We start from the raw sequence: 144,179 nt of genomic DNA on the forward strand, positions 1-144,179 counted from the left end.
TATACTTTTAGAAGAACAAGACATGGTAATACACTAGATTGTGTAGCAGTACCATTATATGTGAGGTGATAGTACACTTAAATCATGTAGCAATATCAACTTATGTTAATCTATACATATACACTAATAACATACGGCACCGGGACGAGAGGGAAAGGCAAAGGCAATAACACATTTTACCATACCCCCTACATTACTACCATGGTATGGTGCCACAAAGTGTTAGCTCTGCCTTAAACTGTATGTAAAATCTTCCATTTCTCTTACAGAAAATGATGATTTTTCACCTTTGTTATCATCTAATTGCAATCTGTAAGTCTTTTTTGTACATCCGTATGGCATCCATTTTTTATATACACTATTAAATAAATAATAAACAATAAATGCAGTTTGCTATCTTCATAATTGTTGATCTCTGGAAAATGGATGAGATATGGATGGTAATCCATATGTGATCTGTTTTTTGAGCGCCCATTGACTTATAATGGGTGCATGATCTAGAATAAGGCCACATTCACACTTTCAGTATAATAGAAACTTGTGCACCACTTCTGCATTTTTCACCCACTCCTGGTTTTGTTTGGTTGTTTTTATGAACCTTGTGTCTCCTGGATTAATTGCTGCCCTGGTTCTAGAAGAGGGATTCCTGGACTCAGAGGAAGAAAAGGCCTGAATCTCTAAAGTAAAGGTACCGTCATACTAAGCGACTTTGCAGCGAGAACGACGACGATCCGTGACGTTGCAGTGTCCTGGATAGCGATCTCGTTGTGTTTGACACGCAGCAGCGATCTGGATCCCGCTGTGATATCGCTGGTCGGAGCTAGAAGTCCTGAACTTTATTTCGTCGCTGATCACCCGCTGTCATCACTGGATCGGTGTGTGTGACACCGATCCAGCGATGTGTTCACTTGCAACCAGGGTAAATATCGGGTTACTAAGCGCAGGGCCGCGCTTAGTAACCCGATATTTACCCTGGTTACCATTGTAAAAGTAAAAAAAAAACACTACATACTCACCTTCTGATGTCTGTCACGTCCCCCGCCGGCGGCTTCCCTGCACTGAATGTGTCAGCGCCGGCCGGCCGTAAAGCAGAGCACAGCGGTGACGTCACCGCTGCTGCCGGCGCTGACACATTCAGTCAGTGCAGGAAGCTCTCGGCAGCAGCGCGTAACCCTGTGGACGCGGGGGGACGTGACAGACATCAGAAGGTGAGTATGTAGTGTTTTTTTTTTACTTTTACAATGGTAACCAGGGTAAATATCGGGTTACTAAGCGCGGCCCTGCACTTAGTAACCCGATGTTTACCCTGGTTACCCGGGTGCTGCAGGGGGACTTCGGCATCGTTGAAGACAGTTTCAACGATGCCGAAGTCGTTCCCCTGATCGTTGGTCGCTGGAGAGAGCTGTCTGTGTGACAGCTCCCCAGCAACCACACAACGACTTACCAACGATCGCATCGCTGGTCGTGATCGTTGGTAAGTCGTTTAGTGTAACGGTACCTTAAGTGTGATACACCTCACACACAGCAGCACTCCAACACAAGTTGTCTGTATAATGCCAAAGTGAGTGGGAGCAGAAGCCCACGACTACTTTGCTTGAGCATCTTACATATACAGCTCCTCCTATTGGAGATTGAATGACGGGGTCATTTATCAAGAATACTTGGTCCTGGTGAGAACTTAATTGTGGCTTCAATTCAGGGCTGTATTTTATCTGCAATGGGATATTGCATCAAACAATTAGTTTAGGTTAGCACAGAAAGCATTTGTTATGTCTCACCTGTTGAGGTGGATTCTAGAAGTCCTCGTGCGAATGAGTGCTTGTTGAGGAACATGAATTGATAGTGCAGCGAAGTGGACAGGCTGGAGTAATGGAAGCTGTAGTGGCTGGACGCTAGTGGATGATCCAGCGTTGGAGCCATGACAAGCGAGTAACAGCATTGCTAAGGCTGAATACAATGTCCATTATCCATTTCTCAGCTGAAAGCAGGTCCATATCTGAAGAGGTTTTCACCTTCCGTTTTATAATTTTTAAAAGCTCTTGTTCACACCCAAACTACAGGTCCTTCTCAAAAAATTAGCATATAGTGTTACATTTCATTATTTACCATAATGTAATGATTACAATTAAACTTTCATATATTATAGATTCATTATCCACCAACTGAAATTTGTCAGGTCTTTTATTGTTTTAATACTGATGATTTTGGCCTACAACTCCTGATAACCCAAAAAACCTGTCTCAATAAATTAGCATATCAAGAAAAGGTTCTCTAAACGACCTATTACCCTAATCTTCTGAATCAACTAATTAACTCTAAACACATGCAAAAGATACCTGAGGCTTTTAAAAACTCCCTGCCTGGTTCATTACTCAAAACCCCCATCATGGGTAAGACTAGCGACCTGACAGATGTCAAGAAGGCCATCATTGACACCCTCAAGCAAGAGGGTAAGACCCAGAAAGAAATTTCTCAACAAATAGGCTGTTCCCAGAGTGCTGTATCAAGGCACCTCAATGGTAAGTCTGTTGGAAGGAAACAATGTGGCAGAAAACGCTGTACAACGAGAAGAGGTGACCGGACCCTGAGGAAGATTGTGGAGAAGGACCGATTCCAGACCTTGGGGAACCTGAGGAAGCAGTGGACTGAGTCTGGTGTGGAAACATCCAGAGCCACCGTGCACAGGCGTGTGCAGGAAATGGGCTACAGGTGCCGCATTCCCCAGGTAAAGCCACTTTTGAACCATAAACAGCGGCAGAAGCGCCTGACCTGGGCTACAGAGAAGCAGCACTGGACTGTTGCTAAGTGGTCCCAAGTACTTTTTTCTGATGAAAGCAAATTTTGCATGTCATTCGGAAATCAAGGTGCCAGAGTCTGGAGGAAGACTGGGGAGAAGGAAATGCCAAAATGCCTGAAGTCCAGTGTCAAGTACCCACAGTCAGTGATGGTGTGGGGTGCCATGTCAGCTGCTGGTGTTGGTCCACTGTGTTTCATCAAGGGCAGGGTCAATGCAGCTAGCTATCAGGAGATTTTGGAGCACTTCATGCTTCCTGGCACCTGCTCACAGTGCCAAAACCACTGGTAAATGGTTTACTGACCATGGTATTACTGTGCTCAATTGGCCTGCCAACTCTCCTGACCTGAACCCCATAGAGAATCTGTGGGATATTGTGAAGAGAAAGTTGAGAGACGCAAGACCCAACACTCTGGATGAGCTTAAAGGGAAGGTGCCATAAAAAATATTTTTTTTACAGCAATTGTAAAAATGTAAAGAATTAATGTTTAAATTTTCTTAAAAAATATTTTCATTTGTTTATAATTTAGTAAAATATGAAAAATAATTTGAAAAGTTTTGGAATTTCCACTTTTAAACACTAGGGGGAGCAGCTGCTGAAATTTCAGAAAAACCTAGTGTACAACTAGCTCACATTACAGCACTGCAGTAATTATGGGCGGAGTCTGCTGACCTGTGTGATGTCTCCTCTCCTTCCCTTCTGGGTGTCTGCTAAGGGATAAGAGACGATGATATTCAGGAACCCAGTGAGCAGCCATTTTGTTGGTGACTGCAGAGTAAGGCTGCCGTCGCACTAGCAGTATTTGGTCAGTATTTTACCTCAGTATTTGTAAGCCAAAACCAGGAGTGGAACAATTAGAGGAGAAGTATAATAGAAACATATGCTCCACTTCTGCATTTATCACCCACTCCTGGTTTTGGCTTACAAATACTGAGGTAAAATACTGACCAAATACTGATAGTGTGACGGCAGCCTTATACTGAAAAGTAGACAGTCACCGAGGATGGCAGGCAGCAAGGATTCTGGGAGATATGTGGTGGAGGGAGCAGGGTGACAGCAGCACAGAGTATTTCAGGAGAGCAGTGTGTTGGTCTATGGAGGGGCACCATGTTCAGTGCGCGGAGCAGCCAGGGATTGTATGCACATAGAGCGCTGTCTTTTATACACATGGATGGACCGTCTGCTCCACAGAAATCCAGGAAACATTTCTGCAGATTGATGGCCTGTTCTGATCCAGACTTTGCATGCAGACCCCATTCCCCTCCTCAGATCCTGTCTTCTCCATCCTGTCCTGGCGATGTGTGAAAGCGAGACAGGCGCAGTCCGGGGTGATGCTGGGAAGGAAATGTAGCCTTATAGTAACGATAAAAATGAGACCCCTCTCTTCAGCTGCCTCACCAGCCCTGACTGCACCTAACTGGAGGTCATGCTGCCCCCTCTATTACCCCAGACCCACGTGCAGGTGCTCAGCCAGAACCACCATAGAATGGGTCCGCTTTCTGAAGATAATACTGCCATAGAGTTCTCACATAATACCGCCATAGTGTTCTCACATAATGCCACCATATAGATCACACATAATACCGCCATATACATCACGCACAATACTATCAAATAGATCACACAATACTGTCATACAGTTCTCACATACCACCATATAGATCACAAATACCGCCATATAATTCTCACCTAGTACTTCCACATAGATCACACATAATCCCACAATATAGTTCTCATATACCACCGTCATATAGTTTTTACATCATTCCACAACACTGATCAAACATAATATTGCCATATAGATCTCATATAATACCGTCACATAGATCACACAATACTTGGCGGCATAATGTGTGATATTATATATATATATTATAATATCCTGGCATATATATATATATATATATATATATATATATAGCGGCATTATACGTGATCCATATGGTATTGTGCTGCTCTAGGGAGGTGAGAGACGTATGGTGGAAGGAGCAGGGTGACAGGAGCACAGTATTTCAGGAGAGCAGTGTACTGGTCTGTGGGTGGGAGGGTGTGCTCACACTCACACGCTCCCAACTGTACTTGCAGCCTTTACTGGCTATTAAAATGGGGGACACCCCCCAAAAAAAGACGTGGGGCCCCCTATAATTAATAACCATCAAATATTATGCAGACAGCTGCGGGCTGACATTAATAGCCTAGGAAGGGGCCATGGATACTGTCCCCCCCCCAGGCTAAAAACATCAGCTCTCAGCCGCCTTTTACATGCGCCTTTTCTGGCGCTTTGCCTGGCAATTTCCACTTGCCCTGTAGCGGTAGCAAGTGGGGTTCATATTTGTGGGGTTAATGTCACCTTCATATTGTCCGGTGACATCAAGCCCACGGCTTAGTAATGGAGAGGCGTCTATAAGGCACCCATTCATTACTAATCCTATAGTTGTATTGTAAATAAAGACTCGGCCAGAATAAAGTCCTTTAGTAATCTTTTTTAAACCATACCGAACGCATAATCCTCGACTCCCTCATCTCCCACAACAAAAATAATAAACCACATTGAGGAAAGACACGCGGGGGGGAGAGGAGTGCATAGGAGAGGATTAGATACTGACTGCTGAGCCGTGTATCTAATCCTGTCCTGTGTGATACCGACGGCTGAGCCGTGTATCTAATCCTGTCCTGTGTGATACCGACTGCTGAGCCGTGTATCTAATCCTGTCCTGTGTGATACTGACTGCTGAGGACACAGTACACGGGACAGGATTAGCTACCCAGGACAGAGGTAGCAGTGGTAGGTGTATATAGAGGCAGACAGTGGTATACAGAGGCAGGCAGACAGTGGTATACAGAGGCAGGCAGACAGTGGTATACAGAGGCAGGCAGACAGTGGTATACAGAGGCAGGCAGACAGTGGTATACAGAGGCAGGCAGACAGTGGTATACAGAGGCAGGCAGACAGTGGTATACAGAGGCAGGCAGACAGTGGTATACAGAGGCAGGCAGGCAGTGGTATACAGAGGCAGGCAGGCAGTGGTATACAGAGGCAGGCAGTGGTATACAGAGGCAGGCAGGCAGTGGTATACAGAGGCAGGCAGTGGTATACAGAGGCAGGCAGTGGTATACAGAGGCAGGCAGACTGTGGTATACAGAGGCAGGCAGTGGTATACAGAGGCAGGCAGTGGTATACAGAGGCAGGCAGTGGTATACAGAGGCAGGCAGGCAGTGGTATACAGAGGCAGGCAGTGGTATACAGAGGCAGGCAGTGGTATACAGAGGCAGGCAGTGGTATACAGAGGCAGGCAGGCAGGCAGGCAGTGGTATACAGAGGCAGGCAGGCAGTGGTATACAGAGGCAGGCAGTGGTATACAGAGGCAGGCAGTGGTATACAGAGGCAGGCAGTGGTATACAGAGGCAGGCAGTGGTATACAGAGGCAGGCAGGCAGTGGTATACAGAGGCAGGCAGTGGTATACAGAGGCAGGCAGTGGTATACAGAGGCAGGCAGGCAGTGGTATACAGAGGCAGGCAGCAGTGCTAGGTGCTATATAGGGGCTGGTAGCAGTGGTAGATGCATAAGAAAATAAAAACGCTGTACTTACCTTCTTTCCTCTACCAGGAAGTGCCGAGTCATGTTCAGGGCAGAGCAGTGTGACGATCTCCCTGCTCTGCTCTGAACAGGTCGGCAGTGATTGCAGCCTGTACTGTAATACTAAGTACAGGCTGCAATCACAGCTCCTCGCTGCAGATACTTACCCTGGATCCTCGGCAGCAGCTTCTCCCAGCAGCAGCTTCTGCCATCGCACGCACTGAGCTGTGTGTGCGATGGCAGAGGGAAATAAACAAAATGGCCGCGATCTCCTCTCACAGCTGTGACGTGGCAGCTCAGTGGGCGTGGCCAAGTCACAGCTGAGAGGCAGGAGGAGCGGCCTCAATGAAAAAGATGCGGTCGGGGCCCGACTGCAGTCTCCTATGTACATGGCTGCCGTAAGTGAGGTGTGCAAGTGTCGTGCCCAGACACTTACACCCACACTAATGAAAATGGCGGCCTCCAATGTAAAAGTGAATAAATAAAAAAGTATGAAAGAGGTACATTTACTTTTGTATTAAAAATAATTGATTGTATAATCAATAATTATTAATACAAAAACTAAAATCACGGCACCCTCCCTTTAAGGCCGCTATTGAAGCATCCTGGGCCTCCATAACATCTCAGCAGTGTCACAGGCTGATTGCCTCCATGCCACGCCGCATTGAAGCAGTCATTTCTGCCAAAGGATTCCCGACCAAGTATTGAGTGCATAACTGAACATTATTATTTGATGGTTTTTTTGTTTGTTATTAAAAAACACTTTTATTTGATTGGACGGTTGAAATATGCTAATTTATTGAGACAGGTTTTTTGGGTTATCAGGAGTTGTAGGCCAAAATCATCAGTATTAAAACAATAAAAGACCTGACAAATTTCAGTTGGTGGATAATGAATCTATAATATATGAAAGTTTAATTGTAATCATTACATTATGGTAAATAATGAAATGTAACACTATATGCTAATTTTTTGAGAAGGACCTGTAGTTTGGGTGTGAACAAGAGCTTTTAAAAATTATAAAACGGAAGGTGAAAACCTCTTCAGATATGGACCTGCTTTCAGCTGAGAAATGGATAATGGACATTGTATTCAGCCTTAGCAATGCTGTTACTCGCTTGTCATGGCTCCAACGCTGGATCATCCACTAGCGTCCAGCCACTACAGCTTCCATTACTCCAGCCTGTCCACTTCGCTGCACTATCAATTCATGTTCCTCAACAAGCACTCATTCGCACGAGGACTTCTAGAATCCACCTCAACAGGTGAGACATAACAAATGCTTTCTGTGCTAACCTAAACTAATTGTTTGATGCAATATCCCATTGCAGATAAAATACAGCCCTGAATTGAAGCCACAATTAAGTTCTCACCAGGACCAAGTATTCTTGATAAATGACCCCGTCATTCAATCTCCAATAGGAGGAGCTGTATATGTAAGATGCTCAAGCAAAGTAGTCGTGGGCTTCTGCTCCCACTCACTTTGGCATTATACAGACAACTTGTGTTGGAGTGCTGCTGTGTGTGAGGTGTATCACACTTAAGGTACCGTTACACTAAACGACTTACCAACGATCACGACCAGCGATGCGATCGTTGGTAAGTCGTTGTGTGGTTGCTGGGGAGCTGTCACACAGACAGCTCTCTCCAGCGACCAACGATCAGGGGAACGACTTCGGCATCGTTGAAACTGTCTTCAACGATGCCGAAGTCCCCCTGCAGCACCCGGGTAACCAGGGTAAACATCGGGTTACTAAGTGCAGGGCCGCGCTTAGTAACCCGATATTTACCCTGGTTACCATTGTAAAAGTAAAAAAAAAACACTACATACTCACCTTCTGATGTCTGTCACGTCCCCCCGCGTCCACAGGGTTACGCGCTGCTGCCGAGAGCTTCCTGTAATCATTACATTATGGTAAATAATGAAATTTAACACTATATGCTAATTTTTTGAGAAGGACCTGTATATTTTCGCATAACTTTTATTTATGTAACAGACATATCTTTTTATGATGAAGAACTTTTATTTGCATAAAACCTGGAAACTCCATGTAAAGGGTTACCTCACAACCACAACCTTTTCAAATGTTCTGTAAGGGCACATGGACTTCATAAAGAAGGTCACCTTCAAGAATTGTGCCCTATTTGTTAAAGATAGGAATCGACTTATCCATGAAGTACATGGCTAGTGATCATAGGAAACATCTGACCTACTGACAACTTTTCCAGCAATATCAGCTTTTGGTTAGGCCTTTAGGAAGGTAGATCTGTGGGGATCAGCCCAATGCCATGGATTGACACCAAGGTTTTCGCTACTGACCAGAACTATTATATCCTACTGTGAACTGAGAAAAGATGCAAATTTAATTTGAAATGTTTTGTCACAGATGTTGACAAAAATCACATTTTGCAGTCGTCCTCCTGATTTCAATTTTTTTCAATCTTCAAATGGTTAATAACATTGTAAAAAATGAAAGGCGCAACAGAATATTTGCCCTTGGCAGACATGTGTCATAAGCAACTATCAAAAGATGATGTGGAATGAAATCACTTTTTCCTAAAAACAGTATGAGCATTGCTCTATTTCTTTAGAAGTTCGTTATTAATTCCTTAAAATATTATTTTGGCCAGGGATTCTAAGTTCTTCCTTTCTATTGGACAAAGTTGCAGTTGGCTAACCCTGTGTCTTGAAGTCATTAGCTTTTTACATCAGCCTGTTCGTGTGTTGATTCATTTTCTGCTCATGACATTATTATGTTCTTGATTACTTTGTACTTTTCCATTACTGAGTCTATAAAGAGTTCATGTAACTAGTTTGCTACTGGCAAAGTACGAGTTGGCATAATGTGTTCTCTTTTGTTTGTTTGTTATATACTAATTTAGCATACAGCGGGGTTCCCAAGTGGAAAGAAAAATCAGTTTTTTTCAAGGAAATTTCCATAAAAGATTTCCACGAAAAGGAAACTGTGTAAATCTTCATCCCAGCTATAACCTGGCATGATGTAGATGGTATAATACCTGACACCACTATTCAAGAATCCACCATTCAAGAATAATAATAACTGGCATAGTATAACAATGGGCCTCATAATTCTAATTTGCTAAGTTCTTTAGTTTTGGCTCTGAAATAAAATGGGTAATTTATAATTAATTGTATTGTTATTAGTATTAAGAGATTGTTTTAAGTATTCTCAGGTTGTCTCTTGAATAACTGACAACTCTGCAGTCTCATTACTTCTTGGTTTCTGGCAGGATGTGCACTCCTCTTTGATTGACAGCTCTAGTGAGTAGCAAAGCTGTAGAATTAAAACTATAAGGGTATGTGCACACGTCAGGATTTCTTGCAGAAATTTCCTGAAGAAAACCGGAAATTTTCTGCAAGAAATCTGCATTTTTTTTTGCGTTTTTTTTGCGGTTTTTTTTAGCATTTTGCAAGCGTAATTAGCTTGCAGAATGCTAAAGTTTTTCAAGCGATCTGTAGCATCGCTTGGAAAACTGACTGACAGGTTGGTCACACTTGTCAAACATAGTGTTTGACAAGTGTGACCAACTTTTTACTATAGATGCTGCTTATGCAGCATCTATAGTAAAAGATAGAATGTTTAAAAATAATAAAAAAAATAAAAAAATGGTTATACTCACCCTCTGCAGACAGGCGATATCCTCAGCGGCGTCCGTTCCTAGATGGTGTGGTTCAGGACCTTCGATGACGTCGCGGTCACGTGAGCGGTCACATGACCGGTCTCGCGACCAATCACAAGACAGCGACGTCATTGCAGGTCCTGAACCACACCATCTTTAGGAACGGAAGCGGCAGCATGCAGCGGTGAGAGGCGGGAACACTCCGGGGGCCATCGAAGGTGAGTATATCACTATTTTTTATTTTAATTCTTTTTTTTTACCAATTATATGGTGCCCAGTCCGTGGAGGAGAGTCTCCTCTCCTCCACCCTGGGTACCAACCGCACATGATCTGCTTACTTCCCGCATGGCGTGCACAGCCCCGTGCGGGAAGTAAGCAGATCAATGCATTCCTAGGTGTGCGGAATCCCCGCAATTCCGCATTTTTAATGAACATGTTGCTTTTTTTTCCGCGATGCGATTTTTTCGCGGAAAAAAATGCAACATTTGCACAAAAAATGCGGAATACACTGTAAATAATAGGAGGCATATGTAAGCGTTTTTTTCGCGTTTTTATCACGTTTTTATAGCGAAAAAACGCGAAAAAACCGTGAAAAATACTGAACGTGTGCACATGGCCTAAAGCTCAGCACAGGTTCTGCTGTGACAGATTGATCTATCAATAGTTTGTTCTGCATCTACACTGCTATCATTGTATTTACATATAGAGATAACAATGCATTTGAACAAACACATAGCTCAGGAAAGACAGAGCTGTGATACTGTGCGGTCAAAGAATTGTAATTTTTAAGGACTGATAAAAGTACTTTGTCAGGAGCTGAAAGGGAAAGGGGAGGAGGTGAGCAGATAACTGCTGCTTAGAAATCAGTGGGCTTGAGAAAGCGAGTGCACACTCTCGGCCAGGTTCTGGGCAGGCACTAGAAGCCAATCTGTATAGAAAGAAACTGCATACTATGCACGATACAAGTTCTCACAGCACTAAAATGAAAGCAGATAGGAAAACAAGTCAATTCCAACCTTGCTTATTTTCATACTGTTTAAAAGAAATCTGTCAGAAGATTTTTTCTATGTAATTTGAGGGGAGCATGATGTAGGGGTGAGGCACTAATTTCAGTGATATGTCACTTACTAGGCTTTGTGCTGTTGTTTCAAATCAATGAGTGCTTTATCAGCAGGAGATTATCACTGCCCTTTCTGATGCCCATATGAGACCTGGGACAACCACGCCCCCAGCACTGATTAGCAGTTTACTGTGAATATACACTGGGCACAGAAATCTGTGCTGTAGTGTGGGCTGGATTAGCTTTCTGAGCTCTGCTACAGGCCACACCTAAAAATCGTTATTGTATCACAACTGCTGCACTCATTAAACTAAGTGATACAAAGTTGGAATCAGGATCTCTTTTCATACATTATGCTGCTCTCAGATTAGATAGCAAAAACCCGATGACAGATTCCCCTTAACTATTTAAAGCAATTTATTATCTTGAGAACAGCCCTTTAAATATGTTGCTGGTTTAGCAACATAATTGTCAATTTTGGCTATTATTTTATCATTACAGGATTTAGAAAGCAAATCAAAGGGAGTCTGTCACCCCGGGATGCATTTAATCTATTACTATGGGCATACAGGTAACAGAATGGTAAAATACTCTTACCTGTATGCCTATTTCTAAACATGGGGGTGACATCTTGTCCATCTCGTTCCGTATAATTGAAATTGTTCCTCCCTCCATTAGACAAGGAGATTGGGGCAGGAAAATATTACAACATGAAATGAGGTGGATATATTGGTTGGAATCTCTAAATCCCGGGGGACCCAATGAACAGTTTAACTTTTCTAGTTTAATCTGATCCGTATCTTTAAATATATTTATTCTTATCCAATATAAGCCTACCTTTCTGTATATAAGCAGTATAGAAATGGCCACGACATTACTGTATAATGGTGCACAGGTAGGATTCAATCCCCTTCAATCATATGTAAGAATACTTGGCACTCAGAGTAGATGAAATAAATAAATGATTTGATATGTAATCGAACAATGAAGGTTTGTAAACGTTTCGGTCTACATTAGACCTTCCCCAGTATGCCTATTCTCCAATTGAAAAGATATCAGATTTTATCCCATGTGTCAGATAGGAAGCGCTGAACACGGTTTCCACTGCTGGTTCAGATGCTGGTGAGTTTGTTGTTGACAGTTGTTAGTTCTAGTTGAAGGTGCTGAAGCATGGCGTGGGGAAAGAAGTTCTGGCTGTAATAGGTTGCGCAAAACTCCCTACAGATATTCATTCCTGCGATGTCAGGAGCCTAAGGCTCGAGTTGGTGGCTATGGAGAGCACCGACAACCCTTCCGTACAGTAGAAGATGGGCATGGAACTGTGTGAGGGAAACGTTGCGGATCTTGGACATACTGCAGAGGTGGATTGGGAAACCCTAGGGCTGACAGGAGGATCAAGTGTAGGGGTAATCCGTGCTGAATGTGAGAACAGGAGTGAGATGTTCTGTGTGGAGGAAGCCAGTGATAGAGGGTGCTGTGCCCGATATACTGCTTATTGAAGATGGCTGCACTTGAACTGTTCAGTAAAGAAAAACTTGTTAAAACAACTCGGGTGTCCCCTATTGAATGTGTGGCTGTTCCTGGATCCAGGGTTACGGAGACAGCGGAGGCACGCAGCCATAATGTGAGTGAACTGCACTACACTTACAGCACATAGGAACTGGGACACCATTTATTTGTGGGGTGCCAGGGTGTGGGAGACCAGCAGTCCCTCGCCCATGACTCCCGCACTGCTCACCCTACAGGAGCTGAGCCTACTCTATATCAGACAGATGCAAGCTGTGTTACATGCATACACCTATAATATAAAAAGGACCTGTCTGTTCTGTTTTCATGTGACTTTTTTTTAATGGTTCACTTCATTGTACTTTTAATAAATATACATTTTAGCCTCCAAAACTCCTGTTTATCTCCCTTATATATTATGTGGCTTTTTCAATTTTTATGGACTTTAGGCCATAAGTTATGGTTTCATCAACATTAAATATAAAATGTATCTGGGCAAATTATTATTTCTATCTGCCTATGATAGCAGGGGTTGGAGCTTTTGCCCTGATGGCTGCTGTTTAAACATTGAATGCCGATACATTTTTCTGACAGCAGCCTTTACGTAAAAGTTTAAATCAACCCCTGTTATACAAAATAGAAAAACACATATAGGAGGTGTGTATGAAAAAGCCTGATATTATTTTTAGCTCTATGTTGAACGCTGAAAATAAAATAAGTTGAAATGCAAGAATAGCTAATTTTCGGTCGCTGTACTCCTCACAAAAAAAGGCAACAAAAAGAAAACAAAACAATGTATGTATATATGCCAAAATGGTATGTATAAAAATGTAAGCTAATCCAGAAAAATACTAACTCTCATACAGCTGCATAATAAAAAAGCAACAGGTCTCAGAAAATGGCAACACAAACCTATTTTTCTTTTGCAAAGTTCTGAATTTTTTTTATCATGAAAACATAAAACAAAATCCTTATAAGTTTGGTATTGCAGTACTCATATTGACCTACAGAATCATACTGCCAGGTCAATTTCACCACCTAATGAATACAATGAATACTATCAATGCAAAACCACAAAACAATGTAAGAATTGCATTTTTTCCCCATTTATTAGTACATTACATGGTATAATAAATAGTATGATACAAAACTACAGATCATTTTGCAAAAAAGCAAAACCTCATTTGGCTGTATTGGTGAACAAATAAAAGTGTTAATGCCTTTTGAAAACAGTAAAAAATGAAAGGGCAAAAAACAGAAAAAGTCCCAGTCCTGAAGATGTTAAATGACAAATAACATACATTAATAGCTGAGTATCATTTCTAGTATACACATATGTGTCCTTGCACATTAGCAGAGATACATGGGTAAAACATATTTTATGTATCATAACAGAAAGAATCTTGGAAGAACTCCAGGAATGTAGAATGGGATGTCTGTCTGCATGTTTACATTGAAAGCTCTATAGAATAATTCACCATTTATGTTTTGCAAGCATTAGCAAAACATATAGAAACCAGAGTCTGATACAGAAAACAAACAATATGCTACTGTGCTGATTTTGAATTGGCTTCCTTGCACATACAGAATTCCAAAAAAGAGACATGTAAGTCTCCCTCTTTTACCTCCCTCTGACTGCGTAGGCCGTTCGTGCCTATAGGAAAATATGTGTCAGCCTAGAGGCAAAGCACAAACAGGCATGTGAGATGAAATAAACAACATTCCTAGTTCGAACCTAGGGATTTTTATGCTTTTCAGCAAGACTTCTCAATGTTTCATACTACAGTATATTTCTTTGGAGTATACTTTTTTTTTATAGAAAATTAATGTTCTTAAAGTGAACCTGATAGCAGTATTTTGCTAAGTAAACTACAGGCATTATCAGGTTGGCAGTGTTAAACAGATTTAAATGATACCTAGGGTGAAGAAATCCATCTTGTAGTTGTGTTATTAGTTAATGAGATGCCCGTGCTCCAGAGTAGTACTGTAGGCAGAGTCTTATCTTTCTGCTCTATGCCAGAGAAACCAAGGAATGACCTGTCTACAGGTCCGCCCGAAGGACATACAGTCTGTCTCTTTCCCAGTCTCTATGATGAGGAACATGTTTGTGCTTAGGGCGAGACTGTGGGCAGATCTTTCCTTGGTTCCTCTGGCTTAGAGCAGAAAGATGAGACTGCGCCTACAGTCCCGCCCTAGAGCATGGGCATCTCATTAACTGAAAACTTCTAACACTGATTACACAAGAACCATAAGATGGATTTATTCATCCTGGGTATTATTTTAATCAGTTTAACACTGCCAACCTGACAATGCCTGTAGTTTACTTAGCAAAGTTCTGCTGACAGGTTTGCTTTAACCCTGTAAAGTGGTAGGCTATTTTATTTGTGAGGTTCACAGAATTATTAGACAGCTTGCTTCCTCAGGTAAAATAGGTCACAAAAAAGAGATTTATCTGAACTCAAAAGGCAAAAATTGCTAAAAGTCTTACAAAGGGATGCAGCACACTCGAAATTGCTAGGATATTGGGATGTGATCACAACCATCAGAACTTTTGTTGCAAATAGTCAACAAGGTTCCACAAAATGTGTTGAGATAAAAAGATGCACATTAACTGTCAAAGATTTAAGAAGACTCAAGCGTGAAGCAATTATCCTCCAGTGCTGTCATATTATAGAACTGCAACCTTCCTGGAGAGCCCAGAAGTACAAGGTGTTCGGTGCTCAGAGTCATGGCCAAGGTAAGTGAGGCGGAAACCTGACCACCACTGAACAAGACATAAAAATTGTAATGAAAAAAAAAGTTGAAATTAAAATTATTTTTGGATATGGAAAAGATGAATGATTCAAACTTTTATGGTTGTTTACTTTATTCATATTTTCAAAAACATTTTTTTTATCACCTTTCATTTTATTTTTATTCCCAATAGGAACCTTTAAATAGCGTTTCATATTTTCATAGTTTAAAGTGAAAAAAGACACAAGTCCTTCGAGTTCTACTAACAACTTTACACGTAGATTCACAGGAAGGGAAAAACCTCATGGTTCAGATTCTAATGCCTCATGTTAGGGCAAAAATTCCTTCCCAACTCCACATACAGCAATCAAACTAGTTCCCTGGATCAACATCCTACCACAGAATCATAAAAATTATATTTTGCAAGAATGGCATCTGTCTGCAATGGTAGTTAAACTTTCTTTCTGCTAGACGTATAGAATGTTTCCCTGTCATCGATGTTGGCCTAGGAATCAAAAGATCATTAAACATATCTCTGTACCATCCATTCATATATTTGTACATTACAATGAGATTGCCCCTAAGCCTTCATTTTTCAAAACTAAGTAACCCCAAGTTAAATATCCTGTATTGGTATTGCAGTCCACACATTCTCTTAATAACTTTTGTCTCTCTTTTCTGTGCTTGTTCTAGGAGGGGCATATCTAGGGTGAGCAGGCGAGACATTTGCCTTAGGCACATCAGGTAGCTGCGCGGCGCCATCAGGCCTCCTTATGCGGTGGTCCAAGGTGTCTCCATGGCGACTGCATTTTGCCGCCCCATGTAGTGGGAGTCTGGCGTTCTTTGAGCTGGTTGTCAAGAGAGGCTGGACATGTCTAGTCAGAATGTGGCCAGAAGTAGAGATGAGCGAACGCATGGATGTCCGGGTTCGGCTGGTTCAGGCAGCCTTTTTTTTAAAGTCAGGTTCGGGTTGCGAACTTGACCCGAACTTGATCCCAGACCCTGAAACCTATATGAGTCAATGGGGACCCAAATTTCAGAGCTGTAAAATAGCTATAAAATGGACGTTGTAAGGGCTGCAAAAGGATGCAAAATGGGGGTAAGAGCAGGACAGTTGCCCTGTAAACAAATGTTGATAGGAAAATGACTTGACACAGTTATTTCACCATTGCAATCATGGAAGTAAATGACACAAAAATGCTAACAGTGGCCCTACAGAGACTGAGATTTGCTACTGCCATCAAAGTTAAAAATTTCACACACAAAGCATGGAGGAGAGTATCCCTACAGAAGGATCTTACAAACTGCACCCCCAGATCATAGGACACAACCACAGAAACTAATTACACCCACAGAGCATTGGGAGCAATACCCCTATATAAGATTATTACAAATTTCAGCCTCAGAGCAAAGGGAACAATACCCCCACATAAATGTTTCTTTTTAAATATAAGCCTCAGAGCATGGGGAACAATACCGCCACAGAAGATTTTAACAAATTTCAGCCTCAGAGCATGGTGCACAATACCCTCACATAAAGTTTTTACAAATTTCAGCCACAGAGCATGGGGCATGATACCCCAAACATTAACATTTTTTCTCTCCAGTACTGTCTACTGCAAATGCATCTCAGGAAAATCTAGTAGATCCCAAATCCCCAAGAATTTAATGTCCAAAGCAGACAACAATGCCTGAATTAGGGCATTTAGCACCAGTCTGGATTCGACAATTATGCAAACTTTTTGTTTTGGCTCTTTTAAATTTAACCCACAGAGCATGGTGCACAATACCCCCACAGAAGTTTAAAAATTTCAGACTCAGAGCATGTGGAACAAAATCCCCATAGAAGATTTTTTTAAAATTCAGCCTCAGATCGAAGGGAACAATGCCCTAGCAGAAGATTTTTCAAAACTTCTAGGATAGTGGACTTAGCGGGGCCTACAGTGAAGGAAATAATTATTTCATCTCTTGCTGATTTTGTAAGTTTGCCCACTGACAAAGACATGAACAGTCTATAATTTTAAGGGTAGGTTAACTTTAACATTGAGAGATAGAATATCAAAAATAAAATCCAGAAAATCACGTTGTATAAATTATATAAATTTATTTGCATTTTGCAGTGAGAAATAAGTACCGTATTTTTCGCTTTATAAGACGCACCTGATTATAAGACGCACCCCCAAATTTGGTGAAGAAAAAGAGAAAAAAATAATTTTTTACGTTAAATGGGGGTCTGTCTTATAATGCCAGTGTCCGTCTTACAAATCATATGTCCCTCATCCTGGTATCTATATAACCCCCATCCTTGTGCTGGCACATGCCCCCCTGTGCTGCTGTCAGGCACATGCCCCCCTGGTCACTATATGCCCCCTGTGCTGCTGGCAGACACATGCCCCCCCTGGGTCACTATATGCCCCCCTGTGCTGGCAGGCACATGCCCCCCTGGTCACAATATGTCCTCTTGTGCTGCTGTCAGGGACATGCCCCCTGTGCTGCTGGCAATCACATACCCCCCTGGGTCACTATATGCCCCCTATGCTGCTGGCAGACCAGACACATGCCCCCTGGGTCACTATATGCCCCCCTCTGCTTGTAGACATGCCCCCTGGGTCACTATATGCCCCCCTGTGCTGGCAGGCACATTTTCCCAGTCACTATATGCCCCCTGTGCTGCTGACAGGTACAGCCCCCCGGTCACTATATGTCCCCCTGTACTGCTGACAGGTACTGCCCCCCAGTCACTATATACCCCCTGTGCTGCTGGCAGACACATGCCCCCCTGTGCTGCTGGCAGACACATGCCCCCCTGTGCTGCTGGCAGACACATGCCCCCCTGCTGGCAGACACATGCCCCCCTGTGCTGCTGGCAGACACATGCCCCCCTGTGCTGGCAGGCACATGCCCCCCTGTGCTGCTGGCAGACACATGCCCCCCTGTGCTGGCAGGCACATGCCCTCCTGGGTCACTATATGCCCCCTGTACTGCTGACAGGTACTGCCCCCCAGTCACTATATACCCCCTGTGCTGCTGGCAGACACATGCCCCCCTGCTGGCAGACACATGCCCCCCTGTGCTGCTGGCAGACACATGCCCCCCTGTGCTGGCAGGCACATTTTCCCAGTCACAATATGCCCCCTGTGCTGCTGACAGGTACAGCCCCCCCAGTCACTATATACCCCCTGTGCTGTTGGCAGACACATGATGAAATAACAAACACTTAACTCACCTTCTGATGATGGCTCCGTGATCACAGCTCCTCGGTTGTGCTTCCTGCTTCCCAGGCATCGGATCATGTGACCTGGGCACACAGTGATGTCATCACTGTGCTGTGCCTATCACATGATCGGATGTCAGCACAGACACAGGAAGCACAACCGAGGAGCTATGAGCACGGAGCCATCATCAGAAGGTGAGTTAAGTGTTTGTTATTTTATCATCTGCCAGCAGCACAGGGGAGGGGGCATATAAGCGTGACCGGGGGGCCATATCCATGATGGGAGGGGGGAGGAGATGCGGGCACATGTAATATACGCTGCTACCCTGTGAATCAACTCACAGCTTCAGCACCGAGGTGATGGACAGCAGTGAATATTACATGAGGCTAATGAGCGGGAGCACAAGACCACCTGCCGCCTCTGCAGCCCGCAGCCAGCCCACTCCAGCCTCCTGACACCACCCCAGAGCCGCCCCCCTCCTCTACAGCACACAGATAATAATCTTTATTTTTATATAGCGCTAACATATTCCGCAGCGCTTTACAGTTTGCACACATTATCGTCGCTGTCCCCGTTGGGGCTCACAATCTAAATTCCCTATCAGTATGTCTTTGGAATGTGGGAGGAAACCGGAGTACCCGGAGGAAACCCACGCAAACACGGAGAGAACATACAAACTCTTTGCAGATGTTGTCCTTAGTGGGGCTTGAACCCAGGACTCCAGCGCTGCAAGGCTGCTGTGCTAACCACTGAGCCACCGTGCTGCCACAGATTCGGATTATAAGATGCACCACCCACTTTCCCCCCAAATTTGGTGGAACAAAAGTGAAAAGTGCTTCTTATAATCCGAAAAATATGGTATTTGATCTCTTACCAACCATTAAGTGTTCTGGCTCCTACAGACCAATTAGACGCTCCTAATCAACTCGTTACCTGCATTAAAGACAGCTGTCTTACATAGTCACCTTTATAAAGACTCCTGTCCAGAGAATCAATTAATCAGTCAGATTTTAACTTCTGCAACATGGGCTAGACCAAAGAGCTTTCTAAGGATGTCAGGGACAAGATCATAGACCTGCACAAAGCTGGAATGGGCTACAAACCATAGGTAAGATGCTGGGTGAGAAGAAGACAACTGTTGGTGCAATAGTAAGAAAATGGAATAAATACAAAATGACTGTCAATCAACATCGATATGGGGCACCATGCAAAATCTCACCTCGTGGGGTGTCCTCAATCATGAGGAAGGTGAGAGATCAGCCTAAACTACATGAGGGAAACTTGTTAATGAACTCATGAACATACCATAGGGGTCTATATACAGAGTTGTATATAAATGGAACCTTTCCTGCTAGGACGACTCAGACAAAAGAAACAACCAATACAAGGTATATAGTATACAGAATATCAAACAATATCAGTAACTGTAAATGGGCATCCCCAAGAACGGCGATAAAGTGCATGCAAAATGTTGGGCCCACATATGGAGAATAGTTGTACTCTGGAGAAATTAGATAACAAAGTAAATGGTCCATTTTGCTCCGTAACACTTGTGAAAATTAATAACTTAAAGGGCCACTGTCACCCCCCTCCAGCCGTTATAAACTAAAAGAGCCACCTTGTGCAGCAGTAATGCTGCATTCTAACAAGGTGGCTCTTTTAGTTTTAGGTTCAAGTATACCCCAAAAAATGCGATTTGATACTTAGCCATAATTGGTGTCTCTAGCCACGTAGGCTGCTCCTCCCTCCCCAGCTCGAAACGCTCCTCTGCCGTCACTCACATCTTCTTGGTCTTTCTGCGCCGCCCCCTCAGCGCTGTTTATGTTTTCAAACCGGCGCCTGCGCTGTGTAGTACTGTTCTGCGCAGACGCAGTAAGCTCTGGCTACTGCTTCTGGATACAATATACAGATCGTGCCTCCTCCTCCTCTAGCAATCGCCGGGCAAGAAGCAACTTTGGAAACTTGCCTGCTAGGTAGTGTGTGTTGTGTCTAGGTGTGTTATTTATGGGTCTTGATCTGATAATAAATTGGGGGTGATCTTTACCCACCTAGCAGGCAAGTTTCCAAAGTTGCTCCTTGCCCGGCGATTGCTAGAGGAGGAGGAGGCACGATCTGTATATTGTATCCAGAAGCAGTAAGGCGGGGGACCGGGCTGACAGGATGCAACACGCTGTGCGCATGCCCAGGAATACCAGCCCCGCACTGTGCATAATGCATAACACAGTGCGCGGCGGGGATTCCAAAGGTGGGGGCCGCACTGCCCACGCAGGCGCAGTGTGAAAGCCTGGCTTGGACGGCAGACAGCCAGAGCTTACTGCGTCTGCGCAGAACAGTACTACACAGCGCAGGCGCCGGTTTGAAAACGTAAACAGCGCTGAGGGGGCGGCACAGAAAGACCAAGAAGATGTGAGTGACGGCAGAGGAGCGTTTCGAGCTGGGGAGGGAGGAGCAGCCTACGTGGCTAGAGACACCAATTATGGCTAAGTATCAAATCGCGTTTTTTGGGGTATACTTGAACCTAAAACTAAAAGAGCCACCTTGTTAGAATGCAGCACTACTGCTGCACAAGGTGGCTCTTTTAGTTTATAACGGCTGGAGGGGGGTGACAGTGGCCCTTTAAGGCAAAACCAACATTTTTGCACAAATTTTTTTTTTTTCATTTTCACAGTTCAATGTTATAAACTTCTGTGAAGCACTTTGGAGATTACCACACATCTAGATACATTTCTTGAGGGGTCTAGTTTCCAAAATAGGGTCACTTGTGGAGGTTTCCACTGTTTAAGCACATCAGGCACTCTCCAAATGTGACATGGCATCTGCTAATGATTCCAACAAATTTTATGTTCAAAGAGTCAAATGGCACTCTTGCCCTTCCAAGCACTGCCGTGCGCCCAAACAGTAATTTTCCCCCATGTATGGGGTATTGGCATACCCAGGAGAAATTGTACAACAAATTGTATGGTCTATTCTCTTCTGTTACCCTTGTGAAAATACAAAATCTGGGGCTAAAGAACATTTTTGTGAGAAAAATGTTATTTTTTTATTTTCACGGCTCTACGTTATAAACTTCTGTGAAGCACTTGGGAGACAAGGTTCTCACCACATATCTAGATAAATTCCTTGATGGGTCTAGTTTCCAAAATGGGGTTACTTGTCTGGGGTTTGCACTGTTTAGGCACATCAGTGGCTCTCCAAACGCGACACGGTGTCCACTCTCGATTCCAGCCATTTTTGCATTCAAAAAGTCAAATGGTGCTGATTCCCTTCCGAGCCCTGCAGTATGCCCAAATAGTAGTTATCTCCCTTATGGGGTATCCACGTACTCAGAAGAAATTGCACAACAAATTTTGAGATACATTGTTTCTTGTTATCCCTGTGAAAGTAAAACGTTTGAGGCTAATGTAAAATTTTTGTGAAAAAAAGTAAAATGTTTATTTTTTCCTACCATATTATATTAATTCCTGTGAAGCACCTGAAGGGTTAATAAACTTCTTGAATATGGTTTGAAGAAATTGAGGGGTGAAGTTTTAAGAATGATGTTACTTTTGGGTACTTTCAGTTATACAGGCCCCCACAATGGTTTTGTAAATTATTTTGTAAAAATTAGGAATTGCTGATCAATTTTAACCTTCTAACTTCCTAACAAAAAAAATTTGTTTAAAAAATAATGCAGATGTAAAGTAGACATATGGGAAATGTTATTTATTATTTTGTGTGGTATAACAATCTGATTTAAGGGCATCAAAATTTAAACTTTGAAAATTGTGAAATGTTCAAATTGTTTGTCAAATTTTCAATATTTTCATAAATATACGCAAATCATATCAATCAACATTTACCAATAACATGAAGTATAATATGTCACGATAAAACATTCTCAGAATCACTGGGATCAGTTGAAGAGTTTTTTCTAACATTGGTTAGAAAAAAATTTGGCCTGGTCTTTAAGGTCAAAATCAGCTTCAATACCAAGGAGTTAATAGAGCCCCTTAGCAGAACCTCCTACGCCCACATGAAAAATATGACACAAAAAAAGTTGATATTCGTTCAGCCAAAACTTGACTTTGTGCTTGGTTTGCATTACAAGCTGGAAAGCCGACCTGTGTTTATTTGGCGACAACAGTAGTGAACATATCATTGCAAAAGAACACAGAGCATTACTGAGAAACACAAAGTTAGCCCTGCAAAGTTCAACCAAAGGCTAAATTGACTAAAACATGGTAAGGCATCTTTTCTATTATATCGGTTAATATATAAAGCACTAGCTGTACTACCCGGCTTCGCCCGGGTTAATGACTGCTGTTAGCAAAATAGAATGTGTTAACAAAAATTTATTCTGCACACAAAAACCACAAAACAAATAGATAGAAATGTAATTATTAAAAGGCAAAAACTAAGCTAATAGAAGAATTTTACAACATATATTAGCTTTGTTATACTGAGAATGTCTTTGTTGCCTATATTAACCAATCAGAGCTCAGGTTAATTAACTGTAGCAAAATAGAAGCTGAGCTGTGATTGGTTGCTATTGGCAGCCTGATAAATCCCCAGCCAACAGGAAGCCCTCCCCCCTGGCAGTATATATTAGCTCACACATACACATAATAGACAGGTCATGTGACTGACAGCTGCCGGATTCCTATATGGTACATTTGTTGCTCTTGTAGTTTGTCTGCTTATTAATCAGATTTTTATTTTTGAAGGACAATACCAGACTTGTGTGTGTTTTAGGGTGAGTTTCATGTGTCAAGTTGTGTGTGTTGAGTTGCGTGTGGCGACATGCATGTAGCGACTTTTGTGAGCTGAGTTTTGTGTGGTGACATGCGTGTAGCAACATTTTGTGTGTCGAGTTGCATGTGACAGGTTAGTGTAGCAAGTTGTGTGCAGCAAGATTTGTGCATGGCGAGTTTTGCGCGTGGCGAGTTTTATGTGTGGTGCGTTTTGAGTATGTGCAAGTTTTGTGTGAGGCAACTTTTGCATGTGGTGCAACTTTTGTACATGTGGCAATTTTTCTGTGTGTGCAAGTTTTGCATGAGGTGAGTTTTCCATGAGGTGAGTTTTGCACGTGTGGCGAGTTTTGCGTGAGCCTAGTTTTGCATATGGCGAGTTTTGCATGTAGCGAGTTTTGCGCGTTGCGAGTTTTGAGCGGCGACTTTTGTGTTTCTACTTTTATGTGGCGAGGTTGGTGTATGTGTGGTGAAATGTGCGCTGAGGGTGGTATATGTGTTCGAGCACGTGGTAGTGTGTGGCGCATTTTGTGTGTCTGTTCATATCCCCATGGTGGTGTGGTGATTATCCCATGTTGGGGCCCCACCTTAGCAACTGTACAGTATATACTCTTTGGCGCCATTGCTGTCATTCTTTAAGTCCCCCTTGTTCACATCTGGCAGCTGTTAATTTGCCTCCAACACTTTTCCTTTCACTTTTTCCCCATTATGTAGATAGGGGCAAAATTGTTTGGTGAATTGGAAAGCGCGGGGTTAAAATTTCACCTCACAACATAGCCTATGACGCTCTCGGGGTCCAGACGTGTGACTGTGCAAAATTTTGTGGCTGTAGCTGCGACGGTTTAGATGCCAATCCCGGACATACATACATACATACATACATACACACACACACACATTCAGCTTTATATATTAGATTGTGGCCATGGAGATGGCTGGATTTACACACAATGCTAGAGCATGCATTATAACATTCAACTACCTAGAACATGAATCTTATGAACACAGACTCCTCTGTAACATATCAATAAAAATTAATTTAGTGTGGAGCAAATAATTATTGCCGCACTGTTTTACCCCCACCCTGTGTTGTCTGAGCAGTGTTCTGCCCACGGGGAGAGAGTTGGCGTTCAGTGGTATGAGCCCTAGTCCATGCGGTCTTTCTAAAGAGAGCCGGGCCAGCAGACAAGAGCGCCCACTGACTCCCAGTCTCCAGAGTTTAATCTAATATAATCTGTATTACAGCTCCGTTACAGCCATGTTTTTACAGTACTTTATATTACAAAATTGTGCAGACAAGTTCTCTTTAATACCATGCGGGATCAGGGTATCTAATTGATAAATCCAGAACCTTTCCTTTTTCTAATTCCCTATCTATATTTCCACAATTTTAATTAACTCTTACAACCTCCAGACCTCAAAATTTCATTCCAACTGGATTATTCTTATGTTTGTTCTTAATATAGGCAGACAAACTATACGTACTTAACCCTTTCGTAATATTTTGACAATACTTCCTAATTCTACCTTAGTTTTGACTTTATGACTTGTTCTCTTATTAACCCCTTCATGACCCGAGCTTTTTTGGTTTTTCGCTCCCCTTCTTTCCAGAGCCATAACTTTTTTATTTTTCCGTCAATATGGCCAAGTGAGGGCTTATTTTTTGCAGGACAAGTTGTACTTTTGAACGACATCATTGGTTTTAGCATGTCGTGTACTAGAAAAAGGGGGAAAAAATTAAAGTGCTGTGAAATTGCAAATAAAGTGCAATCCCAAACTTGTTTTTTATTTGCCTTTTTTTCTAGGTTCACTACATGCTAAAACTAACCTGCTACTGTGATTCTCCAGGTCATTATGAGTTCATTGACACCAAAGATGTCTAGGTTATTTTTTATCTAAGTGGTAAAAAAAAATTCCAAACATTGCTAAAAAAACAAAAAAAAATTGCACAATTTTCCGATACCCGTAGTGTCACCATTTTTCGTGACCTGGGGTTGGGTGAGGACTTATTTTTTGTGTGCCGAGCTGATGTTTTTAATGATACCATTTTGGTGCAGATACGTTCTTTTGATTGCCCGCTTTGCATTTTAATGCGATGTCACGGCGACAAAAAAATGTAATTCTGGTGTTTCTAATTTTTTTCTCGCTACGCCGTTAAGCGATCAGGTTAGACCTTTTTGTATTGATAGATCGGGCGATTCTGAATGCGTCGATACCAAATATGTGCAGTGTTTTTTTTATTGTTTTATTTTGAATTTTTGAAAGGTGGTGATTTAAACTTTTATATATTTTTTTTTTTTCTTATTTTTTAAAACATTTTGTTTTTACTTTTGCCATGCTTCAATAGCCTCCATGGGAGGCTAGAAGCTGGCACAGCCTAATTGACTTTGCTACATAGAAGCGATCATCAGATCGCCCCTATGTAGTAGATTTACTGCATTGCTATGAGCGCCGACCACAGGGTGGTGCTCACAGCAATCCAGCATCAACAACCATAGAGGTCTTCAATAGACCTCTGGTTGTCATGCTGACGCATCTCTGACCACCGATCACGTGATGGGGTCAGCGATGCATGCATTTCCGGCCCGATGGCTGGAAGCGCTAGTTAAATGCCGCAGTCAGCATTTCACAGCGGCATTTAACTAGTTAATAGCGGTGGGTGGATCGCGATTCCACCCGCTGCTATTGCGGGCACGTGTCAGCTGTACAAAACATCTATACATCCTTTACATTTCCCACAATTGAAGAAGCCTTTTGCCACTAATTGTTTTCTTTGTATAGTCCCTCACATAATTTCCTATTGATGGCTTCTCTTCTTTTTATATATCTGGCTTCTCTGATAAAAAGGACGTCAAATGAAACAATTTTTTATTATATTTCAGTGTTTTTAATAATTTTCTTTACTTTCAAAAATTGCTTATAAGAAGAGGTTTTATCTGATTATCCATCTTATTTAGATTTTTAATTTTTCCTGCTGTTGCCTGTGATTAATTTTTAATCTTTCTTAGTTCCCTTTTCTATCATTCCCTTGTTGTATTCCCTCTCCAATGCCGTTACTTTATTTTTTCAGATTGATCTAGGAATATTTCTTCATCAGTGCAATTACATCTCTTTTGAACTGACTTTTCAGGATATTAATCCATGGAAAGTGTTAGAAACGGTTTTATTTTTTATATCTATTTACATTAGGTTTTCTAAAAAAATGTTTTTGTTTTATTGCCTTCCACCCATAGGTCAAGATCTAAAAAGCTGATTTTTTTTCATCTGCTTCATGTGTGAATGTCAATTCATACTCATTTGATTAATATATTCCATGAATCCACTCACCCTTTCACTGTTGCCATTCTACAATACTCCACAATAATCAGTAGCAGCTGCCATCTCCTATCTCAGTAATGGGAAAGTCTTCACTGAATACAGATTTTACTTGAGAATTTAGAATTTTGTTAATTATATGTTATAAAGTTTCTTATGTATATGTGCATTATTGATTTATGAAATAAAAATTAAAATCACCATTACTATTTAAGTTGGAACACGTAAAAGTAACATTCAGACAAATGGCAGGGCTCAATGTTTCCCAGCGAGCATCATGGTGTCATCCTCTACAGGTAAGTCATACACGTGCACTTGACTATCCACGTGAACTAACATAAAACAGCATTCGGCAGACCAGCTGATATTATTCCATTGCTTCATAGTTCAGGTCTGATGCTCATTGTAGGCTCATTCGATGATGGCTAAGAGTCAGCGTAGGAATTCTTAGCAGTCTGCAGCTACATTGACCCATAAACAGGAATTTGTAATGCACTGTGTGATCTGACACAGTTTAACCATAACCAGCAGAAACCATTTCAACAACATGGACCACAGAAACTCTTCTGTAGGATCGGTCAAGAGTGTATAGCATTTACTCCATATGCCCATTATCAACCATTTGGCACCCATGATCCTTTTACTGGTGTACCGGTATTTAACAGACCACTTTGGATAGATAATAACCATATTGGGAACATCCCACAAGACCTTTTGGTTTGGAGTTTCTTTGACCCAGTCATGTAGCCATCATAAATTTGCCTAAACTCGTTCATTTTTTCATTACGTTTGTCCATTTTTCTAGCTATCAATACTTTAAATTCAAAAACTGTTCACTAAGTGCTTAAAGGGATTTTTCAGGCTCTCTATATTGATGGCCTATACTTGGGAGCAGGGGATCAATATCAGATTGATGGCGGTCCAACACTTTACACTCCCACCAAACAGCTACGTTCACTGTGCAGTAGTTATTCTAAGATGCTACAATTCAGTTTATCACTTCATTAAGAGTTGAGCTACAGTAGAGGAGTTGAAAACAGCTGATCAGTTGAGGTGTTGGCTGTCGGACCCAGATATTGGGTCATCAATATCTTAAAGGGAACCTGTCACCCCCGAAATCGAAGGTGAGCTAAGCCCCCCGGCATCAGGGGCTTATCTACAGCATTCTGAAGACAAGAAGAGGACGTCATCCTATGAAGGTGGGAGGCCCCGGACCGGACTGCGACGCCCATCGGATCGGTCCGCCCGCCCAGGTGAGTATAATCTAACCTCTTTTTCTCATCTTTCAGGTTACATCCGGGGCTTATCTACAGCATTCCAGAATGCTGTAGATAAGCCCCTGATGCCGGTGGGCTTAGCTCACCTTTGATTTTGGGGTTGACAGGTTCCCCTTAACCCTGGACAACCCTGTTAATATATTGTCACAAGATATCGCAATTGTCACTGCATATCTGTTTACAGTCACCTGTTTTTATTTCCTAGAGATTTCCTAATGAGATCCATTGTTTCTGTCCCTTGGTGACGAGCGTGCTTCTTTCTGAATTATAAATAACAAGGACTTCATCAAAGGAGATTATACACAGAACTAAATGCTGGAGTGTTAGTAACTGCACCCTATGTGTAGCACACTGTAGCTCGCACAGAATAAAGCATGCCATCTGAGAACAGTTCCTTCTCTCTGCCGCTTTATTATGAGCTTAATAAATAAGTCATTAAATCTTATTTTTAAAATATTAAAGGATTAAGTAAAAGCATAAGTAACCATGCCAGGGATGCAAACATCTGCAATCACTGATTATGGCCCTTACATTTTAGGTTTACTATTTGCAAGTTTTAGAGTTTTTACTCTGGAGTAACCAGTGTATGGAGGAGTCAGCCAGTAGACACTTAAAGGGGAACAAGGAGAAGGATTTCCGATTGTTTATACAATGGTATCATTTTCTCAGTAATGCAGCATGTAGTCATGACTCTTTTAGGGTTAATAAGTGTTGTGTGAATTCTAACCACACATATCGCAGCTGTTCTGTGCATACAGGGATTTGTATAAATAATATCCTAACTAGAGGATTAAATCTACATCAGGAAGATTTCCTGTTTCTTCCGCTATTGCCTCGATATTTATACCATTCTTAAGGACCATAAATTACAATAGAACACAAAGCTGAATTACAGTAAATGTTTATTGGGTAATTCTGTTGCAGATTTAGGCTTTCATCAGAATCATTCAGTATTCAGACAATGTAGGAAGATGAACTGTTTTACTCGGGACATGCATTATCTATCTGTTATTGTATCTGTAATAACATCCAGGATTACACAGGAGAGCTAGCACGAAAAAAACGGAAAAATCTTACAATGCAAAATAAATTGGAACTGCATGTGCATAAATAAACTTTAACAGTTAATACAGCGCCATCTGCTGTTTGCTTAACACATTCCTCACCAACATAGGCCTGCAGCTGTTGTATTCAACTTCAAGATAACAGCATTACTATACACTTGCCATGATTTTAACTTACTCAGTGTAGATTTTAAAAGAAGGAAAGAAGGCACAACATGTGCACATCAACCAAGACCACCAATGATAAAGGTTAGTCAAAAGCTCACCTTTAGTGGTTGTGCATCTAGGCACAACTCTGTGGTAAAATGTATGAATTAATAGGGCTGCTGCTCCACCCGCTGGATCCCCAACAGGATCTAGAACATGTTGAAAAGGGAGGTTTCTTGTTTAGGTGATCTTACAGTGCTGCCCATGAACATCCGGTCCAGACCGAGAAAGGTAGGTTTTGAAAACATAACTAGAGTTCTTGCTCCTTCTTAAGGCAAGCATATAGCATGTATGATGGTTACAACCATTTTATACAATGTAGTGATTATAGGATAACAAATTCTAGACACAACAGGTAGTAATCCAAATATGCAAATTGACCTCGTCTCCATTGTTGGTCACCAGCAAATACCATACACTGTATAAAAATTACCAAACCTCTGACGAGGTGTACAAAGTTAAAAAATTTGTACACAAGAACCACCAAAATTCCAACTACTCGGTATATAATGGTTATAACCATCACACATGCTATATGCTTGCCTTAAGAAGGAGCAAGAACACAAGTTATGTTATTAAAACCTACCTTTCTCGGTCTGGACTGGACATTCGTGGGCAGCACTGTAAGATCACCTCAACAAGAAACCTTCCTCTTTGGTGTAGATTTTGTAACAATTAGCTTGGATTACCAACAGCTTTCATTAAAATGGTAACTATCAGAAATTCTATATATTTACTTTAAAAATAAGAAAACTATATCTTACAGTGCTATTCACACTTCCTTACCTGTCCTCTGGAAGGTTCGTGCTATCATATATGCAAAGATCAAATGTTAACCAAACAGACCTCATCTGTTTCATTTTTTGGTTGAAAGAATATGTTAAAGCACCACTCCATATTTTTTTTATTGCAGCGCTGTAGTGGTGCTACTGTTCTAAGATCCCTGCACTAACTCTAATACTTATCAGCCGCCATCTTCATCTTTTATCAGCACGTCTTTTATCAGTTTGTGACCTGCCGGATCGCTCCATTGTTTTCTGGGTGATCTGTAAAGTACAACTCAATGTAAGTCTGTGAGAGGCAGAATAAGATTCTCATAGACTTCCATTGAGAGCTTGTGATTAGTGATGAGCGAGCGTGCTCAGATAAGGTGTGTGTGATAATAGAGTATCTTCGGCATCTTCATCACTACTAGTGTTGAGCATTCCGATAATGCAAGTATCGGGTTCCGATACTTTCAGTATATCGGATACCGGAATCGGAAGTTCCCATAATTCACAGAGCCAGAATTCAGCCAATGAGGACAAATTAGAAGTATGGGCACATCCTGTTCTGCATGGTAGGCATGTAACTACTGGCATGGCTGTGATTGGCTGCTGAAATGATGTCATGATGCACTATAAGATTCGCCGCCGCCATTTTGGGCTCACTCTGCTGTGAATTCAGTTAGGGACAGGATGCTGTGTTCTGACTGAGGGCCAGTTTAGAGATAGCGATTTGCTTCATTGTGCTTTACCCAGGCTAATTTAGTGTGAGATCCTTGCTTTTGCCTTGCAGCGCTGTTTACAGCTGTCTGCAAGGTCTCTGTGTGTGTGTGAGTGCAGCTCACTCTGTAGTCTGTCTGCAGCCACAGCCGGTTGTAGTCAGACTCAGGTCACTGCCTCATACTTTTCAATCCATTGTCCTTTTTTGCAATTAGTGCAGCCTGCTGCACATTTTTTTCAAATTTATCCTATTAGTGGCTTTCCATCCATATCCTGCTAGATTGTGGAAAAAACACTATATAGGATTACATAGAGGAGGTTTTTTTGGCCTTGCAGCGCTGTTTACTGCTGTCTGCACGGTCTCCGTGTGAGTGCAGCTCACTCTGTAGTCTGTTCTGCCGCCACAGCCGGTTGTAGTCAGTTCAGGGTGCGTCACTGCCTCATACCGTTCCAGTGTCCGTTTTTCAAATAGTGCAGCCTGCTGCACATTTTTTCAAATTTATCATTTTAGTGGCTTTCCATCCATATCCTGCTAGATTGTGGAAAAAACACTATATAGGATTACATAGAGGAGGTTTTTTTGGCCTTGCAGCGCTGTTTACTGCTGTCTGCACGGTCTCCGTGTGAGTGCAGCTCACTCTGTAGTCTGTTCTGCCGCCACAGCCGGTTGTAGTCAGTTCAGGGTGCGTCACTGCCTCATACCGTTCCAGTGTCCGTTTTTCAAATAGTGCAGCCTGCTGCACATTTTTTCAAATTTATCATTTTAGTGGCTTTCCATCCATATCCTGCTAGATTGTGGAAAAACACTATATAGGATTACATAGAGGAGTTTTTTTTGGCCTTGCAGTGCCATTTACGGCTGTCTGCACGGTCTCCGTGTGAGTGCAGCTCGCTCTGTAGTCTGTTCTGCTGCCACAGCCGGTTGTAGTCAGCTCAGGGTGCGTCACTGCCTCATACCATTCCAGTGTCTGTTTTTCAAATAGTGCAGCCTGCTGTACATTTTTTCAAATTTATCCTATTAGTGGCTTTCCATCCGTTTCCTGCTAGATTGTGGAAAAACACTATATAGGATTACATAGAGGAGCTTTGTTTGGCCTTGCAGCGCCGTTTACGGCTGTCTGCATGGTCTGTGTGTGAGTGCAGCTCACTCTGTAGTCTGTTCTGCGGAAAAAAACAAAAAGTTTATAAAGTTCACCAAACACTCCACTTTAGAGTTGTGTAGGCCACATTAGCGTTCCTTATACCTGTTAGCAGCTGTTCAGGAATAAGCACACTAAGCCCTTAGTACTTTTCTGCCTATCTTTATCAGTCTACCAAGATGAAGAAGGCAGGGAGTAAGGCACGTGGGCATGGGCGTGGAGCAGGGAGAGGACGTGGGGATTCTGTGCCTGCTGCGGGCACCGGTGAATCATCATCCTCCCAGTTTTAGCAGGGAACAGTCCTTCATGCGCAGCTTTGTAGAAGCTCGCCATGCCCCGCTGCTGTGGGAAGAACAAATTGAAGCCGTTGTCGGATGGATGGCAGCTAACGCATCGACTTCAATTAGTGCCACATCCTGTCAGGCACAGAGCACTGAAGACCACCCATCTGTCTCTGCCAAATTGCCCAGGCAGTCAGAGAGCCCAGGACAGGAGCCATCTCTACTTCTGTTCTCTGAATCTCTTGGCTTGGAAACAGGGGGCCAGCCAAGCAGCTTTGGAGAAATAGAAGAAGAGGCAGTATGCAGTGATGCCGAACAGCTTTGTCTCTCTGACTCTGAAGAGACGGGTAGGCCAGTGCCTCCGGTCACCACACCGCAGTACGCATCTGATGATGAGACTCAGGCGCCACTTTCTGGTGTGTACTGTGCTGCCGAGACTACCCAGGAGAAGCAGTTGGTGGCAGAGGGTAGTGTAAAAGATGAGGTCCTTGACCCATCATGGCGTGAGGTACAGGAAGATGGTGGGAGCAGCTCTGAGGAAGAGATTCCCCGAATGGGCCAAAGAGGGAGAGGGAGGGGGAAGACTGTGGTTCCTGTAGCCTCCACTTCGGCACCCGTTAGGAGCATGCCTCTTCCAAAAGCCAAAACGGGCGCTCCCAAGACTTGCAGTGCCTGGTCCTTTTTTGACACAGTTGCAGATGACATTTGCTTTGTCAAATGCAAGGTGTGTCATCAGAAAGTCAAAAGAGGGAAAAATGTCAGCAACCTCAATACCACAAATATGTGGAAACATGTGCGGACCAAGCACGCGGTGGAGTTACAAAAACACACTGAAGACCTAGGCCAACCAACAGCGGCACCTACCACCTCTTCAGCTCGTGTTGTTGCCTCTTCCTCCAGCTCACACACAGCTGGTTCGGCTTCCTCGCAGGATCGCCATGGAAGAACCTCTGGCACTGTTGTCCAGAGACTCAGTGTAATTCCACCCACAGAACCACGTTCCCAGTCATCCTCACACTCCCAGCCAAGTCTACAGACATCGGTAGCACAGGCATGGGAGAAAAGGCGGCCATTCTCAGCAAACCACCCCCGAGCACAGGCTCTGAATGCTGCCATTGCAAAACTACTGTCCCTTGAAATGCTGTCATTCAGGCTGGTGGAGACTGGCAGCTTCCGTAACTTGATGGCATTGGCAGTCCAACAATACAATGTGCCCAGCTGCTTTTATTTCAGCAGGCAAGCTGTCCCTGCCCTGCACAAGCATGTGGAGGGACACAAAACACGCGCTACTGAACGTCGTCAGTAGCAAGGTCCGCCTCACCACCAATGCGTGGACCAGTCACCATGGACAGGGGCGATACCTTTCCCTCACTGCCCATTGGGTTAATGTTGTTGAGCCGGGTACAGATCGTGCGAGTGGCGCAGGACATGTTCTGCCAACTCCAAGGATTGCAGGAATTCAGTCTGTACGCATTGACTCCTCCTCATACACAAGTTCCTCAGAATCATCGCTGCAGGAGCCGTCACAGTCCACCTCCACATGGACCTCTGAACGTTTACCTGTTACGACCGACATGAGCACAGCTGTGGCCAAACGTCAGCAGGCCGTCTTGAAATAAATTTCTTTGGGGAATCGAAGCCACACAGCGCAGGAGCTCTGAAATGCCATCAAGCAGGAGAGCGACGTTTGGTTTGTGCCAGCGAATCTCCAGCGTGGCATGGTAGTGTGTGACAATGGCCGAAATCTGGTGGCAGCTCTTGCCCTAGGCAACCTCACTCACATCCCATGTCTGGCACATGTGCTCAACTTGGTCGTGCAGAGTTTTTTGAGGGACTATCCGGATCTTGATGCACTGCTGCACAAGATCCGCCTAGAGTGTGCTCACTTGCGGCGTTCCAGCATGGCAAGATCGTGCATTGCAGCTCTGCAGCGCCGATTCTGCCTTCCGGAACATCGCATCATGTGTGACCTACCCACCAGGTGGAATTCCACGTTACATATGTTGGACCGGTTGTGTGAGCAGCAGCCAGCAGTAATGGAGTACCAGCTGCATCAGGCGCAAAGAAATCGCACTCCGCGCCGTTCAGACTTCACAACCACTGAGTGGGCCACTATGAAGGACGTCTGCCAGGTTTTGCGTTCCTTCGATAATTCCACGTGGATGGCGAGTGCAGATGATGCACTAGTCAGCATGACTGTCCCCCTTATCTGCCTGCTTCAACAAACACTGCAAGCGCTAAGGGATGATGTTGTGGAAGAGGTGGAGGATGAGGAGTCACCAATTCCATCAGCTTCTGGACAGTCAGCGCTACGTGGTTCCTCACAAAGGCCTAGGCAGGGGACACTTTGTGAGGAGGATGAGGAGGAGTCAATGGAGGAGGAAGACATCGGTCCAGAGGAGGGAGTTACACAATTCTCCAGTAGTCAGTGTGTAGAGCGAGGGTGGGGTGATGCAGAGCAGGCAGAGATCACGCCTCAAGCAGGGGACAGCGTTTCTTGGCCAGTTGGCAGTCTGCAGCACATGGCTGATTACATGCTGCAGTGCCTGAGAAATGACCGCCGCATTGTCCACATTCTCAACACGGCTGATTATTGGGTGTACACCCTCCTAGATCCTCGCTACCGGGACAACTTACAAAGCCTCATAACACCGTTGAACCAGGAGCGTAAAATGCGGGAGTACCAAGACACACTGGTGAATTCCATCATATTCTCCAGTCCAAATGAGAGCAGTGCTGCTAGTGCTTTACAAAGCAGCTCAGTGCGTCGAGGCAGTGGAGGAAGCTCTGCACAAAGAGGGAGCAGAAGCAGAGCCTCAGCACAAGGCAAGACCAGTATGGCCCAACTGTGGCACAGTTTTGTGTGCCCGCCACAAATGTCTACACCATCACAGGCGGCTCCAGTCAGCAGGAGGCAATGTTTCCGTCAGATGGTGACAGACTACATGTCTTGCCCTCTCAGTGTACTTCCAGACGGCTCTTCCCCCCTCAAGTTTTGGGTCTCTAGGCTGGATACATGGCCAGAGCTTTGCCACTATGCATTGGAGGTGCTGGCTTGCCCTGCTGCCTGTGTATTATCGGAACACGTCTTTAGTGCCGCAGGTGGTGTACTAACAGACCGTCGCATGCGACTATCCACCGATAATGTTGACCTGCTTACTTTTCTGAAAATGAACAAGGCCTGGATCTCACAGGAATTTGCAAGTCCTCTTCCAGATTAAATAATTGGTTGGCAACAGTATCCAGGTCTCCTGTTGTGTTCATGTTTCTACCACCTGAACTGCAATCCCTGGGCTCCAACACCGCCAGTTGCTGCACAGAAGTGCCGTCTGCACAGTCAACACATGACCCAGTGTTATAGGGTTTCAGTAACGTGAGCTGATCCCCTGCTGTTTATCCGGCAATGTGTCCTGCGAACGCCACGCTGACACTACAACAGATATTAAAGAGAACCTGTCCCCTCCCCCATGCGTTTGTATCTGAAAGAGCCATCTTGTGCAGCAGTAATGATGCCCAAGGAAAAGGTGGCTCTTTTAGTTATGCTCCTTGCACACGCTGAACTTAACACTTATAAAATGTGTTCCCTCATACTGTGAAACCGTCCTGGAGGTGGGACTTTTCTTCGTAATGAGACGCAACACAGCCGTCATTCCTACCCCCTTGTCGCCATGCGCCGCCTCCTCAGCGTTGTTTGAATCTGACCCGGAGCCTGCGCTGTTATGTTCAACCATGGCTGTTGTGAAATTGGATTCTGGGCTCCCCCGGTGGCCACTTGTGGAATTGAACTTGTGTGCATCATCCCCTCTGTTCACCTGCTCCTATCAGGATGTGGGAGTCGCTATATAACCTTGCTCCTCTGTCAGTTTCTTGCCGGTCAACAATGTAATCAGAAGCCTTCTGTGCTTGTTCCTGCTACTAGACAACTCCCAGCTAAGTTGGACTTTTGTCCTTGTGTGTTTTTGCATTTTGTTCCTGTTCACAGCTGCTGTTTCGTTACTGTGTCTGGAAAGCTCTTGTGATCGGAAATTGCCACTCTGGTGTTATGAGTTAATGCTAGAGTCTTAAAGGAATTTCTGGATGGTGTTTTGATAGGGTTTTCTGATGACCATGAAAGTGTCCTTTCTGTCTTCCTGCTATCTAGAAAGCGGACCTCGATTTTGCTAAACCTATTTTCATACTACGTTTGTCATTTCATCTAAAATCACCGCCAATATATGTGGGGGCCTCTGTCTGCCTTTTGGGAAAATTTCTCTAGAGGTGAGCCAGGACTGTCTTTTCCTCTGCTAGGATTAGGTAGTTCTCCGGCTGGCGCTGGGCATCTAGGGTTAAAAAACGTAGGCATGCTACCCGGCCACTTCTAGTTGTGCGGCAGGTTTAGTTCATGGTCAGTATAGTTTCCATCTTCCAAGAGCTAGTTCTCATATATGCTGGGCTATGTTCTCTCGCCATTGAGAATCATGACAGTTTGACCGGCCCAAAAAAGGGTTAAATTACTGGCTGAGAAAGGAGAGAAAAAAGAAGTCTGCTACAATTTTTTTTTTTTTTTTTTCCCTCTAGTTCTGAGTGTGCTCTTAATTGAATCACTTGCTAGTCTGCCTATACTACAGCCTTCCTCTCTTTCTCTCCTTCTAATCCTTGAATGGCTCTGTGTTCACCTGTTTCAAATGGATCTTCAGAGTGTAGCTACAGGTTTGAATAATCTCGCCACAAAGGTACAAAATTTGCAAGATTTTGTTGTTCATGCACCTATGTCTGAGCCTAGAATTCCTTTGCCTGAATTCTTCTCGGGGAATAGATCTCACTTTCAAAATTTTAAAAATAATTGCAAATTGTTTTTGTCCCTGAAGTCTCACTCTGCCGGAGACCCTGCACAGCAGGTCAGGATTGTAATTTCCTTGCTCCGGGGCGACCCTCAAGACTGGGCTTTTGCATTGGCACCAGGGGATCCTGCGTTGCTCAATGTGGATGCGTTTTTTCTGGCCTTGGGGTTGCTTTATGAGGAACCTCATTTAGAGCTTCAGGCGGAAAAGGCCTTGATGTCCTTGTCTCAGGGGCAAGATGAAGCTGAAATATACTGCCAAAAATTCCGCAAATGGTCTGTGCTTACTCAGTGGAATGAGTGCGCCCTGGCGGCGATTTTCAGAGAAGGTCTCTCTGATGCCATTAAGGATGTTATGGTGGGGTTCCCTGTGCCTGCGAGTCTGAATGAGTCCATGACGATGGCTATTCAGATCGATAGGCGTCTGCGGGAGCGCAAACCTGTGCACCATTTGGCGGTGCCTACTGAGAAAACGCCAGAAAATATGCAATGTGATAGAATTCTGTCCAGAAGCGAGCGGCAGAATTTTAGACGAAAAAATGGGTTGTGCTTCTATTGTGGTGATTCAACTCATGTTATATCAGCATGCTTTAAGCGTACTAAGAAGCCTGACAAGTCTGTTTCAATTAGCACTTTACAGTCTAAGTTTATTCTATCTGTGACCCTGATTTGTTCTTTGTCATCTATTATCGCGGACGCCTATGTCGACTCTGGCGCTGCTTTGAGTCTTATGGATTGGTCCTTTGCCAAACGCTGTGGGTATGATTTGGAGCCACTGGAGGCTCTGATACCTCTGAAAGGGATTGACTCCACCCCATTGGCTAGTAATAAACCACAATACTGGACACAAGTGACTATGCGTGTTAATCCGGATCACCAGGAGGTTATTCGCTTTCTGGTGCTGTATAATCTACATGATGTTTTGGTGCTGGGATTGCCATGGCTGCAATCTCATAACCCAGTCCTCGACTGGAGAGCTATGTCTGTGTTAAGCTGGGGATGTAAAGGAACTCATGGGGACGTACCTTTGGTTTCCATTTCATCATCTATTCCCTCTGAGATTCCTGAATTCTTGTCTGACTTTCGTGACGTTTTTGAAGAACCCAAGGTTGGTTCACTACCTCCGCACCGGGAGTGCGATTGTGCCATAGACTTGATTCCGGGTAGTAAATACCCTAAGGGTCGTTTATTTAATCTGTCTGTGCCTGAACACGCTGCTATGCGAGAATATATAAAGGAGTCCTTGGAAAAGGGACATATTCGTCCTTCGTCATCTCCTTTAGGAGCCGGTTTTTTCTTTGTGTCTAAGAAAGACGGCTCTTTGAGGCCGTGTATTGATTATCGACTTTTGAATAAAATCACGGTTAAATATCAATATCCGTTACCACTGCTTACTGATTTGTTTGCTCGTATAAAGGGGGCCAAGTGGTTCTCTAAGATTGATCTCCGTGGGGCGTATAATTTGGTGCGAATCAAGCAGGGGGATGAGTGGAAAACCGCATTTAATACGCCCGAGGGCCATTTTGAGTATTTGGTGATGCCTTTTGGTCTTTCAAATGCCCCTTCAGTCTTCCAGTCCTTTATGCATGACATTTTCCGCGATTATTTGGATAAATTTATGATTGTGTATCTGGATGATATTCTGATTTTTTCGGATGACTGGGACTCTCATGTCCAGCAGGTCAGGAGGGTTTTTCAGGTTTTGCGGTCTAATTCCTTGTGTGTGAAGGGTTCTAAGTGTGTTTTTGGGGTTCAAAAGATTTCTTTCTTGGGATACATTTTTTCCCCCTCTTCCATCGAGATGGATCCTGTCAAGGTTCAGGCTATTGGTGATTGGACGCAACCCTCTTCTCTTAAGAGTCTTCAGAAATTTTTGGGCTTTGCTAACTTTTATCGTCGATTTATTGCTGGTTTTTCTGATGTTGTAAAACCATTGACTGATTTGACTAAGAAGGGTGCTGATGTTGCTGATTGGTCCCCTGATGCTGTGGAGGCCTTTCGGGAGCTCAAGCGCCGCTTTTCTTCCGCCCCAGTGTTGCGTCAGCCTGATGTTGCTCTTCCTTTTCAGGTTGAGGTCGACGCTTCTGAAATCGGAGCTGGGGCGGTGTTGTCGCAGAGAAGTTCCGACTGCTCCGTGATGAGACCTTGTGCTTTTTTTTCCCGTAAATTTTCGCCCGCCGAGCGGAATTATGATATTGGGAATCGGGAGCTTTTGGCCATGAAGTGGGCTTTTGAGGAGTGGCGTCACTGGCTTGAGGGGGCCAGACATCAGGTGGTGGTATTGACTGACCACAAAAATTTAATTTACCTTGAGTCTGCCAGGCGCCTGAATCCTAGACAGGCGCGCTGGTCGTTGTTTTTCTCTCGGTTTAATTTTGTGGTGTCGTACCTACCGGGTTCTAAGAATGTTAAGGCGGATGCCCTTTCTAGGAGTTTTGAGCCTGACTCCCCTGGTAATTCTGAGCCCACAGGTATCCTTAAAGATGGAGTGATATTGTCTGCCGTTTCTCCAGACCTGCGGCGGGCCTTGCAGGAGTTTCAGGCGGATAGACCTGATCGTTGCCCACCTGGTAGACTGTTTGTTCCTGATGATTGGACCAGTAGAGTCATCTCTGAGGTTCATTCTTCTGCGTTGGCAGGTCATCCTGGAATCTTTGGTACCAGGGATTTGGTGGCAAGGTCCTTCTGGTGGCCTTCCCTGTCACGAGATGTGCGAGGCTTTGTGCAGTCTTGTGACGTTTGTGCTCGGGCCAAGCCTTGTTGTTCTCGGGCTAGTGGATTGTTGTTGCCCTTGCCTATCCCGAAGAGGCCTTGGACGCACATCTCGATGGATTTTATTTCGGATCTGCCTGTTTCTCAGAAGATGTCTGTCATCTGGGTGGTGTGTGACCGTTTCTCTAAGATGGTCCATCTGGTTCCCTTGCCTAAGTTGCCTTCTTCTTCCGAGTTGGTTCCTCTGTTTTTTCAAAATGTTGTTCGTTTGCATGGTATTCCTGAGAATATCGTTTCTGACAGAGGGACCCAATTCGTGTCTAGATTTTGGCGGGCATTCTGTGCTAGGATGGGCATAGATTTGTCTTTTTCATCTGCTTTCCATCCTCAGACTAATGGCCAGACCGAGCGGACTAATCAGACCTTGGAGACATATTTGAGGTGTTTTGTGTCTGCGGATCAGGATGATTGGGTTGCTTTTTTGCCTTTGGCGGAGTTCGCCCTCAATAATCGGGCCAGCTCTGCCACCTTGGTGTCCCCGTTTTTCTGTAATTTGGGGTTTCATCCTCGATTTTCCTCCGGTCAAGTGGAATCTTCGGATTGTCCTGGAGTGGATGCTGTGGTGGAGAGGTTGCATCAGATTTGGGGGCAGGTGGTGGACAATTTGAAGTTGTCCCAGGAGAAGACTCAGCTTTTTGCCAACCGCCGTCGTCGTGTTGGTCCTCGGCTTTGTGTTGGGGACTTGGTGTGGTTGTCTTCTCGTTTTGTCCCTATGAGGGTTTCTTCTCCTAAGTTTAAGCCTCGGTTCATCGGCCCTTACAAGATATTGGAGATTCTTAACCCTGTGTCCTTCCGTTTGGACCTCCCTGCATCCTTTTCGATTCATAATGTTTTTCATCGGTCATTGTTGCGCAGGTATGAGGTACCGGTTGTGCCTTCCATTGAGCCTCCTGCTCCGGTGTTGGTTGAGGGTGAGTTGGAGTACGTTGTGGAAAAGATCTTAGACTCTCGTGTTTCCAGACGGACACTCCAGTATCTGGTCAAATGGAAGGGATACGGTCAGGAGGATAATTCTTGGGTCACTGCCTCTGATGTTCATGCCTCCGATCTTGTCCGTGCCTTTCATAGGGCTCATCCTGATCGCCCTGGTGGTTCTGGTGAGGGTTCGGTGCCCCCTCCTTGAGGGGGGGGTACTGTTGTGAAATTGGATTCTGGGCTCCCCCGGTGGCCACTTGTGGAATTGAACTTGTGTGCATCATCCCCTCTGTTCACCTGCTCCTATCAGGATGTGGGAGTCGCTATATAACCTTGCTCCTCTGTCAGTTTCTTGCCGGTCAACAATGTAATCAGAAGCCTTCTGTGCTTGTTCCTGCTACTAGACAACTCCCAGCTAAGTTGGACTTTTGTCCTTGTGTGTTTTTGCATTTTGTTCCTGTTCACAGCTGCTGTTTCGTTACTGTGTCTGGAAAGCTCTTGTGATCGGAAATTGCCACTCTGGTGTTATGAGTTAATGCTAGAGTCTTAAAGGAATTTCTGGATGGTGTTTTGATAGGGTTTTCTGCTGACCATGAAAGTGTCCTTTCTGTCTTCCTGCTATCTAGAAAGCGGACCTCGATTTTGCTAAACCTATTTTCATACTACGTTTGTCATTTCATCTAAAATCACCGCCAATATATGTGGGGGCCTCTGTCTGCCTTTTGGGAAAATTTCTCTAGAGGTGAGCCAGGACTGTCTTTTCCTCTGCTAGGATTAGGTAGTTCTCCGGCTGGCGCTGGGCATCTAGGGTTAAAAAACGTAGGCATGCTACCCGGCCACTTCTAGTTGTGCGGCAGGTTTAGTTCATGGTCAGTATAGTTTCCATCTTCCAAGAGCTAGTTCTCATATATGCTGGGCTATGTTCTCTCGCCATTGAGAATCATGACACATGGCCATGCGCAGTTTGCGCTGTCCGTCTTCTAACATCAGTTGGTGTCAGGCTGACTGTCCTGTGCGGCCGCGCTGCCCGAGAACCCGCCTCGCAGTGTCTTCTGATTTAATCCCACTGCGGGCCTGGGATTCATGACCTTGTGCAGTGCATACCTTTGCCTCTCACTCATCTCCTTCCGCCTTCTTCAGACTGTGCGGCATCAGCTGATCCCTAATGAAATGCCACGGCCGTGACGCCGCACAGTCTGAAGAAGGCGGAAGGAGATGAGTGAAAGGTGAAGATATGCACTGCGCATGGCCATGAATCCCAGGCCCGCAGTGGGATTACATCAAAAGACATTGCGAGGCAGGTTCTCGGGCAGCGCGGCCGCACAGTCACAGTCAGCCAGACACCAAATGATGTCAAAAGATGGACAGCGCTAACTGCGCATGGCCAAGGTTGAACATAACAGCGCAGGCTCCAGGACAGATTCAAACAACGCTGAGGAGGTGGCGCACGGCGACAAGGGGGTAGGAATGACGGCTGTGTTGCGTCTCATTACGAAGGAAAGTCCCACCTCCGGGATGGTTTTACCGTATCAGGGGCACATTTTGTAAGTGTTTAGTTCAGCGTTTGCAAGGAGCATAATTAAAAGAGCCACCTTTTCCTTGTGCAGCCTTAGTGCTGCACAAGGCGGCTCTTTCAGTTACTAACGCCTGCGGGGGATTAAAGGTTCCCTTTCAACTTGCTCCAATTAGGCCTCGACCTACACTCTGCTCCTCCTGCATTCCCTGGGTTCCAACACCGCTAGATGCTTCCCGGAAGTGCTGTCTGCACAGAGAAAAACACTTGCTCCAGTGTTAGTGGGGTTCAGTAATGCCAGCTGCTCCCCTGCGGTGTGTGCGGCAATCACTCAAGTCTGCTCCTCCTGCTGTTCCTGGGTTCCAACACCGCCAGTTGTTTCCCAGAAGTGCTGTCTGCACAGAGAAAAACACAAACTCCAGTGTTAGTGGGGTTCAGTAACGCCAGCTGCTTCCCTGCTGTGTGTGCGGCAATGTGTCTTGCGACCTCCACGCTGACACAACAACAGATATTAAACTGCCTCAAGTGCAGTCTTCGGCCTACACTCTGCTCCTCCTGCTGTCCCTGGGCTCCAACACCGCTAGTTGCTGCCCGGAAGTGCTGTTTGCACAGTCAACAGTTGCTCCTCTCTTATTGGGTTTCAGTAATGTCAGCTGATCCCCTGTTGTGTATCCGGCAATGTGTCCTGCGACCTCCACGCTGACACAACAACATATTAAACTGCCTCGAGTGCAGGCTTCGGCCTACACTCTGCTCCTCCTGCTGACCCTGGGCTCCAACACCGCTAGTTGCTGCTCAGAAGTGCTGTTTGCACAATCAACACTTGCTGCCGTGTTATTGGGTTTCAGTAACGTCAGCTGATCCCCAGCTGTGTATCCGGCAATGTGTCCTGCGACCGCCACGCTGACACAACAACAGATATTAAACTGCCTTGATTGCAGGCTTCGGCCTACACTCTGCTCCTCCTGCTGTCCCTGGGCTCCAACGCCGCTAGTTGCTGCTCGGAAGTGCTGTCTGCACAGAAAAAAACACTCGCTCCTGTGTTACTGGGGTTCAGTAACGCCAGCTGCACCCCTGCTGTGTTGCGGCAATAACTCTACTCTGCTCCTCCTCATGTTCCTGGGCTCCAACACCGCTAGTTGCTGCTCAAAAGTGTCTTTGCCACAGGTACTCCCTCCTGCCCAGCCCGGTTACAGCACGCCAGCTGTTTCCGGGTAATGTCAAGGTCACTTGGCCTCCAATACGTTGTCCTGTCGGGTTGAGGTCGGGTTAGCCGACTCCATGGTGCCTGCAGCTTAGGTGCTTCCTATGCGGGCTGCGGGAACTGGCAATCAAGGCTGGTTCCGTAGTGCCAATAGGACAAGCTCCCCCTGTAGGACTGTGGATTTTTGGTAACCACGGCCAGCTCGCGGCCTAGCAACTTTTGTTTTTCCTGTGGACCTTCTGCCTATCTAAGTTCCAGCACCATTAGCTGGTTCTTAGGAAGACAATCTTGAATAGGTCCCCCTGGTTCCAGTACCATCAGCTGGTTCCGGGCAGAGCCTTTGGCTTATGTGCCTCCTTCTGGGTATCCAAGTTCCACCAACGTCAGGTCGTCCTTGGTAGTGCTTTCTGGCTCGGGTACCTCCTGCTTAGTAACCGGGTTCCAGTACCGTCAGCTGGTCCTCGGTTGTAACATTGGCTCTTTTACCTTCTGCTACCCATCCGGGTTCCAGTACCATCAGCTGGTCCTCGGTAGTTCCATTGGCTGTTGGACCTTCGGGTAGCCATCCGGGTTCCAGTACCGTCAGCTGGTTCTCGGCATTTCCTCAGCCTTCTTGTACCTTCTGCTACATTTCCAAGTTCAAGACCCTAAAGACGACGACCCTGAAGACCACCCCTAAGATGACGACGACCCCAGAGACGACGACCCCTGAGACGACGACCCCTGAGACGACGACCCTGGAGACGACGACCCTGAAGACCACCCCGAAGACGACGACGACCCCGGAGACGATGACCCTAGAGACGACGACCCTGAAGACCGAGAAGCAGAAGAACAAGAAACTGCAGAACAAAGAGCAGAAGAACATTAAGCATAAGACTAAAAATCAGAGCAAAAGATATTATCTAAATTATAAGCAGAAGAAGACTAAGCAGTGTATGGGGGTGAGTCCGTTCTTCCTCGTGGTGCCCCTGGAAAAAGCCTGCTGCTGCAGGCCAAACTGAACGCGGACAAATCCTGTTGTAACTCTTTTGTGATAGGCAGAATGGAAGGTGTAATCTTCAAACTTTTATAGATAACGACAGGAATGGCTTTCACAAATAAGAATATGATGAAGAAGTAGAATATGAAGAAGAATAATAGTTGAATAAAAAGAATATGAAGAATGTAACAAAAAAGAATAATAGGTAGAAGTTGAAGAAGATGAACAAGGTGAAGAAAAAGTTGATGTAAAAGATGCTGCTGCTGAGGATGATGAAGAAGAAAGTGTCGGAGAGGTAAAAAAGAAAGTGGAGAGCATAGAATTAGTGAAACATCAATATCTGACAAAATATAAAAAATCTTAACATCAATATCTTTGTAACTCCGAACGTCTTAAAAAAAAAAAACTTAATTCCTGCTATTCCATTTGATTGGGCTAAACCTCTATGCCTTTACTGTCTCCTCCACCTCCCCCAATACATCCTACATTATTCTTAGTTGTTTTCCTTCATGTAGAATGAACCTACAAGGAAAGAAAGGGTTTATTTTAATTCCGATATTTTGGTCCCATTGACTTGCATTGGTATCGGGTATCGGTATCGGCGATATCCGATATTTTTTGAATATCGGCCGATCCAATGCGATACCGATACTTTTCAATATCGGAAGGTATCGCTCAACACTAATCACTACGTGTTACCTCTGACTTCTGGTCAGTTAGAAGTTGCGGTCACAAGACAGGGACGTGAAACTGGAGAGGTGTCGGGAAGAGCTGAAGAAACCGGTGGGTAAGTATAATTGCAGGGACCTTACATTAGTAGCACCCTTCCAGCACTGAAATTTGAAGAAAAAAATGGAGGGGTGCTTTATTGGTTATGAGTTGTAAAATCTCAAACATAATATTACTAGAACAATTTAAGAAATATTGTGATAGGGACACAAAAGTTACATTGGGGACCTTTTACTTCTACAGCAGATAACTTGATGCTTACATATCTTTTAAAAAAAATCTCTCAAGTGACCAAAAGAAAAGAAACTACAAAGTTCTATAGAGAGGCAGCACGCATGTTAGGCCAATGCTACATACTGCTTATGTACCGATACTAAAGGCAGAGGTACTGGAGTGATTTAACCAAATATCTAGAATATCCATTTAACTTTTTCCTGACCAATCACTTGTCTTTTGATGGCAGGCTGTGTGGGTTTTGAATCTGTAGCGACATCTTTTGAATGATATGGGTGAAAATGGGTTGGTTCAGAATCGCGTCTGTCTTCACTATGGCCTCTATATCCATGAGCACATTGCAGTAAACATATGCATCAGCAAAGTTGGTTCTTCTATTGAACATGCCATCAGTCAAGCACAGCAGAGCTGCTGTGAATTAGCAAACCCAGGTCAGCAGTGCGATGGACTTCTTTCACTGTTGACAGTTGGTTTCATATAACTAAAGGTACCTTCACACTAAACGAATTTGCAACGAGAACGACAACGATCCGTGACGTTGCAGCGTCCTGGATAGCGATATCGTTGTGTTTGACACGCAGCAGCGATCTGGATCCTGCTGTGATATCGCTGGTCGTTGCTGAAAGTCCAGAACTTTATTTGGTCATCAGATCGGCGTGTATCGTCGTGTTTGACAGCAAAAGCAACGATGCCAGCAATGTTTTACAATGGTAACCAGGGTAAATATCGGGTTACTAAGCGCAGGGCCGCGCTTAGTAACCCGATATTTACCCTGGTTACCATTGTAAAAGTAAAAAAAAAACACTACATACTCACCCTCTGATATCTGTCACGTCCCCCGGCGTCTGCGCTGCTGCTCAGAGCTTCCTGCACTGAATGTGTCAGTGCCAGCCGTAAAGCAAAGCACAGCGGTGACGTCACCGCTGTGCTTTCCGGCTGGCGCTTACACAGTGCAGAGAAGCACAGCGCCGGGGGACGCGGCAGACACCGGAATGTAAGTATGTACTGTTTTTTTTTTTTTACTTTTACACTGGTAACCAGGGTAAACATCGGGTTACTATGCGCGGCCCTGCGCTTAGTAACCCGATGTTTACCCTGGTTACCCGGGGACTTCGGCATCGTTGGTCGCTGGAGAGCTGTCTGTGTGACAGCTCTCCAGCGACCACACAGCGACGCTGCAGCAATCGGCATCGTTGTCGATATCGCTGCAGCGTCGCTTAATGTGACGGTACCTCTAAACTAAGGCTTTAGTACCACTTAAAAATTTTGACACCTGTTTACGTAATGGTTTTCCTTGTTCTTATTGGAATGTGCACATGGCAAATCCAGACTGACGGAAGCAAAACCACAAAAAAGCATATATGGAAACAAGTAAAGAAAAATATGTGAAACAAACCAGAATATCTGTTAGCAATAGATTCTTCAAATAGCCCCTCTTTTGCTTTGATAACAGCTTTATACACACATGGCAGCTTTTCCAGCAGCTTCATTAGGTAGTCACCTGGAATGGCTTTCTAAAAGTCTTGAAGGAGTTCCCAGTTGTGCAGAGCAGTTGTTGCCTTCAGTATGTGGTCTGACTCATCCCAAACTATCTCAATTGGGTTGAGGTCCAGTGATTTTGGAGGCCATGTAATCTGACACAGGACTCCAACCCTCAGCTTCTCAGTCATATTACCCTTTAATAACCTGAAAGTATGCTTTGGTTCATTTTCTTGTTGTCGCACAAATGATGGTCTTACTAAGTGTAAACCAGATCTGAAGGTATGCCGTTGCAGAGTTGTGGTAGCCATGCTGAGTAAATGTGTGTTGAATTTGGAATAAATCATCACCAGCAAAACACCCTCACATCACGCTTTCACCTCCATGCTTCACAGTTAGCACCACACATGTAGAAACCATCTTGTCACCATTTCTACATCTTATGACATGGTGGTTGGTATAAAAAAATCAACATTTTTGACTCATTAGACCACAGTACATATCTTCACTAATCTTATGTCCAGTCTTTGTGTTGCATTGCCCCAAAAAAAGTCTTTTACTGTTTGTGGTTCTTTGCAGCAATTTATAGAGGCTTTATTATTACACCATTCATTGGACAGTTGATGTTGAAATGTGTCTGTCAGATGATGTCTTTGCACCTCTCAAAAGATATATTATCTGAGGTGTTGTCACTTTGTGTTTTCTGAGGTTGGCAACTTTGATGAACTTATCCTCTGCAGCAAAAGTTATTCTTAGTCTTCCTTTCCTTGGACATTTCTCGTGAGTGCCAGTTTTTTTTTATATAGCCATTACTGGTGTTCTTGTGTGAATTTGAGGGCATCTTCAAGGTTTTAGGAATTTTCCAGATTCACTGACATTTGTGTCTCAAAGTAACGATGACCTGTCATTTATCTTTACTTTGTTGAGTGTTTCTTGTAATATTCTGGCTTAGAACATTTGTGGAACAGTGCTGTGTAAAACTGTTAGACTAAAATGGGGGTACTTTGTGGCATCTAAATTTAATAACATGCATTTTGATTTGTTTCACAAATGTTTCCTCATTTCTTGTTTCCATGTACATTCCTTCTTTGCTTTGCTGTCTTCAGTCTAAATCTACAATGTGCACTTTCCAATAACAACAAGCAAAAGCATTATCGGAACAGATGTGTCCAAACTGTTAACTGATACAATATGTGTATGCCATATGTAAAAAAAGGTAAAAAGAAATGTAAAAAAAATCCCCTGAAAAAATACAAGACAAGGCGAATATTTAGAGAAAAAAAAAAAGTCTATTGTATATGCATTACTTAAGAAGTGCATATATTAGAAATCTATGCTACTTTAATAACCTGATGAATTAATTTAATTGATTACGTAGTATAAAAAAATAAAGAAAACAATGACACAAAAATGAACCCCCAATCAGTGCCGAACAATAATATTTCTAGCACTTAAAACAAAGTCTCAAAGACTTCAGAGGTGAAAAAAAGTTACAACCAATGAAATGAGCCAAGGTAAAAACACACAAAAAAATGGTACATTATTAAGGGTTTTTCAGGCCTTGTCATTAAAATGCTATTAGGAGGTTGTTAAATAACTACCTCTGTTGGACGTCATGCTTTTTATCTTGCACTTGCAGCCTGATTTTTTTTAACAAATCTCCTTCCAAAAACAAAGACTATGGACCTGCATAGATCTTTATCTAGACCTCAATCTGTGAGCATTTTTGTAAATTAGTGACATATCAATATGCTCTGCATTTGAAAACCAGGCGCAGGAATATGCTTTGATTATTTTTACAGTGTGTGAATGGATTACCTTGCATTATTTTGAATGGGGCCAACATGTTATATCTAGTGTTGAGCATTCCGATACCGCAAGTATCGGGTATCGGCCGATACTTGCGGTATCGGAATTCCGATACCGGGATTCCGATACTTGCCGCGTATCGGATACCGGAATCGGAAGTTCCAAGATTCAAAATGCAGAAATTCAGCCAATGAGAATGATTCCAAGTGTGGGCACATCCTGTTTAGCATGGAGGGCATGAAACTACTGGCAAGGCTGTGATTGGCTGCTGAAATGATGTCATGCTGCAGTTTAAAAGCCGCTGGCGCCATTTTGCGATCACTCTGCTGTGAATTCAGTTAGTGACAGGACGCTGTTTGCTGACTGAGGGACAGTTTAGAGATAGCGATTTGCTTCTTTGTGCTTTCCAAAGGCTAATTTAGCAACCGCTGTGTTCACCTACTATTCACCTTGCTTTTGCCTTGTAGCGCTGTTTTCACAGCGATCTGCAAGGTCTGTGTGTGTGTGTGTGTGAGTGCAGCCCACTCTCTAGTCTGAGTGCAGCCACATAGGCCATCCATAGCTGGTTGTATTCAGTTCAGGGAGGGTGGTTCATTGCCTCATACTGTTCTTTTTTTTTTTTTTTTTTTTCAAGTAGTGTAGTCTGCTGCTAATTTATTCAAAAAAATCCTATTAGTGTCTTTCCACCCGTCTCCAGCTAATTTGTGGAAAAACACTACATAGGATAAAGTAGAGGAGGGTTTTTGGGCCTTGCAGCGCCGTTTACGGCTGTCTGCACGGTCTCCGTGTGACTGCAGCTCGCCCTGTAGTCTGTGAGCAGCCATAGCCTGGTTGTCTCCAGCTCAGGGTTGTTCACTGCGTCATACCGCCAAATCAATTTTAATTTTTTTTCAAGTAGTGTAGTCTGCTGCTAATTTATTTAAAAAAATCCTATTAGTGTCTTTCCACCCGTCTCCAGCTAATTTGTGGAAAAACACTACATAGGATAAAGTAGAGGAGGGTTTTTGGGCCTTGCAGCGCCGTTTACGGCTGTCTGCACGGTTCTCGTTGTGATTGCAGCTCGCCCTGTAGTCTGTGAGCAGCCATAGCCTGGTTGTCTCCAGCTCAGGGTTGTTCACTGCGTCATACCGCCAAATCAATTTTAATTTTTTTTCAAGTAGTGTAGTCTGCTGCTAATTTATTTAAAAAAATCCTATTAGTGTCTTTCCACTCGTCTCCAGCGAATTTGTGGAAAAACACTACATAGGATAAAGTAGAGGAGGGTTTTTGGGCCTTGCAGCGCCGTTTACGGCTGTCTGCACGGTCTCCGTGTGATTGCAGCTCGCCCTGTAGTCTGTGAGCAGCCATAGCCTGGTTGTCTCCAGCTCAGGGTTGTTCACTGCGTCATACCGCCAAATCAATTTTAATTTTTTTTCAAGTAGTGTAGTCTGCTGCTAATTTATTTAAAAAAATCCTATTAGTGTCTTTCCACCCGTCTCCAGCTAATTTGTGGAAAAACACTACATAGGATAAAGTAGAGGAGGGTTTTTGGGCCTTGCAGCGCCGTTTACGGCTGTCTGCACGGTCTCCGTGTGACTGCAGCTCGCCCTGTAGTCTGTGAGCAGCCATAGCCTGGTTGTCTCCAGCTCAGGGTTGTTCACTGCGTCATACCGCCAAATTAATTTTCTTTTTTTTCAAGTAGTGTAGGTTGCTGCTAATTTATTTAAAAAAATCCTATTAGTGTCTTTCCACCCGTCTCCAGCTAACTTGTTGAAAAACACTACATAGGATAACGTAGAGGAGGGTTTTTGGGCCTTGCAGTGCCGTTTACGTCTGTCTGCACGGTCTCCGTGTGACTGCAGCTCTATCTGTTGTCAGTTCAGCCCCCAAAAAATAAATAAATAATAAAGTTCACCAAACACACCAGTTACACCACTTTACATTTGTGTAGGCCACATTAGCTCATATTAAAGTCTAGTCCACACTTTAGAAAATTAGTGTTTCTTATACCTGTTAGGAGGAGTTGCTCAGGAATAAGCACACAAATCCGTTAGTACTTTTCTGCTTATCTTTATCAGTCAACCAAGATGAAGAAGGCAGTGAGTAAGGCACGTGGGCGTGGGCGTGGGCGCGGAGCAGGGAGGGGACGTGGGGATTCTGTGCCTGCTGCGGGCACCGGTGACTCATCAGCACCCACTTTCACCAGGCAACAGTCGTTCATGCGCAGCTTTGTGTCAGAGCGCCGTACACCGCTGCTGCGTCAAGAACAAATTGAAGCTGTTGTCGGATGGATGGCAGCTAATGCATCAACTTCCATTAGTGCCACATCCTCTCAGACACAGAGCACTGGAGAGCAGCCATCTGTCTCTTCACCACCTGCCAAATTGCCCAGGCAGACAGAGAGCCCAGGACAGGAGCCGTCTCTACTTCTGTTCTCTGAATCTCTTGGCTTGGAAACGGGGCCAGCCAAGCAGCATTGGAGAAATGGAAGAAGAGGCAGGGTGCAGTGATGCCCAACAGCTTTTTCTGTCTTCCTCTGAAGAGGCGGGTGGGCCAGTGGCTCCGGTCACCACATCGCAGGCCGCATCAGCTGATGATGACACTCAGGTGCCACTTACTGGTGCGTGCTCTGCTGCTGAGACTACCCAGGAGGAGCAGTTGGGGGCAGAGGGTAGTGTAGATGATGAGGTCCTCGACCCATCTTGGTGTGAGGGACAGGAAGGTGGTGGGAGCAGCTCTGAGGAAGAGATTCCCCGTACGGCCCAAAGAGGGAGAGGGAGGGGGAAGACTGCGGATCCTGCAGCCTCCGCTTTGGCACCCGTTAGGAGCATGTCTCTTCCAAAAGCCAAAAAGGGCGCTCCCAAGACTTGCAGTGCCTGGTCCTTTTTTGACACAGTTGCAGATGACATTTGCTATGTCAGATGCAAGGTGTGTCATCAAAAAGTCAAAAGAGGGAAAAATGTCAGCAACCTCAATACCTCCAACATGTGGAAACATGTGCGCAACAGGCACCCGGCGGAGTTAGAAAAACACACTGAAGAGGTAGGCCAACCAACAGCGGCAGCTACCACCTCTTCAGCTCATGTTGCCTCTTCCTCTAGCTCACACGCAGCTGGTTCGGCTTCCTCCCAGGATCGCCGTGGAAGAACCTCTGGCCCTGTTGTCCAGAGACCCGCTGTAATTCCACCCACAGCACCACTTTCCCAGTCATCCACACACTCCCAGCCCAGTCTACAGCCATCGGTAGTACAGGCATGGGAGAAAAGGCGGCCTTTCTCGTCAAACCACCCACGAGCACAGGCTCTGACTGCAGGCATTGCCAAACTTCTGTCACTGGAAATGCTGTAATTCAGGCTGGTGGAGACTGACAGCTTCCGTGACTTGATGTCATTGGCAGTCCCACAGTACAATGTGCCCAGCCGCTTTTACTTCAGCAGGCAAGCCGTCCCTGCCCTGCACAAGCATGTGGAGGGACACATAAAACACGCGCTACTGAACGCCGTCAGTAGCAAGGTCCACCTCACCACCGATGCGTGGACCAGTCAACATGGACAGGGGCGATACCTTTCCCTCACTGCCCATTGGGTTAATGTTGTTGAGCCGGGTACAGACCGTGCGAGTGGCGCAGGACGTGTCCTGCCCACTCCAAGGATTGCAGGAATCCATTCTGTACGCATTGACTCCTCCTCTTACACCAGTTCCTCAGAATCATCGCTGCAGGAGCCGTCACAGTCCACCTCCACATGGACCCGTGATGAACGTGTACCTGTTACGACCGACATGAGCACAGCCGTGGCCAAACGTCAACAGGCCGTGTTGAAATTAATTTTTTTGGGGAATCGTAGCCACACAGCGCAGGAGCTCTGGAATGCCATCAAGCAGGAGAGCGATGTGTGGTTTGTGCCAGCGAATCTCCAGCCAGGCATGGTAGTGTGTGATAATGGCCGAAATCTGGTGGCAGCTCTGGGCCTCGGCAACCTCACTCACATCCCATGTCTGGCACATGTGCTCAATTTGGTCGTGCAGAGCTTTTTGAGGGACTATCCGGATCTTGATGCACTGCTGCACAAGGTCCGCCTAGAGTGTGCTCACTTGCGGCGTTCCAGCACGGCAAAAGCGCGCATTGCGGCTCTGCAGCGCCGACACCGCCTGCCGGAACATCGCATCATATGTGACCTACCTACCAGGTGGAATTCCACGTTACATATGTTGGAGCGGTTGTGTGAGCAGCAGCAAGCTGTAATGGAGTACCAGCTGCTTCAGGCGCAAAAAAGTCGCAGTCAGCGCCGTACAGACTTCACAACCACAGAGTGGGCCACTATGAATGACGTCTGCCAGGTTGTGCGTCCCTTTGATTATTCCACGCGGATGGCGAGTGCAGATGATGCACTAGTCAGCATGACTGTCCCCCTTATCTGCCTGCTTGAAAAATCACTGCAAGCGCTAAGGGATGATGTTGTGGAAGAGGTGGAGGATGAGGATTCACCATTTCCATCATCTTCTGGACAGTCAGCGCCACGTGGTTCCTCACAAACGCGTAGGCAGGGGACAGTTTGTGAGGAGGATGAGGAGGAGTCAATGGAGGAGGAAGACGTCCGTCCAGAGGAGGGAGTTACCGAATTGTCCAGTACTCAGTGTGTACAGCGAGGGTGGGGTGATGACGAGCGGGCAGAGATCACGCCTTGTTGTGAAATTGGATTCTGGGCTCCCCCGGTGGCCACTGGTGGAATTGAACTTGTGTGCATCATCCTCTCTGTTCACCTGTTCCCATCAGGATGTGGGAGTCTCTATATAACCTTGCTCCTCTGTCAGTTTCATGCCGGTCAACAATGTAATCAGAAGCCTTTCTTTGCATGTTCCTGCTACTAGACAACTCCCAGCTAAGTTGGACTTTCGTACTTGTTTGTTTTTGCATTTTGTTCCAGTTCACAGCTGCTGTTTCGTTACTGTGTCTGGAAAGCTCTTGTGATCTGAAATTGCCACTCTGGTGTTATGAGTTAATACTAGAGTCTTAAAGTAATTTCTGGATGGTGTTTTGATAGGGTTTTCAGCTGACCATGAAAGTGTCCTTTCTGTCTTCCTGCTATCTAGTAAGCGGACCTCGATTTTGCTAAACCTATTTTCATACTACGTTTGTCATTTCATCTAAAATCACCGCCAATATATGTGGGGGCCTCTGTCTGCCTTTTGGGGAAATTTCTCTAGAGGTGAGCCAGGACTGTATTTTCCTCTGCTAGGATTAGTTAGTCCTCCGGCTGGCGCTGGGCGTCTAGGGATAAAACGTAGGCACGCTACCCGGCCACTGTTAATTGTGCGGCAGGTTTAGTTCATGGTCAGTTTAGATTCCATCTTCCAAGAGCTAGTTCTTATATATGCTGGGCTATGTTCTCTCGCCATTGAGAACCATAACAGTTTGACCGGCCAAAATTATTGGCTGAGAAAGGAGAGAAAAAAGAAGTCTGCTGAAAATTTTTTTTTTTTTTTTTTCTCTAGTTCTGAGTGTGCTCATAATTGAATCACTTGCTAGTCTGCCTATACTGCAGCCTTCCTCTCTTTCTCTCCTTCTAATCCTTGAATGGCTCTGTGTTCACCTGTTTGAAATGGATCTTCAGAGTGTAGCTACAGGTTTGAATAATCTCGCCACGAAGGTACAAAATTTGCAAGATTTTGTTGTTCATGCACCTATGTCTGAACCTAGAATTCCTTTGCCTGAATTTTTTTCAGGGAATAGATCTTGCTTTCAAAATTTTAAAAATAATTGCAAATTGTTTTTGTCCCTGAAGTCTCGCTCTGCCGGAGATCCTGCACAGCAGGTCAGGATTGTAATTTCCTTGCTCCGGGGCGACCCTCAAGATTGGGCTTTTGCATTGACACCAGGGGATCCTGCGTTGCTCAATGTGGATGCGTTTTTTCTGGCCTTGGGGTTGCTTTATGAGGAACCTCATTTAGAGCTTCAGGCGGAAAAAGCTTTGATGTCCCTATCTCAGGGGCAAGATGAAGCTGAAATATACTGCCAAAAATTCCGTAAATGGTCTGTGCTTACTCAGTGGAATGAGTGCGCCCTGGCGGCGATTTTCAGAGAAGGTCTCTCTGATGCCATTAAGGATGTTATGGTGGGGTTCCCTGTGCCTGCGGGTCTGAATGAGTCCATGACAATGGCTATTCAGATCGATAGGCGTCTGCGGGAGCGCAAACCTGTGCACCATTTGGCGGTGTCTACTGAGAAGACGCCAGAAAATATGCAATGTGATAGAATTCTGTCCAGAAGCGAGCGGCAGAATTTTAGACGAAAAAATGGGTTGTGCTTCTATTGTGGTGATTCAACTCATGTTATATCAGCATGCTCTAAGCGTACTAAGAAGCTTGACAAGTCTGTTTCAATTAGCACTTTACAGTCTAAGTTTATTCTATCTGTGACCCTGATTTGTTCTTTATCATCTATTACCGCGGACGCCTATGTCGACTCTGGCGCCGCTTTGAGTCTTATGGATTGGTCCTTTGCCAAACGCTGTGGGTATGATTTGGAGCCTTTGGAAGCTCCTATACCTCTGAAGGGGATTGACTCCACCCCATTGGCTAGTAATAAACCACAATACTGGACACAAGTAACTATGCATATTAATCCGGATCATCAGGAGATTATTCGCTTTCTGGTGCTGTATAATCTACATGATGTTTTGGTGCTAGGATTGCCATGGCTGCAATCTCATAACCCAGTCCTCGACTGGAAAGCTATGTCTGTGTTAAGCTGGGGATGTAAAGGGACTCATGGGGACGTACCTTTGGTTTCCATTTCATCATCTATTCCCTCTGAGATTCCTGAATTCTTGTCTGACTATCGTGACGTTTTTGAAGAACCCAAGCTTGGTTCACTACCTCCGCACCGGGAGTGCGATTGTGCCATAGATTTGATCCCGGGTAGTAAATACCCTAAGGGTCGTTTATTTAATCTGTCTGTGCCTGAACACGCTGCTATGCGAGAATATATAAAGGAGTCCTTGGAAAAGGGACATATTCGTCCTTCGTCATCTCCCTTAGGAGCCGGTTTTTTCTTTGTGTCTAAGAAAGATGGCTCTTTGAGGCCGTGTATTGATTATCGGCTTTTGAATAAAATCACGGTTAAATATCAATATCCGTTACCACTGCTGACTGATTTGTTTGCTCGTATAAAGGGGGCCAAGTGGTTCTCTAAGATTGATCTCCGTGGGGCGTATAATTTGGTGCGAATCAAGCAGGGGGATGAGTGGAAAACCGCATTTAATACGCCCGAGGGCCACTTTGAGTATTTGGTGATGCCTTTTGGTCTTTCAAATGCCCCTTCAGTCTTCCAGTCCTTTATGCATGACATTTTCCGCGATTATTTGGATAAATTTATGATTGTGTATCTGGATGATATTCTGATTTTTTCGGATGACTGGGACTCTCATGTCCAGCAGGTCAGGAGGGTTTTTCAGGTTTTGCGGTCTAATTCCTTGTGTGTGAAGGGTTTTAAGTGCGTTTTTGGGGTTCAAAAGATTTCCTTCTTGGGATACATTTTTTCCCCCTCTTCCATCGAGATGGATCCTGTCAAGGTTCAGGCTATTTGTGATTGGACGCAACCCTCTTCTCTTAAGAGTCTTCAGAAATTTTTGGGCTTTGCTAACTTTTATCGTCGATTTATTGCTGGTTTTTCTGATGTTGTTAAACCATTGAGTGATTTGACTAAGAAGGGTGCTGATGTTGCTGATTGGTCCCCTGATGCTGTGGAGGCCTTTCGGGAGCTTAAGCGCCGCTTTTCTTCCGCCCCTGTGTTGCGTCAGCCTGATGTTGCTCTTCCTTTTCAGGTTGAGGTCGACGCTTCTGAAATCGGAGCTGGGGCGGTGTTGTCGCAGAGAAGTTCCGACTGCCCCGTGATGAGACCTTGTGCTTTTTTTTCCCGTAAATTTTCGCCCGCCGAGCGGAATTATGATATTGGGAATCGGGAGCTTTTGGCCATGAAGTGGGTTTTTTTGAGGAGTGGCGTCACTGGCTTGAGGGGGCCAGACATCAGGTGGTGGTATTGACTGACCACAAAAATTTAATTTACCTTGAGTCTGCCAGGCGCCTGAATCCTAGACAGGCGCGCTGGTCGTTGTTTTTCTCTCGGTTTAATTTTGTGGTGTCATACCTACCGGGTTCTAAGAATGTTAAGGCGGATGCCCTTTCTAGGAGTTTTGAGCCTGACTCCCCTGGTAATTCTGAGCCCACAGGTATCCTTAAGGATGGAGTGATATTGTCTGCCGTTTCTCCAGACCTGCGGCGGGCCTTGCAGGAGTTTCAGGCGGATAGACCGGATCGTTGCCCACCTGGTAGACTGTTTGTTCCTGATGATTGGACCAGTAGAGTCATCTCTGAGGTTCATTCTTCTGCGTGTCAGGTCATCCTGGAATCTTTGGTACCAGGGATTTGGTGGCAAGGTCCTTCTGGTGGCCTTCCCTGTCACGAGATGTGCGAGGCTTTGTGCAGTCTTGTGACGTTTGTGCTCGGGCCAAGCCTTGTTGTTCTCGGGCTAGTGGATTGTTGTTGCCCTTGCCTATTCCGAAGAGGCCTTGGACGCACATCTCGATGGATTTTATTTCGGATCTGCCTGTTTCTCAGAAGATGTCTGTCATCTGGGTGGTGTGTGACCGTTTCTCTAAGATGGTCCATTTGGTTCCCTTGCCTAAGTTGCCTTCTTCTTCCGAGTTGGTTCCTCTGTTTTTTCAAAATGTTGTTCGTTTGCATGGTATTCCGGAGAATATCGTTTCTGACAGAGGGACCCAATTCGTGTCTAGATTTTGGCGGGCATTCTGTGCTAGGATGGGCATAGATTTGTCTTTTTCGTCTGCTTTCCATCCTCAGACTAATGGCCAGACCGAGCGGACTAATCAGACCTTGGAGACATATTTGAGGTGTTTTGTGTCTGCGGATCAGGATGATTGAGTTGCTTTTTTGCCATTGGCGGAGTTCGCCCTCAATAATCGGGCCAGCTCTGCCACCTTGGTGTCCCCGTTTTTCTGTAATTCGGGGTTTCATCCTCGATTTTCCTCCGGTCAGGTGGAATCTTCGGATTGTCCTGGAGTGGATGCTGTGGTGGAGAGGTTGCATCAGATTTGGGGGCAGGTGGTGGACAATTTGAAGTTGTCCCAGGAGAAGACTCAGCTTTTTGCCAACCGCCGTCGTCGTGTTGGTCCTCGGCTTTGTGTTGGGGACTTGGTGTGGTTGTCTTCTCGTTTTGTCCCTATGAGGGTTTCTTCTCCTAAGTTTAAGCCTCGGTTCATCGGCCCATACAAGATATTGGAGATTCTTAACCCTGTGTCCTTCCGTTTGGACCTCCCTGCATCTTTTTCTATTCATAATGTTTTTCATCGGTCATTATTGCGCAGGTATGAGGTACCGGTTGTGCCTTCCGTTGAGCCTCCTGCTCCGGTGTTGGTTGAGGGTGAGTTGGAGTACGTTGTGGAAAAGATCTTAGACTCCCGTGTTTCCAGACGGAAACTCCAGTATCTGGTCAAATGGAAGGGATACGGTCAGGAGGATAATTCTTGGGTGACTGCCTCTGATGTTCATGCCTCCGATCTTGTCCGTGCCTTTCATAGGGCTCATCCTGATCGCCCTGGTGGTTCTGGTGAGGGTTCGGTGCCCCCTCCTTGAGGGGGGGGTACTGTTGTGAAATTGGATTCTGGGCTCCCCCGGTGGCCACTGGTGGAATTGAACTTGTGTGCATCATCCTCTCTGTTCACCTGTTCCCATCAGGATGTGGGAGTCTCTATATAACCTTGCTCCTCTGTCAGTTTCATGCCGGTCAACAATGTAATCAGAAGCCTTTCTTTGCATGTTCCTGCTACTAGACAACTCCCAGCTAAGTTGGACTTTCGTCCTTGTTTGTTTTTGCATTTTGTTCCAGTTCACAGCTGCTGTTTCGTTACTGTGTCTGGAAAGCTCTTGTGATCTGAAATTGCCACTCTGGTGTTATGAGTTAATACTAGAGTCTTAAAGTAATTTCTGGATGGTGTTTTGATAGGGTTTTCAGCTGACCATGAAAGTGTCCTTTCTGTCTTCCTGCTATCTAGTAAGCGGACCTCGATTTTGCTAAACCTATTTTCATACTACGTTTGTCATTTCATCTAAAATCACCGCCAATATATGTGGGGGCCTCTGTCTGCCTTTTGGGGAAATTTCTCTAGAGGTGAGCCAGGACTGTATTTTCCTCTGCTAGGATTAGTTAGTCCTCCGGCTGGCGCTGGGCGTCTAGGGATAAAACGTAGGCACGCTACCCGGCCACTGTTAATTGTGCGGCAGGTTTAGTTCATGGTCAGTTTAGATTCCATCTTCCAAGAGCTAGTTCTTATATATGCTGGGCTATGTTCTCTCGCCATTGAGAACCATAACAACGCCTCCAGCAGGGGACAGCGTTTCTTGGGCAGTTGGCAGTCTGCAGCACATGGTGGATTACATGCTGCAGTGCCTGAGAAACGACCGCCGCATCGCCCACATTCTCAACATGTCTGATTATTGGGTGTTCACCCTCCTCGATCCTCGCTACCGGGACAACGTAGAAAGCCTCATCACACCGTTGAACCGGGAGCGAAAAATGCGGGAGTACCAAGACACACTGGTCAATTCCATCATCTTCTCCATTCCAACTGAGAGAAGTGCTGCTAGTGCATTCCAAAGCAGCTCAGTGCGTCCAGGCAGTGGTGGAGGCTCTGCACAAAGAGGGAGCAGAAGCAGTGCCTCTGCCCAAGGCAAGACCAGTATGGCCCAACTGTGGCACAGTTTTCTGTGCCCCCCACAAAAGTCTACACCATCACAGACGGCTCCAGTCAGCAGGAGGCAACGGTTCCGTCAGATGGTGACAGACTACATGTCTTGCCCTCTTGCTGTACTCCCAGACGGCTCTTCCCCTTTCAAGTTTTGGGTCTCAAAGCTGGATACATGGCCAGAGCTAAGCCAGTATGCATTGGAGGTGCTGTCTTGCCCTGCGGCCAGTGTATTATCGGAACGTGTCTTTAGTGCTGCAGGTGGTGTACTAACTGACCGTCGCATGCGACTATCCTCCGATAACGTTGACCGGCTTACTTTCCTGAAAATGAACAAGGCCTGGATCTCGCAGGAATTTGCCACTCCTCCTCCTGATTAAATAATTAGGTCACTGTATACGTTATCCAGGTCTCCTGTTGTGTTCATCTTTCTACCACCTGAACTTAAATTCCTGGGCTCCAACACCGCCAGTTCAGGCTCAGAAGTGCCGTCTGCACAGTCAAAACATACGACCCAGTGTTATTGGGTTTCAGTAACGTCAGCTGATCCCCAGCTGTGTAGCCGGCAATGTGTCATGCGACCGCCACGCTGACACAACAACTGAAATGTAAGGGAATCTGTCCCCCCCCCCAAGGCGTTTGTTACTGAAAGAGCCACCTTGTGCAGCAGTAATGCTGCACAAGGAAAAGGTAGCTATTTTGGTTTAGCTCCTTGCACACGCAGAACTTAACACTTATAAAATGTGTCCACTGATACCGTAAAACCGTCCCGGAGGTGGGACTTTCCTTCGTAATATGACGCAGCACAGCCGTCATTCCTACCCCCCCGGCGCTGCGCCCCGGCTTCTCAGCGTTGTTTGATTCCGTCCCGGAGCCTGCGCTGTTATGTTATCCCGTGGCCAGGCACACTTAGCGCTGCCCGTCTTCTGGCTGGCATCATTTGGTGTCAGGATGGCTGCGCCTGTGCGGCCGCGCTGGCCAAGAGCCCGCCTCGCAGTGTCTTCTGATTTAATCCCACTGGGGGCCTGGGATCCATGGACATGCGCATTGCATATCTGAACCTCCACCTCTCACTCATCTCCCTATGGCTTCTTCAGACTGTTCGGTGTCAGCTGGTCCCTAATAGCATGCCACGGTCGTGACACCGCACAGTCTTAAGAAGCCGTAGGGAGGGGAGTGAGAGGCGAGGATATGCACTGCGCATGGCCATGGATCCCAGGCCCCCAGTGGGATTAAATCAGAAGACACTGCGAGGCGGGCTCTCGGCCAGCGCGGCCGCACAGGCGCAGCCAGCCTGACACCAAATGATGTCAGAAGATGGGCAGCGCTAAGTGTGCCTGGCCAAGGGATAACTTAACAGCGCAGGCTCCGGGACGGAATCAAACAACGCTGAGGAGCCGGGGCACGGCGCCGGGGGGGTAGGAATGACGGCTGTGCTGCGTCATATTACGAAGGAAAGTCCCACCTCCGGGACGGTTTCACGGTTTCAGGGGACACATTTTATAAGTGTTTAGTTCTGTGTTTGCAAGGAGCGTGATGAAAAGAGCCACCTTTTCCTTTTGCATCTTTTGTGCTGCACAAGCTGGCTCTTTCAGCTACAAACGCCTTGGGGGGGGGGTTAAAGGTTCCCTTTCAACTTTCTCAGGCTTCGGCCTACATTGTGTTCCTCTGCTTTTCCACCTGTCCCTGGGCTCCAACACCGCTAGTTGCCGTCCAGAAGTGCTGTCCGCACAGTCCCAACAGTCGCTCCTCTGTTATTGGGGTTCAGTAACGTCAGCTGTTCCCCTGCTGTGTGTGTGGCAATCCCTCCTACCTCCTCCACCTCCTCCTCCTCCACCTGACCCTGGGCTCCAACACCGCCAGTTGCCGTCCAGAAGTGCTGTACGCACAGTCAACAGTCCCTCCTCTGTTATTGGGGTTCAGTAACGTCAGCTGTTCCCCTGCTGTGTGTGTGGCAATCCCTCCTACCTCCTCCTACCTCCTCCTCCTCCACCTGTCCCTGGGCTCCAACACCGCCAGTTGCCGTCCAGAAGTGCTGTACGCACAGTCAACAGTCCCTCCTCTGTTATTGGGGTTCAGTAACGTCAGCTGTTCCCCTGCTGTGTGTGTGGCAATCCCTCCTACCTCCTCCTACCTCCTCCTCCTCCACCTGTCCCTGGGCTCCAACACCGCCAGTTGCCGTCCAGAAGTGCTGTCCGCACAGTCCCAACAGTCGCTCCTCTGTTATTGGGGTTCAGTAACGTCAGCTGTTCCCCTGCTGTGTGTGTGGCAATCCCTCCTACCTCCTCCTACCTCCTCCTCCTCCACCTGACCCTGGGCTCCAACACCGCCAGTTGCCGTCCAGAAGTGCTGTACGCACAGTCAACAGTCCCTCCTCTGTTATTGGGGTTCAGTAATGTCAGCTGTTCCCCTGCTGTGTGTGTGGCAATCCCTCCTACCTCCTCCTACCTCCTCCTCCTCCACCTGTCCCTGGGCTCCAACACCGCCAGTTGCCGTCCAGAAGTGCTGTACGCACAGTCAACAGTCCCTCCTCTGTTATTGGGGTTCAGTAACATCAGCTGTTCCCCTGCTGTGTGTGTGGCAATCCCTCCTACCTCCTCCACCTCCTCCTCCTCCACCTGACCCTGGGCTCCAACACCGCCAGTTGCCGTCCAGAAGTGCTGTACGCACAGTCAACAGTCCCGCCTCTGTTATTGGGGTTCAGTAACGTCAGCTGTTCCCCTGCTGTGTGTGTGGCAATCCCTCCTACCTCCTCCTACCTCCTCCTCCTCCACCTGACCCTGGGCTCCAACACCGCTAGTTGCCGTCCAGAAGTGCTGTCCGCACAGAGCCAAACACCTCGCCAATGTGTTAGTGGGGTTCAGCACCGCCAGCTGTTCCCCTGCTGTGCAGCCGGCAACGTGTACTGCGACCGCCACGCAGGCACAACAAGTTAAATTTAAGGGAACCTGTCCCCCCCCCCCAGGCGTTTGTTACTGAAGGAGCCACCTTGTGCAGCAGTAATGATGCAAAGGGAAAAAGTGCCTCTTTTCGTGGTGCTCCTTGCACATGCTGATCCTAACACTTATGAAAAGTGTCCCCTCCTACCGTGATACCGTCCGGTAGGTGGAACTTTCCTTTGTGATGTGACGCAGCACAGCCGTCATTCTTACCCCCTTGGCGCCGTGCGCCGCCTCCTCAGCGTTGTTTGAATCAGTCCCAGAGCCTGCGCTGTTAGGTTAGCCCTTGGCCATGCACACATTTTGCGCTGCCCGTCTTCTGACATCATTTGGTGTCAGGCTGGCTGCGCCTGTGCGGCCGCGCTGGCCGAGAGCCCGCCTCGTACTGTCTTCTGATTTAATCCCACTGGGGGCCAGAGATCCATGGACATGCGCAGTGCATATCTGAACCTCCACCTCTCACTCATCTCCCTACGGCTTATTCAAACTGTGCGGTGTCAGCTGGTCCCTAATAGCATGCCACGGCCGTGACACCGCACAGTCAGAAGAAGCCATAGGGAGATGAGTGAGAGGTGGAGGTTCAGATATGCACTGCGCATGTCCATGGATCTCTGGCCCCCAGTGGGATTAAATCAGAAGACAGTACGAGGCGGGCTCTCGGCCAGCGCGGCCGCACAGGCGCAGCCAGCCTGACACCAAATGATGTCAGAAGACGGGCAGCGCAAAATGTGTGCATGGCCAAGGGCTAACCTAACAGCGCAGGCTCCGGGACTGATTCAAACAACGCTGAGGAGGCGGCGCACGGCGCCAAGGGGGTAAGAATGACGGCTGTGCTGCGTCACATCACAAAGGAAAGTTCCACCTACCGGACGGTATCACGGTAGGAGGGGACACTTTTTATAAGTGTTAGGTTCAGCATGTGCAAGGACCATAATTAAAAGAGCTAAGTTTACCTTTTCCAGCATTAGTGCTGTATACGATGGCTCTTTCAGCTACAAACGCCTGGGGGGGGGGTTAAAGTTTCCCTTTCAACTTGCTCCAGTGCAGGCTTCGGCCTACACTCTGCTCCCTCTCCTCCTCCTGCTGACCCTGGGCTCTAACACCGCCAGTTGGGGCCCAGATGTGCTAGCTGCACAGAGCCAAACACCAGCCAATGTGTCAGTGGGGTTCAGCACCGCCAGCTGTTCCCCTGCTGTGTAGCCGGCAACGTGTCCTGCAACAGCCACGCAGACACAAGAACTGAAATTGAAGGAAACCTGTCCCCCCTCCCCCAGGCGTTTTTACGTTTTACAGCCACCTTGTACGACAGTAATGCTGCATGTGTGCAAGGTGGCTCAGAAACTTAATCTCCTTGCCCATGTTGAAGTGAACACGTCTAAAAATGAGTCCTCTGCGACCATTAAAACGTCCCTCAGGTGTGATTTTCCTTTGTATTGACACGCAACAAGCTCCTTGGTAGCGCTGCCCGTCTTCTGGCATCATTGTTTGGCTGCCTGCGCCTCTGCGGCCGCCTTGCCCCACACAACGCCCCTCGTTGTCTTATTTATTTGGACTGCGAGGGTGTGATTGATGGGCATGAACGGTGCATCAGTTCGCCTGTCCCTCATCTCCTTCCGCCTTCTGCGGACTGTGCGGCTTCATGGCCGTGGCATGCGATAAGGGATCAGATGACGCCGCACAGTCTGAAGCGGGTGTAAGGACCCGAGTGTGAGAGGCGAACATATGTGCTGCGCCAGGCCCTGAATCCCAGCCCCGCAGTGTTTTAACAATGTTAAGACACCGCGGGGCTGGGATTCATGGTCATCGCGAACCGCACCGGCCGACATTAAATGATGCCAGAACATGGGCAGCGCTAACAGCGCTAGGCCAGGGGATAACACGACAGCGCAGACTCCTGTACAGCAAATAACAACGCTCAGGAGGCTGCACCCAGCACCAAGGTGGGATTCTTGACATCTGTGCTGCGTCTCATAACAAAGGGAACTCGCGCCTCCAACACAGTTTGACTGTATAAAGGGCTAAATGTTATACGTGTTTCATTCAGCGTGTGCAAGGAGCGAAATTAAAAGAGCAACCTTTGACTTGTGCAGCACTACTGCTGCATAAGCTGTGGCTCTTCTACTTTGTAACCCCTGAGGGGGGGTTAAAGGTTACCTTTGAAATTGGTTCAAGTAGGCTTCGGCCTACACTCTGCTCCCCCTGCAGAGCCCGGGCTCCAACACCGCCAGTTGGGGCCCGGTACTGCTAGCTGCACAGAGCCAAACACCAGCCAATGTGTCAGTGGGGTTCAGCACCGCCAGCTGTTCCCCTGCTGTGCAGCCGGCAACGTGTCCTGCAACTGCCACGCAGGCACAACAGACCCAAAAGCTGCCGCCAGTGCAGGCTTCGGCCTACACTCTGCTCCATCTCCTCCTCCTGCTGACCCCGGGCTCCAACACCGCCAGTTGGGGCCCGGTACTGCTAGCTGCACAGAGAAAAACACCAGCCAATGTGTCAGTGGGGTTCAGCACCGCCAGCTGTTCCCCTGCTGTGCAGCCGGCATCGTGTCCTGCAAAAGCCACGCAGACACAAGAACTGAAATTGAAGGGAACCTGTCCCCCCTCCCCCAGGCGTTTGTACGTTTTAAAGGCCACCTTGTACAGCGGTAATGCTGCATGTGTGCAAGGTGGCTCATAAACGTATTCTCCTCGCACATGTGGAACTGAAAACACGTCTAAAATGTGTCCTCTGTGTGACCATTTAACCGTCCCGGTGGTGTGACTTTCCTTTGTAATGACACGCTGCAACCCCCTTGGTAGCGCTGCCCGTCTTCTGGCATCATTGTTTGGCTGGCTGCGCCTCTGCGGCCGCCCTGACCCACACAACGCCCCTCGTTGTCTTATTTATTGGGACTGCAAGGGTGTGATTGACGGGCATGATCAGTGCATCAGTTCGCCTGTCCCTCATCTCCTTCTGCCTTCTGCGGACTGTGCGGCTTCATGGCCGTGGCATGCGATAAGGGATCAGATGACGCCGCACAGTCTGAAGCGGGTGTAAGGACCCGAGTGTGAGAGGCGAACATATGTGCTGCGCCAGGCCCTGAATCCCAGCCCCGCAGTGTTTTAACAATGTTAAGACACCGCGGGGCTGGGATTCATGGTCATCGCGAACCGCAGCGGCCGACATTAAATGAGGTCAGAAGATGGGCAGCGCTAACAGCGCTAGGCCAGGGGATAACACGACAGCGCAGACTCCTGTACAGCAAATAACAACGCTCAGGAGGCTGCACCCAGCACCAAGGTGGGATTCTTGACATCTGTGCTGCGTCTCATTACAAAGGGAACTCGCGCCTCCAACACAGTTTGACTGTATAAAGGGCTAAATGTTATACGTGTTTCATTCAGCGTGTGCAAGGAGCGAAATTAAAAGAGCAACCTTTGACTTGTGCAGCACTACTGCTGCATAAGCTGTGGCTCTTCTACTTTGTAACCCCTGAGGGGGGGTTAAAGGTTACCTTTGAAATTGGTTCAAGTAGGCTTCGGCCTACACTCTGCTCCCCCTGCAGAGCCCGGGCTCCAACACCGCCAGTTGGGGCCCGGTACTGCTAGCTGCACAGAGCCAAAGACCAGCCAATGTGTCAGTGGGGTTCAGCACCGCCAGCTGTTCCCCTGCTGTGCAGCCGGCAACGTGTCCTGCAACTGCCACGCAGGCACAACAGACCCAAAAGCTGCCGCCAGTGCAGGCTTCGGCCTACACTCTGCTCCATCTCCTCCTCCTGCTGACCCCGGGCTCCAACACCGCCAGTTGGGGCCCGGTACTGCTAGCTGCACAGAGAAAAACACCAGCCAATGTGTCAGTGGGGTTCAGCACCGCCAGCTGTTCCCCTGCTGTGCAGCCGGCATCGTGTCCTGCAAAAGCCACGCAGACACTTGCTCTTGTACCTTCTGCTCCCCATCCTGGTTCCAGTACCGTCAGCTGGTTCCGGGCAGAGCCTTTGGCTTAGGTGCCTCCCTCTGGGTATCCGAGTTCCACCAACGTCAGGTGGTCCTTGGTAGTGCTTTCAGGCACGGGTACCTCCTGCTTAGTAACCGGGTTCCAGTAACGTCAACTGGTCCTCGGTAGTTCCATTGGCTCTTGGACCTTCGGCTACCCATCCGGGTTCCAGCACCGTCAGCTGGTTCTCGGCAGTGTCTTTTGCTCTTGTACCTTCTGCTCCCCATCCTGGTTCCAGTACCGTCAGCTGGTTCCGGGCAGAGCCTTTGGCTTAGGTGCCTCCCTCTGGGTATCCGAGTTCCACCAACGTCAGGTGGTCCTTGGTAGTGCTTTCAGGCACGGGTACCTCCTGCTTAGTAACCGGGTTCCAGTAACGTCAGCTGGTCCTCGGTAGTTCCATTGGCTCTTGGACCTTCAGGTAGCCATCCGAGTTCCAGTTCCATCAGCTGGTTCTCGGCATTTTCTCAGCCTTCTTGTACCTTCTGCTACATTTCCAAGTTCAAGAGACTAAACACGATGACCCGGAAGACCACCCCTAAGATGACGACGACACCAGAGACGACAACCACCGTGATGACGACGACCCTGGAGACGATGACCCCGAAGACCACCCCGATGACGACGACCCCGGAGACGACGACCCTGAAGACCACCCCGATGACGACGACCCCGGAGACGACGACCCTGGAGACGACGACGACCTGGAAGACCGAGAAGCAGAAGAACAAGAGGCTGCAGAACAAAGAGCAGAAGAACATTAAGCATAACACTAAATATCAGAGCAAAAAATATTATCTAAATTATAAGCAGAAGAAGACTAAGCAGTGTATGGGGGTGAGTCCGTTCCTCCTCGTGGTGCCCCTGGATAAAGCCTGATGCTGCAGGCCAAACTGAACGCGGACAAATGTAACTCTTTTGTGACAGGCAGAACGGAAGGTGTAATCTTCAAACTTTTATAGATAACAACTACGGGAATGCCTGTCACAAATAAGAATATGATGAAGAAGTAGAATATGATGAAGATAATAGTAAAATAAAAAGAATATGAACAATGTAACCAAAAAAATAATAGGTAGAAGATGAAGAAGAAGATGAATAAGGTGAAGAAGTTGATGTCAAAGAAGCTGATGATGAGGATAATGAAGAAGAAAGTGTGGGAGAAGTAAAAAAGAAGGTGAAGGGCGTGGAAGTAGTGAAACATCAATATCTGACAAAATAAAAAAAAAAATTAACATAGTCAAAATCTTTCTACCGCCGAACGTCATAAAAAAAACCCAAAATCCTGCTATTCTATTACATTGGGCTAAACCTCTGTGCCTTTAATGTCTCCGCCACGTCCCCCAATACATCCTACATTATTCTTAGTTGTTTTCCTTCATGTAGAATGAACCTACAAGTTTATAAAGGGTTTATTTTAATTCCGATATTTTCGTCCCATTGACTTGCATTGGGATCGGGTATCGGTATCGGATTGGATCCGATATTTTGACGGTATCGGCCGATACTTTCCGATACCGATACTTTCCGATATCGGAAAGTATCGCTCAACACTAGTTATATCTTTACTTATTGTAACGCCTTTTAAATAGAAATGAGGTTTAGTCTGGTTTCAGACAAAACATAGAAAATGAAATTGTATGAGCAATTCATGAAAAGAAATGAGCAAAACCTGAGAAAATTAGTGCAAAGGTTATGGAGAAAAAAAAGTAGAATGTTTAGAGAACAATCTGTTGCTATCATTATGTGTTGCTGTTATTAAAAATATATATCGTGTTTAGTTGTTATTACTATTTTTCTCAAGTTATTGTATACCAAATGCGAAGGTCAAACTAGGAGCTGCATAATTATTGTCTAAAAGCTATGTGTATTAATTGTCTTTGACCTTGACATTTTAATGTGGTTACATTTATGGAGTTGATGGTAGTGTATGCAGACCTACAGGGTGTGCACACCATCGCAACTCATTGGTGTTTTACCTAATGTGTCAAGTAGTCTGTAACCATGGAAACATATAGAATGAAAACAATGTGTAAAAAGAGTAAGCTCAGCCACATAAGAAGTCCGATGCATGGAGTAATGAAGAACAGGGATTCCACAGTCAGGATCTTCATAAAAATTCTCAATTTATTAGGCAAAAATGTGAAACATAAGCATAGATACACAAAAAACTGTCACAAACACCAAGGGGAGACTATGCGCAAACGCGTTTCAGACATAAATCCTTAATAATTGCATACAAAAACAGCATGTCAGTCGGCGTTTTATGTCATTGCCTGTTGGAACATATGATCAAATATCCTAGAAGTTTAAAAGCATGATGAGAAACAAATAAATACTAAATGTGCAATGCATGGGACAGCTATTAATTCATAATGATAAGCAAGGTCATATCTTATATTCATTCCACATGGTGACCATGTATTAAATTCATAGATCCACTATGATTCCCGGCTATGAATTCCACTCTTTTGGCAACGTCATGTCATTCTAAACAAGTCATCAAAAATGTCTCAATTGGTGAGCTCATTCGCACTAAAAGAAATACAACATCTGAATATACAGAGGGGAAAATAACTATTTGATCCCTTGCTGATTTTGTTAGTTTGACCACTGACAAAGACATAAACAGTCTATAATTTTAAGGGTAGGTTAATTTTAACATTGAAAGATAGAATATCAAAAATAAAATCCCCAAAAATCACATTTTATAAATTATATGACTTTATTTGCATTTTTTAACACTTTCGAGCCAAAATACAACTTGTATCTTGCATTTTTCACTATTTTTTGTATGCTCTGTCTTTAATTTAATTGTCTCTGAGCTAGTTGGTGGAGCTTTGTTGTCTCCTATGCACAGCACACAAAAACATATAGAATTCATGTTCTCCTATCTCTTTGTAGCACAAAGAGAAGAATATTAGACACAGCAGAAATGTGAGCATTATTACACACCAGTTTTAAGCAAAGTATCTGTGAATCGAGCTCTGCGGTGAAAAAGACCCATACTAGGAAGCCGTATTTCTGTGTATCTCTGTCTCACTCTGCTCATCTCTATGAGGTTAGTAATTGGGGCATCTTTTAGACACCTCTGCATTACTAACTCCTGGGCTTGATGTCACCTAACAATACAAAGGAGACATCAACCCCAACTCTATTACCCCATTTTCCACCACCAAAGGGCAAGTGGGAAGAGCAGAGCTAATAACCAGATTTGGCGCAACTTATGGATAAGTCATTTCTGGGACGGTTGAGGGCTAATGTTGGTAGCCTGGGTGGGGTGGTAATATCTCTGACCCCTTCCCAGGCTATTAATAATATTAATCCACAGCTGTCTGCTTTACATTGGCTGGTTTGAATTTATAGGGGGACCCAACATTTTTTTTCTGGGGTTTCCCATAAATTCACAAGGAAAAGCTAAGCAAACAGCTGTGAGCTGCTATTAATAGCCTGGGAGCCTTTTGGGAGATTGTCTGCTTTCCCAGATTATTAATATCAGCTCCCAGCCGTGGGCTTTCCCTGTACTGGTTATGAAAATTGCACAGGAGCCAACACCATTTTTTTTATTTAATTCTTAATTTTACACAGGAGGGACATAGCGACAGCTGAATACAACTTTCATCATTGTTGCTTGGTTGGTCTGATCTTGAACAAGCAACAATGCGTTATGGAAATTTGGTTTGGATAAATCTATCCCTGTGTGTGCTGCGGCCGTTCCCAATAAGACTGAGTATTTTGAGCGCTCATCAAGAATGGACTGTACACCATTGTGACAGAAAAACATTCCATCAATACTGATGATTTATTGTACATACATACTTTTATAATTGCATATAGAAAGGAGTGGTTAGGGGTGGTTAGTAAATTACCATATTGTCTAGCTCCTCTGTTATTGGTTATCTAAATATATATGGAATATTGTGATTAATGCACATATGAATGCTGATTAAGCAACTAAAATGCAGCTCTCTGCATCTAGGACAAAGTTGAGACATCTGATCATCACTTAATACATCTGGTACTGTTCCACTTTTTGGCTGTCTGGAAAGTACCGAAGAACCATCTGGCCTAGCTCATGTGGTCAAGTAGAGCAATTGATTATAAACTAGCTGAGTATATATTAGCTGTGGATATATGAGTATATATGATTATAGAGGAGTATACATGCAAGTGAGATCTTACATGATATATATATATTTCTATCACAAGCCCCCCTTAGATATCACTTGCCCTAATCCTAGCCTCCTGTCCCAAAGTGCTGCAACTCTTTTGTGCTGCCGGTGAACTGACACGTGCCTAGCGCACACGCCCCACTCCGTACAGAGTTTTCGCAAATGGGCGGTCAGGAGATCTGTCCCTAACGGGGGTTCGTTGCAATCAGTCTCTTAGTCAACAGCATGTGCAGTGAGCGGTGTGTATTCTTTATCAGGTAGGTCATCTATTCGGTCAGGCGGGGCATCCACAACATCATTCTGACTTGGGTGTCATCCTCTGGTAGGGGAGCTTTCTTGCAATGCGATGAGTGGATCCAAGTGGGTCTTCCCTCCAGTTTCACAGAGGTTGGTGTCATCAGCAGCACTTGAAAAGGACCATCAAATCTGGGATCAAGTGGTGTCCTCCTTACAAACTTTTTTCACCAACACCCAGTCTCCTGGCTTCAAGGAGTGCATACCGGACACTGAATCTGGATCTGGCAATGAAGAAAAAATCTCGAGAATGGATGTTTGCAAGTTTCTTGGTGAGTTCAATTACATAAGCAGACAAAGTATCATATTGCATAGTCAGCTGCCGAGGGAAAGAATACCCCTATCCTGGGACTAGACCCAAACAAAATTTCATATGATGACAGCTTTTTTGGGCCTCTGGAAGTGTGCCTTACACTAAGTAGTGTGATTGGGAGTGACTCCTGCCATGGTTTGGGTGTCTCTTGGGCAGCTTTCAAAATCCTGTTCTTAAGTGTCCTATTCAGTCTTTCTACTTTCTCGCTACTCTGGAGGTTGTAAGGAGTGTGTAGGCCTAAGTCTGCCCCTACTGCTGACCAGATCTCTCGTGTGAGATTTGCTGTGAATGTGGGTCCCTGGTCACTCTCTATCACTTCTGGGACCCCATATCTGCATATCTCATCTCTGAGAGTAGCTTCTTTGCAGTAGTCTTTGCTGACTGGTTCCTCACTGGGAAAGCTTCTGGCTATCCTGAGAACACGTCCACGACCACAAGGGCATATTCGAATCCTCCACTTGGCGGCATTTGGATGTGGTCTATCTGGATCCTCTGGAAGGGGTACAGTGGTCTGGCAAGATGATGTGTGGGAACTTTCTCCATTCTTCCAGGGTTGCATTTGCTGCAGGTCAAACAGCTGCTAGTGAACTTGGCTGTTAGGGTTGAGATCCCTGGAGCGAACCAGTAAGCACCAATCAGATCATTCATCTGTGTCTTTGATCTGTGTGTGGGCCCATGTGCCCACTGGACCACCATAGGGTAGATGCTTCTAGGTAAACGGGGTTTGTAGTCCATTGAGTATACCCTTCCTTCTTCATGTATTGCTCCCTTCAGCATACAGCATTCCTTCTTGTCCTTTGGGGCTTGCTCTTGCAGCTTATTGAACAGATCCCAGGACATCATCTGGTCAGGTTTCTTGTCTTCAGTCGTCCTGTAGTAGCCATCCGGCTCTACGACCTCTCTCACTTCTAAATATTGTCTTCCTTTGACTGCTTCTTTGACTGCCATATCCGCCATGTTATTACCCCATGCCTCTACTGTGTTCAATTTTCCATGTGCTTTGACTTTTAGTACTGCCTCAATTTTTGAAGTTGGAGTGCATCCAGCAGGTCCTTGATGGATCCATGATGCTTCACGGTTGATCCGCTTGCTGTGATGAAGTCCCTTACAGCCCAGATGGGTCCAAAGTCATGTGCTATGCCATGCGAGTACCTCGAATCGGTATACATGTCCGCAGTCTTGTCTTCTGCCATCTGGTAGGCCTTCATCAGCGCTATCAGTTCTGCTTCCTAGGCTGACAGACTAGGCAGCAGACTTCTGGACCACAGGATCTCTTGATTGCTGGTCACTGCACATCCCGTGTGGAATCTTCCTTCATCTGCAAATCTGGAGCCATCCACATAGAGGATCAACTCTGGGTTGGTCAGGGGCTCTTCTGCCACCGTGGGTCATCCTGCTGTTTCCTGTTGCATGATACTGAGGCAATCATGGTCACCTGTCCGGAGCAAATCCAGATCCCTACGGAAGGTATCATGCAGATTTTGATCAGAATTTTGATCTGAGGGTCCATATCTGTATCCCCCCTTGGGAGTGGGAGTAGAGTGGACAGGTTGAGTACTGTGCATCTGGAGATGGTGACATTGTTGGGCAGGAGTAGAGAACACTGGAGGCGAAGATGCCTGGAGGTGGAGAGATATTTTGGCTGGGTTTGGTTGAGGATTGCTGAGATATCATGCGGAGCCAGGATTTCTAATGGTTTTTCCAATGATGTCAACAGTCCTGTCCAGGAGGGCGTGTGCTGCAACTGCTGCTCTCATGCAGGAGGAAGAGGCTCCTCTTGCAACTGGATCCAGGCGAGCTGAAAAGTAGTCTAAAAGTCTCTGCTTTACCCCTGAAGCTGCGTCAGGTCTCCAGTAGCAAGGCCTTCTTTTTCCATCAGGTAGAGACGAAATGGCTTCTCGTAGTTGGTTAGGCCTAGTGTTATGGACCTGGTGGTTAGGAGCACCCGGAATGACCTGATGGTTAAACTATCACACAGGACAAGCTCTGGGAAGTGGGAGCTCTGCTGACCGCAAGCCTAATCCTATCACACAAACACTAGAAATAGCCGTGGAGCGTACCTAACTCTGCCTAGACGCCTCTTCACAGCCTAAGAGCTAACTACCCCTAAAGATAGGAAATAAAGCCTAACTTGCCTCAGAGAAATTTCCCCAAAGGAAAAGGCAGCCCCCCACAAATATTGACTGTGAGTTAAGATGAAAGTCACAAACATAAGAATGAAACAGGTTTCAGCAAAGGAGGCCAGACTTCACTAAACAGACTGAGGATAGAAAAGGTATCTTTGCGGTCACCACAAAACACTACAAAAAGCTACGCAGAGTGTGCAAAAAGACCCCCGCACCGACTCATGGTGCGGAGGTGCCACTCTGCCTCCCAGAGCTTCCAGCTAGCAAGGCAATATCATGATAGCAAGCTGGACAAGAAAACAAAGATAAGCAAATAAACTAGCAGGGACTTAGCTTCTGCTGGAGTAGACAGGTCCTCAGAAAGATCCAAGAGAGATCTGAACCAGTACTAGAACATTGACAGCTGGCATCAAGTAACGATCTGAGTGGAGTTAAATAGAGCAGCCAGCCTGGGACCAAACGAGGTCAGCTGAGGAAGGAACCTCAGAACCAGCAGCTCCACTCACAGCCACCAGAGGGAGTCCATGGGCCGAACTCGCCGAAGTACCATTCATGACCACAGGAGGGAGTTCGAGAACAGAATTCACAACAGTACCCCCCCCTTGAGGAGGGGTCACCGAACCCTCACCAGAGCCCCCAGGCCGATCAGGACGAGCCAAATGAAAGGCACAAACTAGATCGGCAGCATGAACATCAGAGGCAACGACCCAGGAGTTATCTTCCTGACCATAACCCTTCCACTTGACCAGGTACTGAAGTTTCCATCTCGAAATACGAGAATCTAAAATCTTCTCCACCACATACTCCAACTCCCCCTCAACCAACACCGGGGCAGGAGGGTCAACGGAGGGAACCATAGGCGCCACATATCTCCGCAACAACGACCTATGGAACACATTATGGATGGCAAAAGAAGCTGGAAGGGCCAAACGAAATGACACAGGATTGAGAATTTCAGAAATCTTATAAGGACCAATGAAACGAGGCTTAAACTTAGGAGAAGAAACCTTCATAGGAACATAACGAGACGACAACCAAACCAAATCTCCAACACGAAGTCGGGGACCAACACAGCGACGGCGGTTAGCGAAACGTTGAGCCTTCTCCTGGGACAATGTCAAATTGTCCACTACATGAGTCCAAATTTGCTGTAACCTGTCCACCACAGAATCTACACCAGGACAGTCCGAAGGCTCAACCTGCCCTGAAGAAAAACGAGGATGGAAACCAGAATTACAGAAAAAAGGCGAAACCAAAGTAGCCGAGCTGGCCCGATTATTAAGGGCGAACTCAGCCAAAGGCAAGAAGGACACCCAATCATCCTGATCAGCAGAAACAAAGCATCTCAGATATGTCTCCAAAGTCTGATTGGTTCGTTCGGTTTGTCCATTTGTCTGAGGATAGAAAGCTGAAGAAAAAGACAAATCAATGCCCATCTTAGCACAAAAGGACCGCCGAAACCTTGAAACAAACTGGGAACCTCTGTCCGACACGATGTTCTACGGAATGTCATGCAAACGAACCACATGCTGGAAAAATAATGGAACCAAGTCAGAGGAGGAAGGCAATTTAGGCAAGGGTACCAAATGGACCATCTTAGAGAAGCGATCACAAACCACCCAGATGACCGACATCCTTTGAGAGACAGGGAGATCTGAAATAAAATCCATGGAAATATGCGTCCAGGGCCTTTTCGGGACTGGCAAGGGCAAAAGCAACCCACTGGCACGAGAACAGCAGGGCTTAGCCCGAGCACAAGTCCCACAGGACTGTACAAAAGAAAGCACATCCTGTGACAAGGAAGGCCACCAAAAGTATCTAGCCACCAAATCTCTGGTACCAAAGATTCCAGGATGACCAGCCAGCACCGAACAATGAACCTCAGAGATAACTCTACTAGTCCATCTATCAGGGACAAACAGTTTCTCCGCTGGACAACGGTCAGGTCTATCAGCCTGAAACTCCTGCAGCAGCCGCCGCAAATCAGGAGAGATGGCAGAAAAAATTACCCCCTCTTTGAGAATACCAACCGGCTCAGGAACTCCCGGAGAATCAGGCACGAAACTCCTTGAAAGGGCATCAGCCTTCACATTCTTAGAACCCGGAAGGTATGAAACCACAAAATCGAAGCGGGAGAAAAACAGCGACCATCGAGCCTGTCTAGGATTCAACCGCTTGGCAGACTCGAGATAAGTCAGATTCTTGTGATCCGTTAAGACCACCACGCGATGCTTGGCTCCTTCAAGCCAATGTCGCCACTCCTCAAATGCCCACTTCATAGCCAACAATTCTCGATTGCCCACATCATAATTGCGCTCAGCAGGCGAAAACTTTCTAGAAAAGAAAGCACATGGTTTCATCACCGAGCCATCAGAACTTCTTTGAGACAAAACAGCCCCTGCTCCAATCTCAGAAGCATCAACCTCGACCTGAAACGGGAGCGAAACATCTGGCTGACACAACACAGGGGCAGAAGAAAAACGACGCTTCAACTCCTGAAAAGCCTCAACGGCCGCAGAGGACCAATTGACCACATCAGCACCTTTCTTGGTCAAATCAGTCAATGGTTTAACAACACTAGAAAAATTAGCGATGAAGCGACGGTAAAAATTAGCAAAGCCCAGGAATTTCTGAAGGCTCTTCACAGAAGTAGGCTGAGTCCAATCATAAATGGCCTGAACTTTAACAGGGTCCATCTCGATAGTAGAAGGGGAAAAAATGAAGCCCAAAAATGAAACCTTCTGAACTCCAAAGAGACATTTAGACCCTTTCACAAACAAGGAATTAGCACGAAGGACCTGGAACACCATTCTAACCTGCTTCACATGAGACTCCCAATCATCCGAAAAGACCAAAATATCATCCAAATATACAATCATGAATCTATCCAGGTACTTTCGGAAGATATCATGCATAAAGGACTGAAACACAGATGGAGCATTAGAAAGCCCGAATGGCATCACCAGGTACTCAAAATGGCCCTCGGGCGTATTAAATGCTGCTTTCCATTCATCGCCCTGCTTAATACGCACAAGATTATACGCGCCTCGAAGATCTATCTTGGTGAACCAACTAGCCCCCTTAATCCGAGCAAACAAATCAGACAGTAGCGGCAAAGGGTACTGAAATTTGACCGTGATTTTATTAAGAAGGCGGTAATCTATACAAGGTCTCAGAGAACCATCCTTCTTGGCCACAAAAAAGAACCCTGCTCCCAATGGTGACGACGACGGGCGAATATGCCCTTTCTCCAAGGACTCCTTTATATAGCTCCGCATAGCGGCATGCTCTGGCACAGACAAATTGAACAGTCGGCCCTTAGGAAACTTACTACCAGGAATCAAATTAATAGCACAATCACAGTCCCTATGAGGAGGTAGGGCACTGGATTTGGGCTCATCAAATACATCCCGGTAATCGGACAAAAACTCAGGGACTTCAGAAGGAGTGGAAGACGAAATTGACAACAATGGAACATCACCATGTACCCCTTGACAACCCCAACTGGACACAGACATTGATTTCCAATCCAATACTGGATTATGGACCTGTAGCCATGGCAAACCCAAAACGACCACATCATGCAGATTATGCAACACCAAAAAGCGAATATCCTCCTGATGTGCAGGAGCCATGCACATGGTCAATTGAGTCCAGTACTGAGGCTTATTCTTGGCCAAAGGCGTAGCATCAATTCCTCTCAATGGAATAGGATACTGCAAGGGCTCCAAGAAAAACCCACAGCGCCTGGCAAACTCCAAGTCCATCAAATGCAGGGCAGCGCCTGAATCCACAAATGCCATAACAGAATAGGATGACAAAGAGCAAATCAGAGTAAAGGACAAAAGAAATTTAGGCTGTACCGTACCAATGGTGGCAGACCTAGCGAACCGCTTAGTGAGCTTAGGACAATCAGAGATAGCATGAGTGGAGTCACCACAGTAAAAACACAGCCCATTCTGACGTCTGTGTTCTTGCCGTTCAGCTCTGGTCAAAGTCCTATCACATTGCATAGGCTCAGACCTCTGCTCAGAAGATACCGCCAAATGGTGCACAGCTTTGCGCTCACGCAAGCGTCGATCGATCTGAATGGCCAAGGACATAGACTCATTCAGACCAGCAGGCGTGGGAAATCCCACCATAACATCCTTAAGGGCTTCAGAAAGACCCTTTCTGAAAATTGCCGCCAGGGCACATTCATTCCACTGAGTAAGCACAGACCACTTTCTAAACTTCTGACAATATACCTCCGCTTCATCCTGACCCTGACACAAAGCCAGCAAGATTTTCTCTGCCTGATCCACTGAATTCGGTTCATCATAAAGCAATCCAAGCGCCAGAAAAAACGCATCCACATTACGCAATGCAGGATCTCCTGGCGCAAGGGAAAATGCCCAGTCTTGAGGGTCGCCACGTAGCAAAGAAATAATTATTTTTACTTGCTGAATGGGGTCACCAGAGGAGCGGGGTTTCAAAGCAAGAAACAGTCTACAATTATTTTTGAAATTCAGGAACTTAGATCTATCCCCAGAAAACAAATCAGGAATTGGAATTCTAGGCTCTAACATCGGATTCTGAACTACATAATCTTGAATGCTTTGTACCCTAGCAGTGAGTTGATCCATACAAGAGGACAGACCTTGAATGTCCATATCTACACCTGTGTCCTGAACCACCCAGAGATTAAGGGGAAAAGAAAGACAAAACACACTGCAGAAAAAAAAAATGGTCTCAGAACTTCTCTTATCCCTCTATTGAGATGCATTAACACTTTAGTGGCCAGCTGTACTGTTATGGACCTGGTGGTTAGGAGCACCCGGAATGACCTGATGGTTAAACTATCACACAGGACGAGCTCTGGGAAGTGGGAGCTCTGCTGACCGCAAGCCTAATCCTAACACACAAACACTAGAAATAGCCGTGGAGCGTACCTAACTCTGCCTAGACGCCTCTTCACAGCCTAAGAGCTAACTACCCCTAAAGATAGGAAATAAAGCCTAACTTGCCTCAGAGAAATTTCCCCAAAGGAAAAGGCAGCCCCCCACAAATATTGACTGTGAGTTAAGATGAAAGTCACAAACATAAGAATGAAACAGGTTTCAGCAAAGGAGGCCAGACTTCACTAAACAGACTGAGGATAGAAAAGGTATCTTTGCGGTCAGCACAAAACACTACAAAAAGCCACGCAGAGTGTGCAAAAAGACCCCCGCACCGACTCACGGTGCGGAGGTGCCACTCTGCCTCCCAGAGCTTCCAGCTAGTAAGGCAATATCATGATAGCAAGCTGGACAAGAAAACAAAGATAAGCAAATAAACTAGCAGGGACTTAGCTTCTGCTGGAGTAGACAGGTCCTCAGAAAGATCCAAGAGAGATCTGAACCAGTACTAGAACATTGACAGCTGGCATCAAGTAACGATCTGAGTGGAGTTAAATAGAGCAGCCAGCCTGGGACCAAACGAGGTCAGCTGAGGAAGGAACCTCAGAACCAGCAGCTCCACTCACAGCCACCAGAGGGAGTCCATGGGCCGAACTCGCCGAAGTACCATTCATGACCACAGGAGGGAGTTCGAGAGCAGAATTCACAACAGCCTAGTGCTGGCGCTGAGAATACAGAGGCTTTTAACTTCTTGAACGAGCTGAAGGCTGCATCTGTCAGGAGGAACGGGGTTACATTGATGTAATCACACAGAGGCTGCATTAGGACTGAGGCATTAGGGATCCAGGCTCTGCAATACGAAACTAGACCAAGGAAGGTCTGTAGCACCTTTGGAGTTGTTGGAGGAACCATCTTCTCCACTGTGGTCTTCCGGTCATCTGTCAGGTGTTTCGCCTGGTGAGCAATACAGTGTCCCAGGAACGTAACTCGCTTCAGACACCACTGGACTTTGTTCTTTGAGACCTGGCAGTGCTGCTCTGCCAGGTAGAGTAGTAGAGACAAGGAATGGGCTTTACACGTGCACAAAGGAGTAGATTGTCCACGTATTGTAGCAGGGTTACTTCTGCATGTTCTGTGACCCAGTTGGCGAGGACTGTGGACATTGCTTTGGTGAACTGTGAAGGGCTGTTCCGGGCCCGCTGTGGCATCACTGTCCATGTGTGCTGTGCCCTCTGGTGCGTTAAGGCAAACAGGAACTGGTCTTCAAGATGAAGGGGAACACTAGAGAAAGCATTAGCCAGGTCGGTCACTGTGAACACTTTTGTTGTGGAAGGCACATTTGAGAGCAGAGTGTGCAGATCCGGCACAATTGGAAACACCGTGGCGTCATTCACATCTCTCAGGTCATGTACCATTCTGAACTTGACTGGCTCTCCTTTTATAGTCTTTTTCTTGACCGTGAAAAGCGGGATATTGCAAGGCGATGTGCAAGGAACAATGATTCCTATTTCCAGGTAGACCTTCAGTTGATCAGAGGCAGCTTGACTCTAGGCGATGGACAGGGGACACTGGGCCTTACGAGGGTACGGGGTACCTGGCTTGAGTGACACCTGTACTGGGGCAACTTGAGGTTTTCCCACGTCCTGGGGTCCCTTAGACCATAGACTTTCTGGTACTACGTCCAGTACCTCCTTGGGTAGGCCTCATCAGTTGTTTGAGGTTCCTGTAGGGCCGCCAGCATGACTCTTCCTGGGTCAGAGGTGAAGAAAGGGTCACGGTCCCATCTTCCTGGAACACTATGGTTGCCTTTAGTTTTTGTAGTAGGTCTGCCCCCAGTAGGTTGAGTGGGCAGGTTCTTGACACCACAAACCGGGACATGTTAGAGTGTCCTGGCTGAATGCACACGCTCAGAGGCTTTGTAAGCTAGGAATGTCTGACTTGACCATCAATGCCCATGCAAGACACAGAGGATTCTGATAGGCAGGTGGGATTGGGGAGTTCCACAGGTCTCATCACACTTCTGGCTGCACCGGTGTGCAGAAGAAAAGATCTGACAACGCCATCCACTTTCAGGGTAATTTGAGGTATCGGTCCTGCAGATGGGGTTTTACATGTCATGAGCGTAGTGTCTTGCGGACATGGCTTGCTTGCCCCATCCTATGGATGCGGTACTTCACTGCTTTCTGTACTTCTTCCTTGACCTATTTCTCTAGACCAACTCTTGGGTTGCATGGGTGCTCTGCACTGGTTCCGGAAATGGCCAAACTTGCCACAGTTGTAACACTTGACACTTCTTCTGTCTTTGTAGGGTGGTTGCACTTCCAGGTCAGTGGTCACCATGAGAGGGGCTGTCTTCTGCACCCCTGGTTGGGACTCAATCCCTTTGGCTACTGTGGACAACGGCATTATGGGCACTGTAGCGGCAGTGGGGTCCGGCCTGCTGATTGAAGCTGCGGTGGTAAGATGGGGCCTGCAGGTGCGTCCGTGGCGAGGCCCGGGGGTGCCATGAGACCGGTGGCTGCATCCAACCCAAGGTCTTGGAGCATTACAGGGGCTGCGGCTGCATCTGCCATCACTTCTTCCCCCTGGTCTGACATAGCTTCTCCCCTTTGCTAACCTTATTGAGGTCGGTGTCTCCTCTCCGGAGTCTGCAGCGGTTCTTCCGGTGTGTCGCTCGGCACTTTGCACTGTCTTCACCTCTGGCTCCCCTTCCAGAGTTCTCAGCAGCACGGCACTTGTTTCCTTCTTTGCGCTCTTTGTGGTGCTATGATGGCGGCAGTTTTGGCGACAATTGGCAACCAACAGTCTCCTAGGCACACATAACCCGTTTTGCTGGGTCAGTCCACTGCCATTGACCTGTTCTCGGGCCTAGCCAGTATCAGTGGTTTCCTGATTGGCTCTCTCAGTCCATGCACAAAGGCCTGTGCCAACATTTGCCTGTGTATCTGTTCATGAATGGTGAAGCCCAAGTCTTGGAATACTTGCATTACTCTGCCATGAAACTTCTTTACAGACTCTGTCTTGTCTTGGCTCATGTCATGTAAGCTGAGGGCTTGTCCTGCCAATCTGCCTTTGGCCCACTCTCTGAGCTGTTCAATTAGCTGTGGCCGTGACTCTCAAGCGTATACATCTAATTCTGCGGGAAGCTTGAAATGTCCCTTCATGAGTGGCCAGAGTGCATCACCTGCTTTTGTTTCCATTTATAGCCCAGAGATCATTCCAGGTGGCTGCATATGTTCGCTAGTTCTGCTACATTCTTCGGCAAAATGGCACGGGATGCATACCTGGGTCTGGAAGATTGTCACCTGACTTGGGGTGAAGTGCACATAGTGTAATGGTGGTGCCTCTATCTGCCCCTGCATTCTTGGTGCCTGTGGGTTTCTTTTCCTAGTACTGGGCAGCATGTATGATGTTCCCTCCTCATCTTCATCAGAGGAATAGTTGTGATAGCATGTGCTGGGGCCATACACTGACTGATTTTTTAGACTTAGAAGTTGCCTTTTTTGTGTGAGGATGTCTCCCCCTTGCTGAAGCTGTGATGGATTAGGCTTATACTTCTAAGTTGGTGTGAATGTAGGCAGCTCTGACCGGTGCTGAAGTTGTACATTATCAGCAGATGGTGATGTCAGTCCTCCCCCCTCTGCACCCAGGGCTGAGCTGTCTGCTGCCTGATGTGTCTGGGGGTTGCCTACTGCATTGTGTGTAGGGGATTTTCACCTTCTTCCCCCAATATCACAACTGGCAATGGCTGGACTGTGCCAGTGACATAGAAGGGGTGCCATGTGCCGTAAGCACCACATTGTTATGGACTGGTGATTTAAGAGCGACATGCGACTAGCTCTGAGCAGGTGGTAACTATACAGACCGCAGTTCCTGATTTTAACACAACACTAGCAGTAGCCGTGGGATGTTCCTGTCACTCCCTGGACACCTCGTCACAGCCGGAGAACTAGCTACCCCTAAAGGTAGAAACAGGAAAACTATCTTGCCTCAGAGAAAATTCCCAAAGGATAGGACAGCCCCAGCCCCCCACAAATAATGACTGTGAGAGGAGAAGGAAATGACATACAGTGGGGCAAAAAAGTATTTAGTCAGTCAGCAATAGTGCAAGTTCCACCACTTAAAAAGATGAGAGGCGTCTGTAATTTACATCATAGGTAGACCTCAACTATGGGAGACAAACTGAGAAAAAAAAATCCAGAAAATCACATTGTCTGTTTTTTTATCATTTTATTTGCATATTATGGTGGAAAATAAGTATTTGGTCAGAAACAAAATTTCATCTCAATCCTTTGTAATATATCCTTTGTTGGCAATGACAGAGGTCAAACGTTTTCTGTAAGTCTTCACAAGGTTGCCACACACTGTTGTTGGTATGTTGGCCCATTCCTCCATGCAGATCTCCTCTAGAGCAGTGATGTTTTTGGCTTTTCGCTTGGCAACACGGACTTTCAACTCCCTCCAAAGGTTTTCTATAGGGTTGAGATCTGGAGACTGGCTAGGCCACTCCAGGACCTTGAAATGCTTCTTACGAAGCCACTCCTTCGTTTCCCTGGCGGTGTGCTTTGGATCATTGTCATGTTGAAAGACCCAGCCACGTTTCATCTTCAATGCCCTTGCTGATGGAAGGAGGTTTGCACTCAAAATCTCACGATACATGGCCCCATTCATTCTTTCATGTACCCGGATCAGTCGTCCTGGCCCCTTTGCAGAGAAACAGCCCCAAAGCATGATGTTTCCACCACCATGCTTTACAGTAGGTATGGTGTTTGATGGATGCAACTCAGTATTCTTTTTCCTCCAAACACGACAAGTTGTGTTTCTACCAAACAGTTCCAGTTTGGTTTCATCAGACCATAGGACATTCTCCCAAAACTCCTCTGGATCATCCAAATGCTCTCTAGCAAACTTCAGACGGGCCCGGACATGTACTGGCTTAAGCAGTGGGACACATCTGGCACTGCAGGATCTGAGTCCATGGTGGCGTAGTGTGTTACTTATGGTAGGCCTTGTTACATTGGTCCCAGCTCTCTGCAGTTCATTCACTAGGTCCCCCCGCGTGGTTCTGGGATTTTTGCTCACCGTTCTTGTGATCATTCTGACCCCACGGGGTGGGATTTTGCGTGGAGCCCCAGATCGAGGGAGATTATCAGTGGTCTTGAATGTCTTCCATTTTCTAATTATTGCTCCCACTGTTGATTTCTTCACTCCAAGCTGGTTGGCTATTGCAGATTCAGTCTTCCCAGCCTGGTGCAGGGCTACAATTTTGTTTCTGGTGTCCTTTGACAGCTCTTTGGTCTTCACCATAGTGGAGTTTGGAGTCAGACTGTTTGAGGGTGTGCACAGGTGTCTTTTTATACTGATAACAAGTTTAAACAGGTGCCATTACTACAGGTAATGAGTGGAGGAAAGAGGAGACTCTTAAAGAAGAAGTTACAGGTCTGTGAGAGCCAGAAATCTTGATTGTTTGTTTCTGACCAAATACTTATTTTCCACCATAATATGCAAATAAAATGATAAAAAAACAGACAATGTGATTTTCTGGATTTTTTTGTCTCAGTTTGTCTCCCATAGTTGAGGTCTACCTATGATGTAAATTACAGACGCCTCTCATCTTTTTAAGTGGTGGAACTTGCACTATTGCTGACTGACTAAATACTTTTTTGCCCCACTGTACGTAATATGAAACAAGATTTAGCAAAGGAGGCCACTTCTAGCTAGATAGATAGTGCAGGAAAGAACACTGTGCGGTCAGTAATAAAAACTAGAAAAAGTCCACCGCAGAGAAATGCAAAAATCTCCACACCTGACTAAAGGTGTGGAGGGCAAAATCTGCTGCCCAGAGCTTCCAGCTTAGCTGAATAGATCCATACTGATAAGCTGGACAAATAAGCAAAACATAGAGTGTGCTGAACAATAAAGTCCACCACAAGTGGACTGCAAAAGGACAAGCAAGGACTTATCTTTGCAGAACTGGTCAGAGTGTCAGGGAAATCCAAAAGAGCAGTGACTCCAAGCAGGAACAATTGAAAACTGGCATTGATTGAGGGATAAGGCCAGACTAAAATAGCCGAGCCAGAAAGACGATCAGTGGAAGCAGCTGCTGATGCTAAATCCAAGAAGCAGCTATACCACTCAAAACCACAGGAGGGAGCCCAAGAGCAGAATTCACAAAAGTGCTACTTACAACCACCGGAGGGAGCCCAAGAGCGGAATTCACAACAGTACCCCCCCCTTGAGGAGGGGTCACCGAACCCTCACCAGAGCCCCCAGGCCGATCAGGACGAGCCAAGTGAAAAGCACGAACCAAATCGGCGGCATGGACATCGGAGGCAACCACCCAAGAATTATCCTCCTGGCCATAACCCTTCCACTTTACAAGATACTGAAGCCTCCGCCTCGAAAAACGAGAATCCAAAATTTTCTCAACCACATATTCCAACTCCCCCTCAACCAACACCGGGGCAGGAGGATCAACAGAGGGAACAACGTGTACCACATATCTCCGCAACAAAAATCTATGGAAAACATTGTGGATGGCAAAAGAGGCTGGAAGGGCCAAACGAAAAGACACTGGATTGATAATCTCAGAAATCTTATAAGGACCAATAAACCGAGGCTTGAACTTAGGGGAAGAAACCTTCATAGGAACATGACGAGAAGATAACCAGACTAAATCCCCCACACGAAGCCGAGGACCAACACACCGATGGCGGTTAGCAAAACGCTGAGCCTTTTTTTGAGACGACGTCAAATTGTCCACCACATGAGTCCAAATCTGCTGTAACCTGTCCATCACAGAATCTACACCAGGACAATCAGAAGGCTCAACCTGCCCTGAAGAAAAACCAGGATGGAAACCAAAATTACAAAAAAAAGGCGAAACCAAAGTAGCCGAACTGGCCCGATTATTAAGGGCAAACTCGGCCAACTGCAAGAAAGCCACCCAATCATCCTGATCAGCAGACACAAAGCATCTCAAATAGGTTTCCAAGGTTTGATTAGTTTGCTCAGTTTGGCCATTTGTCTGAGGATGGAATGCCGAAGAAAAAGACAAATTAATGCCCATCCTAGCACAAAAGGCCCGCCAAAACCTGGAAACATACTGGGAACCTCTGTCAGACACAATATTCTCCGGAATGCCATGCAAACGAACCACATGCTGAAAAAACAATGGAACCAAATCAGAGGAGGAAGGCAATTTAGGCAAAGGTACCAAATGGACCAACTTAGAGAACCGGTCACAAACCACCCAGATAGCAGACATCCTCTGGGACACAGGAAGATCCGAAATAAAATCCATGGAAATATGCGTCCAGGGCCTCTCAGGGACAGGCAAAGGCAAAAGCAACCCACTAGCGCGGGAACAGCAAGGCTTAGCCCGGGCACAAGTCCCACAGGACTGCACAAAAGAACGCACATCCCGCGACAAGGAAGGCCACCAAAAGGACCTAGCAACCAAATCTCTGGTACCAAAAATCCCAGGATGACCGGCCAACACCGAACAATGGACCTCAGAAATTACCTTACTTGTCCATCTATCAGGAACAAACAGCTTCCCCACAGGACAGCGATCAGGTTTATCAGCCTGAAATTCCTGAAGCACCCGTCGTAAATCAGGGGAGATGGCAGAAAGAATCACCCCTTCCCTAAGAATGCCAACCGGCTCAAGAACTCCAGGAGAATCAGGCAAAAAACTCCTAGAGAGGGCATCCGCTTTAACATTCTTAGATCCCGGAAGATATGAGACCACAAAATCGAAATGGGAGAAAAACAGGGACCATCGAGCCTGTCTAGGGTTCAGCCGCTTGGCCGACTCGAGGTAAATCAGATTCTTATGATCGGTCAAGACCACAACGCGGTGCTTGGCTCCCTCAAGCCAATGTCGCCACTCCTCAAATGCCCACTTCATAGCCAACAACTCCCGATTGCCGACATCATAATTGCATTCCGCAGGCGAAAACTTTTGGGAAAAGAAGGCACATGGTTTCATCAAGGAACCATCAGAATTCCTCTGTGACAAAACGGCCCCTGCCCCAATCTCAGAAGCGTCAACCTCAACCTGAAAAGGAAGAGACACATCCGGCTGACGCAAGACAGGGGCAGAAGTAAATCGGCGCTTAAAGGGCCACTGTCACCCCCCTCCAGCCGTTATAAACTAAAAGAGCCACCTTGTGCAGCAGTAATGCTGCATTCTAACAAGGTGGCTCTTTTAGTTTTAGGTTCAAGCATACCCCAAATAAAACGTTTTTATACTTAGCCACAATTCCTGTCTCTAGCCACGTAGGCGGGTCCTCACTCCCCAGCTTGGCCAGCTCCTCTGCCGTCACTCACATCTTCCTGCGCTTTCGGCGCCGCCCCCTCAGCGCTGTTATCGTTTCAAATCCGGCGCCTGCGCTGTGTACTGGTGTCCTGCGCAGACGCAGTAAGCTCTGGCCGTCTGATGTAATGGCTGATACCAGAGAGCAAGAGACATCCACAGAACACCAGGATGGATCTGCTGCACAGCAAATAGCTGTAGGACCTGCGATGATGTCACTGCCATGTGATTAGGGCAATCACATGGCAGTGACATCATCGCAGGTCCTACAGCTATTTGCTGTGCAGCAGATCCATCCTGGTGTTCTGTGGATGTCTCTTGCTCTCTGGTATCAGCCATTACATCAGACGGCCAGAGCTTACTGCGTCTGCGCAGGACACCAGTACACAGCGCAGGCGCCGGATTTGAAACGATAACAGCGCTGAGGGGGCGGCGCCGAAAGCGCAGGAAGATGTGAGTGACGGCAGAGGAGCTGGCCAAGCTGGGGAGTGAGGACCCGCCTACGTGGCTAGAGACAGGAATTGTGGCTAAGTATAAAAACGTTTTATTTGGGGTATGCTTGAACCTAAAACTAAAAGAGCCACCTTGTTAGAATGCAGCATTACTGCTGCACAAGGTGGCTCTTTTAGTTTATAACGGCTGGAGGGGGGTGACAGCATACCTCCCAACTTTTGAAGATGGGAAAGAGGGACAAAGTTTGCGGCGCGCGAAGCGCGTCGCGGCAAATTTTAGGCCACGCCTCTGACCACACCCATTCATAATTAGTCACACCCATATCCACGTCCCAAGCACACCCATTTAGCACTGCTGATCACACTGTTTCATATACAATAGTTATAAACAAAAAAATATGGCCACACAGTGCTCCATACTGTATAATGACCACACATGATGCCCCATACTGTATAATGGCCACACATGACGCTCCATACTGTATAATGAACACACATGACGCTCCATACTGTATAATGACCGCATGCATACTGTATAATGGCCGCACATGATGCTCCATACTGTATAATGACCGCACATGATGCTCCATACTGTATAATGACCGCACATGATGCTCCATACTGTATAATGGCCGCACATGATGCTCCATACTGTATAATGACCGCATGCATACTGTATAATGGCCGCACATGATGCTCCATACTGTATAATGAACGCACATGATGCTCCATACTGTATAATGACCGCACATGATGCTCCATACTGTATAATGACCGCACATGATGCCCCATATTGTATAATGACCGCACATGATGCTCCATACTGTATACTGGCTGCACATGATGCTCCATATTGTATAATGACCGCACATGATGCTCCATACTGTATACTGGCTGCATATGATGCTCCATACTGTATAATGAACACACATGATGCTCCATACTGTATAATGGCCACACATGATGCTCCATATTGTATAATGACCGCACATGATGCTCCATACTGTATAATGACCGCACATGATGCTCCATACTGTATACTGGCCGCACATGATGCTCCATACTGTATAATGACCGCACATGATGCTCCATACTGTATATTGACCGCACATGATGCTCCATACTGTATACTGGCTGCACATGATGCTCCATACTGTATAATGACTGCACATGATGCTCCATATTGTACAATGACCGCACATGATGCTCCATACTGTATACTGGCTGCACATGATGCTCCATACTGTATAATGAACACACATGATGCTCCATACTGTATAATGGCCACACATGATGCTCCATATTGTATAATGACCGCACATGATGCTCCATACTGTATACTGGCTGCACATGATGCTCCATACTGTATAATGACCGCACATGATGCTCCATACTGTATAATGACTGCACATGATGCTCCATACTGTATAATGGCCGCACATGATGCTCCATACTGTATAATGATCGCACATGATGCTCCATACTGTATAATGACCACACATGATGCTCCATATTGTATAATGACCGCACATGATGCTCCATACTGTATACTGGCTGCACATGATGCTCCTTACTGTATAATGACTGCACATGATGCTCCATATTGTATAATGACCACACATGATGCTCCATACTGTATACTGGCTGCACATGATGCTCCATATTGTATAATGACCGCACATGATGCTCCATACTGTATAATGACTGCACATGATGCTCCATACTGTATAATGGCCCCACATGATGCTCCATACTGTATTATGGCCACAGTTCTCCATACTGTATAATGACATACAGGCACGCAGCTCACACACATGCAGCATCACACACACACAGTATCACACATACACACGCAGCATCACAAACGCAGCTCACAAACACATGCAGCTTTGACACAAATGCATCACACATGCAGCCATCACACACACACACAGCCATCACACACACACGCAGTCATCACACACACACGCAGCCATCACACACACACACGCAGCCATCACACACACACGCAGTCATCACACACACACGCAGTCATCACACACACGCAGCCATCACACACACGCAGCCATCACACACACACACGCAGCCATCACACACACACGCAGCCATCACACACACACACACACGCAGCCATCACACACACACACACGCAGCCATCACACACATGCAGCCATCACACACACCCAGCCATCACACACACCCAGCCATCACACACACACACCCAGCCATCACACACACACACACACCCAGCCATCACACACACACACTCAGCCATCACACACACACACCCAGCCATCACACACACACACCCAGCCATCACACACACACACCCAGCCATCACACACACCCAGCCATCACACACACCAGATACCTCATACACACATGACACACACACAAATGCAGCATCACACATCTCACACACACACACACATCACACACACACACAATCTCCTCTGTGGTGCAGGGGCGGCTGATCTGTCCATGTGCAGCTCTTCAGTTTCTCCGGCTGCTCACAGCTCTGCACTGTCCCGGCACCTCCCCCGTCTCTCCTTCTCTGCCGGGATAGCAGCTAAGAGCAGGAGACGGCAGAGCTCTGTGCACACACCTCAGGTAGTGAGTCGCTGACCTCTCATCTTGATCGCTGCTGGCTCTCTTCCTCAGCGTGGCAGCGCCGCACACACAGGGGGCGGGGGCGGGGGAGGGATCGGTCGGGAGGAGACCCAGCATGTATAAGAAAAAAAAAACAGCCACAAACCTAATCGGGCTCTCTCTACGTCCCGGAAGTGGGCGGGGCTTCACCGGCGGCCGCAAATTCGGGATTTTAAATGCCCGAAGCGGGACAGCGGGACCCCGGTGCCAAAGCGGGACTGTCACGCTGAAATCGGGACGGTTGGGAGGTATGGTGACAGTGGCCCTTTAAGCTCCTGAAAGGCCTCAACACCCTCAGAGGACCAATTTGTCACATCAGCGCCCTTCTTCGTCAAATCGGTCAGGGGCTTAACCACACTAGAGAAGTTGGCAATGAAACGGCGATAAAAATTAGCAAAGCCCCAAAATTTCTGAAGGCTCTTCACAGATGTGGGTTGAATCCAGTCATGAATGGCTTGGACCTTAACAGGATCCATTTCTATAGATGAAGGAGAAAAAATAAACCCCAAAAAAGAGACCTTCTGAACTCCAAATAGGCACTTAGACCCCTTCACAAATAGAGCATTATCACGAAGGATCTGGAATACCATCCTGACCTGCTTCACATGAGACTCCCAATCATTGGAAAAAATCAAAATATCATCCAAATACACAATCAAGAATTTATCAAGATAATTGCGGAAAATATCATGCATGAAGGACTGAAATACAGAAGGAGCATTAGAAAGCCCGAAAGGCATCACCAGGTATTCAAAATGGCCTTCGGGCGTATTAAATGCAGTTTTCCATTCGTCACCCTGTTTAATACGAACAAGATTATATGCCCCTCGAAGGTCAATCTTGGTAAACCAACTAGCCCCCTTAATCCGAGCAAACAAATCAGAGAGCAAAGGTAAAGGGTATTGGAATTTGACCGTGATCTTATTAAGAAGGCGATAATCAATACAGGGTCTCAAGGAGCCATCCTTCTTGGCCACAAAAAAGAATCCCGCTCCCAATGGTGACGAAGACGGCCGAATATGCCCCTTCTCCAAGGACTCCTTAACATAGCTCCGCATGGCGGTATGTTCTGGCACAGACAGGTTGAAAAGTCGGCCCTTAGGGAACTTACAGCCAGGAATCAAGTTAATAGCACAATCACAGTCCCTATGTGGAGGAAGGGAACTGGATTTGGGCTCATCGAATACATCCTGGAAATCTGACAAAAATTCAGGAACATCAGAAGAGGGGGAAGAGGAAATTGACATTAGAGGAACGTCACTATGAACCCCTTGACAACCCCAACTAGTCACAGACATCGATTTCCAATCCAACACTGGATTGTGTACTTGTAACCATGGAAAACCCAGTACAACAACATCATGTAAATTATGCAACACCAGAAAACGACAATCTTCCTGATGTGCTGGAGCCATGCACATAGTCAGCTGAGTCCAATACTGAGGTTTATTCTTGGCCAACGGTGTAGCATCAATACCCCTCAAAGGAATAGGGCTCTGCAAAGGCTGCAAAGAAAAACCACAGCGCCTGGCGAATTCTAAGTCCATTAAGTTCAGGGCAGCGCCTGAATCCACAAATGCCATGACAGAAAAAGATGACAATGAGCAAATCAGGGTCACAGACAGGAGAAACTTAGGCTGTACAGTACTAATGGTAACAGATCTAGCAACCCTCTTAATACGCTTAGGGCAATCAGAAATAGTATGAGCAGAATCACCACAGTAACAACACAGCCCATTCTGACATCTGTATCCCCTCTGTTCCGCTCTAGTCAGAATCCTATCACATTGCATAGGCTCAGGACTCTGTTCAGAGGATGCTGCCATATGGTGCACCACTTTGCGCTCGCGCAGGCGCCGATCAATCTGAATGGCCAGAGGCATAGACTCGCTCAAACCAACAGGCGTGGGGAACCCCACCATAACATCTTTAAGGGCTTCAGAAAGACCCTTTCTGAAAATTGCTGCCAGAGCATCCTCATTCCATTTAGTGAGCACAGACCATTTTCTAAATTTCTGGCAGTATAATTCTGCCGCTTCCTGACCCTGGCACAGGGCCAACAAGGTTTTTTCCGCATGATCCACAGAGTTAGGTTCGTCATACAATAATCCGAGCGACTGAAAAAATGCATCTACATTAAGCAATGCCGGATCCCCTGACTCAAGGGAGAATGCCCAGTCCTGAGGGTCACCACGCAGCAGAGAAATAACTATTTTAACTTGCTGAGTGGGGTCACCAGAGGAATGGGGTTTCAGAGCAAAAAACAATTTGCAGTTATTTTTAAAGTTCAAAAACTTAGATCTATCCCTGTAAAACAAATCTGGAGTAGGAATTCTAGGCTCTAAGGCTGGAGTCTGAACAACATAATCTTGGATACTCTGAACTCTTGCAGCAAGCTGATCCACACGAGAAAACAAACCCTGAACATCCATGTCCGCGTCCAAATCCTGAACCACCCAGAGATTAAGAGGAAGGAAAAAGACAAAACAGACTAAAGAAAAAAAAATGGCTCAGAACTCTTTTTCTTTTCCTTCTTTTGAGATGCATTCAACTCATTTTGGCCAGTTGTACTGTTATGGACTGGTGATTTAGGAGCGACATGCGACTAGCTCTGAGCAGGTGGTAACTATACAGACCGCAGTTCCTGATCTTAACACAACACTAGCAGTAGTCGTGGGATGTTCCTGTCACTCCCTGGACACCTCGTCACAGCCGGAGAACTAGCTACCCCTAAAGGTAGAAACAGGAAAGCTATCTTGCCTCAGAGAAAATTCCCAAAGGATAGGACAGCCCCCCACAAATAATGACTGTGAGAGGAGAAGGAAATGACATACGTAGTATGAAACAAGATTTAGCAAAGGAGGCCACTTCTAGCTAGATAGATAGTACAGGAAAGAACACTGTGTGGTCAGTAATAAAAAGTAGAAAAAGTCCACCGCAGAGAAATGCAAAAATCTCCACACCTGACTAAAGGTGTGGAGGGCAAAATCTGCTGTCCAGAGCTTCCAGCTTAGCTGAATAGATCCATAATGATAAGCTGGACAAATAAGCAAAACATAGAGTGTGCTGAACAATAAAGTCCACCACAAGTGGACTGCAAAAGGACAAGCAATGACTTATCTTTGCAGAACTGGTCAGAGTGTCAGGGAAATCCAAAAGATCAGTGACTCCAAGCAGGAACAATTGACAACTGGCATTGATTGAGGGATAAGGCCAGACTAAAATAGCCGAGCCAGAAAGACGATCAGTGGAAGCAGCTGCTGATGCTAAATCCAAGAAGCAGCTATACCACTCAAAACCACAGGAGGGAGCCCAAGAGCAGAATTCACAAAAGTGCTACTTACAACCACCGGAGGGAGCCCAAGAGCGGAATTCACAACACACATTGCTTGAATTGGGTGTTGGCCCAGCAGAAGAAGAAGAAAGAGGAAGAAGAAGGAGGAGGGGTTGATGAAAGGAGTATAGGAGGAGGAGGTGAGGAGTAAGAAAAAGGAACAGAAGGAGGAGAGAGATGGGAGGTGTGGAGGAGAGGGAAAAGGAGGAGGTGAGTGAAGAAGGAATGAGGTGTGGAAAAGGAGAATGAGGAGATAGAGATAGAAAGGTGTGGTGAAGAGAAAGGGGGAGAATCAGGGTGTGCAGAAGGAGGTGGAGAGAGAGAAGAAGAAACAGGAGGATTGGTTGAAGGGTGTGGAGGAGAGAGATAGAGAGAGGGGGAGAGAGAGAAGAGAAAAGTGTGGAGAAAGAGGAGAGGAAAGGAGAGTGAGAGAGAAGAAGGAGGAGAGAAAGAGTGACAGAGAAAAAGGATAGAGAAGAGAATTCCTCCCCCCTCTGTGCAGTCTTAGAGGGCATAGTTGGAACTATGATGCCTTCTCCCTGTAGGGAGGGATGGGGCACGCCACATACTGTGAAAAAACTCCCTATACCATGGATTCTGTTGAGAGCAGATTGCACATGCCCAATGTATGGGGAGGCGCTGATGGCTTAATACCTTTCCCCATCTTATACACACAAAAATCACTTCCTGGTTTGTTCACATATCTTTCTGTACCACCCAAGCGATGTAAGCTCTGCTGCTACTGTATACCATGTATTAGTATTCATCAATTTAACATCAGCTAACTTCCCTTATTTTCCTTTCTACGTCATGCCATTCCGCAGCTTGAAGTCTGCCATTCTTATGAATTTCACATACTTTATACCTTCCAAAATTCTTCACATACTTAACACTTTCGTGTTCTGCCACTATCTGGGGGGCCGTTTTCTCTCCAGGAAGTAAAAAACCCTCTTGTTGCTTGGCCACCTTATTCCCCATGGCAAAAACAAAAATGAAAAACAAACAAAACAAACAAAAAAGGAAAAAGAAAACAACAAAAAACTTCAGAAAGATTGATATATAAAAACACAAAAACAAAAAGAAAAGAAAACCTTCAAAAAGTTGGTACAAGAAGTTGAAACCAAAAGAAAAGAAAACCATCACAACCTTGGTACACAACGAAAACCTTAAAATTTTGATACAAAAGGAAAAAGAGACAGAAAGGAAAACTTTGGAAAACGTAATGAAAAACGTAAACAAAACTTTAAAATGAAAAAAGACAGAAGGAAAACCTTCAAAATAGTAAAAAGTTAAAACGGCTTTTCTCTTTTTTTTCCCCTCTGTGCTCAAACGCAGTCAGACACACACACTTCCCCTTTTCTTATGCTGCTGTATCTGAAGTCTAAAATCACGTATCTGAAAACAAGTATGTCACAGCAAAAATGATAGATACCACTTAGCTTCGCTTCTTCAAAAATTGCTACACTGTAGCACCACTCAGAATGCAGAAACAGGAAACTTTGCAAAAACAGATGTGACAGTGTTATTTATAATGGATATATCTATACTAGCAGCATGGAGAAGGGGAAGTTCAGAAAAGAGAAAAAAAACTTTCCTTTACAATTGTATGCACTTACACCTGTTATCACTTAAAGCAGCAATACGTGACATTAACAAACAGATACACGTCCGGAAGAACCGATGCCCTTTTATTATTCTGTGACACGTGCAGGCCGTTCTGGGAACAGACAACTATCAATCGCACTGGGCACACATATGCCCAGGGATTCTACCACCCTCCGCTACGGGAATCTGTGGCAGCCCTCTAAGCTATCACCATCCGAGCCTGGAACATGGGACTACCTGTCCTGGGACCACCTGTCCCTCCTGCTGCACGGGAATCTGTGATAGCTTATCGAGCGATTTGACCTCCTGCTGTCTGTTACCCAGCAACCACAAACAAAACAGTCACCGTTCCAACTTTCTCCCGGATCTTACACAAACAAGGAACACATACACGGGACACAGCAGACACCTTGACTTATATCCCAGGGTTTGTTGGATATGGGCTTGGACTTTTTACACTACCTGGGAATGCGGTGGTGACCACACCTGACCGGCAAGAGTGTTGTGAATTTACCTTTTGGCTCCCTCTAGTGGCTACTAGTGTTTTTACTCTGGGTATGTCTATCATCCCTTGTATGCTCACCTGGGTCGTTAGGTCAGGGGTGTTGCTATATTAGCTCCCTGGACCTTCAGTTCAATGCCTGGCAACGTTGATATCAGAGCTAATCTGTAGTGCTCTTGTCTACTGATCCTGGTTCCTGCTTGATTAAGCTAAGTCTGCTTTCTTGCTTTTTTGCTATTGATTTTGTTTGCATTTTTGTCCAGCTTGTACATAATCTGTATCCTGTCCTTGCTGGAAGCTCTAGGGAGGCTGGAGTTCTCCCCCCGGGCCGTTAGACGGTTCGGGGGGTTCTTGAATCTCCAGTGTGGATTTTTGTTAGGGTTTTCGTTGACCATATAAGTTATCTTACTACATTCTGCTATTAGTGAGTGGGCCTCTCTTTGCTAAACCTAGTTCATCTCTGTGTTTGTCATTTCCTCTTACCTCACCGTTATTATTTGTGGGGGACTTGTATCCAACTTTTGGGGTCTATTCTCTGGAGGCAAGAGAGGTCTTTGTTTTCCTCTTCTAGGGGTAGTTAGTTCTCCGGCTGGCGCGAGACATCTAGCGACCAACGTAGGCATGTTCCCCGGCTACTTCTAGTGTTGGCGTTAGGAGTAGATATATGGTCAACCCAGTTACCACTGCCCTATGAGCTGGATTTTTGTACTTCGCAGACTTGCTGATATCTCTGAGACCCTCGCCATTGGGGTCATAACAGTTTGCCAGGCCAGTATTAAATGTTAAATGCATTGCAGAAGCGGGATTATAAGAAAGAAAGTTCTGAGTTTTTTTTTCTCTCTCTCATTTTTTTTTTTTTTCTTTTCCCCTTTACATCTGAGTGGCTTGTGATTGCTGCAGACATGAATGTCCAGACCTTGATTACAAGTGTGGGCCAGCTTGCTGCTCGTGTGCAGGGCATACAAGATTATGTTACCAGAAATCCTATGTCAGAACCTAAGATACCGATTCCTGAACTGTTTTCCGGAGACCGATTTAAGTTTAGAAATTTCAGGAATAATTGTAAATTGTTTTTGTCCCTGAGACCCTGTTCCTCTGGAGACTCCGCTCAGCAAGTGAAAATTGTTATTTCTTTTTTACGGGGCGACCCTCAGGATTGGGCTTTCTCGCTGGCGCCAGGAGATCCGGCATTGGCTGATATTGATGCGTTTTTTCTGGCGCTCGGTTTGCTTTATGAGGAACCCAATCTTGAGATTCAGGCAGAAAAAGCCTTGCTGGCTATGTTTCAGGGCCAGGACGAGGCTGAAGTGTATTGCCAAAAATTTCGGAAATGGTCCGTGCTGACCCAGTGGAACGAGTGTGCATTGGCTGCAAATTTTAGAAATGGTCTTTCGGAAGCCATTAAGAATGTGATGGTGGGTTTTCCCATTCCCACAGGTCTGAATGATTCTATGGCCCTGGCTATTCAAATCGACCGGCGGTTGCGGGAGCGCAAAACCGCAAATTCCCTCATGGTGTTGTCTGAACAGGCACCTGAATTAATGCAATGTGATAGAATCCTGACTAGAAATGAGCGGAAAATTCATAGACGCCAGAATGGCTTGTGTTACTACTGTGGTGATTCTACACATGTTATCTCAGCATGCTCTAAACGTCTTACTAAGGTTGTTAGTCCGGTCGTCATTGGTAATTTGCAACCTAAATTTATTCTATCTGTAACTTTGATTTGCTCACTGTCATCGTATCCTGTCATGGCGTTTGTGGACTCAGGTGCGGCCCTGAGCCTTATGGATCTGTCATTTGCCAAGCGCTGCGGATTTGTTCTTGAGCCATTGGAAAATCCTATCCCTCTTAGGGGTATTGATTCTACGCCATTGGCAAAAAATAAACCGCAGTTTTGGACACAGGTTACCATGTGCATGACTCCCGAACATCGGGAGGTAATACGTTTTCTTGTTCTGCATAAAATGCATGATTTGGTTGTTTTGGGTTTGCCATGGTTACAGACCCATAATCCAGTCTTGGACTGGAAGGCTATGTCAGTGTCAAGTTGGGGCTGCCATGGAATTCATGGAGATTCCCTGCCCTTGTCTATTGCTTCTTCTACGCCTTCGGAAGTTCCGGCGTATTTGTCTGATTATCAGGATGTCTTCAGCGAGTCTAAGTCCAGTGCACTGCCTCCTCATAGGGAATGTGACTGTGCAATAGATTTGATCCCTGGCAGTAAGTTTCCTAAGGGGAGACTGTTTAATCTGTCGGTACCTGAACATACCGCGATGCGTTCATATATCAAGGAGTCTCTTGAGAAGGGGCATATCCGTCCTTCTTCTTCCCCTCTTGGTGCGGGATTCTTTTTTGTGGCCAAAAAGGACGGATCTTTGAGGCCTTGTATTGACTATCGGCTCTTGAATAAGATCACTGTCAAATTTCAGTATCCTTTGCCGTTGTTGTCAGATTTGTTTGCCCGGATTAAAGGTGCCAAGTGGTTCACCAAGATAGACCTTCGTGGTGCGTACAACCTTGTGCGCATTAGGCAGGGCGATGAATGGAAAACCGCATTCAATACGCCCGAAGGTCATTTTGAGTACTTGGTGATGCCATTTGGGCTCTCTAATGCACCTTCAGTTTTTCAGTCCTTCATGCATGACATTTTCCGGAAGTATCTGGATAAATTTTTGATTGTTTATCTGGATGATATTCTGTTTTTTTCTGATGATTGGGACTCGCATGTGGAGCAGGTCAGGATGGTTTTTGAGATTTTGCGTTAAAATTCTTTGTTTGTAAAAGGCTCAAAGTGTCTCTTTGGTGTACAGAAGGTTCCCTTTTTGGGGTTCATTTTTTCCCCTTCTGCTGTGGAGATGGATCCAGTCAAGGTCCGAGCTATTCATGATTGGACTCAACCCTCGTCAGTTAAGAGTCTTCAGAAGTTCTTGGGTTTTGCTAACTTCTACCGTCGTTTTATCGCAAATTTCTCTAGCGTTGTTAAACCGCTGACGGATATGACCAAGAAAGGCTCTGATGTAGCTAACTGGGCTCCTGCTGCCGTGGAGGCTTTCCAGGAGTTGAAACGCCGGTTTACTTCGGCGCCTGTTTTGTGCCAGCCTGACGTCTCACTTCCCTTTCAGGTTGAGGTGGATGCTTCGGAGATTGGGGCAGGGGCCGTTTTGTCGCAGAGAGGCCCTGGTTGCTCTACTATGAGACCTTGTGCCTTTTTCTCTAGGAAGTTTTCGCCAGCAGAGCGAAATTATGATGTGGGCAATCGGGAGTTATTGGCCATGAAGTGGGCATTTGAGGAGTGGCGTCATTGGCTCGAGGGTGCTAAGCATCGGGTGGTGGTCTTGACTGACCACAAAAATTTGATGTATCTCGAGTCTGCTAAACGCCTGAATCCTAGACAGGCCCGCTGGTCATTGTTTTTCTCCCGTTTTGACTTTGTGGTCTCGTATTTACCAGGTTCTAAGAATGTGAAGGCCGATGCTCTGTCTAGGAGCTTTGTGCCTGATGCTCCTGGAGTCGCTGAACCTGAGGGTATTCTTAAGGAAGGAGTTATCTTGTCAGCGATTTCTCCAGATCTGCGACGTGTGTTGCAGAGATTTCAGGCTGGTAGGCCTGACTCTTGTCCACCTGACAGATTGTTTGTGCCTGCTAAATGGACCAGCAGAGTCATTTCCGAGGTTCATTCCTCAGTGTTGGCAGGGCACCCGGGAATTTTTGGCACCAGAGATCTGGTGGCCAGGTCCTTTTGGTGGCCTTCCTTGTCAAGGGATGTGCGGTCATTTGTGCAGTCCTGCGGTACTTGTGCTCGAGCTAAGCCTTGCTGTTCTCGTGCCAGCGGGTTGCTCTTGCCCTTGCCTGTCCCGAAGAGACCTTGGACACACATCTCTATGGATTTCATTTCGGATCTCCCGGTGTCTAAAGGCATGTCTGTCATCTGGGTGATATGTGATCGTTTCTCCAAGATGGTCCATCTGGTTCCTTTGCCTAAGCTGCCTTCCTCTGCTAATCTGGTTCCTGTGTTCTTCCAGAACGTGGTTCGTTTGCACGGCATTCCTGAGAATATTGTGTCGGACAGAGGATCCCAGTTTGTTTCCAGGTTCTGGCGATCCTTTTGTGGTAGGATGGGCATTGATTTGTCGTTTTCGTCCGCTTTTCATCTGCAGACTAACGGACAAACGGAACGAACTAATCAGACTCTGGAGGCGTATTTGAGGTGTTTTGTCTCTTCTGATCAGGATGATTGGGTGACCTTCTTGCCGTTGGCTGAATTTGCCCTTAATAATCGGGCTAGTTCTGCCACCTTGGTTTCGCCATTTTTCTGCAACTCCGGTTTCCATCCTCGTTTTTCCTCGGGACATGTGGAGCCTTCTGACTGTCCTGGAGTGGATTCTGTGGTGGATAGGTTGCAGCGGATCTGGAATCATGTGGTGGACAACTTGAAGTTGTCACAGGAGAAGGCTCAGCGTTTTGCCAATCGCCGCCGCGGTGTGGGTCCCCGACTTCGTGTTGGGGATTTGGTATGGCTGTCTTCTCGATTTGTTCCTATGAAGGTCTCCTCTCCCAAATTTAAGCCTCGATTCATTGGTCCTTACAAGATATTGGAGATCCTTAATCCTGTATCCTTTCGCCTGGATCTTCCGGTGTCGTTTGCCATTCACAACGTATTTCATAGGTCCTTGTTGCGGCGGTACGTTGTGCCTGTGGTTCCTTCTGCTGAGCCTCCTGCTCCGGTGTTGGTTGAGGGCGAGTTGGAGTACGTGGTGGAGAAGATCTTAGATTCTCGTCTCTCCAGGCGGAGGCTTCAGTACCTGGTCAAGTGGAAGGGCTATGGTCAGGAGGATAATTCCTGGGTGGTCGCCTCTGATGTGCATGCGGCCGATTTAGTTCGCGCCTTTCACGCCGCTCATCCTGATCGCCCTGGTGGTCTTGGTGAGGGTTCGGTGACCCCTCACTAAGGGGGGGGTACTGTTGTGAATTTACCTTTTGGCTCCCTCTAGTGGCTACTAGTGTTTTTACTCTGGGTATGTCTATCATCCCTTGTATGCTCACCTGGGTCGTTAGGTCAGGGGTGTTGCTATATTAGCTCCCTGGACCTTCAGTTCAATGCCTGGCAACGTTGATATCAGAGCTAATCTGTAGTGCTCTTGTCTACTGATCCTGGTTCCTGCTTGATTAAGCTAAGTCTGCTTTCTTGCTTTTTTGCTATTGATTTTGTTTGCATTTTTGTCCAGCTTGTACATAATCTGTATCCTGTCCTTGCTGGAAGCTCTAGGGAGGCTGGAGTTCTCCCCCCGGGCCGTTAGACGGTTCGGGGGTTCTTGAATCTCCAGTGTGGATTTTTGTTAGGGTTTTCGTTGACCATATAAGTTATCTTACTACATTCTGCTATTAGTGAGTGGGCCTCTCTTTGCTAAACCTAGTTCATCTCTGTGTTTGTCATTTCCTCTTACCTCACCGTTATTATTTGTGGGGGGCTTGTATCCAACTTTTGGGGTCTATTCTCTGGAGGCAAGAGAGGTCTTTGTTTTCCTCTTCTAGGGGTAGTTAGTTCTCCGGCTGGCGCGAGACATCTAGCGACCAACGTAGGCATGTTCCCCGGCTACTTCTAGTGTTGGCGTTAGGAGTAGATATATGGTCAACCCAGTTACCACTGCCCTATGAGCTGGATTTTTGTACTTCGCAGACTTGCTGATATCTCTGAGACCCTCGCCATTGGGGTCATAACACAAGAGGTATAGACCCGGACTGGGCACAGGGGACTTTCAGGTAAGATGATAACATTTTCTTACCTTACTTATGGAGCTGCGCAGTCTCCGTCCCATGAACCAAGGCCGTGGCCAACACCTCCGACTCTCTGGTCAGCAGGGTCCCCTGTGTGTTTCGTCCATCACCCCGTGTGCAGATGCCCCACGTTGGCTTGTGATAGAAATACACTCACCGGCCACTTTATTAGGTACACCATGCTAGTAACGGGTTGGACCCCCTTTTGCCTTCAGAACTGCCTCAATTCTTCGTGGCATAGATTCAACAAGGTGCTGGAAGCATTCCTCAGAGATTTTGGTCCATATTGACATGATGGCATCACACAGTTGCCGCAGATTTGTCGGCTGCACATCCCAAAGATGCTCCATACAAGGCAGGATGGATCCATGCTTTCATGTTGTTTACGCCAAATTCTGACTAGTGTTGAGCATTCCGATACCGCAAGTATCGGGTATCGGCCGATACTTGCGGTATCGGAATTCCGATACCGGGATTCCGATACTTGCCGCGTATCGGATACCGGAATCGGAAGTTCCAAGATTCAAAATGCAGAAATTCAGCCAATGAGAATGATTCCAAGTGTGGGCACATCCTGTTTAGCATGGAGGGCATGAAACTACTGGCAAGGCTGTGATTGGCTGCTGAAATGATGTCATGCTGCAGTTTAAAAGTCGCTGGCGCCATTTTGCGATCACTCTGCTGTGAATTCAGTTAGTGACAGGACGCTGTTTGCTGACTGAGGGACAGTTTAGAGATAGCGATTTGCTTCTTTGTGCTTTCCAAAGGCTAATTTAGCAACCGCTGTGTTCACCTACTATTCACCTTGCTTTTGCCTTGTAGCGCTGTTTTCACAGCGATCTGCAAGGTCTGTGTGTGTGTGTGTGTGAGTGCAGCCCACTCTCTAGTCTGAGTGCAGCCACATAGGCCATCCATAGCTGGTTGTATTCAGTTCAGGGAGGGTGGTTCATTGCCTCATACTGTTCTTTTTTTTTTTTTTTCAAGTAGTGTAGTCTGCTGCTAATTTATTCAAAAAAATCCTATTAGTGTCTTTCCACCCGTCTCCAGCTAATTTGTGGAAAAACACTACATAGGATAAAGTAGAGGAGGGTTTTTGGGCCTTGCAGCGCCGTTTACGGCTGTCTGCACGGTCTCCGTGTGACTGCAGCTCGCCCTGTAGTCTGTGAGCAGCCATAGCCTGGTTGTCTCCAGCTCAGGGTTGTTCACTGCGTCATACCGCCAAATCAATTTTAATTTTTTTTCAAGTAGTGTAGTCTGCTGCTAATTTATTTAAAAAAATCCTATTAGTGTCTTTCCACCCGTCTCCAGCTAATTTGTGGAAAAACACTACATAGGATAAAGTAGAGGAGGGTTTTTGGGCCTTGCAGCGCCGTTTACGGCTGTCTGCACGGTTCTCGTTGTGATTGCAGCTCGCCCTGTAGTCTGTGAGCAGCCATAGCCTGGTTGTCTCCAGCTCAGGGTTGTTCACTGCGTCATACCGCCAAATCAATTTTAATTTTTTTTCAAGTAGTGTAGTCTGCTGCTAATTTATTTAAAAAAATCCTATTAGTGTCTTTCCACCCGTCTCCAGCTAATTTGTGGAAAAACACTACATAGGATAAAGTAGAGGAGGGTTTTTGGGCCTTGCAGCGCCGTTTACGGCTGTCTGCACGGTCTCCGTGTGATTGCAGCTCGCCCTGTAGTCTGTGAGCAGCCATAGCCTGGTTGTCTCCAGCTCAGGGTTGTTCACTGCGTCATACCGCCAAATCAATTTTAATTTTTTTTCAAGTAGTGTAGTCTGCTGCTAATTTATTTAAAAAAATCCTATTAGTGTCTTTCCACCCGTCTCCAGCTAATTTGTGGAAAAACACTACATAGGATAAAGTAGAGGAGAGTTTTTGGGCCTTGCAGCGCCGTTTACGGCTGTCTGCACGGTCTCCGTGTGACTGCAGCTCGCCCTGTAGTCTGTGAGCAGCCATAGCCTGGTTGTCTCCAGCTCAGGGTTGTTCACTGCGTCATACTGCCAAATCAATTTTCTTTTTTTTCAAGTAGTGTAGGTTGCTGCTAATTTATTTTAAAAAATCCTATTAGTGTCTTTCCACCCGTCTCCAGCTAACTTGTTGAAAAACACTACATAGGATAACGTAGAGGAGGGTTTTTGGGCCTTGCAGTGCCGTTTACGTCTGTCTGCACGGTCTCCGTGTGACTGCAGCTCTATCTGTTGTCAGTTCAGCCCCCAAAAAATAAATAAATAATAAAGTTCACCAAACACACCAGTTACACCACTTTACATTTGTGTAGGCCACATTAGCTCATATTAAAGTCTAGTCCACACTTTAGAAAATTAGTGTTTCTTATACCTGTTAGGAGGAGTTGCTCAGGAATAAGCACACAAATCCGTTAGTACTTTTCTGCTTATCTTTATCAGTCAACCAAGATGAAGAAGGCAGTGAGTAAGGCACGTGGGCGTGGGCGTGGGCGCGGAGCAGGGAGGGGACGTGGGGATTCTGTGCCTGCTGCGGGCACCGGTGACTCATCAGCACCCACTTTCACCAGGCAACAGTCGTTCATGCGCAGCTTTGTGTCAGAGCGCCGTACACCGCTGCTGCGTCAAGAACAAATTGAAGCTGTTGTCGGATGGATGGCAGCTAATGCATCAACTTCCATTAGTGCCACATCCTCTCAGACACAGAGCACTGGAGAGCAGCCATCTGTCTCTTCACCACCTGCCAAATTGCCCAGGCAGACAGAGAGCCCAGGACAGGAGCCGTCTCTACTTCTGTTCTCTGAATCTCTTGGCTTGGAAACAGGGGGCCAGCCAAGCAGCATTGGAGAAATGGAAGAAGAGGCAGGGTGCAGTGATGCCCAACAGCTTTTTCTGTCTTCCTCTGAAGAGGCGGGTGGGCCAGTGGCTCCGGTCACCACATCGCAGGCCGCATCAGCTGATGATGACACTCAGGTGCCACTTACTGGTGCGTGCTCTGCTGCTGAGACTACCCAGGAGGAGCAGTTGGGGGCAGAGGGTAGTGTAGATGATGAGGTCCTCGACCCATCTTGGCGTGAGGGACAGGAAGGTGGTGGGAGCAGCTCTGAGGAAGAGATTCCCCGTACGGCCCAAAGAGGGAGAGGGAGGGGGAAGACTGCGGATCCTGCAGCCTCCGCTTTGGCACCCGTTAGGAGCATGTCTCTTCCAAAAGCCAAAAAGGGCGCTCCCAAGACTTGCAGTGCCTGGTCCTTTTTTGACACAGTTGCAGATGACATTTGCTATGTCAGATGCAAGGTGTGTCATCAAAAAGTCAAAAGAGGGAAAAATGTCAGCAACCTCAATACCTCCAACATGTGGAAACATGTGCGCAACAGGCACCCGGCGGAGTTAGAAAAACACACTGAAGAGGTAGGCCAACCAACAGCGGCAGCTACCACCTCTTCAGCTCGTGTTGCCTCTTCCTCTAGCTCACACGCAGCTGGTTCGGCTTCCTCCCAGGATCGCCGTGGAAGAACCTCTGGCCCTGTTGTCCAGAGACCCGCTGTAATTCCACCCGCAGCACCACTTTCCCAGTCATCCACACACTCCCAGCCCAGTCTACAGCCATCGGTAGTACAGGCATGGGAGAAAAGGCGGCCTTTCTCGTCAAACCACCCACGAGCACAGGCTCTGACTGCAGGCATTGCCAAACTTCTGTCACTGGAAATGCTGTCATTCAGGCTGGTGGAGACTGACAGCTTCCGTGACTTGATGTCATTGGCAGTCCCACAGTACAATGTGCCCAGCCGCTTTTACTTCAGCAGGCAAGCCGTCCCTGCCCTGCACAAGCATGTGGAGGGACACATAAAACACGCGCTACTGAACGCCGTCAGTAGCAAGGTCCACCTCACCACCGATGCGTGGACCAGTCAACATGGACAGGGGCGATACCTTTCCCTCACTGCCCATTGGGTTAATGTCGTTGAGCCGGGTACAGACCGTGCGAGTGGCGCAGGACGTGTCCTGCCCACTCCAAGGATTGCAGGAATCCATTCTGTACGCATTGACGACTCCTCTTACACCAGTTCCTCAGAATCATCGCTGCAGGAGCCGTCACAGTCCACCTCCACATGGACCCGTGATGAACGTGTACCTGTTACGACCGACATGAGCACAGCCGTGGCCAAACGTCAACAGGCCGTGTTGAAATTAATTTTTTTGGGGAATCGTAGCCACACAGCGCAGGAGCTCTGGAATGCCATCAAGCAGGAGAGCGATGTGTGGTTTGTGCCAGCGAATCTCCAGCCAGGCATGGTAGTGTGTGATAATGGCCGAAATCTGGTGGCAGCTCTGGGCCTCGGCAACCTCACTCACATCCCATGTCTGGCACATGTGCTCAATTTGGTCGTGCAGAGCTTTTTGATGGACTATCCGGATCTTGATGCACTGCTGCACAAGGTCCGCCTAGAGTGTGCTCACTTGCGGCGTTCCAGCACGGCAAAAGCGCGCATTGCGGCTCTGCAGCGCCGACACCGCCTGCCGGAACATCGCATCATATGTGACCTACCTACCAGGTGGAATTCCACGTTACATATGTTGGAGCGGTTGTGTGAGCAGCAGCAAGCTGTAATGGAGTACCAGCTGCTTCAGGCGCAAAAAAGTCGCAGTCAGCGCCGTACAGACTTCACAACCACAGAGTGGGCCACTATGAATGACGTCTGCCAGGTTTTGCGTCCCTTTGATTATTCCACGCGGATGGCGAGTGCAGATGATGCACTAGTCAGCATGACTGTCCCCCTTATCTGCCTGCTTGAAAAATCACTGCAAGCGCTAAGGGATGATGTTGTGGAAGAGGTGGAGGATGAGGATTCACCATTTCCATCATCTTCTGGACAGTCAGCGCCACGTGGTTCCTCACAAACGCGTAGGCAGGGGACAGTTTGTGAGGAGGATGAGGAGGAGTCAATGGAGGAGGAAGACGTCCGTCCAGAGGAGGGAGTTACCGAATTGTCCAGTACTCAGTGTGTACAGCGAGGGTGGGGTGATGACGAGCGGGCAGAGATCACGCCTCCAGCAGGGGACAGCGTTTCTTGGGCAGTTGGCAGTCTGCAGCACATGGTGGATTACATGCTGCAGTGCCTGAGAAACGACCGCCGCATCGCCCACATTCTCAACATGTCTGATTATTGGGTGTTCACCCTCCTCGATCCTCGCTACCGGGACAACGTAGAAAGCCTCATCACACCGTTGAACCGGGAGCGAAAAATGCGGGAGTACCAAGACACACTGGTCAATTCCATCATCTTCTCCATTCCAACTGAGAGAAGTGCTGCTAGTGCATTCCAAAGCAGCTCAGTGCGTCCAGGCAGTGGTGGAGGCTCTGCACAAAGAGGGAGCAGAAGCAGTGCCTCTGCCCAAGGCAAGACCAGTATGGCCCAACTGTGGCACAGTTTTCTGTGCCCCCCACAAAAGTCTACACCATCACAGACGGCTCCAGTCAGCAGGAGGCAACGGTTCCGTCAGATGGTGACAGACTACATGTCTTGCCCTCTTGCTGTACTCCCAGACGGCTCTTCCCCTTTCAAGTTTTGGGTCTCAAAGCTGGATACATGGCCAGAGCTAAGCCAGTATGCATTGGAGGTGCTGTCTTGCCCTGCGGCCAGTGTATTATCGGAACGTGTCTTTAGTGCTGCAGGTGGTGTACTAACTGACCGTCGCATGCGACTATCCTCCGATAACGTTGACCGGCTTACTTTCCTGAAAATGAACAAGGCCTGGATCTCGCAGGAATTTGCCACTCCTCCTCCTGATTAAATAATTAGGTCACTGTATACGTTATCCAGGTCTCCTGTTGTGTTCATCTTTCTACCACCTGAACTTAAATTCCTGGGCTCCAACACCGCCAGTTGAGGCTCAGAAGTGCCGTCTGCACAGTCAAAACATACGACCCAGTGTTATTGGGTTTCAGTAACGTCAGCTGATCCCCAGCTGTGTAGCCGGCAATGTGTCATGCGACCGCCACACTGACACAACAACTGAAATGTAAGGGAATCTGTCCCCCCCCCCCAAGGCGTTTGTTACTGAAAGAGCCACCTTGTGCAGCAGTAATGCTGCACAAGGAAAAGGTAGCTATTTTGGTTTAGCTCCTTGCACACGCAGAACTTAACACTTATAAAATGTGTCCACTGATACCGTAAAACCGTCCCGGAGGTGGGACTTTCCTTCGTAATATGACGCAGCACAGCCGTCATTCCTACCCCCCCGGCGCTGCGCCCCGGCTTCTCAGCGTTGTTTGATTCCGTCCCGGAGCCTGCGCTGTTATGTTATCCCGTGGCCAGGCACACTTAGCGCTGCCCGTCTTCTGGCTGGCATCATTTGGTGTCAGGATGGCTGCGCCTGTGCGGCCGCGCTGGCCGAGAGCCCGCCTCGCAGTGTCTTCTGATTTAATCCCACTGGGGGCCTGGGATCCATGGACATGCGCATTGCATATCTGAACCTCAACCTCTCACTCATCTCCCTATGGCTTCTTCAGACTGTTCGGTGTCAGCTGGTCCCTAATAGCATGCCACGGTCGTGACACCGCACAGTCTTAAGAAGCCGTAGGGAGGGGAGTGAGAGGCGAGGATATGCACTGCGCATGGCCATGGATCCCAGGCCCCCAGTGGGATTAAATCAGAAGACACTGCGAGGCGGGCTCTCGGCCAGCGCGGCCGCACAGGCGCAGCCAGCCTGACACCAAATGATGTCAGAAGATGGGCAGCGCTAAGTGTGCCTGGCCAAGGGATAACTTAACAGCGCAGGCTCCGGGACGGAATCAAACAACGCTGAGGAGCCGGGGCACGGCGCCGGGGGGGTAGGAATGACGGCTGTGCTGCGTCATATTACGAAGGAAAGTCCCACCTCCGGGACGGTTTCACGGTTTCAGGGGACACATTTTATAAGTGTTTAGTTCTGTGTTTGCAAGGAGCGTGATGAAAAGAGCCACCTTTTCCTTTTGCATCTTTTGTGCTGCACAAGCTGGCTCTTTCAGCTACAAACGTTTTGGGGGGGGGTTAAAGGTTCCCTTTCGACTTTCTCAGGCTTCGGCCTACATTGTGTTCCTCTGCTTTTCCACCTGTCCCTGGGCTCCAACACCGCTAGTTGCCGTCCAGAAGTGCTGTCCGCACAGTCCCAACAGTCGCTCCTCTGTTATTGGGGTTCAGTAACGTCAGCTGTTCCCCTGCTGTGTGTGTGGCAATCCCTCCTACCTCCTCCACCTCCTCCTCCTCCACCTGACCCTGGGCTCCAACACCGCCAGTTGCCGTCCAGAAGTGCTGTACGCACAGTCAACAGTCCCTCCTCTGTTATTGGGGTTCAGTAACGTCAGCTGTTCCCCTGCTGTGTGTGTGGCAATCCCTCCTACCTCCTCCTACCTCCTCCTCCTCCATCTGTCCCTGGGCTCCAACACCGCCAGTTGCCGTCCAGAAGTGCTGTACGCACAGTCAACAGTCCCTCCTCTGTTATTGGGGTTCAGTAACGTCAGCTGTTCCCCTGCTGTGTGTGTGGCAATCCCTCCTACCTCCTCCTACCTCCTCCTCCTCCACCTGTCCCTGGGCTCAAACACCGCCAGTTGCCGTCCAGAAGTGCTGTCCGCACAGTCCCAACAGTCGCTCCTCTGTTATTGGGGTTCAGTAACGTCAGCTGTTCCCCTGCTGTGTGTGTGGCAATGCCTCCTACCTCCTCCTACCTCCTCCTCCTCCACCTGACCCTGGGCTCCAACACCGCCAGTTGCCGTCCAGAAGTGCTGTACGCACAGTCAACAGTCCCTCCTCTGTTATTGGGGTTCAGTAACGTCAGCTGTTCCCCTGCTGTGTGTGTGGCAATCCCTCCTACCTCCTCCTACCTCCTCCTCCTCCACCTGTCCCTGGGCTCCAACACCGCCAGTTGCCGTCCAGAAGTGCTGTACGCACAGTCAACAGTCCCTCCTCTGTTATTGGGGTTCAGTAACGTCAGCTGTTCCCCTGCTGTGTGTGTGGCAATCCCTCCTACCTCCTCCACCTCCTCCTCCTCCACCTGACCCTGGGCTCCAACACCGCCAGTTGCCGTCCAGAAGTGCTGTACGCACAGTCAACAGTCCCTCCTCTGTTATTGGGGTTCAGTAACGTCAGCTGTTCCCCTGCTGTGTGTGTGGCAATCCCTCCTACCTCCTCCTACCTCCTCCTCCTCCACCTGACCCTGGGCTCCAACACCGCCAGTTGCCGTCCAGAAGTGCTGTACGCACAGTCAACAGTCCCTCCTCTGTTATTGGGGTTCAGTAACGTCAGCTGTTCCCCTGCTGTGTGTGTGGCAATCCCTCCTACCTCCTCCACCTCCTCCTCCTCCACCTGACCCTGGGCTCCAACACCGCCAGTTGCCATCCAGAAGTGCTGTACGCACAGTCAACAGTCCCTCCTCTGTTATTGGGGTTCAGTAACGTCAGCTGTTCCCCTGCTGTGTGTGTGGCAATCCCTCCTACCTCCTCCACCTCCTCCTCCTCCACCTGTCCCTGGGCTCCAACACCGCTAGTTGCCGTCCAGAAGTGCTGTCCGCACAGAGCCAAACACCTCGCCAATGTGTTAGTGGGGTTCAGCACCGCCAGCTGTTCCCCTGCTGTGCAGCCGGCAACGTGTACTGCGACCGCCACGCAGGCACAACAAGTTAAATTTAAGGGAATCTGTCCCCCCCCCCCCCCAGGCGTTTGTTACTGAAGGAGCCACCTTGTGCAGCAGTAATGATGCAAAGGGAAAAAGTGCCTCTTTTCGTGGTGCTCCTTGCACATGCTGATCCTAACACTTATGAAAAGTGTCCCCTCCTACCGTGATACCGTCCGGTAGGTGGAACTTTCCTTTGTGATGTGACGCAGCACAGCCGTCATTCTTACCCCCTTGGCGCCGTGCGCCGCCTCCTCAGCGTTGTTTGAATCAGTCCCAGAGCCTGCGCTGTTAGGTTAGCCCTTGGCCATGCACACATTTTGCGCTGCCCGTCTTCTGACATCATTTGGTGTCAGGCTGGCTGCGCCTGTGCGGCCGCGCTGGCCGAGAGCCCGCCTCGTACTGTCTTCTGATTTAATCCCACTGGGGGCCAGAGATCCATGGACATGCGCAGTGCATATCTGAACCTCCACCTCTCACTCATCTCCCTACGGCTTATTCAAACTGTGCGGTGTCAGCTGGTCCCTAATAGCATGCCACGGCCGTGACACCGCACAGTCAGAAGAAGCCATAGGGAGATGAGTGAGAGGTGGAGGTTCAGATATGTACTGCGCATGTCCATGGATCTCTGGCCCCCAGTGGGATTAAATCAGAAGACAGTACGAGGCGGGCTCTCGGCCAGCGCGGCCGCACAGGCGCAGCCAGCCTGACACCAAATGATGTCAGAAGACGGGCAGCGCAAAATGTGTGCATGGCCAAGGGCTAACCTAACAGCGCAGGCTCCGGGACTGATTCAAACAACGCTGAGGAGGCGGCGCACGGCGCCAAGGGGGTAAGAATGACGGCTGTGCTGCGTCACATCACAAAGGAAAGTTCCACCTACCGGACGGTATCACGGTAGGAGGGGACACTTTTTATAAGTGTTAGGTTCAGCATGTGCAAGGACCATAATTAAAAGAGCTAAGTTTACCTTTTCCAGCATTAGTGCTGTATACGATGGCTCTTTCAGCTACAAACGCCTGGGGGGGGGGTTAAAGTTTCCCTTTCAACTTGCTCCAGTGCAGGCTTCGGCCTACACTCTGCTCCCTCTCCTCCTCCTGCTGACCCTGGGCTCTAACACCGCCAGTTGGGGCCCAGATGTGCTAGCTGCACAGAGCCAAACACCAGCCAATGTGTCAGTGGGGTTCAGCACCGCCAGCTGTTCCCCTGCTGTGTAGCCGGCAACGTGTCCTGCAACAGCCACGCAGACACAAGAACTGAAATTGAAGGAAACCTGTCCCCCCTCCCCCAGGCGTTTTTACGTTTTACAGCCACCTTGTACGACAGTAATGCTGCATGTGTGCAAGGTGGCTCAGAAACTTAATCTCCTTGCCCATGTTGAAGTGAACACGTCTAAAAATGAGTCCTCTGCGACCATTAAAACGTCCCTCAGGTGTGATTTTCCTTTGTATTGACACGCAACAAGCTCCTTGGTAGCGCTGCCCGTCTTCTGGCATCATTGTTTGGCTGCCTGCGCCTCTGCGGCCGCCTTGCCCCACACAACGCCCCTCGTTGTCTTATTTATTTGGACTGCGAGGGTGTGATTGATGGGCATGAACGGTGCATCAGTTCGCCTGTCCCTCATCTCCTTCCGCCTTCTGCGGACTGTGCGGCTTCATGGCCGTGGCATGCGATAAGGGATCAGATGACGCCGCACAGTCTGAAGCGGGTGTAAGGACCCGAGTGTGAGAGGCGAACATATGTGCTGCGCCAGGCCCTGAATCCCAGCCCCGCAGTGTTTTAACAATGTTAAGACACCGCGGGGCTGGGATTCATGGTCATCGCGAACCGCACCGGCCGACATTAAATGATGCCAGAACATGGGCAGCGCTAACAGCGCTAGGCCAGGGGATAACACGACAGCGCAGACTCCTGTACAGCAAATAACAATGCTCAGGAGGCTGCACCCAGCACCAAGGTGGGATTCTTGACATCTGTGCTGCGTCTCATTACAAAGGGAACTCGCGCCCAACACAGTTTGACTGTATAAAGGGCTAAATGTTATACGTGTTTCATTCAGCGTGTGCAAGGAGCGAAATTAAAAGAGCAACCTTTGACTTGTGCAGCACTACTGCTGCATAAGCTGTGGCTCTTCTACTTTGTAACCCCTGAGGGGGGGTTAAAGGTTACCTTTGAAATTGGTTCAAGTAGGCTTCGGCCTACACTCTGCTCCCCCTGCAGAGCCCGGGCTCCAACACCGCCAGTTGGGGCCCGGTACTGCTAGCTGCACAGAGCCAAACACCAGCCAATGTGTCAGTGGGGTTCAGCACCGCCAGCTGTTCCCCTGCTGTGCAGCCGGCAACGTGTCCTGCAACTGCCACGCAGGCACAACAGACCCAAAAGCTGCCGCCAGTGCAGGCTTCGGCCTACACTCTGCTCCATCTCCTCCTCCTGCTGACCCCGGGCTCCAACACCGCCAGTTGGGGCCCGGTACTGCTAGCTGCACAGAGAAAAACACCAGCCAATGTGTCAGTGGGGTTCAGCACCGCCAGCTGTTCCCCTGCTGTGCAGCCGGCATCGTGTCCTGCAAAAGCCACGCAGACACAAGAACTGAAATTGAAGGGAACCTGTCCCCCCTCCCCCAGGCGTTTGTACGTTTTAAAGGCCACCTTGTACAGCGGTAATGCTGCATGTGTGCAAGGTGGCTCATAAACGTATTCTCCTCGCACATGTGGAACTGAAAACACGTCTAAAATGTGTCCTCTGTGTGACCATTTAACCGTCCCAGTGGTGTGACTTTCCTTTGTAATGACACGCTGCAACCCCCTTGGTAGCGCTGCCCGTCTTCTGGCATCATTGTTTGGCTGGCTGCGCCTCTGCGGCCGCCCTGACCCACACAACGCCCCTCGTTGTCTTATTTATTGGGACTGCGAGGGTGTGATTGACGGGCATGATCAGTGCATCAGTTCGCCTGTCCCTCATCTCCTTCCGCCTTCTGCGGACTGTGCGGCTTCATGGCCGTGGCATGCGATAAGGGATCAGATGACGCCGCACAGTCTGAAGCGGGTGTAAGGACCCGAGTGTGAGAGGCGAACATATGTGCTGCGCCAGGCCCTGAATCCCAGCCCCGCAGTGTTTTAACAATGTTAAGACACCGCGGGGCTGGGATTCATGGTCATCGCGAACCGCAGCGGCCGACATTAAATGAGGTCAGAAGATGGGCAGCGCTAACAGCGCTAGGCCAGGGGATAACACGACAGCGCAGACTCCTGTACAGCAAATAACAACGCTCAGGAGGCTGCACCCAGCACCAAGGTGGGATTCTTGACATCTGTGCTGCGTCTCATTACAAAGGGAACTCGCGCCTCCAACACAGTTTGACTATATAAAGGGCTAAATGTTATACGTGTTTCATTCAGCGTGTGCAAGGAGCGAAATTAAAAGAGCAACCTTTGACTTGTGCAGCACTACTGCTGCATAAGCTGTGGCTCTTCTACTTTGTAACCCCTGAGGGGGGGTTAAAGGTTACCTTTGAAATTGGTTCAAGTAGGCTTCGGCCTACACTCTGCTCCCCCTGCAGAGCCCGGGCTCCAACACCGCTAGTTGGGGCCCGGTACTGCTAGCTGCACAGAGCCAAACACCAGCCAATGTGTCAGTGGGGTTCAGCACCGCCAGCTGTTCCCCTGCTGTGCAGCCGGCAACGTGTCCTGCAACTGCCACGCAGGCACAACAGACCCAAAAGCTGCCGCCAGTGCAGGCTTCGGCCTACACTCTGCTCCATCTCCTCCTCCTGCTGACCCCGGGCTCCAACACCGCCAGTTGGGGCCCGGTACTGCTAGCTGCACAGAGAAAAACACCAGCCAATGTGTCAGTGGGGTTCAGCACCGCCAGCTGTTCCCCTGCTGTGCAGCCGGCATCGTGTCCTGCAAAAGCCACGCAGACACAAGAACTGAAATTGAAGGGAACCTGTCCCCCCTCCCCCAGGCGTTTGTACGTTTTAAAGGCCACCTTGTACAGCGGTAATGCTGCATGCGTGCAAGGTGGCTCATAAACGTATTCTCCTCGCACATGTGGAACTGAAAACACGTCTAAAATGTGTCCTCTGTGTGACCATTTAACCGTCCCGGTGGTGTGACTTTCCTTTGTAATGACACGCTGCAACCCCCTTGGTAGCGCTGCCCGTCTTCTGGCATCATTGTTTGGCTGGCTGCGCCTCTGCGGCCGCCCTGACCCACACAACGCCCCTCGTTGTCTTATTTATTTGGACTGCGAGGGTGTGATTGATGGGCATGAACGGTGCATTTCTTCGCCTGTCCCTCATCTCCTTCCGCCTTCCTCAGACTGTGCGGCTTCATGGCCGTGGCATGCGATAAGGGATCAGCTGACGCCGCACAGTCTGCAGCGGGTGTAAGGACCCGAGTGCGAGAGGCGAACATATGTGCTGCGCCAGGCCATGAATCACAGCCCCGCAGTGTTTTAACAATGTTAAGACACCGCGGGGCTGGGATTCATGGTCATCGCGAACCGCAGCGGCCGACATTAAATGAGGTCAGAAGATGGGCAGCGCTAACAGCGCTAGGCCAGGGGATAACACGACAGCGCAGACTCCTGTACAGCAAATAACAACGCTCAGGAGGCTGCACCCAGCACCAAGGTGGGATTCTTGACATCTGTGCTGCGTCTCATTACAAAGGGAACTCGCGCCTCCAACACAGTTTGACTGTATAAAGGGCTAAATGTTATACGTGTTTCATTCAGCGTGTGCAAGGAGCGAAATTAAAAGAGCAACCTTTGACTTGTGCAGCACTACTGCTGCATAAGCTGTGGCTCTTCTACTTTGTAACCCCTGATAGGGGGTTAAAGGTTACCTTTGAAATTGGTTCAAGTAGGCTTCGGCCTACACTCTGCTCCCCCTGCAGAGCCCGGGCTCCAACACCGCCAGTTGGGGCCCGGTACTGCTAGCTGCACAGAGCCAAACACCAGCCAATGTGTCAGTGGGGTTCAGCACCACCAGCTGTTCCCCTGCTGTGCAGCCGGCAACGTGTCCTGCAACTGCCACGCAGGCACAACAGACCCAAAAGCTGCCGCCAGTGCAGGCTTCGGCCTACACTCTGCTCCATCTCCTCCTCCTGCTGACCCCGGGCTCCAACACCGCCAGTTGGGGCCCGGTACTGCTAGCTGCACAGAGAAAAACACCAGCCAATGTGTCAGTGGGGTTCAGCACCGCCAGCTGTTCCCCTGCTGTGCAGCCGGCATCGTGTCCTGCAAAAGCCACGCAGACACTTGCTCTTGTACCTTCTGCTCCCCATCCTGGTTCCAGTACCGTCAGCTGGTTCCGGGCAGAGCCTTTGGCTTAGGTGCCTCCCTCTGGGTATCCGAGTTCCACCAACGTCAGGTGGTCCTTGGTAGTGCTTTCAGGCACGGGTACCTCCTGCTTAGTAACCGGGTTCCAGTAACGTCAGCTGGTCCTCGGTAGTTCCATTGGCTCTTGGACCTTCGGCTACCCATCCGGGTTCCAGCACCGTCAGCTGGTTCTCGGCAGTGTCTTTTGCTCTTGTACCTTCTGCTCCCCATCCTGGTTCCAGTACCGTCAGCTGGTTCCGGGCAGAGCCTTTGGCTTAGGTGCCTCCCTCTGGGTATCCGAGTTCCACCAACGTCAGGTGGTCCTTGGTAGTGCTTTCAGGCACGGGTACCTCCTGCTTAGTAACCGGGTTCCAGTAACGTCAGCTGGTCCTCGGTAGTTCCATTGGCTCTTGGACCTTCAGGTAGCCATCCGAGTTCCAGTTCCATCAGCTGGTTCTCGGCATTTTCTCAGCCTTCTTGTACCTTCTGCTACATTTCCAAGTTCAAGAGACTAAACACGATGACCCGGAAGACCACCCCTAAGATGACGACGACACCAGAGACGACAACCACCGTGATGACGACGACCCTGGAGACGATGACCCCGAAGACCACCCCGATGACGACGACCCCGGAGACGACGACCCTGAAGACCACCCCGATGACGACGACCCCGGAGACGACGACCCTGGAGACGACGACGACCTGGAAGACCGAGAAGCAGAAGAACAAGAGGCTGCAGAACAAAGAGCAGAAGAACATTAAGCATAACACTAAATATCAGAGCAAAAAATATTATCTAAATTATAAGCAGAAGAAGACTAAGCAGTGTATGGGGGTGAGTCCGTTCCTCCTCGTGGTGCCCCTGGATAAAGCCTGATGCTGCAGGCCAAACTGAACGCGGACAAATGTAACTCTTTTGTGACAGGCAGAACGGAAGGTGTAATCTTCAAACTTTTATAGATAACAACTACGGGAATGCCTGTCACAAATAAGAATATGATGAAGAAGTAGAATATGATGAAGATAATAGTAAAATAAAAAGAATATGAACAATGTAACCAAAAAAATAATAGGTAGAAGATGAAGAAGAAGATGAATAAGGTGAAGAAGTTGATGTCAAAGAAGCTGATGATGAGGATAATGAAGAAGAAAGTGTGGGAGAAGTAAAAAAGAAGGTGAAGGGCGTGGAAGTAGTGAAACATCAATATCTGACAAAATAAAAAAAAAAATTAACATAGTCAAAATCTTTCTACCGCCGAACGTCATAAAAAAACCCCAAAATCCTGCTATTCTAGTACATTGGGCTAAACCTCTGTGCCTTTAATGTCTCCGCCACGTCCCCCAATACATCCTACATTATTCTTAGTTGTTTTCCTTGATGTAGAATGAACCTACAAGTTTATAAAGGGTTTATTTTAATTCCGATATTTTCGTCCCATTGACTTGCATTGGGATCGGGTATCGGTATCGGATTGGATCCGATATTTTGACGGTATCGGCCGATACTTTCCGATACCGATACTTTCCGATATCGGAAAGTATCGCTCAACACTAATTCTGACCCTACCATCCGAATGTCGCAGCAGAAATCGAGACTCATCAGACCAAGCAACGTTTTTCCAATCTTCTACTGTCCAGTTTCGATGAGCTTGTACAAATTGTAGCCTCAGTTTCCTGTTCTTAGCTGAAAGGAGTGGTACCCGGTGTGGTCTTCTGCTGCTGTAGCCCATCTGCCTCAAAGTTCGACGCACTGTGCGTTCAGAGATGCTCTTAGGCCTACCTTGGTTGTAACGGGTGGCGATTTGAGTCACTGTTGCCTTTCTATCAGCTCGAACCAGTCTGCCCATTCTTCTCTGACCTCTGGCATCAACAAGGCATTTCCGCCCACAGAACTGCCGCTCACTGGATTTTTTTTCTTTTTCGGACCATTCTCTGTAAACCCTAGAGATGGTTGTGCGTGAAAATCCCAGTAGATCAGCAGTTTCTGAAATACTCAGACCAGCCCTTCTGGCACCAACAACCATGCCACGTTCAAAGGCACTCAAATCACCTTTCTTCCCCATACTGATGCTCGGTTTGAACTGCAGGAGATTGTCTTGACCATGTCTACATGCCTAAATGCACTGAGTTGCCGCCATGTGATTGGCTGATTAGAAATTAAGTGTTAACAAGAAGTTGGACAGGTGTACCTAATAAAGTGGCCGGTGAGTGTATATATCATGTAGATCTCACTTGCATGTATACTCCTCTATAATCATATATACTCATATATCCACAGCTAATATATACTCAGCTAGTTTATAATCAATTGCTCTACTTGACCACATGAGCTAGGCCAGATGGTTCCTCAGTACTTTCCAGACACCCAAAAAGTGGAACAGTACCCGATGTATTAAGTGATGATCAGATGTCTCAACTTTGTCCTAGATGCAGAGAGCTACATTTTAGTTGCTTAATCAGCATTCATATGTGCATTAATCACAATATTCCATATATATTTAGATAACCAATAACAGAGGAGCTAGACAATATGGTAATTAACTAACCACCCCTAACCACTCCTTTCTATATGCAATTATAAAACTATGTATGTACAATAAAACATCAGTATTGATGGAATGTTTTTCTGTCACAATGGTGTACAGTCCATTCTTGATGAGCGCTCAAAATACTCAGTCTTATTGGGAACGGCCGCAGCACACACAGGGATAGATTTATCCAAACCAATTTTCCATAACACATTCAGCCGCCGGCACCTGGGATCAGTGCGAACTCTACTGCATTTACCAGATGTTGGTACATGTCACACATTTACACGGATGTGAAACATGGACACGAACAGCAAAGGGACACACGGATGTCACTTACGTACATAAGGATGGCACATGGACATGGACCATGGATCTCACCAGTAAGTACTGTTTTTCCTGTACAGAAATCACCAGGACATGTGAATGAGGCCTGAGACAGATTTTTTTCTAGCTTTCAGAGTGAATGATGAGTTCAGGAGACAGAGGAGAAGTGGCTCGTAAGTGGATAAAAAGAATGTTTTCTGACTTTCCTTTCAATGTTGAAGAAAGTGTGTACGTATAAATATAAATACAGTGCTCAGCATAAATGAGTACACCCCTTTGAAAGTAAGAATTTAATCAATATCTCACTGAACATAAGAACAATTTCCAAAATTTTGACTAGACTGAGTTTCACAGAACATTTTAACCCATAACATGAAAGTGAGAGTAATAATATAATTTTCATTACAAAAACTTCAGCTTTACTCAAATAAGTTAATGCAAAAATGAATACACCCCACATAAAAGAACAACATCTAGTATTTTGTATGACCTTCTTTATATTTTAAGGACAGCACCAACTCTTTTAGGCATGGAATGAACAAGTTGGCAACATTGCAACATCTATCATTTCCCTTTCTTCCAGAACGACCTCTTTTAGAGCCTTGATGTTAAATGGAGAGTATTGCTCAACTTGTCTCTCCAGAATTCCCCATAGATGTCAGTTGGGTTTAGATTAGGAGACATACTTGGCCACTGAATCACTTGCACTTTGATCTTCTTCAGAAATGCAACAGACGTGTGCTTTCGGTCATTTTCTTGTTGGTAAAATGCATGTCTACCAAGAACACGAAGTGATGGTAACATCTTGTCTTTCAATATAAAGCAGTATATCTGTGAATTCATGATACCATTAATGAAATGTAACTGCTTGACACCAGCAGCATCACCATGTTTCACTGTAGGTATAATGCATTTTTCTGTGTACGCCTCACCTTTGCAACACCATACATTTTGAAGCCATCAGTTTAAAAAACATTTCTTTTGGTTTCATCACTCAAGAGTATTGAGCGTCATAGTCTACATATCTTTTAACCATGGACCCTGGCAAATTGTAGATGGGTGTTTTTGTGCATAGGCTTTAGGAATGTCTTCTTTCCTGGATGACACCCATGCAGGCCATTCATCTGAAGTGCATGCCATATTGTGTCATGGAAAAATCGCTGAATAGGAGGATTTGTGGGTTATGATCCGCGCTGCCAGCTCATCCAGAAACAGACAAAGTGTACAATTGAACAGTGGTTTATTCTACGCGTTTCAGAGTACATATGACTCCTTCTTCAGGAAAATACGACAACTTGTGGTATTTTCCTGAAGAAGGAGTCATATGTACTCCGAAACGCGTGTCAACCGGTGGATCTGCGGCAGGCGGCACTATATGCCTATAAATCTTCTTCATCAGGTGAGCAGTTACATTACTGGTGAATCTTCCTTTAAATCATGAGATAAGACACTATGTGCGCTTTTTCTTTCCTACAAGGTATATTACTAATATTGTGTCATGGGAAACACTCACTCTGGTGTGGTTTTCTACTTCTTTAGCTAACTAAAGTGAACTTGCATGTTGATTTTCTTCAACACTTCTGAAATGAAAGATGCTCATGTTTAGGTGTTAATTTTCATGGTTTGCTTTCATGTTTCTGTTAGTAAGTTGTAGTTCCATCTTTGTTCAATTTTTCTATCACTTTTGCTACAGCATTCTGACTGATAAGTAAAGCTTTGCTGATATACTTGTATCATTCATTTTTCTTATGTAAAGAAATCATTTTTATTTTTCAGGTCTTGTGACATTCTCTTCCATGTAGTGCCATTGATCACAATATTACATGGGAAGAGATTTTCTCTGTTCAAGGGGTTGTCCACTACTTGGACAACCATTTCTCAATCAACATAGTTCCCCAATGTAAAATAATAGAAGCTATACTTGCCTCTGGTGCAGGCGCTGTTCCAGCAATGTTGCCATCTGCTCTCCTGGCGTTTGTGTGATAATATTATGTCACATGAAACATGCAGCCAATTAGCATACACTTCTCTCTAATTTCCTTTGGATGAAACTGACACCCATAAGAAGTGAGATCGTTCTGCTGCTCTCTTTCTACTGATGTCAGTTGTCACTGATTTACTGTGACAGAGTGGGGCCCTGAAGACCGCAGAGTCTGATTTCATGTACTTTTGTAGCATTTCCCCCCATATTAAAAAGTGCGGGTTTCTGTTAGCAGTGCAGATGTTAAACTGTTCAGCTGAGAGTCTCTAAAGTCTTCCTGCTTGGATGATCTTAGCTGTTCAGTATTGGCTAACCCCTTCACCTATATATACTCTCAGCTGGCAATCTGGATAGCCAGTGTTAAGGTACCTTCACACTAAGCGACGCTGCAGCGATACAGACAACGATGCCGATCGCAGCAGCGTCGTTGTGTGTTCGCTGGAGAGCTGTCACACAGACGGCTCTCCAGCGACCAATGATGCCGAAGTCCCCTGGTAAAAAAAAAACACATACTCACATTCCGGTGCCCGGCGTCTGCATCCCTGCACTCCTCCTGCATCCTGTGTCAGCTCTGAACAACTCCGGCATCTCCCACAGAGCAGAGCGGTGACGTCACCGCTCTGCTTTACGGCCGGCACTTACACAGGATGCAGGAGAAGTGCAGGGAAGCGGACGCCGGGCACCGGAATGTGAGTATGTTTTTTTTTTTACTTTTACAATGGTAACCAGGGTAAACATTGGGTTACTAAGCGCGGCCCTGCGCTTAGTAACCAGATGTTTACCCTGGTTACCAGTGAAGACATCGCTGGATCAGTGTCACACACACCGATTCAGCGATGTCAGCGGGAGATCCAGTGACGAAATAAAGTTCTGGACTTTCAGCAACGACCAGCGATCTCACAGCGGGATCCTGATCGCTGCTGCGTGTCAAACACAACGATATCGCTATCCAGGACGCTGCAACGTCACGGATCGCTATCGTTATCGTTGTAAAGTCGCTTAGTGTGAAGGTACCTTTAGTCTTGTAGTATCTAGTGTGAAGTGGAGGTGTTGTTTGTTTGTAGAGGCATTTGGAGTATTGATCTGCGATTGTTGCTCAATGTTTCTGCTGTGTGCGATTCCTCATCCTTTCCTATTTTGTTTACCTCCCTTTTCTCCCCAGTGGTCCTGTCTGTTGTCTGTGAGTGCATATTTATTTATATGTTTGGTATTTTCATTTATCTCTGTACGATCTTCTTTGTTAATCTGCTTTTTTATATACAAACACTATTACTCCCCACTTCTCTGGGTGGGCCAAGGGGACAGATATAGGGCTGATTCAGGAGGTCAGGTATGTGGCCCTGGCATCTTCATCATCAGATGTAATATGGGGAACAGTGATAGCTAGGGCGCCCCTAGCATTAGGGACAGGCAAGGAGCCCCTGGCCCCGGGTAATCCGACAACAGAATTGTAACATCAGCTATGTCAAAAGAAAGTGAGGGGGAAGCGTCTGCTGATTGCCTGCAATGCTTATTTGACAATATCACACAAGCCACAAGACAGCAAGGGTCAACATTACTGAAATAGCCCCTGCACCAGATGCGAGAATAACTTCTATTATTTTACATGTGAGAACAATGATGACTGAGAAGGGGTTATCTGAGTAGGGGACAACCCCATTAAGAAACACCTTTTATGGTCAGTTTCTGCTGTACACCTGTTTAATGAATTCAACCTGTGATGGAATTCTTGCCGGGCTGCAGCCAGGTGAGGAGAAACATTTTTCTTTTTTTACATTTTTTGTACTGAAAGACCCAATATGGGGATAAGATGAAAGAGATATGGAGGCAGGATGGGAGGACTGTCATGATTCCCCAATGGCATGGGAACATCAGAAACACAAAAATAACAGACTAGCTATCGGGTGATGGAAACTCAAGCTGACCGTGACCTAAATCTACCACACAACTAACAGTAGCCAGGAAGCATTCCTACGGCTGCCTAGATGCCATGCGCCAGCCGGAGAACTAATTACGCCTGGAAGAGGAAGGAACAGACCTGGCTTACCTCTAGAGAAATTCCCCAAAGATGATAGTAGCCCCCACGTATATTAACGGTGAGTTCAGAGGAAAAGACATACACAGTATGAAGGTAGATTTAGCAAAGCGAGGTCCACTTACTAGATAGAGAAAGGATACAAAAGAGGACTTCACGGTCAGCTGAAAAACCCTTTCAAAAACCCATCCTGAAATTACTTTAAGACTCCTGTGTCAACTCATGACACAGGAGTGGCAATTTCAGTCCACAAGAGCTTCCAGTAACAGGAAATGACAAAACTGTAAACTGGACAAGAAAAACAAAACAATAAGGACAAGAGTCCACTTAGCTGAACAGCAGACTAGTAGCAGGAACATGCAACTGAATGACTCAGGTTACAATGATGACCGGCAAGGAAGTGACTGGAGAGCAAGGCTAAATAGGGAACTCCCAAAACTGATGGAAGCAGGTGAGCTGAGGCAGAAAAGCACACACAAGTCTCCAGTACCACCAGCCACCACCAGGGGAGCCAAAAAGCGGATCACAACAGTACCCCCCCCTTAAGGAGGGGGCACCGAACCCTCACAAGAACCGCCAGGGCGACCTGGATGAGCCCTATGAAAGGCACGAACCAAATCCGAGGCATGAACATCAGAGGCAGTTACCCAAGAATTATCTTCCTGACCATAGCCCTTCCACTTAACCAGGTACTGGAGTCTCCGCCTGGAAATACGGGAGTCCAAGATCTTCTCTATAACGTACTCCAATTCACCCTCAACCAGCACAGGAGCAGGAGGCCCAGCAGAAGGAACCACCGGCACCTCGTATCTCCGCAACAACGACCGATGGAACACATTATGGATAGCGAAAGATGCCGGAAGGTCCAAACGAAAGGAAACAGGGTTAATAATTTCCAAAATCCTATAGGGACCGATGAACCGAGGCTTAAATTTAGGAGAAGAAACCCTCATTGGGACAAAACGGGAAGACAACCACACCAAGTCCCCAACACGAAAGCGAGGACCAACCCGACGCTGGCGGTTAGCAAACCGCTGAGTCCTCTCCTGGGACAAATTCAAATTGTCCACCACTTGTTCCCAAATCCGATACAACCGATCCACCACAGCATCTACTCCAGGACAATCCGAAGACTCCACCTGACCAGAAGAAAAACGGGGATGAAACCCCGAATTGCAAAAGAAAGGGGAAACCAAAGTGGCAGAACTGGCCCGATTATTAAGAGCAAACTCCGCCAACGGCAAAAAGGCCACCCAATCATCCTGATCCGCAGACACAAAACACCTCAAATACGTCTCCAAAGTTTGATTAGTTCGCTCCGTCTGGCCATTAGTCTGAGGATGGAAGGCAGACGAAAAAGACAAATCAATGCCCAACCTGGCACAGAATGCCCGCCAAAATCTAGAAATGAACTGGGTACCCCTATCAGAAACGATATTTTCAGGAATACCATGCAAGCGAACCACATTTTGAAAAAACAAAGGAACCAACTCAGCCGAGGAAGGCAACTTCGGCAATGGCACCAAATGAACCATCTTAGAAAAACGGTCACACACCACCCAGATAACAGACATCCTCTGAGAGACAGGAAGATCAGAAATAAAGTCCATCGAGATGTGCGTCCAAGGCCTCTTCGGAATAGGCAAGGGCAACAACAACCCGCTAGCCCTAGAACAACAAGGCTTGGCCCGAGCACACACATCACAAGACTGCACAAAAACACGCACATCACGAGACAGAGATGGCCACCAGAAGGATCTAGCCACCAAATCCCTGGTACCAAAAATTCCAGGATGACCCGCCAGCGTAGAAGAATGAACCTCCGAGATGACTCTACTGGTCCAATCATCAGGAACAAACAGTCTACCAGGTGGACAGCGATCAGGTCTATCCGCCTGAAACTCTTGCAAAGCACGTCGCAGATCTGGGGAAATAGCGGATAATATCACCCCATCCTTAAGGATACCTGTAGGTCCCGAATCACCAGGGGAATCAGGCTCAAAACTCCTAGAAAGGGCATCCGCCTTCACATTCTTAGAACCTGGTAGATATGAGACCACAAAATTAAACCGAGAGAAAAACAACGACCAGCGCGCCTGTCTAGGATTCAGGCGCCTGGCAGACTCAAGATAAATCAGATTCTTGTGATCAGTCAAAACCACCACCTGATGTCTAGCACCCTCAAGCCAATGACGCCACTCCTCAAATGCCCACTTCATGGCCAAAAGCTCCCGATTACCGACATCATAATTTCTTTCGGCGGCAGAAAATTTTCGAGAAAAGAACGCACAAGGTCTCATCACTGAGCAATCGGAACTTTTCTGCGACAAAACCGCCCCCGCTCCGATCTCGGAAGCATCGACCTCAACCTGAAAGGGGAGAGAGACATCGGGCTGGCGCAACACAGGGGCAGACGAAAAGCGGCGCTTAAGTTCCCGAAAGGCCTCCACCGCGGCAGAGGACCAATTGGCAACATCAGCACCCTTCTTAGTCAAATCCGTAAGAGGCTTAGCAACACCAGAAAAACCAGTTATAAATCGACGATAAAAATTAGCAAAGCCCAAGAACTTCTGAAGACCCTTTAGAGAAGTAGGCTGCGTCCAGTCACAAATAGCCCGAACCTTGACAGGGTCCATCTCAACAGAAGAAGGGGAAAAAATGTACCCCAAAAAAGAAATCTTTTGAACCCCAAAAACACACTTAGAACCCTTTGGAAATTTACTGCCTGGAATCAGATCTATGGCGCAATCACACTCTCTGTGGGGAGGGAGAGAACCAATTTTAGGCTCTTCAAAAATATCCCCAAAATCCGACAAAAATGCAGGAATCTCAGAGGGAATAGATGACGAGATAGGAACCAAAGGTATGTCCCCATGAGCCCCCCGACATCCCCAGCTTAACACAGACATAGTTTTCCAGTCCAGTACTGGGTTATGAGATTGTAACCATGGTAATCCAAGCACTAAAACATCATGTAAATTATACAACACGAGGAAGCGAATCATCTCCTGATGGTCTGGAGTCATACGCATAGTCACTTGCGTCCAGAACTGTGGTCTATTACAAGCCAGAGGTGTAGAATCAATACCCTTCAGAGGTATAGGAACTTCCAGAGGCTCCAAATGAAACCCACAGCGCCTGGCGAAGGACCAATCCATGAGACTCAGAGCGGCGCCAGAGTCCACATAGGCATCCACGGTAATAACTGATAATGAACAAATCAGAGTTACAGACAGAAGAAATTTAGACTGTAAAGTGCCAATAGAAACAGACTTGTCATCCTTCCTAGTACGTTTAGAGCATGCTGATATAACATGCGCGGAATCACCACAGTAGAAGCACAAGCCATTTTTGCGCCTATAATTCTGCCGCTCGCTTCTTGACAGAATTCTGTCACATTGCATTTTCTCTGGCGTCCCTTCAGAAGATACCGCCAAATGGTGCACGGGTTTGCGCTCCCGCAAACGCCGATCAATCTGAATCGCCATTGTCATGGACTCATTCAGACCTGTGGGCGTAGGAAACCCCACCATGACATCCTTAACGGCATCAGAAAGGCCCTCTCTGAAATTTGCCGCTAGGGCACACTCATTCCACTGAGTAAGCACAGACCATTTACGAAATTTTTGGCAGTATATCTCAGCTTCATCTTGCCCTTGAGACAGGGCTATTAAAGCTTTTTCAGCTTGAATCTCCAAATTAGGTTCCTCATACAGCAACCCTAAAGCCAGAAAAAACGCATCCACATTGAGCAACGCAGGATCCCCTGGTGTCAATGAAAATGCCCAATTTTGAGGGTCACCTCACAGCAAAGAAATCACAATCTTAACCTGCTGAACAGGATCTCCAGAGGAGTGAGGTCTGAGAGAAAGGAATAATTTACAATTACATTTGAAATTCAGAAACCGAGATCTATCTCCGGAAAATACCTCTGGTGTAGGAATCTTAGGTTCAGAAATAGGAGTACGTATAACATAATCTTGTAAATTCTGAACCTTCGTAGCAAGATTATTTAAACCTGCAGCCAAACTCTGTGGGTCCATCCTTAAACCGGAGAGATCAGAGCCATTCAAGGATTAGAAGGAGAGAAAGGCAAGGCTGTAAATAGAGCAGAAATACAACTGAGCCAACTAAGTAGCAAACATGAGAGGGAAAAAAAAAAAAAAATCTACAGACTTCTTTTACTCTCCTTTCTTCTGCCAATCACTTTAACAGCGGCCGGTCATACTGTCATGATTCCCCAATGGCATGGGAACATCAGAAACACAAAAATAACAGACTAGCTCTCGGGTGATGGAAACTCAAGCTGACCGTGACCTAAATCTACCACACAACTAACAGTAGCCAGGAAGCATTCCTACGGCTGCCTAGATGCCATGCGCCAGCCGGAGAACTAATTACGCCTGGAAGAGGAAGGAACAGACCTGGCTTACCTCTAGAGAAATTCCCCAAAGATGATAGTAGCCCCCACGTATATTAACAATGAGTTCAGAGGAAAAGACATACACAGTATGAAGGTAGATTTAGCAAAGCGAGGTCCACTTACTAGATAGAGAAAGGATACAAAAGAGGACTTCACGGTCAGCTGAAAAACCCTTTCAAAAACCCATCCTGAAATTACTTTAAGACTCCTGTGTCAACTCATGACACAGGAGTGGCAATTTCAGTCCACAAGAGCTTCCAGTAACAGGAAATGACAAAACTGTAAACTGGACAAGAAAAACAAAACAATAAGGACAAGAGTCCACTTAGCTGAACAGCAGACTAGTAGCAGGAACATGCAACTGAATGACTCAGGTTACAATGATGACCGGCAAGGAAGTGACTGGAGAGCAAGGCTAAATAGGGAACTCCCAAAACTGATGGAAGCAGGTGAGCTGAGGCAGAAAAGCACACACAAGTCTCCAGTACCACCAGCCACCACCAGGGGAGCCAAAAAGCGGATCACAACAGAGGACATATGTGGGCAGTATGAAGACACATGGGGTCTGGATGGGAGGACATATGAGGGCAGGATGGAGATACATGGGATCAGGATGGGAGAACATATGGGAGCAGGATGGAGACATAGAGCCAAAATGAGAGAACATATGAGGGCAGGATGAAGACACATGGGGCCAGGAATGAGACACATAGGGCAAAGAATGAGACCCAAAAGCCAAGAGTGAGACACAAAAGGCCAGGATGGGGGATATTATTGCATCAAGGGGCCAGGAAGGGGAGACGTTATTACAGGAAGAGGCTGGGACATTATTATTGTAGGGGCCAATTAAGGGATATTATTACTGCTGTGATGTATTTTATTTTTGGGGATACTATTTTCAGTAGGGGTGAAGGAGTCCTGTTACTGTGCAGGGTGGCACTATGTAGTTTTATTCTTCACCTGGCGTAGTGTAGAAGTTGGGTACAAATTGGAGAATGTGCTCTGAAAGTGGTGCTCTAGATAACTGTGTGTTATTTTCTGCATAGACGAGTCCTGGATGGAAGAAGTCTGCCCTGGATGAAGAAGAAAACCAAAGATGAAAGACTTCAGCTAGAGACGTTACTTGTACACTTACAGTATGCACTATATACTATTTACAGAGCTCCTGTGTATAATGTCACTAGTGATCACTGTATTACCTGTTCACTGACACTACATACAGAGCTCCTGTGTATAATGTCACCCGTCATCCCTGTATTACCTGTACTCTACAAACTATATATTTAGCTCCTGTGTATAATGTTACTGGTGTTCCCTATATTACCTGTACATTCACACTATATATAGAGTTCCTGTGTATAAAATCACTGGTGAGTCTCTGTACTACCTTTACACTTACACTATACACTGTATACTATGTACAGAGCTCCTGTGTATAATGCCACTAAGGGTAATATTAGTATTGTGTTATTTTTTTATTGATGATCAGTATTGTAGTATTTGATCACTATGTGGTGCTAATATGTGATCTGGTCATGGTGTGATGCTATTTGTCTCTTCTATGTAGCATAATTCAGTCACTATGACGTGGTAATATGTGGACTGGTAGTGGTATTTGTTCCTTATATGTGGTATTATTAGATCATGGTGGCAATATGTGTTCGGGTCATGGTGTGGCAGTATTTCTCCACTGTATGGGGTATCATTCGGTCATGATGTGGTGGTAATGTGTGGTCCGGTCATAGTGTGATGATATTTATCCCTTAAATATGGTATTATTCGGTCACTATGTTGTGGTAATTTGTAGACTAGCCATGGTGTGACGGTATTTGTCCCTTGTATGTGGTATTTTTCGGTCACTATGTGGTGGTAATATGTAGTCCGGCCATGGTGTGATGGTTTTTGTCCCTTGTATATGGTATTATTGGTCATTTTAAAAAATGTATGTGACACATTCCCTTAAAGAAAAAAAAAATATATACCTAAAAAGAGTATTGGAACTTATTTTAATCTCATAATATGCTACTTATGGGTTCATATTGGACTACAATATCAGTGCAAGCTGAGGAAACTGCACCATATACAGCATCCTGCCTATCAATACACTGTACACAGGAAACTGACTCTTGCTAATCAAAAGTGACAGCTGAACTTCAATAGGTTTTTGCTTTGCTCTGAGATTACCATATAAATAATATGATTACAATACAGAATTCAAACTTGTGATAAGAAAGCAGGAAACATTTAAGGAATTTTCCAGAATTAACAAAACTTTCAAATGCGGTAGCTGCAGTGGACGAGGACCCCCCCGCCCCCCCCTCCCGAGGCTTTTCCAGATACCAAGGATGACTGTGAATCATGCAAGCGTTACAGTTGACTGAATCAAAACTGACATGCAAGACACATTAGATTAACCTATTTGGCCTATTTAGTGTGACCAGTCTAGGGTTTCAGTCCACTGTGATACATGTTCTATAATACATTAGGACTGTCCCTTCCAGCAGCCACTCACTGATGTCCCTGAAGTTATATTATTTCATACTGTAAATCAGGCAAAGCCTGAGACAAACAGTGACAATGTACAGTGTGTATGTCTTGTCTTATATTGCCTCCTAATGCTAGGCCTGGAATCAGCCAGGATAGCTCCCAGACCAGGGCTGTGCAGTAAATGGAGAACACTGAAATCCTATACCTTGCAAGACAATTGATTAGCTTTCTGATATTTATCCCTAGTGATTTGCTGTGCAGTAAGTTGGAAATATAACTTTTGATTTGGTGGATACAAGTTGCATATCTGCTGTTAGCCAACGTCTCAGGAGCCAGATACATGGCAATCAGCTAATATCTGCAGTGACTCTAAGGCTAAGTGCCCACAATCATGAATAGCAGTGTTCTGTACACAGCGTATTTTTGCTGCATACAAATCGCGCAGGTAAGTCTGCATGTGTTCAGTGAACCATGTGGATTTACTGCATCTAGTGAATGGCTATGGGGAAAACTACGCAGAGGAGACAAGTGTCTCCGCTGCAGTTAATTGACATGCTGCGTCTCGTAAATCCGTGCCGTCGGTGAGTTTACATAGCTTCAAATAGAAGCACAGTGGGCATGGGGTATCTATAAATCCCATTCACTGTGCTTCTAGTGTAGTATATAAAGAAGCACCTCTACTCACAGTATAATGCAGCCCCTCCACACACAGTATAGTGCAGCCAACACAGTGCACACATACAGTACACATATATACACATACATACACACACATATAGTACACATACAGTGGGGCAAAAAAGTATTTAGTCAGTCAGCAATAGTGCAAGTTCCACCACTTAAAAAGATGAGAGGCGTCTGTAATTTACATCATAGGTAGACCTCAACTATGGGAGACAAACTGAGAAAAAAAAATCCAGAAAATCACATTTTCTGTTTTTTTATCATATTATTTGCATATTATGGTGGAAAATAAGTATTTAGTCAGAAAAAAACAATCCAGATTTCTGGCTCTCACAGACCTGTAACTTCTTCTTTAAGAGTCTCCTGTTTCCTCCACTCATTACCTGTAGTAATGGCACCTGTTTAAACTTGTTATCAGTATAAAAAGACACCTGTGCACACCCTCAAACAGTCTGACTCCAAACTCCACTATGGTGAAGACCAAAGAGCTGTCAAAGGACACCAGAAACAAAATTGTAGCCCTGCACCAGGCTGGGAAGACTGAATCTGCAATAGCCAACCAGCTTGGATTGAAGAAATCAACAGTGGGAGCAATAATTAGAAAATGGAAGACATTCAAGACCACTGATAATCTCCCTCGATCTGGGGCTCCACGCAAAATCCCACCCCGTGGGGTCAGAATGATCACAAGAACGGTGAGCAAAAATCCCAGAACCACGCGGGGGGACCTAGTGAATGAACTGCAGAGAGCTGGGACCAATGTAACAAGGCCTACCATAAGTAACACACTACGCCACCATGGACTCAGATCCTGCAGTGCCAGACGTGTCCCACTGCTTAAGCCAGTACATGTCCGGGCCCGTCTGAAGTTTGCTAGAGAGCATTTGGATGATCCAGAGGAGTTTTGGGAGAATGTCCTATGGTCTGATGAAACCAAACTGGAACTGTTTGGTAGAAACACAACTTGTCGTGTTTGGAGGAAAAAGAATACTGAGTTGCATCCATCCAACACCATACCTACTGTAAAGCATGGTGGTGGAAACATCATGCTTTGGGGCTGTTTCTCTGCAAAGGGGCCAGGACGACTGATCCGGGTACATGAAAGAATGAATGGGGCCATGTATCGTGAGATTTTGAGTGCAAACCTCCTTCCATCAGCAAGGGCATTGAAGATGAAACGTGGCTGGGTCTTTCAACATGACAATGATCCAAAGCACACCGCCAGGGCAACGAAGGAGTGGCTTCGTAAGAAGCATTTCAAGGTCCTGGAGTGGCCTAGCCAGTCTCCAGATCTCAACCCTATAGAAAACCTTTGGAGGGAGTTGAAAGTCCGTGTTGCCAAGCGAAAAGCCAAAAACATCACTGCTCTAGAGGAGATCTGCATGGAGGAATGGGCCAACATACCAACAACAGTGTGTGGCAACCTTGTGAAGACTTACAGAAAACGTTTGACCTCTGTCATTGCCAACAAAGGATATATTACAAAGTATTGAGATGAAATTTTTGTTTCTGACCAAATACTTATTTTCCACCATAATATGCAAATAAAATGATAAAAAAACAGAAAATGTGATTTTCTGGATTTTTTTTTCTCAGTTTGTCTCCCATAGTTGAGGTCTACCTATGATGTAAATTACAGACGCCTCTCATCTTTTTAAGTGGTGGAACTTGCACTATTGCTGACTGACTAAATACTTTTTTGCCCCACTGTATATACACATGTACAATACTTACCTCTCCTCCTAATTCCATGCGCTGCTCCAGGCTCTGCTCCGGTTTCATCAGTTCCACTGCTGGCACAGCGTGGCGCATAATGATGTGACATTATTGTGCGCCCGCTGATTCTGAAGCAGAGGCAGAGTGATGGGAGAGGGAGCGTCATGTGATGCTCTCCTCCATCACCACTATTAGTGGCACACCACTGGCTGGGGGCCCCTGGAGGAGCAGGGTCCCTAGGCAGCTGCCTGGTCTGCCTGCCCCTAATGCCAGCGCTGCTCTGCAATAGGGAATGGTAGAGTGAAAACCGTGAGTACTTCCACATTACAAGTGTGTTGCCACAGGGAGGCAATCCCTGAAGGTCACTCCATCAGTGTAATATTACCTCTAGTTGCAAGTGAAATGAACTGTGCTGCAGACGCCCTGAGAGGCCCTAAACTTGCTTTTTTCATATGGAGAAGACCCCTTCTTTCATATGCGCAATATGCAGTGTTACCTATACTGTGAATTACCGCCACTTTGCTTTAAGAAGGAGAGACTGTACCGTTTTATGCTTCAGCAAAGTGTTACATTTACAAATTCACATGTATGTCTGGCTGCTTGAAATTGCATAAACATCATGGGTGCTCCAACACTGGCACCCAGACACCACCTCTTCAGGAGTGATCCTGGGGTGTCCTATATCGACTCCACAAAAGCCACCTCCCACTATTGATCATTGTTATAGACACTGAGGTGGGATCCAGCGACCCACTTCTGTTACTGTGACATTAAAATCTGCTGCCAGTGAAGTTACCTATCCCAGATGACCCCTCTGCAACATCTGGAGCCTCCCATGTGGCTTATCACAAATCTGTTCCCAAACAGTATCATGTTATCTGCATCACTTCTACAGTTTACATTGGGTGATGTGCTGCTGAGAACATTGATTTTTGTTCCATCATACACAATCCAATCATGTGTTGAATGAGCAGCATTTTGTTAATTCATTGGGTGATTGCTGACATGTTTACACCTATGAACTCTCATTTGCGTGTAGGGAGATGGACCAGAATAGTAGTCTCTCTTGCGTGTCCGGGCCGGAATTGTCGGGACGGTCACCATTGTTGCCGGGGGAAGCACTTTCTGACCAGAGCAGACCTTTGCACCTGACTGCTGGGGGCAGGTGTGATATAAAAGGGACTAACACACAGGAATAGGGCTTTTAGTGGGTACCCAGCGTCTGCAACAAAAGAAGGTTGACTCCCTGTTAGCTGATTGACGACAATTGACAAGGCCGCTTTGCAGAGCTCCATCCCCCACACATACAGACTGTGCATTACCCGGGACTATTTTTCCCTTACTCTCCGACCATAGCAGCACTAACCTGTCGGTACATCTGACTCCTTCTGTTCCTCCTTGCAGTGCTGGTCCGGCGTTGCACTCGGTTCATAGTGGTGAGACAGCGGCCTCCACTCCAGGACTTTGTACATCTTTAGCCATGCTGCAAACCTTTCCCCATTCAGCACCTCGTGCCAGGATCACAAGACCGCAGGAAAGAAGAACAGGATGCTTCGTTGCAGTACAGAGACAGTGCTACACTTACCTTCAGGACCAGCTCAGAGACTTCACGCGCCGCCTACGGTGCCATTGAGGGATTTTCCAGCCACCATCGTCCAGGAACCATAGACTGATAAGTTAACCTGTCATTTCACCGGTTGTAGTTACTCTATTGTTATGTATACTTGTGGGGCTGTATATTTACACCCCCCTTTACTCCCTCCGTGGAGTTTTTACTGTTGAGACATATACAGTACCGACCAAAAGTTTGGACACACCTTCTCATTTAAAGATTTTTCTGTATTTTCATGAATATGAAAATTGTACATTCACACTGAAGGCATCAAAACTATGAATTAACACATGCGGAATTATATACTTAACAAAAAAGTGTGAAGCAACTGAAATTATGTCTTATTTTCTAGGTTCTTCAAAGTAGCCACCTTTGCTTTGATGACTGCTTTGCACACTCTTGGAATTCTCTTGATGAGCTTTAAGAGGTAGTCACAGGGAATGGTTTTCACTTCACAGGTGTGCCCTGTCAGGTTTAATAAGTGGGATTTCTTGACTTATAAATGGGGTTGGGACCATCAGTTGTGTTGTGCAGAAGTCTGGTGGATACACAGCTGATAGTCCTACTGAATAGACTGTTAGAATTTGTATTATGGCAAGAAAAAAGCAGCTAATTAAAGAAAAACGATTGGCCATCATTACCTTAAAAAATGAAGGTCAGTCAGTCCGAAAAATTGGGAAAACTTTGAAAGTGTCCCCAAGTGCATCCAGCTCTACAAAGAAACTGGCTCACATGAGGACCGCCCCAAGAAAGGAAGACCAAGAGTCACTTTTGCTGCTGAGGATAAGTTTATCCGAGTCACCAGCCTCAGAAATCACAGATTAACAGCAGCTCAGATTAGAGACCAGGTCAATGCCACACAGAGTTCCAGCAGCAGACACATCTCTACAACAACTGTTAAGAGGAGACTTTGTGCAGCAGGCCTTCATGGTAAAATAGCTGCTAGGAAACCACTGCTAAGGACAGGCAACAAGCAGAAGAGACTTGTTTGGGGTAAAGAACACAAGCAATGGACATTAGACCAGTGGTCCAAATTTGAGATCTTTGGTTCCAACCACCATGTCTTTGTGCGACGCAAAAAAAAAGAACAGATGAACTCTACATGCCTGGTTCCCACTGTGAAGCATGGAGAAGGAGGTGTGATGGTGTGGGGGTGCTTTTCTGGTGACACTGTTGGGGATTTATTCAAAATTGAAGGCATACTGAACCAGCATGGCTACCAGAGCATCTTGCAGTGGCATGCTATTCCATCCGGTTTGCGTTTAGTTGGACCATCATTTATTTTTCAACAGGCAGAGTGAAGGCAAAAGGGGCCAACAAGTGCTAAGCATATCTGGGAACTCCTTCAAGATTGTTGGAAGACCATTCCCGGTGACTACCTCTTGAAGCTCATCAATAGAATGCCAAGAGTGTGCAAAGCAGTCATCAAAGCAAAAGGTGGCTACTTTGAAGAACCTAGAATATAAGACATATATTTTCAGTTGTTTGACACTTTTTTGTTAAGTATATAATTCCACATGTGTTAATTCATAGTTTTGATGCCTTCAGTGTGAATGTACAATTTTCATATTCATAAAAATACAGAAAAATCTTTAAATGAGGTGTATCCAAACTTTTGGTCTGTACTGTATATATATATATATATATATATATATATATATATATATATATATATATAGTGAAAAACGGAACAGCACATCACTTTTACTTATCTTCGGGTGCAAGGCCCCAAGCAACCAGTCCAACAATTGCATCAAGTTCATACAAATTCAAAAAAGAGGCAGCACTCCATTTCTTCAGTGAAAATGTGGAAGATTTAATCAACCCACTTGTCTGGGCGACGTTTCAGCTGAAACGTTGCCCTGACAAGTGGGTTGATTAAATCTTCCACATTTTCACTGAAGAAATGGAGTGCTGCCTCTTTTTTTGAATTTGTGTGTGTGTATATATATATATATATATATATATATATATATATATATATACAGTGGGGCAAAAAAGTATTTAGTCAGTCAGCAATAGTGCAAGTTCCAGCACTTAAAAAGATGAGAGGCGTCTGTAATTTACATCATAGGTAGACCTCAACTATGGGAGACAAACTGAGAAAAAAAAATCCAGAAAATCACATTTTCTGTTTTTTTATCATTTTATTTGCATATTATGGTGGAAAATAAGTATTTGGTCAGAAACAAAAATTTCATCTCAATACTTTGTAATATATCCTTTGTTGGCAATGACAGAGGTCAAACGTTTTCTGTAAGTCTTCACAAGGTTGCCACACACTGTTGTTGGTATGTTGGCCCATTCCTCCATGCAGATCTCCTCTAGAGCAGTGATGTTTTTGGCTTTTCGCTTGGCAACACGGACTTTCAACTCCCTCCAAAGGTTTTCTATAGGGTTGAGATCTGGAGACTGGCTAGGCCACTCCAGGACCTTGAAATGCTTCTTACGAAGCCACTCCTTCGTTGCCCTGGCGGTGTGCTTTGGATCATTGTCATGTTGAAAGACCCAGCCACGTTTCATCTTCAATGCCCTTGCTGATGGAAGGAGGTTTGCACTCAAAATCTCACGATACATGGCCCCATTCATTCTTTCATGTACCCGGATCAGTCGTCCTGGCCCCTTTGCAGAGAAACAGCCCCAAAGCATGATGTTTCCACCACCATGCTTTACAGTAGGTATGGTGTTGGATGGATGCAACTCAGTATTCTTTTTCCTCCAAACACGACAAGTTGTGTTTCTACCAAACAGTTCCAGTTTGGTTTCATCAGACCATAGGACATTCTCCCAAAACTCCTCTGGATCATCCAAATGCTCTCTAGCAAACTTCAGACGGGCCCGGACATGTACTGGCTTAAGCAGTGGGACACGTCTGGCACTGCAGGATCTGAGTCCATGGTGGCGTAGTGTGTTACTTATGGTAGGCCTTGTTACATTGGTCCCAGCTCTCTGCAGTTCATTCACTAGGTCCCCCCGCGTGGTTCTGGGATTTTTGCTCACCGTTCTTGTGATCATTCTGACCCCACGGGGTGGGATTTTGCGTGGAGCCCCAGATCGAGGGAGATTATCAGTGGTCTTGAATGTCTTCCATTTTCTAATTATTGCTCCCACTGTTGATTTCTTCAATCCAAGCTGGTTGGCTATTGCAGATTCAGTCTTCCCAGCCTGGTGCAGGGCTACAATTTTGTTTCTGGTGTCCTTTGGCAGCTCTTTGGTCTTCACCATAGTGGAGTTTGGAGTCAGACTGTTTGAGGGTGTGCACAGGTGTCTTTTTATACTGATAACAAGTTTAAACAGGTGCCATTACTACAGGTAATGAGTGGAGGAAAGAGGAGACTCTTAAAGAAGAAGTTACAGGTCTGTGAGAGCCAGAAATCTGGATTGTTTTTTTCTGACTAAATACTTATTTTCCACCATAATATGCAAATAATATGATAAAAAAACAGAAAATGTGATTTTCTGGATTTTTTTTTCTCAGTTTGTCTCCCATAGTTGAGGTCTACCTATGATGTAAATTACAGACGCCTCTCATCTTTTAAAGTGGTGGAACTTGCACTATTGCTGACTGACTAAATACTTTTTTGCCCCACTGTATATATATATATATATATATATATATATATATATATATATATATATATATATATATACTGTATATATATATATATATATATATATATAATCTGTTAACTCTTGCTCTGCCTCCTGCTCGTCACTACATCCCGCGTTACTGCTAGACCCTTACATGCGCTGCCGGTGTTTATAAACGTGTATGCTACATATACAAGGTATCTTACACACAATGTATACACACAAGCTCTGCAGCTTTTCAACAAACTTTATTCAGAATTTAATCCGAAAAGGAAAACGGACTTCTGGGAAAAAGTCCATGTTCGGATTTCGGCACCAGACCTGATGTTCATAACGTACTCCCGAACTTTACAGTTCTGGTTCGCTCATCTCTGCTTGTGATTTATGAAGTAAAGATCTTGGAAATATCTGAAGCTCTAGAAGAAGCAGTAATACAAGTGCTCAACCTCCACTCTGTTGACATGGAACTCTACAGAGCGGGGTTCTCGGATTGCTGACAGCCCCAGCGATCACACACTCAGTTGTAAGTTAACAAACAGGTTCTCCATGCATGTTCTGTGACAGTGATACAGCCGCGATACGTGCAGCTGCGGCGCCGGACAGCTGATCAGCAAGCGTGCTCCAGGTATCCAGGTTCCCTCTGCAGCTTATTCGGCAAGTGGTATAGCTTGCCAAATAAGCAAAGCAGGGACCCGATCAAATTCACTCAACTCTAATCTTGAGTTGAAAAAGATGGACTTCTGAAATGATTTCTATTCTACATGTTATCTTAATAGGTTCGTCTATTAATTTTCTTACACAAATATGTTACTATACTGTAGAATGCATTGTCACTATAATTGTCGCTTTAGGTATGGCATATGGCATTTGTGTGCATTATGTGCACGGTGGAAGCTTTTAGCAGCTACATTTAATGAAGTGTATTTATTACACCATATATGTATTCAGGTTAGGCTACGTAGCATGCTGCATGATTATGTTATACTAGATGGTGGCCCGATTCTAACGCATCGGGTATTCTAGAATATGTATGTAGTTTATTTATGAAGATTTCAGAATAATGCAATGAATACACAGGATTCGGGCGGCCGGGCACGACCAATTAGCGAAGTGTGGTTCAAATCCCACGGCAATTCGAGGCCGGACTGCGTCTGTCGCTTATTGTTCGCGGCCAGCTGGGCGCGACCAATCAGTGAAGCCAGGGCGAGCTTCAGGTTTTTGAGGGCCCCAGGCCAAAGAGTCTCACAGCCCACATAACATATAACACAGCCCACGTAGTATACAGCACATCCACGTAGTATATAGCACAGCCACATAGTATATAGCACAGCTACGTAGTATAGAACACAGCCACGGAGTATATAGCACAGCCACATAGTATATAGCACAGCCACGTAGTATATTGCACAGCCACATAGTATATAGCACAGCCACGTAGTATATTGCACAGCCACATAACATATAGCACAGCCCACGTAGTATATAGCACAGTGATGTAGTATATAACACAGCCCACACAGTATATAACACAGCCACGTAGTATATTGCACAGCTACGTAGTATATAACACAGCCACGTAGTATATTGCACAGCCATGTAATATATTGCACAGACACATAGTGTTTAGAACACAGCCATGTAGTATATAGCACAGCTACATAGTATATAACACAGCCACGGAGTATATAGCACAGCCACGTAGTATATAGCACAGCCCATGCAGTATATAACACAGCCTATGTAGTATATAGCACAGCCCTTGTAGTATATAGCACAGCACATGCAGTATATAATGCAGCCCACACAGTATATAGCACAGCCCACGTAGTATATAGCACAGCCACATAGTATATAGCACAGGACATAGTATATTGCACAGCCACGAAGTATATAACACAGCCCACATAGTACATAGCACAGCGACGTAGTATATAACACAGCCCACACAGTATATAACACAGCCCACACAGTATATAACACAGCCCACTGTCAGGACTCTGAACATTTTTTACCTTTTGTGCATTACTGCCCTTTTCCAAGATGGCGTCTTTGGTCTCATGTGCACTGTGTCTTCCTGCTATAAAACTTCACCCCAGCCTTCAGTCTGTGCTAGAGTATTCTGCCTTGCATCCAGCTCCTGACATTGTTGACTCCCTGGCTATATACCTGCTCCTGTGTGGTGATCCTGCTACTCTGCTCTGAGTTCCTGCTGCATACACCAGTTTCCAGTAATCCTCCTTCATCTGCTGCTCATGTTTACTTCCATCTGCATTTGCTGGACATGTAAGCTGCTGCTGCTCTGCAATAACCTGAGACTATTACCCAGGCCTCCCTGGTTGAGCTAAGATATTATTTGAACTGCCTTATAAGCATATCTATCTGTGTTGGGACAAAAACAAGGACTTATTCGTGTCAAGTCTCCTCAAGAATAATTGTGCTTCATAGACTTTCTGCGCGATTGCATTTTCCTCTGAAGTTTCCTATAGACTGCTAAGCTGCGTTTTATATGTACACCAAATGTTGTGGACTTGAGTTTCTCTCTGCACCTGTTTGAATCACTGTGTGATAATATAGACTTTACCACTTATAAAACTGTGTCCTGCAGTTGTCTTGTTCCACGCAAAGAGTCTCCTGAGTTATCCCCTATAATTATTACATCCACATAGTATATAGCACAGGCCACGTAGTATATAACACAGCCCACGTAGTATATAACACAGCCGCATAGTATATTGCACAGCCCACGTAGTATATTGCACAGCCACATAGTATATAGCACAGCGATGTAGTATATAACACAGCCCATGCAGTATATAACACAGCCCACGCAGTATATAACACAGCCCATGCAGTATATAACACAGCTCACGTAGTACATAACACAGCCCACGTATTATATAGCAATGTGGGCACTGTCATGAATCCCAATGGCTAGGGGATAGCACAGGACAAGCAAGGTACAAATAAATAACGGACGAGCTCTAGGGTGATGGAACCTGGGCTGACCGCTGCCCTACGCCTGACAAACGCAACTAGAGATAGCCAGGGAGCGTGCCTACGTTGGTTCTAGACGCCACGCACCAGCCTAAGAGCTAACTAGTACTGCAGAGAAAATAAAGACCTCACTTGCCTCCAGAGGAATGAACCCCAAAAGGTATAGTTGCCCCCCACATGTATTGATGGTGAAATGAGAGGAAGGCACACACATAGAGATGATATATATAGGTTTAGCAAATTGAGGCCCGCTGTAAACTAGAAAGCAGAACGATACAAAAGGGGTCTGAGCGGTCAGCAAAAAACCCTAATCAAAAACCATCCTGAGATTACAAGAACCCATGTGCCAACTCATGGCACATGGGGAGAACCTCAGTCCACTAGAGCTACCAGCTAGCATAGAGACATAATAAGCAAGCTGGACTAAAAAACCAAACAACTGAAAATCAGCACTTAGCTTATCCTGAAAGATCTGGGAGCAGGTATGCAGGAACTAAACAGAGCACATCTGAATACATTGATAGCCGGCAAGGGAATGACAGAAAGGCCAGGTAAAATAGGAAACACCCAGCCTCTGATGGACAGGTGGAAACCAAAGGCTGCAACCCACCAAAGTCACCCAGTACCAGCAGTAACCACCAGAGGGAGCCCACAAACAGAATCCACAACAGTACCCCCCCCTTGAGGAGGGGTCACCGAACCCTCACGAGAACCCCCAGGGCGATCAGGGTGAGCTCTATGGAAGGCGCGGACCAAATCAGTCGCATGAACATCGGAGGCGACCACCCAAGAATTATCCTCCTGACCATAACCCTTCCACTTAACCAAATACTGGAGTTTGCGTCTGGAAACACGAGAATCCAAGATCTTCTCAACAACATACTCCAATTCTCCCTCCACCAGCACCGGAGCAGGAGGCTCAACCGAAGGAACAACGGGCACCTCATACCTCCGCAACAACGACCGATGGAACACATTATGAATAGCAAACAATGCTGGGAGATCCAAACGAAAAGATACAGGGTTAAGAATCTCCGAGATCCTATAAGGACCGATGAACCGAGGCTTGAACTTAGGAGAAGAGACCTTCATAGGGACAAAACGAGAAGACAACCACACCAAATCCCCAACAAGAAGTCGGGGACCCACGCGGCGACGGCGATTAGCAAACTGCTGAGTCTTCTCCTGAGATAACTTCAAATTGTCCACCACCTGATTCCAAATCTGATGTAGCCTGTCCACCACCACGTCCACTCCAGGACAATCCGAAGGCTCCACCTGACCAGAGGAAAAACGAGGATGAAACCCCGAATTACAAAAAAAAGGAGAGACCAACGTGGCAGAACTAGCCCGATTATTAAGAGCAAATTCGGCCAGTGGCAAAAAAAGCAACCCAGTCATCTTGATCAGCAGAAACAAAACACCTCAAATAAGTTTCCAAGGTCTGATTAGTTCGCTCCGTCTGGCCATTCGTCTGAGGATGGAATGCAGACGAGAAAGACAAATCAATGCCCATCTTGGCACAAAACGTCCGCCAAAATCTAGACACAAACTGGGATCCCCTGTCAGAAACGATATTCTCCGGAATCCCATGCAAACGAACTACGTTCTGAAAAAATAAAGGGACCAACTCAGAGGAGGAAGGCAACTTAGGCAAGGGCACCAAATGAACCATCTTAGAAAAGCAGTCACACACAACCCAGATAACGGACATTTTCTGTGAAACCGGGAGATCAGAAATAAAATCCATGGAAATGTGCGTCCAAGGCCTCTTTGGGATGGGCAAGGATAACAACAACCCACTGGCCCGAGAACAGCAAGGCTTAGCTTGAGCACACACTTCACAAGACTGCACAAAGGTACGCACATCCCTAGACAAGGAAGGCCACCAAAAAGACCTGGCCACCAGGTCTCTAGTACCAAATATTCCAGGATGACCAGCCAACACAGAAGAATGGACCTCGGAGATGACTCTATTGGTCCAATCATCCGGAACAAACAGTCTTTCTGGTGGACAACGATCCGGTTTATCCACCTGAAACTCCTGCAATGCACGTCGCAAGTCTGGGGATACGGCGGACAATATTACCCCATCCCTAAGGATACCAGTAGGCCCAGAGTCTCCAGGAGAGTCAGGCACAAAACTCCTGGAAAGAGCATCTGCCTTCACATTCTTTGAACCTGGCAGGTATGAAACCACGAAATTGAAACGAGAAAAAAACAACGACCAACGAGCCTGTCTAGGATTCAAACGCCTGGCAGACTCAAGGTAAATGAGATTCTTGTGATCAGTCAAGACCACCACACGATGTTGAGCACCCTCAAGCCAATGACGCCACTCCTCAAATGCCCACTTCATGGCCAAAAGCTCCCGATTACCCACATCATAATTGCGTTCGGCGGGCGAGAATTTTCTAGAGAAGAATGCACATGGCTTCATCACCGAGCCATTAGAACTTCTCTGTGACAAAACCGCCCCCGCTCCAATCTCGGAAGCATCAACCTCAACCTGAAAAGGAAGTGAAACATCTGGTTGACACAACACAGGAGCAGAAGAAAACCGGCGCTTAAGTTCCTGAAAGGCCTCCACGGCCGCAGGAGACCAGTTAGCAACATCAGCACCCTTTTTAGTCAAATCAGTCAAAGGTTTAACAATACTGGAAAAATTAGCAATGAACCGACGATAAAAATTAGCAAACCCCAAGAACTTCTGAAGGCTCTTAACAGATGTAGGTTGTGTCCAGTCACAAATCGCCTGAACCTTGACGGGATCCATCTCAATAGTAGAAGGAGAAAAAATGTACCCCAAAAAAGAAATCTTCTGGACTCCGAAGAGACACTTTGAGCCCTTCACAAACAGAGAATTGGCCCGCAGAACCTGAAACACCTTCCTGACCTGTAGAACATGAGACTCCCAGTCATCAGAAAACACCAAAATATCATCCAAATACACAATCATAAACTTATCCAGATATTCACGGAAAATATTGTGCATAAAGGACTGAAAGACTGACGGAGCATTGGAGAGCCCAAAAGGCATTACCAAATACTCAAAATGGCCCTCAGGCGTATTAAATGCGGTTTTCCACTCATCACCCTGTTTTATCCGCACCAGATTATACGCACCGCGAAGATCTATCTTAGTGAACCACCTAGCCCCCTTAATGCGAGCAAACAAATCAGTCAATAATGGCAATGGATACTGATATTTAACTGTAATCTTATTCAGAAGGCGATAATCTATACAAGGTCTCAGGGAACCGTCGTTTTTTGCCACGAAAAAAAAACCTGCTCCCAGAGGGGACGAAGATGGACGAATATGTCCCTTTTCCAAGGACTCCTTAATATAATTCCGCATAGCAGTATGCTCTGGCAGTGACAGATTAAATAAACGACCCTTAGGGAACTTACTGCCAGGAATCAATTCTATAGCACAGTCACACTCTCTATGAGGAGGGAGCGAATTGAGCTTAGGCTCCTCAAAAACATCCCTATAGTCAGACAAAAACGCAGGGATCTCAGAAGGAGTAGATGAAGCGATTGAAATCGGAGGTGCATGATCATGAACCCCCTGACATCCCCAGCTTAACACAGACATTGTTTTCCAGTCCAGGACAGGATTATGAGTTTGTAACCATGGCAGACCAAGCACTACTACATCATGTAAATTATACAGTACAAGGAAGCGAATCACCTCCTGATGAACGGGAGTCATGCGCATGGTCACTTGTGTCCAATACTGCGGTTTATTCATAGCCAATGGTGTAGAGTCAATTCCCTTCAGAGGAATAGGAACTTCCAGAGGCTCCAGACTAAAACCGCAGCGTTTAGCAAATGACCAATCCATAAGACTCAGGGCAGCGCCCGAATCCACATAGGCATCGACGGAAATGGAAGACAGTGAAAAAATCAGAGTCACAGACAAAATGAACTTAGGCTGCAGAGTACCAATGGCAAAAGATTTATCAACCCTTTTTGTGCGTTTAGAGCATGCTGATATAACATGAGCTGAATCACCACAATAAAAACACAATCCATTTTTCCGCCTATAATTTTGCCGTTCACTTCTGGACTGAATTCTATCACATTGCATAGTCTCAGGTGCCTGTTCAGAAGACACCGCCAACTGGTGCACGGGTTTGCGCTCCCGTAAACGCCGATCAATCTGAATGGCCATAGCCATAGACTCATTCAGACCTGTAGGCGTAGGGAACCCCACCATAATATCCTTAATGGCCTCAGAAAGACCATTTCTGAAGTTTGCAGCCAGGGCACACTCATTCCACTGAGTAAGCACCGACCATTTCTGAAATTTTTGACAATATATTTCCGCTTCATCATGCCCCTGAGAGAGGGCTAACAAAGCCTTTTCAGCCTGAATCTCCAGGTTAGGTTCCTCATAGAGCAATCCCAATGCCAGAAAAAACGCATCCACACTGAGCAATGCAGGATCCCCTGGTGCCAATGCAAATGCCCAATTCTGAGGGTCGCCCCGCAGGAAAGATATTACAATCCTGACCTGTTGAGCAGGGTCTCCAGAGGAGCGAGTTTTTAAAGAAAGAAACAATTTACAATTGTTCCTGAAATTCAGGAAGGTAGATCTATCTCCAGAAAAGAACTCTGGAATAGGAATTCTAGGTTCAGACATGGGAGTGTGAACAACAAAATCCTGTATATTTTGAACTTTTGCCGCGAGATTACTCAGGCTGGAAGCCAAACTCTGGACATCCATGTTAAACAGCTAAGATCAGAGCCATTCAAGGGTTAAGAGGAGGTAAGAAGCAGCTAGACAGCAATTAAGGGCTAGGCAGCAAAACTCTGAAGGGGAAAAAAAAAAAAAAAAAATTTCCCTTAAACACTTCTTTTTCTCCTGCTTCAGCCCAAACAATTAACACTTTGTGGGCCGGCTATACTGTCATGAATCCCAATGGCTAGGGGATAGCACAGGACAAGCAAGGTACAAATAAATAACGGACGAGCTCTAGGGTGATGGAACCTGGGCTGACCGCTGCCCTACGCCTGACAAACGCAACTAGAGATAGCCAGGGAGCGTGCCTACGTTGGTTCTAGACGCCACGCACCAGCCTAAGAGCTAACTAGTACTGCAGAGAAAATAAAGACCTCACTTGCCTCCAGAGGAATGAACCCCAAAAGGTATAGTTGCCCCCCACATGTATTGACGGTGAAATGAGAGGAAGGCACACACATAGAGATGATATATATAGGTTTAGCAAATTGAGGCCCGCTGTAAACTAGAAAGCAGAACGATACAAAAGGGGTCTGAGCGGTCAGCAAAAAACCCTAATCAAAAACCA

The sequence above is a fragment of the Ranitomeya variabilis genome, chromosome 2 (assembly GCF_051348905.1).
Source record: "Ranitomeya variabilis isolate aRanVar5 chromosome 2, aRanVar5.hap1, whole genome shotgun sequence".
Taxonomy (NCBI): domain Eukaryota; kingdom Metazoa; phylum Chordata; class Amphibia; order Anura; family Dendrobatidae; genus Ranitomeya; species Ranitomeya variabilis.